The sequence below is a fragment of the Lactuca serriola genome, chromosome 7 (assembly GCF_051521515.1).
Source record: "Lactuca serriola cultivar US96UC23 chromosome 7, Lser_US96UC23_V15, whole genome shotgun sequence".
NCBI lineage: Eukaryota > Viridiplantae > Streptophyta > Magnoliopsida > Asterales > Asteraceae > Lactuca > Lactuca serriola.
The window spans coordinates 178,417,274-178,561,452 of record NC_136414.1 but is presented as its reverse complement, the minus strand read 5'-3'; positions in this window follow the sequence as shown (position 1 = coordinate 178,561,452).

The window sequence follows — 144,179 nt, the reverse complement described above, 5'->3', positions numbered from 1 at the left end:
TCACCTATATATATATATATATATATATATATATATATATATATATATATATATATATGTGTGTGTGTGTGTGTGTGTGTGTGTGTGTGTGTGTTTATATGTTCATGTGTTCTAACTATCTATTGTGTGGATTTAAGGATCAGTATGTACCAATCAATTTAAAAACATAGATAAGGGTAAAATTGTAATCTTAACCACTATAAGAAGAACGTGACCTAAGATCTCACCCTAACAGCTATAAGAAGAACGTGACCTAAGATCTCACCCTTAAAATCGTCATCAAGAACTGATGTAGGATCCATCTTCATCACCGATTGTAGACACCGGTTACAGACGCCTTCATGTCGACCATCCAATCATCGATTTTAATCACCGTCAACGTCATTGCAACACACATTAACCCTGTATAATGTACGCTGCCACCATGAATCTATTAGCACGAAACTAGGGATGGAAATGGGGCGGGTTTGGGGCGGGGTTAACCATACATGTCCCATCCCCAAGTGTCTTACCTCGTCCCCATCCCCGACGGATGCGGGGAATCAAATCCCCTCCCCTTTGTATTTTAGGCTTTTCCCCAGCCCATCCCCGACCCATCTCCGATCTATCAACATAATAATCTCAACTTACACAAAAAAACCAAGTTTAATAAGTGATCAAAACCATATGCCATAAACAGATTTTGTTTATATCAATCATAAAGTTTAACAAGTATCAAAACAAAAAGTGTCGATTTGGTATACAGATCGACGAACAAAGTGACGATTGATGAACTCTTGGAATTGGGAACATAATTTGGTATATGGACTCTATCTCTAATGGTCTAATATAGATTTATTCATTTTAGTGGACTTAATTCAAATTCAATAAATAACCGATATATATATATATATATATATATATATATATATATATATATATATATATATATATATATATATATATATATATATATAGGTAAAAGATCAAATGAGAACCAACAAAGGTTAGGAACCTAAGAACCACTAATTTTCACAATTAATTAAGACTCTCTTTGTATTTTCTAGTATTTTGTTTTTTTTTTAATTTTTATAAATAAAAAAAAAACAATAAGGACACAACGATGTTTTTTTCAAAAACGTATTCCATAGATTAGATCTGATATAATTTCCTCATTTTTCTTCTACAACAAAACAAATATCCTTTCATCACCTTCAACCATCTCTTTCATCTCCTTCAACCATCTCTGATGAAACCACCACATCCACCATCGGTGACAGTGACCTCACCACCGATAAACCGCCGACGGCGACACCTCCATGTCGCAGCCTTCGACCACCAACAATAGCACCTACATTTGTCGCTGAAATTTCAGATCTGGAACCAATGATACCTTGTCTTTGTCACTGTTGCGGTGAACCATCACCGTCGTTGTTGTGTCCTCCTTCCATAACATATCTTTTCCGTTGTGCTACCACCTCTTCTTCAAATTTGCTTCGGAGAGCCAACAAACCCGCTATATTTTCACTAAGATATGATAGATCTAGAATTCGTCCGATCTAGACCTTCTTGCACTCAGATCTAGAATTTCTGATAACTTTCCAACACCGCCACCACAAACCTCCAATGCATCAGATCTGTTCCACAACTACATCTGAACTTCTACATCTAATCATCGTCTCTAGAACACTACATCATTGCCGCCTCTCACCGTCCAAAACTACTAAATCTTTGATACCGTCGTCCAGCTCTGTAAATTCCGGTCCAGATCTATAATTTCCTCTCCTTTATTGTCGTCCGTGGACTACCACAATCCGCTCCTTTGAAGTTGATGACAAACTAGTTGGTACTACCACTCCGACCACTAGTAGTTTGTTTGTCGCCTCCCCCACTACTAAAGCGGTTCAGCTCATCTCAGCCGCTTGCTGAATATTTCCATCGTCTGCTCCTCTCAGGCGACCAACGACCGCCTGCTTGACTGCTTCTCTACTCTTCTGTCTTCACCTCACTTGCATTGCTTCATTTTTTCGGTATTTATTCTCTCTCTAATCTCTCCTTTACTTTTGTAAATTTAAAATGAAAGATGAAATAATTAGAACAAAGTTTCACTCCCCTTGCATCTTGGTAATAGTATTAGTAAACTGAAAAGTCGCACTCAGTAAATGAAAAGTAGTTTAGTAAATTAACAGTAGTATGCATCTAAGCACTAGTATAAGGCTATAAATGTCTTCATATCACCAGCTTGGTAGATTAGAAGTTTATGGTTTCCAAGTGACAATAATTTCCAAATTACTAAAAATTGTTTACTTTATAATTTGATTTAGAATTTCTATCACAATTATAGTAGTGTCAATTATATATTTTTTTACTTATAAAAATAGATTTTTATTGTTTATAAATGGCGTTGCTTTTTTGGTTTATTTAGGTTATTTATCGATTGTTTTTAGAATATAAGAACTTGTTGTAAGCAATTGTAAGATATTTACAAGGTTGTTTTCTTAAAATTATGGTCGATATTTAAGATTAGAGTTAATGTTATATAAGATATTTGTCACTGTTGATGGGAGCGTGTTAGCGTATTGTAGTTGGTGTCGATGTTGTTGGTGGTTGAGTAAGGATATTTTATATTTTTCACTCATCTTCTTTGTTGATTTATTGTTTAATACTCTGAATGTAAGTTTTTGAAATATAAGATAATTTATGCATGTATTAAACTGTGAATGTATTGTTTAATACTCTGAAATATGATATTATACTTGTAAATGAGATGTAAATATATTGTATTAAACTGTGAATTTTATTCACGACTTAATATATTAACTTCACAATTTAATATATAGAAATACCTTCATATATGAACGTATAAATGTAAGTTTTAATTTGAGAATATGACTTTGAATATATATATTTTTTGTGTATTAAACTATGAATTTATTGTACTAAGTTGTAAACTTTGTGCATTAAACTGTGAATTAACTGTATTAAGAGTTTTAAGTTGATAATATGGCTGCAAATTTATACTTTTATTAAACTGTGAATTTATTGTAATATGTTGTGATTTTGATGTTTTAAACTGTAAAGTAACTACATTAAGCTGTTAATTTTATATTAAAACTGTGAATTGACTATATTAAATTGTTAATTTTGTACATTAAATTGTGATTTTTGTGTTTAAAAATGTAAAGTGACTGCATTAAGTTGTGAATTTTCTGTTTAAAATGTGAATTGATTATATTAAGTTGTGAATTTTTAACGAATTTTGTGTTAAAATATGAATGATTTTATGTATGACTTTTGTATTAATTTTCTTAGGAATATATTTATTTTTTGTGTTGTATGAGTATATAAGAATATATTTGTTTTATAATTATTTTGCATTGTATTCATAATAAGTGAATTAATTGATTTATTAAATTGTGAATACAATATTTAAGTGATCAGATAATGATTTTATACATAGGTCTAATTTGGAAAAAAAGATGATTCCAACGATGACACATATGGTTGGTGGTGACATGTAGTAGTTGGTGGTGGTAAACTTTGGGTTTAACCTCTTTAAATATGTGAATTAATGTATAATAGATTGTATTATGTTTATTGTGAATTTTATGTATTAGACTAAAAACAGACTAAAAACGGACTGTATTATGTTGTATATTTTATACAACTTTTGTATTAAACTATGAATGAAGGTATGTATGAAAATATTAAATTGTGTATTAGTGAATTAGTATTTACTTATTAAACTGTGCATATGATATTTTAAACTGTGAATACATCTTATACACAATATATATTTTTTAAAATAAATCTACAATTTAGAAAAAATAATATCGAATTTGTCAAAGCATAATTTTATTTTTTATTTAAAAGTATTTTTTTATATCTAGCTGCAAAAATAAAATGGTATATGTTAAAAAGTATTACCAAAGAAACGGGAACTATAATATTTGTTTCATTAACTTGTGAATAAGGCCAGAAAAAGGAAATTAGATTTGGTGTTAGTCTGTAGCGGTCCAACGACGCTCCGACAATGGTCCGATGACGGTCCAACAAGTAGTAATTAGTTGTAAACTAGGGAATGAAAATGTTTGTTTAATATAATATTAATGTTTGATTTGTCCAAAATGTCTTTAATGATTTTTTTTAAAATGGTTCTTAAGGTTTTTAACCTTTTTTGGTTCTCATTTGAACCTCTCTCTCTCTCTCTCTCTCTCTCTCTCTCTCTCTCTCTCTCTATATATATATATATATATATATATATATATATATATATATATATATATATATATATATATATATATATATAGTCATCAAAGCGGGGGCGAGACGGGTTGGTGATTGTTATACCCTGTCCCGATCCCATCCCTGGTTTTAACATAATGGGGATCCCTGGTCCTATACCCAGTAACCGTTTTGGCGGGGAATACCCGTCCCCGATTGGGACGGGTCAACCGGGTTCTTCATCAGGTCGGGTGAAATTTTCATCCCTAAAAGGCACCACCATTGAACCACTCTTATTGGGTTCATTATTATTCGAAAGAAGAAAAAGGTACGAAACCTATACATTTTTTTCTCGTTGTTCCCTTTTCTCTTCTTTATTCATATCAAGCTTCTAATTGTTTTTTCCCGATACTCATAACTAACCGTCCAACTTTGATGAAACCAAAATAAAAAAGATTTGTTAACGCCGTTGAATTAGTTATCTATACTTTGCGGAACCTTCACGAGCTTAACTTTTTAATATATAAACATGTATATTTGAATGAAAATATGATAATGTTTATAAAAGGGTAAAATGACTTATTAAGGTAATTAATTTTTGTGTATGTTTACATCTGGGTAATTATCTTTTTGTGTACACATCTAGGTAACAAACTTATTGAAAGTGTTCACATATGACCATTATGACCTGCTATAGCAGGTAAAATCCTAGATGTGAACGTTTTTAACAAGTTCGTTACCTATATGTGTATAAAAAAATAGTTACCCAAATATGAACAAAACGAAAAGTAAAAGTAATTTCATGGATGATCTTTTTAGGTAAGACCGAGATAAACTCGTAATAAAATTAAACAGTATTGATCATCCGAGTTAAAAAAATTAATTAATTATAAAATAAACAGTAAGGATCATCCGAGGAGATACAAATATGTGGGATCTATTAATTTTTTAAATATATAAAAAATAAATACATAAATAAGAAAATTAATTAATAAGGACACAATAGTCTTTTTAGGTAAGACAGAGACCAAACGCACAATAAAAATAAACACTAAGGACCATCCAAATTAAATTTCTCAAATGTGGTTTGAGGTTTATGGTGAGGAGATATAGATATGTGCGGTCTATTAATATATATATATATATATATATATATATATATATATATATACATAAATAAGAAAATTAATTAAAAAATAAATTAATAAGGGCAAAATAGTCTTTTTAGGTAAGACAGGGACCAAACGCGTAACAAAACTAAACAGTAGGGACCATCCGAGTTCAAAAAATAAGTTAGGGACCAAAAACATAAATTCTCCCAAACCATAAGGACCATTTGTGTAATTTATTTTAATTTTTCGTTTTGTTCATATTTGGGTAACGATTTTTTTGTACACATCTAGGTAACAAACTTGTTGAAAGTGTTCACATCTAGGATTTAACATGCTATAGCAAGTCATAATGATTATATGTGAACACTTCCAACAAGTTTGTTACCTAGATGTGTACCAAAAAAAAAAAATAGTTCTCTAGATGTGAACATACCGAAAAGTTAATTACCTTAATAAGTCATTTTCCCTTTATAATATGAGCTTTTGTGTTTGGATTATTTTCCTTGTATGTATACAGTTAAAACCTCATTCTTGTGTTGCAAACGGTCCTCATTCTTGTGTTGCAAACAGTAGACCTTCATCGGAATATGTTTCTTCTATTTTATATTTGATGGATCAATATATTAATTTCATTTTATATGTTTGTCAGAAATTAAAATTTTGGAATCTCTACATTATCGCTTTCCCTGAGTTTTGCATTCTAATATCTATAGTTTTTTTTTAGACTTTGATTATTTGTAATTGTTAATTGTAATTCACTAATTCGTTTGTGAGTGACTCAAACCAATTTGATTGTAATCATGTGTTCGTGTAAGTTTGTAAATTATCACTTTAGGCTTCATGGAGTGGTGTCGGCATTGCCCAGCGCCACCTCCTTCCAAACTCGAATCCATATCAATCAAAGTTTGCTAAGTGGAGAGAGACTCGATGAAGTTGTCGAGTTCCATACAAAATCTCGACATGCCGAGGTGATGGGGAGGTGTTCCCCGCCTTGCCGAGCTCCATGTCACCCTCCATCTCATTCTTGTTGAATCCTTCTTCTTCCCACTCCGTCGAGAAACGAGTTTTTTTGCTCAAAAGTATTTAAAATAAATGTTGCTTTCTCCGTTTCTCCCTTTGTTTTTTATCTTCCAAAGTTTTCCTTTTTTTTTTAAGAATATGCAGGATTTGAGTATTTATGATCAATGTTTTATGTTTATTTGACTATTTGATATGTGAACCAGGTATACAACTAAGCAATAATACACATTTCTATAGAAGGATATCAAGTGGCCAAATAGGCTAGCCCTAATGTATAATTCTTTCGGAATAAACTGTCTGAATTGTTTATCAAATTATAAAATTCTAAAAGAATAGAAGTTTATAATAATTTTTAGGAAAAGTGTACTTGCTTGTATTTGTTATTCTTATAGAATGGCTTGAAGAAAGAACCAAAGATTGATCATATAAGAAAAAGACTTAGAATCGAGTTCAATAACAAGTTACATTCTTATGATAATACATCACATTGTCATAAGAATAGTTGTAAAAAGTTGATTATTTGGACCATTGAAAAAGATTAAGTGTATTTATTCAATAATTATATATTTGAGAATGCTATTCTTAAGAATTTTATTCATTTTGATGACGTTCTTTTATAATATGTATAATTATATTAAAATATATCAGATTAATATAGTATGTAAGAATATTTATGAATTTGTATTTAAGTTCAGATGTCTATGAATAAATAAGAATGTTGTTATTATTTAACTACAGGTTCAATAATTTTGTTAGTATTCAATAATATTCTTATAGAATAACATTATGACAAAAAAAGCCTCAAAAAACAACATTTTAACAAATAACATTATGACAAAATTAAAATTGAATTAATTTAAAAAAAATCAAAATTCAAAATTAAGATAATAAAAAAATCCATTAAAATCCGAAAATTCACTTTTTAAATTTGTGTTTCCTAATTTCAAAATAATGGAGATGTACATTTTTACCCTTTTTTAATTAAATGATATTATTTTATTATATTTGAATTTAATAATATGGATAAATGAATTTCTTAAAATAACTAAAATGATTGATATATAATTATTCCTATATCCACACGATAATTAGTTAGAACACAATAACCTAAGCGTATAAATAGGAAGGCTATATATATATATATATATATATATATATATATATATATATATATATATATGAAAAAGTGAATATATGGTTATCATGTATGTGATGTTATATATATATATATATATATATATATATATATATATATATATATATATATATATATATATATATATGTGTGTGTGTGTGTGTGTGTGTGAGAAATTAATTTATTGACTATGTATATTGTCTCTTCAAACACCATATTTCATATTTCATATGAAATGAACTTTTTCAAAACTATTTATATTTATAGTAGTATTTGAAGTTTATATTGCCAATGTAAAAACAACATTCAAAATAAATTTCGTAAACTAGTTGAACTAAGGAGGTTAAAAATTTTGATTATCCAAACAGATTTGTTTTTATATATCAAATATTATTATATAATGTTTTATTTCAATATGTACATATTTATGACTATTGGTAAAAACTGTATAATGATTATTTTGTGTTATTTTTCTGTTTTGCTTTTATTGCTCTTTATTCAACTTTTATTACGAGTAAAGATGAAAAGCATTGGCTTTTTATTAGTTTGTATGCTTTGTAGTTTGTAGAGTAATCCAATTAAAAGTGAGCCTTTTGGCAAAAAGGATACTGAGTGGTCTATTCATCCGAGAATAAAATCGTTCATTTATTCGTTTGTAACTTTTCGAGTGTCTTTATAATTATAAGATGCTGCTAGAAAAGATACTTAAGGTGGAAGAAGTTTTTTACTTAAAAGTCACTCAGCTTATTGATATCAGTTTCATATTATTATTATTATTATTATTTTTCTCGGTTTTTTTTCAATCCATAACACATATTATTTTTTTTGGTTTTTTTCACCTCGTTGTGCATCAGACTATATAATGTAAGCCCCACCTTTGTATATAGGGATGATCATATGGACCGGTGAACCCAATCGGAACCGGAATCAATACCAGAATCGGAATCTGATGGAACCGGTTCGGCCGGGACGGATACTCTATTACTGTCGATTTTTGGAACCGAGAACCGTTAGGAACCAGTCATTGGAACCAACCCAAAACTGGGAGCTGAACCGGACTAAAAATACGATGTGAAAGATTTCTCAAATATAGCCATCAAGGTAAATAAAACCAAATCTGTTTCACCACTAAAACTTAGCAATATTTACAAATTTAGCATTCTGTCCAAATTTTGAAAGTTGTATAACTTACTCATTTTAAGTTGTATTGACCTAAAATTTTTTCCAAAAAAAGTTGTTTAGGTTATGTAGATAATTTTAGACTATTAAAAAGCTTGATTTGGTTAAGAATTGAATGAGTTAGAAGCCCCACAAGGAAGCATATCAAATAAGATTTTTCTTTTGTTTCAGAAATAAATCGCATTCTGATTTTCTATTAAAATGTGTACATCTCACTCATTTTAAGTTGTATTGACCTGCTTATTTTTCCTACATGTTGTTTAGCTTTTGTAGATAATATTAGACTATAAAAATGTTTGATTTGGTTAAAAATTAAATGAGTTACAAGACTCGCAAGGAAGCATATCAATCGGAATTTTTTTCAGCAATAAATCACATTCTAATTTTTTGTTAAAATGTGCATATCTCACTCATTTTAAATTGTATTGAACTGACTATTTTTCCTAAAAGTTGTTTAGGTTTTATAGATAATTTTATACTATCAAACCCTTGATTTGGTTAAAAATTGAATGAGTTACATGTCTTGAAATATAGCATACCAAGACATACCGGTTCCAACATCGAAGACCCGGCAAAAACCGGAATCGGTAGAATCGACGGTGCAGTTCAGTTCTAAATTGTAAGTCCTAAATTTTGCTTGATGTATCAATCAGATCCACTTGATGGTGTGGAATCCCAATCAAAATTGAATTAATTTAAAAAAAAAATCAAAATTCAAAATTAAGATAATAAAAAAATCCATTAAAATCTGAAAATTCACTTTTTAAATTTGTGTTTCCTAATTTCAAAATAATGGAGATGTACATTTTTACCCTTTTTTAATTAAATGATATTATTTTATTTTATTTGAATTTAATAATATGGATAAATGACTTTCTTAAAATAACTAAAATGATTGATAATAAAATTGATGCTTCAACACAAGATTCACACACACACACACACTCTTCTTCTCTCTAACTTTCTCTCTCTACAATATGATTATGAATGAATGCCCCCTTGACTCCTCACCCTTATATATATATATATATATATATATATATATATATATATATATATATATATATATATATATATATATATATATATATGTATATATATATATGGACCGCAAACTCAAGGCCTAAACCTAATGCTAGACCGAAAACACATGTGTTTTCGGTCCAAGCTACAAACAAACTAAATATTATTTTTGGCCCAAGACTAAAAATACAAAAATGCTTAGAAAAGCAAAGTATAAACCATATTTTTAACCCAACAGTCTCCCCCTTGGTTTATAGCTTTCTTTTCTTTGACCCAACAAACTCCCCCTAAAAATGTATCTGACTTTTCTTGTCAATCTTCATTTGTAGCTTGGCTTCAGCTTTTTGTCTTATATTTCTTCACAACTTCAAGATAAACAACTGAATCTTCTAGGTCAATGACTTTATCTTGAACAGTTAGGCTTTTCTTCAAAATTTCGCTTTGAACGAACGTTAGGTGAGAAGGCTTCATGTAGAGATTCTTGAAAAATGACGCTTTCAGCTTGAGAATATTAAGAGAGAATATCACAGAGAACGAATTTTCTGGATCACTTCAGCAGATACATAGATAGCAACAAATTGATTGAGGAGACTTCATTGTAATACGTTACATAATCTTCAAGTACAACTTCACATTGCTTCTGGGGTTAAAAGATTGAATGTTGAAAGAATAATCTTCATTTCTTGTTCCTTCGAATGAATATTCTTCAACAACCACGGATGAAGCCTGACTCAAAAATTTTCGATACAGTCTCCATGATTCTCATCTACATCTGAATTCACTTTTTAAGACAAAGAAAAATTTGAAATAAAAACAAAACTAAAAGAAAACTTAGCACACAATATTTTTGGATTTTTCATATTTTCTGAAAAAAATAAAATAAAAACAAAAATATTTTTGGATTTTGGTTTTTCTGAAAAAAGAAATAAAACAGAAATAACAATATTATTGGATTTTTAATTTTTATGATTTTTGTTTGATTTTAAAATTTTTTAATTCCCCCCCCCCCCCCCCTAAAATTGTGCATAGAGGAAAACTATGAACAAATTTAACAAAAACAAAAATAATAGCTAATTTTAAGACTGATTTGGGAGCAAAGTTGTCAAACAATTCAATATCGTTTATCAGCACACGCCTACATGTGTAGATCTGGTCAATCACCGATATTGTGGTCCACTTAAACAAAAGGATATTTGACAAATTTGACAGATTATAAGTGATAAGTCATTGTGATATATATTCCTAAATAGACCATTTAGTTGACGACGACCACGAATATTGTTGCCCACTTAAATTCAGCAGTGAGATCTACAGACAACCTATTAAATGGTTCAATTTTAGATGTACTAGAACATATTCCCCACTTCCCGACATACCCTGGTAATGAAGAACTTCCAAAGAACTCCTTACTTTAGGTGAGTATTCAATCATTAAGAAAGAAGTCAGATATAGAAGTGCATATTTTGTATCTCAGGTCGAATGCTTTCCAATCACGTAGAGGGATCAACATATGACTAACATAGATAAAGGGTTATAGTGATAATAGGGTGCATATGCTGTGTCCCAGGTCGGATCTTTCGATCTTGCAGAGGGGACAACATATGGCTAACAGATAGAAAGAATTGCATAGAGATAGAGTTGCATATGTTCCAATCCAGGTTGAATATATTCCAATCACGCAAAGGAAGCAACATATGACTAACAGATAGAAAGCAAGAAAATAATTTCCTACAGACCTACTTTATCAGAACCCCCCAGTCGCCTTATCAGTACCGGAATTAAGGGAATAAGTTTGTACATCGAGGAAATGTTAATCCACAGTACTAGATACATATGCTTTTAATGTATCTTGAAGGTTCCCATGTTTATCTCACTGCTCAATCTACCCAAGCTTCGTATTGTTAGTCCAAATAGAGATATCTAAGTCCATACTGTCAAGCCCTTTCATTATCAATCTAAGTCTAGGCATTTTGAACCCTTCGTTCCTACCAGCACATTGAACACATAGTCTAGACAATTCAGCTTTAGTGCATTACACGAATTTCAAATTGCCCTTTAGCACTAGACTTCATATCACTTCCCAATTAACAAAAATTTCAAAAGAAAAACTATAAGAAAATAAAAGATTGTCTTTAAAATGAATCAGTTTAAGATAAACTCAGGAGTATCGAGAAGAAAACTCAAACTGTAAGTCACCGATTGAATTTGCATCCAGAAGGTCTGAGAATAGCACGCATAATATCAGAACAAACCCGAAAACTATTCACATCGTTAAGCACAAAACCCCATGGGTGATCCTTTCCTTTCTTCCTTTCCCACAAAGGACACATACTCTCAAACAAGGTTCTGAGTGAAGTACAGTTGAGAGATGACTCCTATCATGTGCCTGGAACAACCACTACCAACCAACTGAAGTTTGATGATATGCCTCCATAGTTGCTGCAACACAGAGCGAGATCATTTGATCATTGGAACCCAGCCCATTTTGAAACTGGGTCGACCTTTGTCATCTTTGCAAGGTACTCTCTCCCATGACATATCCTGCTTATCACGAACAGAAGATGAATAAATATTAGAATCATTAGAAGACTTAGGAGATTGAACCTTTGGTACCCATCTGTAGTTGGGTTTAATCCATTTCTTGTTTGAGCCGATGGGTGCCTCATCACTTAATTTTGAACTTGAAGCCGATCTTCAAGATGACTTTGATCTAACTGATCTTGGTTTCACTGGAGCATCTCTTGAATTATACTTCTTGGCCGGCATTCCCTTCTTGACCTTGGTATTTTGATTCTTGGCCTTCTGTGTGTTCCAGTCACCATTGTTTTAACGTGGCCTCGAAGGGCTTCTTTTGGGGTATCTCCCTCTTGGCGCGTTCCGCCATCCTTGTGCATAGTAGGGAACGTAAGCACGATTTGGACAATTTCTGGCAATGTGTCCAAGTGTTCCACAGTGAAAACATGTATTTTTCTTCACATAGGAATTGTATCTTCCTGCCCCTAGTGGCGTGCCCTTGCCTTGTCTCTGATTGTTCCCACAAGCACACTTGCAGCAGACACTTTGTTTTGCTTGTTTTGGTGGCATGTATTTACCAATAGCATGTTTCGAAGTAACTGAGTTAGAAGCAACAAATTAAGAGTTTAAGGACTCATTGGTTTGTTCAATAGTGTTCTCCTTGTTCTCATCTTCCACTACTTTACCTGCACAAGAAGTAGAATCATTAGAAACGTTCACCTCAATATCCTCAGTTGGCCCAGATTGCTTAGTATTAACTGAATCTTGTTCAGGGAGTGGGCCAAACTGAGCAAGAATTTCTTCCTCATTGGTCTCAATGGGTGGGTTATAGTTGTCATTAAAGAGAGGTCGAATGCTATTATACCCTAGACCCTTACTTTGATTATCTTTGAACTTTAGTTGTTTTTCAATCATGGATGCAACTATCTCACTTGATACATCAAATTTCTTAAACGTGAATTCAACATCATTATATTTATCTTTCAATGCATCAAGTTCGACAGTTAATTTGGCGAGTTGTCTCTTAACATAGTCATGGTTTTCACATTTGTTGCTACATTACTTTTGAAGTTTTCGAAAATCCTTAGTTTTGGTCTCTAGTTGTGTTTTTAAGAGTTTTTGGGTCTTTCTAAGAGTATATCATTCATATTTAAGGTCCTCATTTTCCTTTTTTAGTAAGTCATTTTGTTTACGAAGAAATTTAATTGTAGCTTCACAAGATTTAGAACATGAAACTTCATTGACCGCGATGTTTGAGGAACTCATTGTTTTTTGTTTTTTTTTTTAATTTTCCTATGACTTAAAACCTCAAAAGTCAAGCTTAAAAAGTCAAACCGAAAAGCTAAAACTAAAAATTTGAAGATTAAACGAGAAAGTCAAAGTTTAAAGTCAAAGGTCAAACTTGAAAGTCAAAGTCAAACTTTTAAGGTCAAAAGTCAATTTAGGAAGTAAAAAAATTAAAACTCCAAGTTTTAGGTTGAAAATGAAATTTAAAAATTTTTAAAAATTAATTTTTTTTGGGCCAAAATTGTAAAAAATCTGAAAATAAGAACCAAAATAACGAAGCTTCTTGAAATAAACAGGGAAGGCGTATAACAAGTAACAACCTAGACCAATTGGTAAGACGGTGGGGGGAGTGTGGGAGAGACCCGGGTTCGATCCTCCTCCACCCTGGAATTTTTATAAAGTAGTTGCTGGCCGCGAATGCGAAGGTTGAATCTGAACTCGAGCTGGGCCTGAAGACCTGCTGGCCGAGAACGTCTGCGAGACCGAACACATGCGCAACTGAAAACTTCCAAGGCCGAAAATGACTGAAAACTCGCACGCTCCTCCTGACTGCAAACGTGATTTCAGCCGTAAACTGCTGAACCCCCTCACATATTACGAACAAAAACAACATTTTTTTCACCTTTTTAGCTCCAAAACTCGGTCAAAAACTCATTTTTATGAAAAAATCGAAGAACAAACCCCCAATATTTCTTCAAAAACTATCCAAAAATGTAAAATCCTTTAAGAAAAAGTGAAAAAACGTTCCGGATCTTGCCAATTTGATTGATACAATCCAAGCTCTGATACCAACTGTAAGTCCCAAATTTTCCTTATGTATCAATCAAATCCACTTGATGGTGCGAAATCCCAATCAAGTGGATGATGCAAGATCAAATGGAGAAAAAGGATAAGAAGAAGAAGATGATGAATCTATGATGTATTGATGATAAGATTGATGCTTCAACACAAGATTCACATACACACACTCTTCTTCTAGCTTTCTCTCTCTACAACATGATTATGAATGAATTCCCCCTTGACTCCTCACCCTTATATATATATATATATATATATATATATATATATATATATATATATATACCGCAAACTCCAGGCCCAAACCCAATGCTAGACCGAAACACATGGGTTTTCGGTCCAATCTTCAAATAAACTAAATATTATTTTCAGCCCAAGACTAAAAATAATAAATTCTTAGAAAAGTAAAGTATAAACCATATTTTAACCCAACAAACACTGTAAGGTCATATTTTGTTGGTTTGGGCTAGACATCCATCTGTATAGGTCTTGTTAGTTTTTGTATGGGTATTTTGGGGTGTTTACGGTTGGGTGAACCAAAAACATGTTGTTTTCGGTTTAAGTGGTGTTTGCGGCCGTGAACTGTGTTTAGTCCACTGCTCCCTATAAATATGTATTAGTCTTGTCAGATTAGTTAACAGTTGTATGTGTGTGTTCCATTGTACTTGACGTTTATCGCTTAATAGAACGTGTGCAATTTGGATCATTTCTACTTCTACTCCTATGTGTTACGATTGAATATAGCTTGTTCTTGTGTTTGATCACTAGTTGGTTCCAGATTTGGGGACTTACAATTGGTTACTTCCAACCCTAAGTTCAACTCGAAGGTCGATGACTGCTACTTTGTGGGTTACGCTGTGCGCACTGCTTATCGCGTATACAACAAGAAAACCAAGCAGATTGTTGAATCTTTTGATATGCGCTGGCTGGAAAAGAATGAGACAGATGCACGATTCGGTCCTGACTGGTTATTTGATTACGCTTCTTTATTTAAATCATTTAATGTGTTTCAGATGATGTGTCAGGTTCTTGCTCAGGTTCGAAGGTTGTTATTGAAGATGAAGAGGAAGATGTTGTGTACAGACCGCCTTTGGTGCTTCTACGAGTCCTAAGATGGATAAAGTTGTTCCAAGTACTTCTTCAGATTCTCCAAGTCAGAGAATCAATCCTGATGTTGAGGCCACTCCACTCACTCCTGCTGAAAGAGAGTTCATGAAGAGAGATACTTCCGCTGCTACTCAATCTTTCATGGAGCTTCTCTTTCCCGAGCCAATCGCAAATGAGTACGTGGCAAGCACCTCTCACAGTTCCAGATCATCTGAGGCGGATGATTCAGTAGATGATAGACTCATCAACATCAACAACCTACCTATCACACTCAATGACATCATCCATGAAGTTCCCACTAGACTTCAACGCAATCATCTAATCGAAAACGTCATTGGTCAACTAGGAGATGAAGTTAAAACGAGGAGCCAGAGTGGAGATGTCAATACATGTCTCTACTCTTGCTTCATTTCTCAGATCGAGCCAAAGAACGTGGAAATGGAACTGAATGAGCCTAGTTGGGTTAATGCGATGCACGAGAAACTTAATCAAATTGAGAAACTGGGGGTATGGAAATTGGTTGAGCTGCCAAAGGGAAAAAAGTCTTTAGACATGCGCTGGGTGTTCCATAATAAGCAAGACGATTGCGGGGTGATTGTGCGAAACAAAGCACGTCTGGTTGTTCGTGGGTTTCGACAAATTGAAGGGCTTGACTACACTTAAGTGTATACTCCTGTAGCTCGCCTTGAAGCTATATGCATCTTCCTGGCTTATGGCTCCTACATGGGGTTTACCGTTTGTCAGATGGATGTCAAGACCACCTTTCTATATGGAGCTATGAAAGAAGAAATTTATGTTGATCAACCTTTTGGTTTTGTCAACTCAAAATTTCCGAATCATGTCTACAAATTAGACAAGGCTCTGTATGGGTTGCATCAGGCTCCTTGAGCTTGGTATGCCACTCTAACAGATCATTTGCTTGAACATGGTTACACCAGAGGCACGATTGATCAGATGCTCTTCATCAAGCATGTGGATGCCGACCTAATTCTTGTACATATATATGTTGATGACATCATTTTCGGGTCGACAAGCTCGAAGTTGTGCAAAGAGTTCGAGACTGTTATGACGAAGAGATTTGAGATGAGTTCCTTGGGAGAAATTACAATGTTTCTAGGGTTGCAGTTCTGTCAAGATTCAACTGGAATCCTTTTGCATCAAGGAAAATATGTTGAAGACATGCTTGAGAAGTTTGGGTTTAAGGACTCCAAAGCTGCCTTGACGCCGATGGCTGCACGACCCTTGTTGTCTCCAGATCCTGATGGTAAATCCGTAAATCAAATAGAGTATAGATCGATGATCGGATCCCTGATGTATCTGACTGCGAGCAGACCCAACATATCTTTGCAGTCTTTCAGTGTGCACGTTATCAGGCTAATCCTAAACTCTCTCATTTAATTGATGTCAAAAGAATCTTTAGGTATCTCAAAGGTAGCCCAAAACTGGGTCTTTGGTATCCAAAAAATTCTGATTTTGATTTATATGCATTTACTAACAACAATTATGGAGGTTGTGAACTTGACAGGAAATCAACTTCCAGGGGATGTTAATTCTTAGGCGATCGTCTGGTGTCTTGGCAGTGCAAGAAACAACAAATTGTCTCAACCTCAACGGTGGAGGCGGAATACGTTGCTGCTTCTGCCTGTTGATCTCAAGTTATTTGGATTCAACATCAACTTTTGGACTACGGTTTGAATTTTGTTGAAACCGCTATCTTTTGTGATAATAATGTTGCAATCCAAATCGCTAAAAATCCTGTCCAATGCTCCAAAACCAAGCACACCGACATCAAAGTTCACTTTACCAAAGATTGTTATGAGCGTTCGTTCATCCGGTTGGAGTAGATTCACACTGATAATAGTGTGGTGGAACTGTTCACTAAACCGTTTAAAAAAGCTCGATTCGATGTGCTTTGGGCTTTCTCAAAATGAATCGTTTTGAAGACTGATTTTTGTTTTAGGTTAGTTTAAATTTGTGCATTTAATTTCCATTCTCTCGTATGCACAAATTTAGGGGAGTTTGTTGGGTCAAAGAAAAGAAAGCTATAAACCAAGGTGGAGATTGTTGGGTCAAAAATACTGTTTATACTTTGCTTTTCTAAGCATTTTTTATTTTTAGTCTTGGGCCGAAAATAATATTTAGCTTATTTGTAGCTTGGACCGAAAACCCATGTGTTTTCGTCTAGCATTAGGTTTGGGCATTGAGTTTGCGGTCCATATATATATATATATATATATATATATATATATATATATATATATATATATATATATATATATATATATGTAAGGGTGTGGACTCAAGGGGGCATTCATTCATAATTATATTGTATTGAGAGAAAGTTAGACAGAAGAAGAGTATGTGTGTGAATCTTGTGTTGAAGCATCAATCTTTTCATCAATACATCATAAATTCATCATCTTTTTCTTCTTCTCTTTCTTCTCCATTTGATCTTACATCATCCACTTGATTGGGATTTCGCACCGTCAAGTGGATCTGATTAATACATCAAGCAAAATTTGGGACTTACATAAATTTCAACCAACTTTGGTTCTTGGGCTGTGTCCGATTCGGTCCAGTTCCAACCAGGTCGGTTCCGTTGCTCATCCCTATTTGTATCCTTCTACTTTTCATTCCTTTCTTCTGTTCTTCCCTCCCCACTCACATTCTATTCCAACAAAAAAAATGACGATGGTGATATGCTACTGTGGAAGGTTGTCGATTTTGGTGATATCGTGGACTGATTTGAACCAAAGTTGTCGATTCTGGTCATGCTCAAGGTTAGGAGGAACATTTAGCTTTTTCAGATGGTTCGATCCTACCATGTGCCCTAGGTTAACTGTTGTGATTATGGGGTTGTTGCATGGAAGAAACAATCTCAAAGCATGATTGATGATGGTGAAATGGTTACTTTATCTGAGGTGGTTGTTTTTCTTAGTGTTTTACTTTTTCAAGTAAAAATTAAGAATATTTTGGGGGGAAATCTGTGATTTGGAATCTGTGTTTTGGTCCTATTTTTGTTATAGCTTTTGAAGGATTTTCCTTGTGATTGTATGTAATAATAGGACAAGAAAATTAATGGTTATTATATAGAATGTAAGTTTGATGTTTAGTTTTAATGTGAACTGGTATTAGCAAGGAAGAAAATTGTCAGTTTGATTGCATGTAAGTGTAATGTTGATTATTAATGTGCAATAACATAACCAAAAAACTAGTTACCAAAGTGGCATTAACAAAATTGAAAATGTACTAGTTCAAACATAGCAGGCCAAAATACCATTAACCATAATGCATCTAAGTGTAATATCATGTTTACAAACATACAATACCCAAAATACCTATCAAAAGTACCTGTTTCTACAACATACCATAACCAAACATTGTAAACGTGTTCTAACTTTACTTAGAAATAATAACAAAAGCATAATTAAAGCTACAAGCTAAACAACAACATCTTTCCCCTACTTCTGTCCACTCCCCTTTCCATAGGACCTCCCTGCCCCTTGCATGTCCTAGCATTGTGACCTTTGTTGTGGATATTACTACAAGTGACTGTCAAGTATTTCATTCTTAAACTGGTACTTTGATTTGTCTCATCAGCTGCCCTCTTCTTTTTTTTTTCTCCGACTTGCCAATCTACAAACAAATTTATAAGGATACATATCAATAAGTTTGGTAAATATTCTCAAATTAAATTATGCAAAACATGTATAACAACAAACCTGTTTGTGATGTTTGGGTAGCAGAAGGGTTATTGGACAATCAGATCTACACCACATGCTCCTTCCATTTATTGGTTCAATTATGTGTTGGTACATAGCATTCTATGTACTAAGCCAGTAACATTTGTTCACCCAAGCCTCAGGATCTCCATATTCTGACCCATTCTGCATCTTATCATACATTGCAGCAATAACATGCTGGCATGGAATACATGTAATTTCCTATTTCCTGCAAGTGTAACTCCTCTCTTTCAAGTTCACAACATACTACTCCATCCATAGACCAGTCACTTGATATTTATCAACTTCACTGAATAGAACATTCATCTTATTTGCCTCTATCTTATTGTTTTTCTAAGATTGTTGTTGCAGTTGAATTTAGAGAACTGTTGCATTTGTCTAGCACTTTATGAACATTTTACTATTCTCTTTGTGAGGTATTCTCTAATAAATTCCAAACAAATGATTATAGGCTTGTACCTGGCCTCATCTAACTTGGAGTTAAATACCTCACACAAGTTATTTGTCAAACTATCAGTCATTTCCCTTCCTATGTATAAAACCAAACAATTAATTAGTGAAATTAGTTATGAAATATGTTAATGAAAGGAGTATGATACTTACTAGAGAAATGGGATTTTGCCCAGTGTTTTGCATGAATTTTACTTAACCACTCATGGGCTTCTGGGTTAAGCTTTTTCAGTTTCTCTATAGCCCTATTAAATTTTAGTATGCTATATACTTTTCCACAACACCATACTGCTTCCCTCAGTTCATCTCCCTTTTGTTTCAATTCATATTGTCAAACACATGTCTTAAACAAAACCTTCACTCGGCTGATGGAAATAGCTTCTCTATTGCAACCAAGATTCCCTATGAGTACAATTAAAATAAGTTAGTAAATGAAATAAAAAATTGAAGTTTGTTGTAGGTAGAAGGAACCTTTTTCCGATATGAAATGAAGGTGAAGTTAGATGAAGAATTCAAATCCAAGTCATCATCTAAGTGTTCCAAAAACCATGTCCAAGAGTTAATATTTTCAGTTTCTACAATGGCATATGCAACTGGGTAAATGTCATTGTTCAAAGTTTCCTCATCCAACACTGTTTTTTGCATCATTCTGACTATGAAATTTACTTTCATCTTCACTATCCTCACAATCATATTCATCATCTATAACTAGTTCATTATCTATGATTTGCTCATCATTCATGACTGGCTCATCATCCATGAGTGGCTCATTACCCTGTATCACTTGGGAAGGTCCACTAAATGTTCCATATGGCACAATGGACTGGGAGTAGACTAGTTTTTTCCTAGAAGATACAACATATTTTCCCTTCTTTTGGTTCCTATCTAGTTCAGGGGACACATCATTAACCGACTCCTTAATAATAACCTTTGTTGGGGATAACAAAACAACTGTTAACCCTTGTATGCCCATTCTCTATGTAGATACTTAATAGGTTATTTTTTCCATATAATTTGACAATACATGCACATCCCCATCATTTCCTAGAGCTAAGAGACCAAAGTCCAACTCTACTTTTGGAATAAGAAAATGATAATACAAAGTTTGCCCTTCTATGTACCCTATTTGTCGAACCATTGTATCCAACTCATGCACAGAGAAAACGTCAGTATCTACAAAGTCAACATAGTCTATTGTTCCATCTACGTACCTTCTCCCAAGGCTTTTCGTGAATATCCCACCGTGATATTTTCAATGTGAAGTAGTTGCTTATTCCCTCTGAAACAAAGAATAACAAAAAAAAAATTCAACTATTTGGGCGTAATTTCAAATCGACAAAATATATGATCATGTTAGTAAGTCACTTACGATATAACCTTTCTAAATCATAGCTTGATGCTTTCGTGTGTTTGGAACAAACCACTCATAACGTTAACACCATTATCATTTTCAATCGTACTGGAAGATGATCCTTGCCTTGCGTTGCGTTGGAGAAGACGATGATGAATGTGAAAGGATAATAGGTAGCTGGGGAAGATGATCTTTGTAACTAATTGCAAAGATCATGCATATATTATGTGCATAATGAAGGATTATAGTGACTACAGTGATGATATCCTTCTAGTCACTAAGTATATCTAAAACTACATCAAGAATCCAACATTAATGATGTAAAATGATTTTAATGGACATATACTAATAAACTTCTCCAACACCTTCAAGAAACTTGAAGAGTTAAGACCCATGTTTGAGGAGAAGACTATGCCTTCTTCTGAAGTCATCTCTCTAGATAAAAGCTCGAAATCACACTCTCCCCAAAGAACTCCAGCTCCCACTCCAAAGAAAACTCCGCCTCCTCAAAGGATTACTTATGCCTGAAGAATGTCTATGGAATTTGAAAGGTTGAATCAATTCCATAACAAACATAGGAAAAAGCGCGAAGACATATGGTTAAAAGATGCTCATGAAGCAGTAACAACCTACATGTCCTATTCATTGAAAAACGTAATCTTCTTTTATTACACTCTCATGCATTTCAGAAAAAGAATATTATCGAACACATGCAGATTTTGTTTCAATGAATCCAGAAGAAATCTTCTTAATCGGCATGGTGTTTAGCTTCAAAATCTATAAGCACCCAAGACGAAGCCAACATACGATAGAGCATGCAATTTCCTTAGATCTCTCATATGTGACCTTGCCACTATTGATTATGATATTTATCCAATCATTGCTTGTCAAGTTGAACTTCCCCCATTTGAATATCCTATGATGATCACTGAAAGTGTCCAAGAGATGAATTGTGGTTCCACAAAAAGCCCTGATCTTGGCATCATCTTCAGAACCGCTAGGACACTGAAAAAACTTCCACCCTACAAAAACATTTCACAGATGCCACAATAATCAGCTTTAATACATCCTCATACTCACTAAAAAGTCAAAATTTCATACCAATAAGATGATGTATGAACCCTCATGATTGGGTCATGTCATTCTCAATTGTTTCCAAGGACAAGAAAAGAATGTGAATATGATCTAGCAAAATGGATGTGGAAATGGCTGAATTTCTGAAGAAGAAGATCGTATCTCTAGGTCCTTGTGATTAGCCAGATGGTCTTGAGAATTTGAGATATAGGCATATACAAAAAGAGCATTAGGGAGTGTTTTACAAGGCGAATGTGAATAAAGTTTTGAAAAACTTAACGATGTATTTGCAAGATAAGCACTGCTACAAGACTACAACATTGAATGAGACTCTTGCAAGTGTGTCCAACATGTTGAAATGGTGGATAACAGTTTACACTATGGTGTTTTCTTTTCCTCCTCAAGTTTCTGATGAGATTAAGTGAGATTTTAACATTTCTTCTTTGTATATAATCGTTCCCAAAAGTGGGACAATATCTTTGGTGGCCACTTAGGGACTCATTCGCTCCTATTGGATTATGTTTGGTGGCCACAATGTCAACACCGCCCATCGATGTTCATAATCTCTTTGCTAAGACAATCCAACCAAATATGGTTAACAAAGTAATCAAATAAATGAGAAGATAGCATTAGAATCATTTAGTTTGTAATCATGATCGTGATACTAATACCCCATATAATTGTTGGATTAGTGTCTAAGTCCATAACTATTTTGGTATGTACTTGACCCGATGGTGCATGGTCCTTTTGGGTTGCCTTCACCAAAGCAACTTGATTGGAGAAATAAATAAAGAGAGAGAGGTTATTATGATTTATTAATATGTTATAAGAATAATATATTAAAGGAGAAATCATATTTGTTTAATTAATATTGGTCAATAATTAATTAAGAATTAATTTTGTGATCAAGTGTAATTAATTAAACTAGAGGGGCTGAATTGTAATTATGTGATAGTTACAAAATAAGGTAAGGATTGTCTTATATATATGGTGAACGAATTTGAGGTGTAAATCCCTTAGAATTCGACTAGGATAAGGGTTTCTAGGACTTATCTTATGGTTGCTTGGTGGACAAGCAACTAGATAAGGATAAGGACTAAAACCTTAATCTTTACACCTATATAAACCCCCTAGGGCTTAGGAATTCGTCTAACCCTTCCCAAGAGGTCCTAAGGACGAATTCTAACCTCCCTCCTCTCTCTTTATACCTTCTCCACTTGCTTATGGTGTTTGTAAGCCATTAGAGGAGTGACACTTGTGACTCTAAGCCTTCCAAAGTCAATTCAAGGAGGAATTGGATTGTTATTGCTATATAACAATCAAGGTATGTTCTTAAACCTAATTACATGTGAATTCTGATTTCCATATGCTAGAATTAGGGTTCAAAGTCTTGGATTCAAAGTATGTACAATAGAGAAACCTAGATCCAAGCTTTAGGGTTTGTATGAGCACATAGGATGTCTTATGACCAAAACCCATCAGTGGTATCAGAGCCATGATTGGTTTCTATTGTATTGATGCTTGATGTAACTGAAAATCGTGTTTTGGCCTCACTGTTCGACCTAACTCGGCGAGTCAGCCCTACTCGGCGAGTTCCAGAGGGTGACTCGGCGAGTCGGTGCGTCAGATAGTGTTTATCTCGGGATTTCTTGCTGTTTTTGCATTGGGATAATTACCTAATCTAGTTAGATTAATATTAATCCGATTATATGATATATTTGACTTTATTTTTAATCTAATTGAAGATATTTATCAATTAATAAGATAATTGTTTTCTTATAAGATAATTGATTAATTATTTTAAGTAAATTGATAAATTATTTTGCAAGAAATCATCAAATATGGATAATTATGTGATTAAATGTTATTTGTTATTTGATCCTTGTTGTTGTGAAAAGTTTCATATTTGGCCCTTTAGGTTTTATAGTTTAAATTTGAACCCCAAAAGCCTTGTTGTTTTGAAATTTAAATAGTTGAAACCCTAATGTTTTGAAAAAGGTTTCAAAACTTGCCCTCAAGTTTTGGAATTTAAATTTTGATTAAATAGTTTAATTTTGATGCATATTTAAATTCTAAACCCTAATAGTTTGAAATGTTTTGAAACTTGCCCTCAAGTTTTGGAATTTAAAAGTTGATTAAAAGTTTAATTATGAATGTTAAATTCTAAAACTCTAGTATAGTTTTGAAAAAGTTCAAATCACACCCTTATGGTTTTATTAATTAATTAAGGTGTATAATTAATAGAGATTTAATAAATCCATAAAAGTTTAGGGTTACAATTTAATTGAATTAAAAGTATAATTGTTAAATTAGACCACCTACTATTTTGAAAGTGTAAAATACACCCTATACTATATATAACATTAAAAGTCTAACATTATATATATGTATGAGTAAAAGTCAGTCTTACCGTTAGTAGGCCTCATTCACGAAACTAGTCTATAAGGGGTGTTTAAGGAAATTGCCTATAAAATGGCGATTGAATGGGTATCCACTCTTACCCACCGCACTCTTGACTAGTGGAGGGTCGTTAGCCGAACGGATAGGATAGGACGAAACCTTCCATTATAAGTATAATGAATTACTAAAGTAACTAAATGTTTTCATAAAATTCCCAATCTTAGTTACTTAGGCAAAAGTGAATTGATGCAATTCCATGAAATTACACTTTGTGCCCTTGCGAAGGCGTTAGTGGAGCGTGTGTGGTTAACCGGCACACTAAATGGGTCTATGCAAAGGTAGCAAAGGGTAACTCAATGTTTTTCATAGTTCGGTGGAGCGTGTGTGGTTTACCGGCACATCGAATAGGTGACTGTAACATGTGAAGGCACCATGTAGTTTGCATGGTTATTCACACCCGCTTTGTGATCCTCGGCATCCCAGTCACAAACAAGAGGGGCATATCGAGATTTAAACATGCCATTGAAAGTTCAATGAATCTCAAAGGATCTAGGAGTTTTCATAGATTTAAAACTTAAATTCTTTTTCGTTTTTCGTGGTGGAAATTAGTGAATCGTCATTCACTTACCTTCAAATATTCTCCAATTAGGGTTACGGCATCCCTCTCCCGAGTTGTAGAATATTGTGTTGGGTCCTAGCCTTAGTATCTCATTTGGGTGATTTGCTAAGGACTCAATCTATCAACTAACTTGAATTCATTTTTCTCCCGTTTTGTAGATGTCAAAGCTCAACAACTATGGTCTTCCCAAATCCCGTGGAACAAGCATTCCACATGAAGATGATATTCCACGATTTGATCGAGGAACAAGAGATCATGCTTCACTTCCTCCTCCTCCTCCAATTATTCTCCCTAACCCATAAGTTCAAAGGCTTGACAAGTTCAAGATCACTCAAGCCCTTTTGGCAAGTAAAAATAAAGAAGGAAAGTCGGTGTGTGCACACGTCCTAGGGATGATGTCACACATTGATAGGTTAAGAATGTTGGGATCCGTTGTCTGTGAGTAAATGGCTGTTGATTGGGTTCTTCAGTCACTTCCCAACTCATATAGTGAGTTCGTAAGAGAGTACTATATAATGAACTACGACGTGAACCTTATAGATCTCACCTATATGCTCATTGCTGCCGAATCAACAATGATTTGGCGCAATAGAAAAGCAAAGTTGATTGGTGAATCTGCCTTAAAGACCTCTATGGATATAGACAATGGAAATGAAAGACATGCAATGATCGAAAAGTTTGATCATAAGCGAAAGGCGATGTCTGAAGTAGTTCCATGTCCTGTTCCAAAAGAGTCAATTTGCTTTTATTGCCAAGAGAAGGGGCATTGGAGACGAAGCTGCCCCATTTACCTAAGAGATCTAAGAGATGGGAGAGTCGAAACGTATGGCTCTAATATAGGTAAAATCCATTTACTAACTCTTTTAAGCTTCTATTCTAGATTCTTAATACATAATGTAATAAGATTACAATTGATGTTTTGTAGGATCGAAGAATAGAAAGGGAGCTTAAGGGAAGAAGTGAGCAAAATCTAACCGTAAAGGAATGGATTTCGATCGCATTTCTCGAAGATTAGATTCTTGTGCTACTACTTAGAGTTATAATTAGATTGCTAAGAAAGATGTATTAGCATAAGTTTTTCAATGAGTTGCATTGTAAGGACAAATTTTTCCGCAATAAAATAAATTTTGATTTTAAATTTTATTTATTTATCCTTACAATGGCGTGTATGAAAAATTGATGTTAAAATCTTTCTATTATTAGCAATAATGAATTTGGTTCTTATTATGTTATTTATGGAAAGTCGAGAATTTACCAAATAGGGAGAGTTTCTCATCGCCCAAGTTTCAATTGGACAGAAACTTGGAATCATGCATCTTGGTTGCACGATGAATGAGAAATTTCATATTTGGAAATTAGACTAATTAATTGACAGAGTGTCAAGTGAAGGACTTGGAGATCGAATACACAAAGTTGCGTGTTGATCAAGTCCACCATAAGAGTAACAAGATATTCGTCATGATTTACTAAAGGTTTAGTAAATATGATTATACTTATAAGATTAAGTGTAATTCTTAGTTGATTGAAAAAGTTTAAATCAATAGCAGAACGAATAAGAAGAATCAAGAAGACAGAAAGATAAAAGTTTCTCCATTCTAAGAAGAAGGGAGAGTAGCTTTTATGCTTTATGATAGGTCTTAATGATTAAGAACCATGTCTCAATTGATCCTCTAAGTAAATCTTAGTACAATTGTATGTTTAAGAAGAGGAATCAGGGATTGAAGAAATGGTTAAATCAATAAGTCAATCATACTTCGTTCCAATAACAAGTCTTAAAGTTAAGATTGTGACATTGAGTGAAAGGTATTAAAAAGGTTTGTAACTTTCATTAAATGTGGAAAGTTGTGATGTCTTGGATAAGACAAAGACCAACTATGACAAATTTATGAAGTGTTTTAATAAAAACTACACTAACTCTTGAATATTTGTTTGTCAAGAAATGTTTATTGACAAGAGAATCATATATGTCAAGGAGTCAGTGGGAGTCTTAATGGTCTTGAAAGGTTTCAAGAACAAATCAAATAAACCTTATCGATCATCACTAGCACACGAGTTGAGGTTTACAACCTATCGTGTTGACATTATTTTGATTTTGTGCCAATCCAATCGAGTTAATTATGCATGTGAGTTCTATGAGTTCTCATTTGGAACGCATAAAAGGCAAAACACCTTAATCAATGAAAGGTACATTGATAGGAAAGGGTGAGCTGCTTAACTACTTGGAAGACATGGTGGGCAGCTGCGCTACCATAAAGGCAAGAAATCGAGATCAAGAAAGTTCGATCCATAAGAGTTTGAATTTGTCGTAAACTTTGGTTTTGACAAATTCACATGGATAGGAACACATACACCGCTCAAATCTAAGTGTCATAAGATTTCCTCCTTCATGAAAATGATTGTGAGGAAATGCTTTCACTAAGAAAGATTTAAGAAGATAGTGATTGTAAAATTGCATTCTCAAATTCAATCATGGTTACGGCATCCCTTTCCATAATTTGAATTGTGAGGTTTGGCAATTAGTCTTAATTGTTTAGACACACATATGAACTATCGAAGGCAAAGGTGTATAAGTTCAAGAAGCATTGATAAAGGATTATCAAAGCACTAAGTATTAGAAACATGAACTTAAGAAATTCAATAAGTATTGTTTTCTAAAAGTTAAGATGTTTATGAATACATGTCGAAGCTAGTGGGAGCATAAAGTGTTATGTTTTATAATAATCATCAAAATAGTGGGAGCATAAAAGTTATGATTGTATGATTATTAAGGAAAGTATTGCAAGGTTAGCAATATTAATTATAGAAAACAAGAGTCATACTTTGCAAAGTCGCAATAGTTGAAGAGTTGTTTTGCTATAATTAAGGGAGAGAATATTATGCTTCATTTCAAATCTAAAGGTTTAGGTTGAGAAATGTTAATAAAATTTAGTCAAAGGTACAAAGTGTGTTCTTAAAATTTCGATTATGATTACGGCATCCCTCTTCACTATTCGAATTTTGAGAACATAGCAAATAAAACATTATGCGTCGTGTCACATACGCTTCGGGTATAGGATCGATTGCAAATGCTTTAATGTTTGACCATTCTAAAATTTTCCAAATGTCAAGTGCATTTAGAGGGAAAAAGGACTAGAATTGGTTTTGACTAAAACAATTAAACAACTATCAAAGGACAACCCAAAGTTCGACGAGGATTGGTCGCTTGTGAGTAGTTGGAAGTATAGTATTGGAAAATATGGAAATGTTTCCATATTGGATGGACCGTATCGACATCATTACGAATAGATAAGATTCTATTAAGAATGAGTTGTCATATGGAACATATGGAAGTGTGTCCATATTGGGAATTGAATATTGAAAATCTATGTCTAGATTAGAAACTTTTATGCAAAAGGATGTTCAAAGGAATGTACTTTGAGTGAGAGACATCATATCTAAGGAATTGTCTTGTAACAATCTCCGATAGAGGACTTTGTAATATCATTGGCAATAGTCTTTGTGACTTTGGTGCAGTGACATTACGAAAGGATCATTGCATAAAGTGTTAGAATCTAACATATTCTATAAGTAGCAAGAATTTGATATTCTTACACTTATGGAAAAGGATTTGGAGTTGTAAAATGAGAATGATTGGAAATGTGTTCAATTTGTCTGTTTCACAAAGTAAGAACCATAGGTAAACATTGTGTGCATGCTAGGAGCATGGAACAAGTGTTGGAATTCAAGTAAGAAGTTGATTAACCAAAACGACAAATAATGAGTAATCGATATGGTGATAAATTAAAAGTGTTTTATTTATACTAAAAGGTTTGAGGCCATATGGGATTAGTATTATTCTTGTGTTTTACTTTGCATGTTTTGACTTCCAGAATAATTGAGTTTATTAAGAATAATCGAATTATTCGAACGGGCCGCAGTCGTTCATATGTTGGAAGTAGATATGAATGAAGACTGTCGTGAATTGGTGTGTGGATTGTCTAAAAGAGTATTAGACATAAGCAAATGTTTGCTGCAACGTTCATGAGTGCTTATGAATGTGATTTGAGCATTGGATTAAACCCACGCTCACTTGGATCACTCCATGAATTGTATCACGAGTGATTGGTGAGACGATAACATCTTATATTCTTGAAACCGAGATGTGTGAGTTGTATCTTGCAAATCGGTTACACATTGATAATATGTAAACGCACCAGTAACTTGGTGTTATAAAACATATTGTTGTGTGTAATTCGGTGCGTGAGTGCAAGCGAGCATTGTATCAAAGTTTATCCATTCCTTTTATTCAAAGTAGAATAAAAGCGATATCTTTGGGCCCCTTGATGGTTTAATGATGACAAACGTAAATGCTCGGCTGGGCTAGCGCTAATTTGATTTGCTCAATTAGTCAGTCGTCATAAATCGGGAATCGAGATATAGTACAAAGAGAATGATTTGAAATCATATTTTCATATGATATCTAGAATGGAGGAATATATGATCCCTTATCTCAGGACACACATATTTGATATGATCAGAGTTGACAGCGGCTTTGGAAAGCTACGATTGCAGATCGGGATCCGAAGTCATACGCAGAATAGTTATTAGACTTATCCAAGTGGGAGACTGTTGAATTAGTGTCTAAGTCCATAACTATTTTGGTATGTACTTGACCAGATGGTGCATGGTCCTTTTGGGTTGCCTTCACCAAAGCAACTTGATTGGAGAAATAAATAAAGAGAGAGGTTATTATGATTTATTAATATGTTATAAGAATAATATATTAAAGGAGAAATCATATTTGTTTAATTAATATTGGTCAATAATTAATTAAGAATTAATTTTGTGATCAAGTGTAATTAATTAAACTAGAGGGGCTGAATTGTAATTATGTGATAGTTACAAAATAAGGTAAGGATTATCTTATATATATGGTGAACGAATTTGAGGTGTAAATCCCTTAGAATTCGACTAGGATAAGGGTTTCTAGGACTTATCTTATGGTTGCTTGGTGGACAAGCAACTAGATAAGGATAAGGACTAAAACCTTAATCTTTACACCTATATAAACCCCCTAGGGCTTAGGAATTCGTCTAACCCTTCCCAAGAGGTCCTAAGGACGAATTCTAACCTCCCTCCTCTCTCTTTGTACCTTCTCCACTTGCTTATGGTGTTTGTAAGCCATTAGAGGAGTGACACCTGTGACTCTAAGCCTTCCAAAGTCAATTCAAGGAGGAATTGGATTGTTATTGCTATATAACAATCAAGGTATGTTCTTAAACCTAATTACATGTGAATTCTGATTTCCATATGCTAGAATTAGGGTTCAAAGTCTTGGATTCAAAGTATGTACAATAGAGAAACCTAGATCCAAGCTTTAGGGTTTGTATGAGCACATATGATGTCTTATGACCAAAACCCATCAATAATGTTATACTATAGGATGCTAACAGTGACGGAGCTTGACTTTTTGATTTGGGGGGGGGGGGGGGGAGGAGGGGGGGGGGGGCGAAAGTATAGTAAGTATGAAAATTGGAGAGCAGGGGGGGGGGGGGGGGTAAAGCCAAATTTTATAGCTTTTCTAATATGAAAAAATTTTAATAGATAAGGACTAGTTGTGACAAAAAAAAAGGGGGGGGGGGGGGGGGGGGGGGGAGCACATCCCCTCCTGTCCCCCAAGAAGATTCATCCCTAGATGCTAATAAACGTCAATGAATCCCCCCTCCAATTAACAAATTGAGAAATATATGGCATAAAATGTTTTAGCCTATAGGAGTATTCAAGAATAAAAAAAAAACCCTATATATTTTGGCTTGATGTAAAGAAAATATAACACAATTTCAATTTTAGCCGTCATGGTTCATGATTAGTAATAATCCAAGTTTCTACAGTAGTTTTGAAATCCATTAATAAATTTGTAATACCGATACATAAGTCAAAACTCACCTTCAAATCAATTAAGAAAAGCATTTGTTTGAATAATTACTTGGCTAGTGTAGAAATGGCATAACAAGTCATTTCGTTTGAAGGTGAACTTTTAGAACCATGGGAGTAATGAATCAATGAAAAAAAGTTACATTTAGGATATCACCCACAACTACCAAAATAGATGGAGGGTGACGTCGATTGCGAAGTTAAACTACATGCAACAATTCTCAAATTAAACGATCAAAGAGGATGGAGATTTAGCCAACTAATAAAAATTGTATTTCATTTTCTAGTTTTATGTTATTGTACTTTTGTTCATTTTCTAAACTAGTTCTATCTGGTCAAATATTTTTATCCCGAATTTGGTAAAATCTGATAGGAACTCTTTAACACCGATTCTACAATTTCTAATTAAATCCGTTTTGAAAACCCCTATAGAATTTTTTCCAGTTCGTGTGCACCTCTAAAGTAAAAACTAATTTTAACGTAATAAAGTTTAAAATAACTTGGAAACATTTACATGGCAAGATTGACCAATGTAAGAGCACTATACAATGGCCCAAAAGGCCCACAAAACTGACGCATGACTTAGTAAAACCTTAATCCATGGGCCTCAACTATCCCTTGTCACGAGAACAAATAGTGTATATTAGCCCAAGAAAAACTTACTATACCAGCCCATTAATCCAGATTAAATTCATACCCACAATCGTAAGTGGGCCAAAAAGATTTGAGTAAGAACCTCTTAACATTTTTTTTATTCTAAAATTTAGTTAATAGCTTTTACAGATATAATATGAAAATGATATCATGAAAATATGAATTTAGTAGGCCTTGAGTAAAAAAAATAGTGGGTGGGGTTTTTTTATTGGACAAACGATATACTAAAATAATTTTGAAGATTCTACGGTAACTATTTTCGACTTGTTTGGCATGTTCTCCCAAGTTAGACGATTCTTTTTATAGTATTTTTTTTTCTTTTAATTATTCTTTTGGTAATCCATATAATACAATCCGAATTGACCATATGGATAATTTAAATTCCCACATGTTTTTCTCTTTTCAGTCTATATGTTTGTTGTAAACGGAATAAGCAACTAAGTTTGGTAACTTACAGATGAGATTCGAAGTTAAGACAATTTCTTTTAAAGTGTTTAATTATCAAATGATCCCACCTTGATGATAATATAAAGTTAGTGTTAAACAAAATCCTAGACGTAAGTTGCATTGCGTTTTATGAATGTTTAGATTCTATAGTTCCTACAATGTTGGGTTTGTTAGATAAAACTAAACAATTTAATTTTGAATGATTCTAACTTTTTAATAGTTAATTAAGAAAATATAAAGTTTCTTAACCATTTAAATCATTTTCATACATTTAGAGGTTATTAGAGATATCAGATATATTGCATGCTGACCGATACAAATCATGTGCAACACCAATTTCATATTGTCAATTTCTGAATTGATTTGAAAACAAATCATGTCTACTTATTAATTTTCTTTTTAAACGGTCAAAATTGTCAATTTTATACTATTCATGTGCAACACTAATTTCATATAAGAAATATATATTAAAAAATGTGTATTACGTTTATTGGTTGAATAAAGGGTAATGTCGTGTATTTTACTAAAGTATATGAAAGACGTATGTAAAGCATGAGTTTGTGTGCAGTTTTAACAGATGAATAATGTATACCTTTTGGTATATAGGAGTATAAATAAAAATATATTCCATTTTGGTAGAAGAAACATAAACACGAAGACGAACATGTGGATATAAAGAATATCAAAATTCGAGTCCGGGTGAAGAAATTATGGTCGTACGAAGTTGAGATAAAGATGTTGTGAAACCACGATGTGGCAAGAATGTCACCCCGGCGTGGTGACAGTCAGAAAAAAAAAAGAAGGTTTTAAGTACAAAAATCAATCGTTTTCACCCCATTTTTCAAAGGTACGTTATAGAGAGCAAGAGAGTGCGATTTTGGGGTCCTGGAGCTTGATTTGATGAGGGATCAAAGGGAGCTGCTTGAGAGATCAATGATTCTTACTTGTGACAAGGTAATCACTCACATTCCTTACTAAAACCATCCTAATTGATTATGAGTTCATAAACCCTAAGATGTGTATGTTCTTGGATGATGAAATTAATGGAAAAATTGATACAAGTAGAGTGTTAGTAACTTGTTATAATGCTAAGATTCATGAGTATGAGGTTTTAATGTAAAGAATCCTTTAATTTTATGGAAATGGAATAAGGGTAATCAAGAACCCTAAATTATGGAATGTGAGTTTAGTTGAAATTAAAGTGATATTTACATGAACTAAGTGGAATTGAAGATGTATTGATGGATTATAACTAATTTAGACTTAATGAATTAAGTTCTCGTATTAAGTCACGCATAAATGATTTGTACTTTAAGTTATGATACTCAAAATGGTGAATAAGTTGAAGTGAAGTTGATGTCTTAATAAATTAAGACATGTAAATAATAAAATCATGAGGTGTTATTGATTTTGATGTGAAAGTTGATTCTGAAAATAAGTTGTGAATAAATGACTTGCATATTTGTAGTGATAATTAGATTGGTGAAATGAAGTTATGCATAAGTCTTTATATATTAAGACATAATGATAAGTAACTCATGAAATTTACCAAGTTTAAATACATAACTTAATGTTTTTGCATTTATTGGAAGATTTGAGTTAATATATATGAGTAAGTGGTGTCTTGAGTTATAATACTAAAGAGTTATGTGATTGTTTGATTGTTATTGAAATTTTCTGAAACAGAAGCAGATTCGAGATATCTAAAGTTGGAATTCCTATACACGAAACATAACCAGGTGAGTATCTTGTCCTATTTGTGATGACTTAATGATCATGTTATATGATTGTTGTTAAGGAATATTATGCAAGAATTATATATATATATATATATATATATATATATATATATATATATATATATATATATATATATATATATATATATATATATATATATATATGAATGTGACTTACATGATTAAACCTATGAAAGGTGATTAGTTCTACTCATATAGATGATTGATTTAATGAGAATTTCCAATTAAGACTTACATTATTAGACCTTTGAGAAGTGATTGCGTTTATTCATGTAGAAGATCGATATGATGAGAACTTCTAATTGAGAAGTATATGAGGTCTATCAATGTAGAAGTTACGTCAATGGTAATAATGTGAAATTAGTAAATATGTGATTTGATCTCTGAGAGATGACGAATTCAATTTCTAAGAGATTTTAAACAAAATCAATAATGGAATTATATTATGAGTAAAAATGTATTGTGTAAACGATAGTATTTTAAATATAATTTGAGTAACGTTATTCCATATAGAGTATAAATATGTGTTTACTCTTGTGATAATTATAGATCATTACTATATACAAGTTCGAAACGTACCATCATTGATGTGACTAGATCTTGAGAGGTTACGATGTCCAATCATAAGAGATTGTTAATGAAATGAATAATAGAATCATATAAGTAATATTTTGTGCAAATAAGATATCTTATTTGTGAGATATGTAGTTAGGTTTTTAAGAGATAATAAAGCTTAATCACAATGAAAAAATATAATAATTAGCTTGTGATACTAATTGATGAGAAGTTTGGGATTTTAATAAATTTATATGTTTGGTGATTGGTGTGTGTATGTGTGTTTATATATTTATATGCAATGTGTGTGCATGTGAATTATGTGAAAGATGACTAGTGATTCCATGGAGCTCGTAATTATAGTAATTATTTATTGATGTAATTAGTATGTATAATTATTAAATGCAACGTAGTTAGAGATTACTCAACAAGCTTTGTGTTGTTGTGCCTTTCAGATTTATGAAGACTTAAAAAGATTGCAATGTTATAGTGAAGATATAGTAACACTTGATTCAGATTGTTGTTGGAATTTATTATGTGTAATCCTTATTGATAACTACTTGTATTTATGAGCAGACATAAATGTATGTCATATTCTTTGTGTTTAAAAATCGGGTGTTGCATCATGTCATTTTCCTCTAAATTTCTATGTGATTTCCATCTCGTTGCATACCAATTCCCCAAGAAAAAAAAAGAGAAAAGAAAAAAGAAAGAAAAACGAACAACGAAAAGTAAAAGCATTAGTATCAAATTTCATCTTTCTTTTTATTTCTTCCTAAAAAATGTATTATTCAACGGAAATCTGGGTTGGAAATTTCCATTATATTTTCATATTAATCATTTATGTTTGTACATATTGTGACCATCAATAAATATATTTGTCCATAAGTCCCTTTTACTTCTTTTCTATTAATTCATATGTTTTTCCAACTATCAAACATTTTCTACATATCATATCAGAACGTTGCATATATTTTGACATGCGAATGTAGTTTATCGTAGAAAATGTTAAAAAATTACGAAACTTATAATTGCATGCTTAATATCTATACTTATTGAATTCCTAGTAGACCAATATCAATATGTTGTACAAAGTAAAATTATTTATTTAGACTTTTGATAAATATATATTATTAAAAGTTATTTTGTTTATAAGATTTCAAACAAAAAAACAATTTTTTATATTAAGCTCAAATAAAAAATTATAATTAATATGAACGATATAAAAATTTATTCGATTTAAATCATCTAATGAACTCCTGCAACTTGCATATTAATAAAATGAAACATATTTTATAAATTTAATGCCATTTTGACATATTTTTATTATTAAAAATTTAGAAAAAGTATTTTGGCAATTTTTAAATTTCTTTTATAATTATTCAAAATATCAACCATTAATTATAAGGTAGAATAATATAATTTATAACTTTATATTATACTTTTATCTCTTATTTGTTGATTAATTTATAAAAAAAAACTACTTAGTTGAAAAAAAAAAGCTTTCATTTTGTATACAAAATAGTTTCTAGATATTTCTTTTAGTTAATTTAACATTTTGATTTATGTTTTTTATATTTAACATATTTAATCTTTTTTTAAGTTTGTAAATTTATAACATATGAACATTTATTTATTTAATTTAAACGTTTTTAAATTATTTTTAATAAAAAATTCAAAAACTTTAAGTTTATGGATTATTTCTAGAATTTATATTCATATCTATATTTTAACTGAAATATTAAATATATTATATTGATAATAAAAAAACCTATCATTAATATAATAATATTTTACATCCAACAACATATTTAATTATTAAATTAAATTTGTTAGATAGAAACTTGAACAGTTAGTCATTGTGAACTAATATTTATGGTTGGAGAATTGATTTGTAGTATTTTAGACAAACATAAAAATTTATGTTTTAGAATGTTTGTAAAATATATAAAAAAAATATTATTGTTATTAATGACAAGTTTCCTTATAGTTGTTATCTATATATTAGTATCGTAAAAAAATTATATAGCTCTTAATATAAAATCACAATTAAATAATTTTAAGAAGAGTAAACCTTGATAAATTTATAAATTGTCATTATCTATTCAAACTTTTGGTTCGTTATTGACATATGACGCGTGGTATTAAGTTCAATTACGTTTCATTGACTACAAAACAAAAGTCAAAAGAGTTTTAACCGATTTTTAGAAGTGATCAATGAAAACGATTTAGATTTTATGTTTACCAAAAATATCAGGTGCATGGACATTCCATAGAGAATTTATACGTGTTACAACATCGTTGGTTCATTCATGTTGTGTCAAACTTTTTCATCTAGATTTTAGTGGGTCCTACGCGTTTCTCGTTAGTGGACTATGGTGGACTCTACTTCTCGTTATAAAAAAGACAAAACCCCACCTTGGAATCCCGTATAAGCAACAAGTTTCATGTGGATCCACCGTTAATTTGATCTCCTAGCATTGTGGATCGTCCGATTGGAAACCTGTCGCCATTCTTTTGGTTTTTCACCATAAAGGCAAAATTCGAAACATGTCCACTTATAAAATATCCTATAAAAGTGTGACGCGTGTACAAAGTTCGGTAGGGACTGCTTAGTCTTTCACCACTCTCCCAAACGAACTTAAAAGGAAATACATTTCACGTGGTCCTTAAAGATGAAAACATTATCTTTTATTACTATTTATTATTTTTATTATTATTTCTAACGCTAAGAAGGCCAAATATATCAAGAACGGACGAGTACAAGAAACTTAGAGAAAGAATAGGATTTTTTTGGAACGTCAATTTAATATTTTTAAAGTACTTCTAATACCATCTATTTTAGATACGGGGCTTGAACCCTCAATCCTAAGAAAGAGGACAACACTTGTTTTTTTTAAACGACAAATATCATTATAAGCTCACAATTAGCAAGTGGCTAAAACCGTGACAAGAGTATCAACATGGAAGGAACAAAAAACAAAATAGAAATAAATACATAACAGAAATAGAGAAGAAAAAAACAAAATTCAAGAAAGAGCTAAATGAGCAAACGGCGATTAGCTCCACTTAGCCTAACCAACACAATTCAATCGACTCCTGTGTTTGCACCACGAGTATGAGTTTTAGATAATATCATCAGCAACATTTGTAGGGTTAACATGTGTATTTTTGAATGTCTTATCAATCTTTGCGACCCATATACTCCGTAATACAGAGAACAACACAACGTCTCCTATTCTTTTCTTCCTTTAACAATTGACCCATATAATAACTTTGCTGAGGAATTTCGAAACGATGGTGAACCTCTTATCCATAATTCAACACTATTTAAAAATCCAGTATCGGATAGCCTTGGCAAAATCACAATGGAGGAATAGATGGTCCACTGATTCCAGCTCGATATTACACAATAGGCACATGTGATTTGAAATCTGTAATCCTCTTGCTAATAAGGTGTCTATACTAGGATTTTCCCCTTCGATGTTCGTCATACACAACATCTGACTTTTAGTGGTATCAATTTTGACCAACAGATCTTCGACTCTTTGACAAGGATCAATTTGGAATCTATCAAATGCTTCATACATTTCACCGTATACTTACAATCCTTCGTCAGCTTAAAACAAAAACCATACGGTGAAAAATCATAATCAATATTCAGTTCACTTATGTCCATGTATAATTGAAGTAATTCATGGAGCTTCATCAGGTTAGAGGGCTTCTGTTTCCAGCTCCAAGAAAAACCATCTACTGATATACAATTAATAAGTGAACAACTTTTGACCAATTCTATCATGTACAAGTGGGGGATTTTTTCTTGAAACGGTATCACCCCACACCATGTGTAACAACCCAAAAATCATGACCAGAAATTTCATTTTTAATTATTAAATAAAACATAGTTATCAAAATCACTCCATCAAAAAACATGAGTCCATCAAAAAACATGAGTCATAGTATAAAATCAGAATATCATATCAAAAGACATGTCAATATATCAGAGTAAAAGATCCCAGGCTAAACAAATGGTGTATGCACTGCAGTCATCCTGAGCTCTTCCCTTTGCTATAGGAAGTACCTGAAACCAAAACTGAAAACTATAAGCACGAAGCTTAGTGAGTCTCCCTAAACTACCACATACAATACACATAATCACATATAGCATATCATGGGCCTTGCCCACTTCATCAGGCCCTGCCCGGCATCAGACAATGTCCAATATCGGGCCCCGCCTGGCATCAGATCTAAATTCGGCATCGGGCCATGCCCGACATCGAGAAAAGCTCGGTATACATATAAACATATCAACAAATACACATAAATAATCACATAACATAAACATATAAACATTCATCGGGCCCCGCCCGACATCGGACCGAAATCCAGAAGCATACTAACGTTCCTCGGGCATTTCCCGACATCGGACCGTGATCCGGAAACATATAAAACAGACACATGCAAGAATTACGAAGACATCAAGCATACAAACATTCCTCGGGCACCGCTGACATCGGATCGAAACCCGGAAACATATAAACCTACATCGGGCATTGCCTGAAATCGGACGTTAGCCCGGAACATACTAGCATACATATACGGGACGACATTAGTGCCTTTGACCCGTTCATATAGGAGGAAACTCACATCACTGTCGGATGATGGCTGAAACGTCTCTGCCCAGAATCAGCTATTCTCGTTTCCTATACCAAAACAATCCTTTAGATATCATTCCATACTCATAACCCTTAAGGGTCAACTCTGGTCAAGTGAAAGTAAAAGTCAACGCTCCGAGTTAACTCAACTCATCGAGTTCACATTAATCACATAAACCGTGAAGTCGCGATCTAACTCGTTGATTTGTCCTCCAACTCATTGAGTTCCTCCTTCTTAACAGAAATGGGACTTTTCTAGCATAACTCGTCGAGTTCCCTTGTGGACTTGCTGAGTTCCATTAACAAAATCGATGACCTTTCATACCAACTCGTCGAGTTCCCTTATGGACTCGTCGAGTTTATCAGTTTGTCAACACTTCTTAATGCATTAAGTCCTTATTCTTCAGATCTACCCCCTAAACTTCGGATCCAAAATGGAAATACGCCTTAGAAGAGTAAAGTTTCCATCTTTACCCATATCTAAACGCATAAGACTCAAACCAAAACTCAAAATGGCTTAGATCCCACTCCAAAGGCCATAAAAAACTTCAAGATAGACTATGAGGTCATAGATATGGACTCAAGGGACAAAATAATCACGTAAAGTCTGAAACTTTATCTATATGAATGGCCATAGGAGCTTCAGAAGACCAAAATGATGGTCTAAAGGTTGCATGGGGCTTTCATGGCCATAAAGTTGGCACCTTTATGCCATGAAAACCCTACAAGATCCTAGATCTGAAGTATTCCCCACTTGGGACATCTAAATCCCAAGGATCAAGTCATTTGGACCAAAACTAGCAAAATAACCCCATAAAGGAGATCTAAGAAACTACAAGGAAAGGTTTAAGCTTTATACCGGCAAAATGCCATGGATGAGGCAAGGATTCTAGATCTATATGCTACTTCTTGTGTCTTTAAGCTCTTCCTTCTTCCAATGGCTTCAAATGCACACCAAAACTCTCAAAAATAGCTCACAAACACTCAAATGGCTTTAGGGTTTTCGAGATTTATGGTTTGGGACTTGGAGGCTGGAAATGAGGCTAACATGAAGGGTTTAAGATGTTTAAATAGGGTGCAAACCATGAAAATTAGGGTTTCCTCCCAGCCAGTCTACTCGTTGAGTTGAGGCCTCTCAACTGGTCGAGTAGGTTACTTAAATCACGCGGTCCTGACAATCTCTACTCATCGAGTTTGGGGCTTCCAACTCGTCGTGTTTCTCTATAAACATGGATTAATTATAAATTAAATGCATACCCAGAACCAGGCGTTACACCATGCATCTTTCCAAAACAAAATTTGGATGTATGAACTGGGGGTAAGCGTGAATAATTAACGGGAATCGATGCCAAGTTCACCCGAGGCTTTAACTGCTTTATGTATGTTACACCACACCCCTAACAGTTTTTTCTAGGAATGTATATTACACCACCGCCATTTGGTCAATAGTGTCAGGTTTTGTGCTTTTAAGGTCGATACGCCCATATCAAATTAAGATATAGGAGCTGTGATTTTTCCCAATCGATCCAATGGATTTTATGCTTTAATTTGCCTCCACCCCACAAATTTTTTTTATGATATTTTCAGCTGTATCAATGATGCACTGTGGAGCTTTGAATAGTGACATGAATTAAGTAGGCAAGCTGTTTAGAACTGATTTGATTAAGGTGGTACGTCCACCAAATGAAAGAGACTTATCCTTCCAATCAGAAAGTTTACAATTGAAATTATCAATGATGGTTTTCCAATACTTTTTGAATCCTATATTTGCCCCAAATGGTACTCCCAAATAAGTGAAAGGAAAAGATCCTTCTATACACCCAATAATCTAGCCATGTCTTTTAATTTAGTATGAGAGATACCAATATCGAATAAATGTGACTTATGGAAGTAGAATTTTAAACCTGATGAGATTTGGAAACATTTTAGAATTGTTGAGAGATGTCTAATACTTTCCATGTCCCATTATCCTACAAAGATTACAATTAGCATACATTCAAGGTCGAAGTATTCTAGATGGATGTTTGATTATGAAAAAGATTTATGCATGGCCCAATAAGAGCAAAAAGAAGATGTTTGTATTTAAGGTGGATTTTGAAAAGGCCTTCAATTAAGTCAATTAGCAATACTTGGACTCTGTTATGACTAAAATAAACTTTGGTATCAAATGGAGACATTGGATATTGGGATGACTTTCATCCTCACATGCCTTGGTGTTAGTCAACGGTTCGCCCATAGAAGAATTCTCTATATCAAAAGGAGTTCGGCAAGGTGAACCCCTCCCCCCATTCCTTTTCATCATTGCAATGGAATGTCTAAATATTGTTGTCAAATGGGAAACACCTAATTCCGCTAGGCTAGAAGCCATTTGGTATAGAAACAAAATTAAGCTCATAATTTAAAAAAATGCTCATGGGCGATACACTCCAAACATTCCTATTCATCAATTGAGGTTTGCTATTAATTTCACCTTTCACCTATGAGAATATCATTGCCAAGGTTTGCGCCTATCCTTTATCAGGCACATACTTTTATCTTGTTAAAACCACCTTGCTCGCCAAATATTCCAAAGAATGGCCATAATGATCGAAATTGCAATATTATAACCATTTTGAATTTCAAATTGAGTTTGCCAAAGAGAATAAAAAACTTGATGTCATTTAAAATCTAGAAATAAATCTCACTCCACTTATTCAAACTCAAAACTTTTATTTAGTAAATGGGCATTTAAGGAACACAAGTATGTTAGAGGCTAAGCTTCCAAGACAAATTAAACAAGTTAGCTAACACTTTATAGATAGTTTATATCTTTTGTGTCTTGTCCCCGCTTAAGGTATGTGTGTCATGAGGCATGTTTTAGTTGTCATAAAAGAGGTGTGATTACTTATGTCGTTTCCAAACTTGAAATTTTTTTCCTTCTATTTTTTTCGCGTTTTGTAGCCAACTTTCTCCTTACATTTTTGCTTCCACTTGATCATTTCCTCTCCTTCTTGTTTCTTCTTTGTTGAAAATGGATAACAATGGGAATATTATTATATGTAACGCCTATGTTTCTGGGCTTGTCATTAATGTTGATATAATAGTCTAGGTTAACCTTTGTAACCCGTTTTGAAATAATAAAAGTGTATTATTTGAGTATTATGTGTTTTGTGCTTAATTGTGTGTCTTAATGTAATTAAGAATAAAAATAAGCGTCAAAATAAAATGTTAGATAAAGCTGATATCTATGGAAAATGTTGTAGTAGTTGAAATGAGGTTTCCGAATATATAGAGAATGTCGAAATCCAAGTTATAATGAAGAAGTTATGACCTGTCGAAGTTTCGCGACAGAACCGGCAACGCTGAATGACGTAAAAAGTGACATTTACGTTAGAGCGATATTTAGCCTTAGTGATCTAAATGAATGTCATAGAGTTCGTTAAACCGAGAGCGTGCATAAAAAGAACGCCCAAATCTGACTTCGTATGAGGAAGTTATGATTTTCTGAAGTTTCGACTTAGCAGTATGCAGCCCGAATACTCAATTCGAGATCGAGTGATTGTTGGTCTAAACAATCTAAATGAGAATCGAAGATCTCGTTAATTGTAGTGAAACGATGAAAGATAGGCGAAAACGAATGTCGGATGAAGAAGTTATGAATTTATAACGGAGTTTTCCTGTCTCGGCCTACTAAAAATAAATAATAAAAATAAAATCAAAATTAGCCGACGGAGTCTAAACGAAAGTTGTAGAGCGTAGTCTCACCTATGCGTGGATATAAAGAACGTCGAAAACGAAGTTCGTATGAAGAAGATATGAATTTTCGAAATTTATTAATAATTAAAATTTAAATTTAATTATTAAACCCGATATTATCCGAATGGGAGTCATTGGACTTATCCGAAGTACGCCCAACGTACTGGCGTACGCCCAGCGTACAGCGAAGCATGACGACCCTTGCACTCAAGTTCTTCGGATGACGCATGCAATGATGATTTCGGAGGAGTACGCCCCGCGTAAGGAGTACGCCCAGCGTACTGCGAGGCCTCAGCCTCCTATAAAAGGGTTGCGAGGGCAGCCGACTCCATTTGCCATGTTCTCTCCTCTTTCTCCCGTTTTGCATCGTTTTGCGTGCCAGAAGTATCCCGAAGCCCCGGTATCAATCCCGAGCCCCGAAGCAAGTCCCGAAGCTCCGAAGATCCCGAGAAGTGCGATTCCCGAGCCGAAGCTCTGCCCGCGAGGAGCCCGGTTTTTGTGAAGATCTTCCAGATCTACTGAAGAATACTACTTCTGCAAGTCGTAGTGCTGTCCGATCATCTTCTGAGTAAGTGAGTGTGTAGTTACTTTCTTCTAACGCATAATTATGAAGTATTTTATACGAAATACGTGTTATGTGTATAATTTTGTGGTTATGTGTATGAATGTCTATTCACTTTCTTTTATCTCATAGATCTGATTTATTCTCTATGAAATACGTGTTATGTGGGTGTGCCTCATCTGTTATGTGGAATATGTATTGATTGAACATGCTATGCAGGTTTTAAACTATGTATAAAAATTATATATTTTTATCTAATTATGTTGGGTAGAACATGGGTAGATAGTTGGTGTGTGATAAACGGATGAGAGGCCTCGATGTTGTTGTTATTGTTGATCTAGTTATTCAGCGGAGTATGGATAACGACCACAAACTCTTTCTAGACAGTCCTGTGGAATGCTAGCAGATTCATAACTTGTAGGTGTTGTGAACGATGTGTTCACCGGTGTACTCTATCCCCCTCATGGTTGCCTTTAGGATATCTATTGTTGAAGAAACCACTTAGCAGTAATGTCCGTCCCGATGAAAACCCTAGATTAGGTCCCTTGAGATAGATGTTGTTTTAGGGACGTAAAGTGAGGATAACGGGAATGGGTAATCGGGTTATTGTTGGTTGGTGAAATTAAATATAATTTATTTATTGTGGGTTGAAAACCCTATATGCTCACCAGGCTCCCAAGCCTGACCCACTCAGTTTTATTTGTATTAAAGGAAGTGGCACAAGGGCATAAGATGGATGAATCATCGAGTTGTTTTGTTTACAAGTCTGTATATGTATATATTTGTTGAATGACTTGTAATGTTATCATTTATGCTTTATGGTCTGTATCGGAACATGACATCCCGAGTTTTGATTATATAATGAAACTTTATCTCTTGATGAAATGGTTTGATAAATTTTATTTTATCATATTTTGTTTTGGGAACAAATTCCGCAACTCTTTTAAATCAAAAGGATTTACTCTGAAATTATTTTAAAAAGCATAAATGAAATCGGTCTTTTCTGGCCGAGATTTTGGGGATGTCACAGTTGGTATCAGAGCATTAGTTTAAGCGAACTAGGAATTTTTAGGATTTCTATACTTAAACTTAGAATGCTAAGTAGAGATTGTGAGATGTGTGTCTGTTAAATTTTAGACACGAGCACTAGTTTATTTTAAGAAAGTTGCCTAAAATGCTTTTATGTGCTAAATGTTATATGTTGCCATATATGATATTAATTGTTCGGATCTATGGTCTGTTGCCGACCGGATCTGGAAACCTGATGTGTTTAGGATTCTAAGCGTATGTCTACGGTATTAGAGTTAACATGTAAACGTTTCGGAGTAATAATGATGATTTGAATATATATATCGTGAATGAGGATCTAATTTCACCTTATTCGGTGTATAGATCAAAAATGGTAAGAACAAGGAGTGGCGTTGGAAACGCAGATGAAAACAGGAATCAACCACCAGTGATTGAGCAAATACCTGTTGTAGCAGTAGCACCAGAACCAATAACGATGGCTGGGGTGCAAGCCATGATTCGTGCTATGTTAGCCGAACAAAGGGATAAAATGCGACAGATGTTGCATGATAATAGGGACGAACCTATCATACCTATTGAAGAACCTGAATTGATTCCCGAGCAATCAGAGGAAGGGAACAATAGTCGCATGGTGAGTCAAGTTGGGACTCAAGGAGAACGAAGGAACGATCCGGAAAGGAGAAAAAACAAGGATGGGAGAATGTACAAGAACTTCTTGGGCGCCAAGCCGCCAAGTCTTTCTGGAAGCCCAAAGTCTGTTGAGATTACGGATTGGATCTCTGAAATGGAGATGGTATTTGAAAGTTGCGACTGTAGCAACAAACAGAAGACTGTCTTTGCAGTTAGATAACTGAAGACTGGAGTCTTGAGTTGGTGGAAGTTGTTAGCAGATACTATGCCACGAGGAGAAGCCCTAAAAATGTCATGGGAGGAGTTCTTGGAACAGTTAAGGGTGCAGTATTGTTCAGAGATAGATCTGATTGATCTGAACAATGAGTTCCAAAACTTGAAGAAGGGGAGGATGAGCATAGATGACTATGCTACTGCATTCACTGAGAAAATGAAGTTATTTCCATACCTAGTGCCAACGGAAGTCTCCAAGGTTGAGAGGTTTGCTAATGGACTGCTTGCCGACTTTGGTCCGACAGTCAAGATGGAAACTACTCTGAAAACAGTTGTTCGAGCAGCTAAGAATGTGGAGGCCCAACAGAAGGAAAAGGGTCAGGAAAGGATAAATGTTGGTGAAAAGAGGAAGTTCGATGGAACTTCAGGGTCCAACAAGAAAAACAAGTTCTCGAAGTCTGGTTCGAGGAGAAGTGGAGGCGAAGCCAAGTGGTGCGACAAATGTAAGAAGAAGCATCATGGAAAATGTGAGGTAGTGGCCACATGCTACAAATGTGGAAAGCCAGGGCACTATGCCAATGAATGCACCCTCACTAAGAAAGTTTGTTATGGTTGTGGTGAGGAGGGACACATGTCGAGGGACTGCCCGAAGAAGAAGGAGGCAACTAGACCCAACATTCCGCCAAAGCCGAAGGCGAGAGCATTCCATATGACACTGGAAGCTGCTAAAGATGAAGCTAATGTCGCTTCAGGTACCTTTCTCGTTATCGAATTGCCTGCCCAAATTTTATTTGATTCTGGAGCCAACTACTCCTTTATTTCGCATGAATTTGGTAGGAAACTAGCTTTGCTTGTTGATAGACTAGATAATGCTTTATTAGTCAAAGTTGCTAGTGGCAAGTTTGTACCTGTTAGTCATCGTATGAAAAGCATCTTAATTGACTTGAATGGGAATAAGTTCTACGAGGAATTACTGCCTATTGAACTAAACGGTTTCGACATCGTACTTGGAGTGGATTGGCTTAGCGCCAATGACGCCGAGATATTGTGCAAGAAGAAGATAGTCAAAGTAAACCCACCTGAGAAAGAGTCGTTTATGGTGTATGGAGATAAACGTAGAGTAAATTCTGGAATCATTTCATTGATGAAAGCCAGAAAGTGTTTGGCCAAAGGATGTACATCGTATCTAGCATTCATGATCGATGCTAAAAAGGAGAAAAAGGTGATGCAGAGCATTCCAGTTGTATGTGATTATCCGGAAGTATTTCCCGAAGATCTTCCCAGATTACCGCCTGATAGACAAGTGGAGTTTAGAATAGACTTGTTACCAGGGACGACACCAATAGCAAAAACACCTTATCGATTAGCACTGACGAAGATGAAGGAGCTGATGATGCAACTTCAAGAGTTATTGGACAAAGGTTTCATTAGACCTAGTTCATCGCCCTGGGGAGCTCTGGTGTTATTCGTAAAGAAGAAAGATGGAAGTATGAGGATGTGCATTGATTACAAAGAGATGAATAAAGCAACAATAAAGAATAGATACCCGTTGCCGAGGATTGATGACCTGTTTGATCAATTGCAAGGTTCGAGCTATTTCTCGAAGATCGATCTAAAGTCAGGATATTATCAGCTGAAAGTAAGAGATCAGGATATAGAGAAGACTGCGTTCATAATACAATATGGACACTACGACTTTTTGGTTATGTCGTTTGGACTAACCAATGCTCCAGCAGCATTCATGGATTTAATGAATCGGGTTTGTAATCCGTTCCTTGATAAATCTGTGATAGTGTTCATAGATGACATTCTGATTTACTCGAAAAGCCAAGAGGAGCATGGCAGACACTTGCGAGAAGTGTTGGAAGTCTTGAAGGAGGAGAAGTTGTATGCTAAGTTCTCCAAATGTGATTTTTGGATTCGAGAAGTCCAATTCTTGGGTCACGTGGTCAACCAAGAAGGTATAATGGTTGATCCAACAAAGATTGAAGCTGTAATGAAGTGGGAACAACCAAAAAGTCCCATGGAGATCCAAAGCTTTTTATGATTAGCCGGATATTACCGAAGGTTTATCCAAGGCTTTTCTTCGATCGCTAGTCCATTGACAGCTTTGACCCACAAAGGAGCTACTTATGCTTGGAATGATAAGCATAAATAAGCATTCGAGAAGCTAAAGAAGAAACTATGTGAGGCACCGATACTTTCTCTACCCGATGGAGTTAAAGACTTCGTTGTTTATAGCGATGCGTCTGGGGTTGGATTGGGTTGTGTTTTGACCCAACAAGAAAAGGTGATCGCATATGCGTCTCGACAATTGAAAGAGCATGAAAATAACTACCCGACTCATGATTTGGAGTTAGCAGCAGTAGTTTTCGCTCTGAAAATATGGAGGCATTACCTCAATGGCACGAAGTGCAAACTTTTCACTGATCATAAGCGTCTCCAATATCTCTTTAATCGGAAAGAGTTAAATATGAGGCAACGACGCTGGCTAGAATTACTTAAGGACTACGATTGTGAGATACTTTACCACCCCGGTAAAGCAAATGTTGTCGCTAATGCTCTCAGTCGGAAAGTCAATCTTGAAGGAAAAAGTCCAAGAGCACTGAGAATAGAAGTCGTTTCGACAATTGTGGAAAGTATAAAGAAAGCTCAAGAGGAAGCTTCTAAGAAAAATGACCGAAAGGAGGAACGTTTGGGCAAAACGTTGGTGTTCGGTATAAACAGTCATGGACTGAAGGTGTTCCAAGATCGGATTTGGATACCTAAGACAGGAGGAGTCAGAGATCTTCTGATGGAAGAAGCTCACAAGACCATGTATTCGATTCATCCCGGTAGCACTAAAATGTATAGGGACCTGAAACCCTACTACTGGTGGCCGACGATGAAGCTTGATGTTGCAAAGTATGTGGCCGAGTGTGTGACTTGTGCTAGAGTCAAGACAGAACATCAGAAACCATATGGGAGTTTAGAACCTTTACCTGTGCCTATGGGTAAATGGGAAGACATTGCTATGGATTTTGTCACTAAACTACCCAGAACAAAAAGTGGTCATGACATGATTTGGGTGGTCATTGATCGATTCACTAAGAGTGCGCATTTCATAGCAGCCAAGGAGAAATGGTCTATGGAAAAGCTTGCGAATTCTTACGTGAAGGAAATTGTGAGGCTTCACGGTGTTCCGTTAACGATTGTATCGGATCGTGATAGCCATTTCACCTCGAGGTTTTGGAAAATTCTACAAGAGGAATTGGGTACCAAGTTGTGTTTAAGTATAGTTTACCATCCGCAGACTGATGGTCAGAGCGATCGAACGATACAAACACTTGAAGATATGCTGAGAGCATGTACCCTGGAATTGCAAGGCAATTGGGATGAACATTTGCCTTTGGTAGAATTTTCCTACAATAATAGTTTCCACTCGAGCATAAAGATGGCACTTTATCAAGCTTTGTATGGACAGAAGTGTCGTACGCCGTCTTGTTGGCTTGAGGTTGGGGAAAAGCAGTTTATGGGACCGGAGATAGTCCATCAAACGGCTGAAAAGTTGAAAATAATTAGGGAAAGAATGTTAGTAGCCCATGATCGTCAAAAGAGCTATGCTGACAACAAGCGAAGACCAATGAGTTTTGAAGTTGGAGATTCGGTTTTGCTTAAAGTCTCGCCGTGGAAGGGACTTATAAGATTTGGTAAAAGGGGAAAATTAAGTCCATGGTTTATTGGACCGTTTAAAGTTCTTCAGAGGATTGGGAACCAAGCTTACAAGCTCAAACTACCAGAAGAACTGAATGGAATTCATAACACTTTCCATGTGTGTTATTTGAGAAAGTTCACAGAAGAAGTTACCGACATGATTCCACTTTCAGAGTTGAGAATCGATGAGAACAAAAGGTTGATTGAAGAACCAGAGGCAATCGTTGACCGAAAGACTAAGAAGTTGCGACGCAAGATGGTCGAGTTAGTGCTTGTCCGATGGAAACACACGAATGGGCCGAATCTCACCTGGGAGACGGAGAGTGACATGATGGGTCGCTATCCGCATTTTTTTTGTTGATGTGTGATTCCGGGGACAGAATAATTCTAAGGTGGAGAGAATTGTAACGCCTGTGTTTCTGGGCTTGTCATTAATGTTGTTATAATAGTCTAGGTTAACCTTTGTAACCCGTTTTGAAATAATAAAAGTGTATTATTTGAGTATTATGTGTTTTGTGCTTAATTGTGTGTCCTAATGTAATTAAGAATAAAAATAAGCGTCAAAATAAAATGTTAGATAAAGCTGATATCTATGGAAAATGTTGTAGTAGTTGAAATGAGGTTTCCGAATATATAGAGAATGCCGAAATTCGAGTTATAACGAAGAAGTTATGACCTGTCGAAGTTTCGCGACAGAACCGACAACGCTGAATGACGTAAAAAGTGAAATTTATGTTAGAGCAATATTTAGCCTTAGTGATCTAAATGAATTTCATAGAGTTCGTTAAACCGAGAGCGTGCTTAAAAAGAACGCCCAAATCTGACTTCGTATGAGGAAGTTATGATTTTCTGAAGTTTTGACTTAGCAGTATGCAGCCCGCATACTCGATTCGAGATCGAGTGATTTTTGGTCTAAACAATCTAAATGAGAATCGAAGATCTCGTTAATTGTAGTGAAACGATGAAAAGATAGGCAAAAACGGACGTCGGATGAAGAAGTTATGAATTTATAACGGAGTTTTCCTGTCCCGGCCTACTAAAAATAAATAATAAAAATAAAATCAAAATTAGCCGACGGAGTCTAAACGAAAGCTGTAGAGCGTAGTCTCACCTACGCGTGGATATAAAGAACGGCGAAAAAGAAGTTCGTATGAAGAAGATATGAATTTTCGAAGTTTATTAAATAATTAAAATTTAAATTTAGTTATTAAACCCGATATTATCCGAAGGGGAGTCGCCGGACTTATCTGAAGTACGCCTAGCGTACAGTGAAGCATGACAACCCTCGCACTCGAGTTCTTCGGATGATGCATGCAATGACGATTTCGGAGGAGTACGCCCCGCGTAAGGCAGTACGCCCAACGTACTGCGAGGCCTCAGCCTCCTATAAAAGGGTTGCGAGGGCAGCCGACTCCATTTGCCATGTTCTCTCCTCTTTCTCCCATTTTGCATCGTTTTGCGTGCCAGAAGTATCCCGAAGCCCCGGTATCAATCCCGAGCCCCGAAGCAAGTCCCGAAGCCCCGAAGATCCCGAGAAGTGCGATTCCCGAGCCGAAGCTCTGCCCGTGAGGAGCCCGGTTTTTGTGAAGATCTTCCAGATCTACTGAAGAATACTACTTCTGCAAGTCGTAGTGCTGTCCGATCATCTTCTGATTAAGTGAGTGTGTAGTTACTTTCTTCTAACGCATAATTATTAAGTATTTTATACGAAATACGTGTTATGTGTATAATTTTGTGGTTATGTGTATGAATGTCTATTCACTTTCTTTTATCTCATAGATCTGATTTATTCTCTATGAAATACGTGTTATGTGGGTGTGCCTCATCTGTTATGTGGAATATGTATTGATTGAACATGCTATGCAGGTTTTAAACTATGTATAAAAATTATATATTTTTATCTAATAATATGTTGGGTAGAACATGGGGAGATAGTTGGTGTGTGATAAACGGATGAGAGGCCTCGATGTTGTTGTTATTGTTGATCTAGTTATTCAGCGGAGTATGGATAACGACCACAAACTCTTTCTAGACAGTCCTGTGGAATGCTAGCAGATTCATAACTTGTAGGTGTTGTGAACGATGTGTTCACCGGTGTACTCTATCCCCCTCATGGTTGCCTTTAGGATATCTATTGTTGAAGAAACCACTTAGCAGTAATGTCCGTCCCGATGAAAACCCTAGATTAGGTCCCTTGAGATAGATGTTGTTTTAGGGATGTAAAGTGAGGATAACGGGAATGGGTAATCGGGTTATTGTTGGTTGGTGAAATTAAATATAATTTATTTATTGTGGGTTGAAAACCCTATATGCTCACCAGGCTCCCAAGCCTGACCCACTCAGTTTTATTTGTATTAAAGGAAGTGGCGCAAGGGCATAAGATGGATGAATCATCGAGTTGTTTTGTTTACAAGTCTGTATATGTATATATTTGTTGAATGACTTGTAATGTTATCATTTATGCTTTATGGTCTGTATCGGAACATGACATCCCGAGTTTTGATTATATAATGAAACTTTATCTCTTGATGAAATGATTTGATAAATTTTATTTTATCATATTTTGTTTTGGGAACAAATTCCGCAACTCTTTTAAATCAAAAGGATTTACTCTGAAATTATTTTAAAAAGCATAAATGAAATCGGTCTTTTCTGGCCGAGATTTTGGGGACGTCACATTATATAACTTCGATTGTTACTAAAAGTAGCTGGAGACTATTTACCATTAATATGTCCTCTTTGATGATGATGTGGAGTTATCCAATTCTTTAGATAACATTACGATGGTGCTACCATGAAAGATGTGCATCTATGTGAATGGTCGAGTGGTTGCCCTTCGTCTTCCACTCTCGTTGTTTGTTTTTAGCTTTGTTAGATTTCATGCTCTCTGTCTATGTTAACTTTAGTCAAACATTATTTGGCATTTGGTGGCTTTGACCTTTTATGATTAGCCTTGGGTATTGTACATGAGGTATAATTCTTCATGTATTTCTACTGTATTTCCTATACCGGAGAATGATTTACCTTTTCCCAAAAAAATATCTATCGATGCACATTTAGAATGATACCAACTATTAAGGATTGGGTCGACCAATTCTTTTAAGATTTTGCGAGTGACCTTCCTGCTATAATGGTGTTGTGACACGATGAGGATGTTATTTTTGATCATTTCCAAAGTTTTATTCTAATCAAAAGAAAATGGTGGACAATATAGCATGTCACCAAATTCCTAGAAAACAACATCCTAAAGAATTTGTAACATCCCAAAATAGTGATAAAAATTTTCATTTTTAAAACCAACAATTTCAAACACTAAATTGTTCCAAACATTCACAATACAGAATATCAAATCACCAGAGTAATAATATCCAGAAAAGTGCGGAAAAACATGAGGGGAGGATGTTGTGCCATCACACCGGGCCCTTACCTTTAGTACCAGAAGTACCTGAAACCAGAAACATAAACTGCACACACAAAGCTTAGTGAGTTCCCCAAAGTACCACACACCAAACATACGATTATGGACCCCGCCCTAGGGTGTACTTCAACCCAATAAACAAATATGGGCCCCGCCCTGGGGTATATTTCAACCCAAACATGTCATAGCGTGCCCCACCCTGGGGTATATTTCAACTCGGCATACAATAGTGGGCCCTGCCCTGGGTTATATTTCAAGCCAATCATACAAACATGTATACATCACATAACAACTAGCATTCTATATAAACGAAATAATGGGACGACATTGGTGCCTTCGAACCATGTATATAATGAGAAAACTCACCACTCATACGGATGAGAAATTGAAACAACACACTGCTCCGAAATCATCTCTACCAGTCACCTTTACAAAAATAGTTACCAAAACTCAGAATATATGGAAAATACCTAAAATACCCCTAGGCCAAACCCTGGTAAAAAATCCAGGTCAAAGTCAACCGAGTTAACTTGGTGAGTATGTTGGGCGTTCCCAACTCATATGCGGGGCGTACTACTTGCTTGACCAAACGTCGAAGGGCTAAAGATGAACGTGCAACATACCCTGTGGTTCGCCCAACATTTGCGGATGTCACCCACTCAATCCATTAAGTGCTTAATCTTTAATCACTTACGTCCATAATACAGATCTAGGCCCTAAAAAGTGTTGATAACCATAAAGTTTCCAACTTTATCGTTTTTCATGGGTAATAAGACCTTATCATAAAAAACCCTAGCCTCTTGACCCATTAAGACATCCTATAACATGCATGGGAAGAAAATAACATTCAAGATCATATTTATATGGATTAACACACCTTATAACATCTGAAAGGACAAATCAAACATCTTGGAGTACTCCATACTCACAAGGATCAAGATTTGGGACAAAAGGTGCCAAATTTAAGCTAAAACTAGATCTAAATGAAAAGCTCACCAAGGTTGGAGCTTTACACCTCCAAAAGGTGCATAAGAGAGAGTAGTTGTTGGATCTAAAGCCTTGAGTGAAACACCAAAATTTCTAGGTTCCTCCTTCACCACCAAGAGCACTAAAATGGCTCTCCAAGCTTCAAAACACACTCACACACTTTAGGGTTTCGAGATAGGGATGGAGGGCTAAGATAAGGAAGGGTATTGGGCAATAATGATACTTAAATAGGGTCTAAACCGTATAATTTAGGGTTTCTACCCTAGATATGTACACCTAGCGTACGAAACGTACACCCATCGTACGCGAGTCCTGCCCAAAAATTACGAAAATGCCCCTTGGAACTAAATTTGCAAACTAAACTCAAATTAAGGGTTAAATTTGAAATTACCTGGAAAGCAAGATGTTAAAACTCTCCCCCATTCATTCGGAACCCCTCCGATGTTAAATTCCTCTTCGAAGTTTGTCGCCTCGAATAAATTAGCATATTGCTCACACATCTTTGCATCAGGCTCCCACATCCACTAAGAAACCCTCCGATGTTGCCACTTTGTAACGCCCGCAGATTAGGGCTAGTTAATTTAGAGACAATGAGCGTAAAAATGACTTCTTTATGAAATATTATTTAGAAGGAATAATCTTAACCAAGTTATATTATATGTCACAAGGGTTCCATACATATAAAGAAGACGGAAATCCGAGTTATAACGAAGAAGTTATGACCCGTCGAAGTTTTACAGCTAAACTAGCACGACACCGCGTAACGTAAAAGTGTATTTTTGATAAATGAATTTTTAGCCTTAGGGACCTAAATGAAAATTTTAGTATATGTTAAACCGAGAATGTACATAAAAAGAACGTCCAAATCTGACTTTGTATGAGGAAGTTATGATTTTTCTAAGATTTAGCATGGCAGTGCACAATCCGAAATTCAATTTTTAGATCGATAGATTTTTAGCTGAGACAACCTAAATGAGAATTGAATATCTCATTACTATGAGTTCAACAATAAAAAGACAGTTGAAAATGGAGTCTGTATGTAGAAATTATGAATTTTACACGGTCGTTAAACGGTGTAATCTTCTCATACTGTTAAATTTAAATTAGTCCCAAATTAGCCAATGGAGTCAAAAGGAAAGTTGTATATCTTGTCAATACCTACACATAGATATAAATAGCGTCAAAAACGGAGCTCGTATGCGAAAGTTATGTTTTTTTAAATTGATTGTTTTACCTGCGTCTGGCACCATGTGTCAGCACCAAGCAAAGCCTTGGAGCCTACGCAATGCCACGACGTGAGTTTTAAGTTCACGACATGAAATGGCTCTAGACAACCTATAAATAGAGGTGGAAATCATCCATTTTCTTCACACCTTCACCCTTCTTTCTCTTTCAACAATCCCAATCTATCCCTCCCCTTCCCTAGTACTTCCTAAGTGCTAGAGGCGAGTCCCGGAGCGCCAGAAGGCTCCGAGAAGAAGAGCTTTCGGCTCAGAAGTTCTGCCCCCGTAGATCCCGGATCCTAGACAAACCCCTCGGTAAGTGAGATATGCTCACCCTACTTTAATATAACTTATATTAAAATATAATATTGTTATTATGAACCAATAAATAATATTTATCAGCGATTCAAAGTTGTTATACTGATTGAACTACTCACGGGAGAGGTGTCTAGAATGGTCAAGTTGGGTTTGGTTGTTGGATTTCAGAAAAGCTATATGCCGAAATGGTCATGCCTCCGAACTGTCCTGCCTAGCTGATCTTACTTGATAGATCATGAAGTAGACTCTGAGTTAATGATGAATCTAGACTAATAATTAATCGTAATGAATATTAGACTAAAATCTAGTGGCAATAATACTAGGTTTCATCGAAGGAAATTATATTGTTAATAATCGAAGCGTTGTCCAAGTTGGAATCATCACTTTGACAAGTGAGTGCATAGTTACTTTCATCTTACACATAGATATGAAGTATTTAATATAAATTACGTGCTATGTGTGCATATTATCTGTGCCGTTGATATCTATGCTGGATGAACAAAAATATACATGTTCTATTTGTCTTAAATTGTATATGTATTTTATACCTATAATTATGATGGGTAAAAGATGGGTAGATTAAAGATGAGTGATGAAAGATGAGATGAATGATGAGCGATGATATATATGAGTGGTAAAATATGGTGAGAAGCGATGACCCAAGCAATGGCCCCGTCATCTAGCAGAGTATAGATGACAACCATGGACTATTCTAGATAGTCCAGTGGAACACTAGCATGCTCGCAACCTGTAGGTTTTTTGAACGATGTGTTCACCTGGTGTACTCTAAAAACCCATTGACATGTATTGCGAGTGCAATCCCTAAAATAATATTGTCAATAAATGAGATAAACCCTGGCAGCTATGGACTTAGCGCCTGTTATATGAACCCTAGAAACAATGGAATTTGTGCCTATTCTTTAGGACAATCCTTAGGAATAAATAATGAGGAATAGATGATTCTTAGGGAAGATACTTAAGAATAAAGAAGATAATGGGGATCAGTGATTGAGTTTATTATTTGATGATTAAACATAATAACTTTATTATTTTGGGTTGAAAACCCTATGTACTCACCAGGTTTCCTAACATGACCCACTCAGTTTATTTGTATGACAGGTGTCCATACAAAGCTACATTACATTGAGAGATTAAAGGAGATGTAAATCACTAGTGTAAAAGAATGTAAGGTCTGTTTATGCTTATGCTTTTGTATTGACGATGGCATCCCAATGTTTTAATACAAATGAATACATTTCTTGGGAAATGCTTTGATAAAATCTTTATCATGTTTTCTGAGAACAAAATTCCGCAACATTGTTCTTTAAAAAGGATACTCTGATTTTAGAATAAGCATAAATAAAGTTTTAAAATGACTGTGAATTTGGGGATGTCACACACTGGACCTTGACTAGAGACACTTCTTTGTTGTGCAGGGCCTTTATCTTCCTATCCTATATCGCCAATGGTCTCTCCGCATAATTCAGGCGCCCATCCAGCTGAATATCATCCAAGGGAACAACCACAGACTCATCGACCACACACTTCCTAAGCTGAGACACGTGGAAGGTGTTGTGAATCTACTTGAGCTCATTAGAAAAATCCAGCCGATATGCAACCTTTCCTACCCAGGAAAAAATTCGAAAGGGACCAATGAATATGGGGCCCAGCTTGCCCGCTTCCAAAATCTGATGACACCTTTTCAAGGTGACACATTCAGAAGCATCAATGCTCCCACCTGAAACTCGAGGTCCGAACGTTGCCGATCTTCATAACTCTTATGCCGAATTTGTGCGACTTACAACCTGTTGCACACATACTGAACCAATTTAGTGGTCTTGAGTACCAACTGAGTACTCCCCATGAACCGATGTCCGACCTCCCCCCCCAGCAAAACGAGGTCCTGTACCTCCTTCCATACAACATCTAAAATGGTGGCCAGTCAATGTTGTGATGATAACTATTATTGTATGAGAACTCGGCCATATGAAGGAAAGTGTTGGGTTGAAGATTCATTCAAGGATTGCGTCATTGGGCTCGGCTGTTAGTCCATATGTTTTGTGCTCCGGTTTGGGCCTGTCCAACCGAGAGCCTGTTAGGTTTTTTATATAAATATATGCTTGCATGCATATTAGGTTAACGATCTAGATTACAAGATAGAGAATTACGATTACTTTGATTTTCTTTATCGTTCCTTGTAAACCTTTCAACCCTCTACAGTTGATGTTCTTGATAGAGCTCTTCTGAGGGTTTAAGTTTAATCATTCGACTCGTTTGATTCATTCTTGACTTGTTCTTTATTTTCGTGTTCCTGCTGTTTAATATTTATTTACCTGTTTAAGATCTAATCGATCTTCAAGATTAAGTTTTAATCTCATCAATTGGTATCAGAGCAGGAGGCTGTGTAATCGATACACATCTTTTCTATGAAAAGGTTTCAATTAGGGTTTTTCCGCAATTACTGATATTTATTGAGCCGTCATCTCATTATTGACGTATCTTGATATTTATTGTTTTGCCCTAATCTGATTTATTACAAGTCTGATCTTTGAACAGGTTTTTTGATCATAATGGAAGAGTCACAATCAAATCCCATCAATATTTCCAACAGCATCAGTTCAACCACGAAGATTCCAATCCTATATACCCATGATTACGAAGTCTGGGCGCATCACTTCGAAGACTACGTTATAGGATCTGAGGATAATGGATACCTCATATGGGAAGCAATCATTAATGGACCTTTTTCTCATTCTACAACGTCAAGGATTATTAAAACTCAAAAGGAGTATAATGATCAGCTGAAGGATGTCAAAGATATTGCGCAAGATGAAAAGGATAAATTCCAGTGTAATATCAAGGCGTTAAGATTGATAAGATTCGCCCTTCAGTCCGACACCTTCAGGTTGGTCAGCTCATGCACGACGACAAAGGATGTTTGGGATAGACTTCGCGAACTGTACTCTACAGACGAGGATCTTGAACATTCTATCCAAACCTTGCTCTTATCTGAGTTTGGAGAATTCAGGCAAGGAGCCGAAGAAACTGTGACCCAGACGTTCGATCGCTTCAATCATCTTCTCAGCAGGATGATCAAACATGACATCGAAAGGAAGCTTATCGAGCAGAAGGTTACGTTCTTAAATGGTCTAAGGTCAGAATGGAGAGCAGTGGTGTCAACAGTTAAAGCCCATGAGCAGTTTAAATCATACTCTTTGGCGAAACTGGTGGGTATTCTCAAGTCTCAGGAGAAGATTGTGCTGCAGGAAAAGAATGTTGTTTCAAGCCTAGGTTCGCTGGCCCTCCTGTCAAAAAGTAAAGCTGTGATGGAGGATGAAGACCTCAACTTGGAGGAGTATGACCTCACGTCTGAGGATTATGCTATGATGGTTTCTAACCCCAAGAGGTTCATTAAGAAGAGATTCCCCAGCAACAAAAACCGAAACTGGCAGGGGAGTTATAGTTCAGAAAAAGTTAACAATGAACCGAAGGTTGAAGAGCCCAAGAAGGAACCGAAGGCAGATGGTGATTCTGGAGTAAGCTGTTACTACTGTGGTGGGAAAAATCACTATGCTAAGGATTGTGTCCTCAAAAAGATGGCTGAAAAAGATGAGGAAGCGTTGCTGCAGAAAAAGCTTGATGAGATGAGGAAGAAGAAATCTACCGCTAACCCTTCAATGAATGCTCTTATTGTGCAGGGTTCGGTTGCTGATGACGAGTTCGGTGGAGTGGAAGTTTGGTCAACCGACTCTGAAGACGATGAAGTGAGGAAGCCCTCTCATGGAAAGGCTTACGTGGCAAAGGAGGAGAGCAGTGGAGGAAGGTGCTTCATGGTGTCCGATGTATCTCAGATGAGGGGATACAACACCGATGGTGGAAGCAATGAACCGAAGGAGCAGCAGGATATGTGCTTTACGGCCAAACCGCTCAGCGTGCAATTCAATGAGCTCGATGAACTGATCAAGAAGGTACAATCGGTTTTCGTTTCATTTAAAGTACCACAATCCTCATATGAGAAAGAACTAAAAAATGTTAATACAAGAATTTCTCATCTAGATAGTAGTTTAACTCAAACTCGAGTCACCAATTCTAACCTAACTGATCAATTAAGCAGGGTGTCTTCGAAGAGTGAGGAGTGGCGCATGTGGATCGAGTTGAAGGAGTCTGAATTAGTTAAAATAAAAGACGAAAACATTTATTTACAAAGAGACAATTTAAAGTTGTTAAAACAGCGGAATGTTTTTTGTTTAATTGCAAAACGTCTTTATTCTAATATTACTCAGCTTCACTTGGACTGTGAAATAGTCCAAAAGATCCATCGCATGATTTTGCCCTTCCTTGAGTTTAAGGAGGATGAAATCGATGCTGAAGCTTATAATTGTGAGAGTGTGATATCATCTGATGACATTAATCCAACCTACATGTATGGACTGGACAAAATAGAATCTTTCATTAAATCCAAGGACCACAAGGACATGCTTAAAAACCTTTTGGATGAAAATGATAGACTTAAACTGAGAACCGAAACCATACAAAAATTTGACTCTTTAAACGCTAACTTGAGCTCAGAAAACAAAATTGATGTTGAAAATGCATCTGAGCTTAATGAGGACGACAACATGAGTGAAATTTCTGTAGAGGACACGGTTGACTGCTCAGAATTTGTAAAAAACGAACCTGAAAACCACAAGAATCTAATTTCTGAAAATTCAGTGGAGTTCGCTCGATTGTCCCAACAAAAGTCCCCGATCTTAGCAGAGAAAGCGGTTGTATATCAAAAGGTCAGGACCACTCCAAATCAAGTGTACAAGGTCACTGGAGTAACCGAACATCAGACCGCTGAACTCACAGCTATTGTAAACGAAGACAATGCCGATGGCTGCGATGAGTACTTCTGGTTAGCTCCAATAGATAATGCAAACGAAACGGTAGGCTTATCAGAAAGAACCTCATGGATGAGTAAAGGTAGATACATACCAGAACCCTTGAATAAGCCAGACAATTTCGATGAGCCAAGTACTAGCGGTACGAAAGACATTCCTCAAGAGAATGGAAGTTCGGCAAAAGAAGACATTCCCTCTAGTTCCTCAGTTCAAAGTGAAACTCCTACAGTTCAAAGTGAACCAGCCAAGGAGAAACCGAAAATGAAAGCCAATATTCATCATCAACCGAAGCAGATGAGGAATAAGAAACGTGAAAGGAACCAGAGATACAGGAAGAATCTCTCTGAAAGGAAACAATTCTGGCAATCCCAAAATGCATATTTCTCACATCAAGACAAGAATCTGAAGTTTGAGAACAATCCTGTCAAAAAGCATGAGAGCCACAACAATCGAAAGCCAAGGTTCGGTTCAGAAGAGAACAACAACCGAAAGCCAAGGTTCGGTTCAGAAGAGAATACCAACCGAAAGCAAAGGCTCGGTTCTGAGAATGACTCCAACCGAAAGCATAGGTTCGGTTCAGAGAACTGCTCCAACCGAAAGCAAAGGTTCGTTTCAGAAGTCAAAAGAGATCAAAACTCCAAGGTCAGTCCCACCAATGATCAAAAGCAAAAGGGTCACCTAGAGTCTCCAGCTAAGAAGTCATCTCAATCTAAGCCCACTTCTTCTCATTCATCTAATTCTTCTAATTCTTCCAATTCATCTCCATCTTGCTCTAAAGCTCATTCTATTCGTTCTCAAAAATCTCATTCGTCAGCTGAACAAAAAGGCAAACAGAAGGTTAATGCATCCAACCCAGAGTCTAAACCGAATGCACCTAATCCTAATAAAATAAAAGTCTTTACCATCAAAAAGAAAGATGAAACAACACTTATAAAACGAACATATCTTGTTGACATCTCTCTTACTGTTCCTGTTCCTATGAAAAGCTCACGTGGACCCAAGAAACTTTGGGTTCCTAAATCTGCTTAATTTTTGCAGGTTATAAGTGACGAGCAGTTCGACGAAGAATGGTACATCGATAGTGGCTGCTCGCGTCACATGACAGGAAAGAAAGAAGAGCTCAATGAATACAGGTCTCTTTCAAACGGTGGCAACGTCAAGTTCGGAAACAACTCTTTCGGCACCATAAAGGGATACGGAATGATAATTAATGGTGATTTTACTATAAGGAAGGTGGCTTATGTGGAAGGACTACAACACAACCTCATCAGTGTATCTCAGCTTGTTGGAGGTACAGGTCTCAAAGTCTCATTCGACGATGAAGGTTCTGAAATTATTGAGAAGAAGACGAAGAAAGTAATTCTCAAATCGGAGCGTAAGGGTGAAATGTTTCCTCTAAATCTTAAACCCATCAAAGGAAACCCAGCTATATGCTTGTTATCAAAAGCTCAATCTGACGAAAGCTGGTTGTGGCACCTAAGACTCTCTCATCTCAACTTTATAGATATCAACAAACTTGTCACTGGAGGTCATGTTCGCGGTCTTCCATTGCTCAAGTTCGACAGAGATCATTTGTGTGTTGCATGCGAAATGGGGAAGCAGAGTCGTCAAAGTCATCCATCAATAATTAACACAAAAGTTGTTGAACCACTCGAATTACTTCATATTGATTTGTCTGTTCCATCATCTATCGAAAGCATCGGTGGTAGCAAGTATATTCTTGTTATTGTTGATGACTTTTCACGATTTACATGGGTGTTCTTTCTAAAGCTCAAATCTGAAGCGACTCATAAGCTGAAAGTGTTCATCAAGCAGATTGAAGTACAACTCAAGAAGGTCATTCGCAACATCAGAAGCGACAATGGTTTGGAATTCAAGAACAGGGAATTTGAAGAATTTCTAGCAGAAAAGGGAATAAGTCACAACTTCTCAGCTCCTTACACACCTCAACAAAACGAAATTGTCGAAAGACGAAACCGATCTTTGTGTGAAGCTGCCCAAACTATGCTAAGTTTCGCTTCCTTACCTCTTTATTTTTGGGCTGATGCAATTTCTGCTGCTTGTTTTACACAGAACAGGTCTTATCTCAACAAACGATTCACGCTCACACCAAACGAGATTCTCAACAACAGAAAGCCCAATGTGAAATTTTTCCATGTGTTCGGCTCACGGTGTTTCATCTTTAACTCTAAAGAACACCGCAACAAGTTCGATGTCAAAGCCGACGAGGGAATCTTTCTGGGTTACTCTCTCACTTCCAAAGCATACAGAGTCCTAAAGAAGCGTTCGAGAAAAATTGAAGAGACCTATTACGTGACTTTTGACGATAGCTATGTCAAAAAATACAGGCCAAAGAAGACACAGCTGGGGACATCTTTCCTCAAACTGGCCAAGTCACAGTGTCGATCGCTAATCTATACGAGAAGTTTCTGGAGCTATTTGACGAACCAGAAAAAGCTACTCTCTCAGAAGCAGGCGCAACAGACAACAAGGTAGACCACATGAAGCAAATTGTCGAAGAAGCTGCCAGGAGAATGAATGAAGGAGGATCGAACTCTCATGAACCTCCATCCAACGATGCTTCAGTCGAGGGGGAGCCAAGCTCTGCAACTGCTACCGAAAGTCCAACTGCAACCGAAAGTGCTTCTCCAACCGAAGGTACATCAACGCCTGAAAGTCCAGCACCACAAGAAACCTCTGAACCTCAAGTTTCTCATAGCTCATCAATCGAGGGGGAGCATGGTAATATGTCACTTGACTACGAAAGCCAATCCGAGCCAGAAGAAATGATCAATGCTGAACTAGACCCAACCTTTGATCCAAACTATCCTCCTCTTACCAAATGGACCAGAGATCATCCTATCTCTCAGGTGGTTGGTGATGTCTCCGAAAAGGTTCTGACCCGATCACAACTGAAGGCAAAACAGACATCTTTATTTTCAAAGGTTGAGTTTTGTATGTTTAACTCATTCGTATCAAAAGTTGAACCGCAGACAGTTAATACTGCTCTCGATCACTCCGATTGGGTTCAAGCGATGCAAGACGAACTGAACGCATTTGAAAGGAACAAAGTCCGGCGCCTCATTCCAACTCCTCCAGATGCCTCGGTTGTTGGTCTCAAATGGGTCTTTAGGAATAAAATGGACAAGGAAGGGAATGTAATAAGGAACAAAGCTCGTCTGGTAGTAAAGGGATATTGTCAGGAGGAAGGGATTGATTATGAAGAGACTTTCGCTCCCGTAGCTAGGCTGGAATCTGTTAGAATATTTCTTGCTTACGCTGCCCACAAAAACTTTGAAGTTTTCCAAATGGACGTCAAGTGTGCATTTCTTAATGGAGAACTCGAAGAAACCGTGTATGTGGAGCAACCTCCTGGATTTGTGAACGAAAAATATCCAAATCATTGCTACATTCTGGATAAAGCTGTGTATGGCCTCAAACAAGCTCCGAGAGCTTGGTATGAAACGCTAACTAAATTCTTAAAGATGTCTAAATTCAAACAAGGTTCGGTTGACCTAACCTTCTTTCGCAAAAAGGAAGGTAACCACCTTATGATAGTTCAAATTTATGTCGATGACATCATCTTTGGCTCTACGAATCCCAGCCTAACAGCTGAATTCAGAAAGCTGATGGAGACTAAATTTGAAATGAGCTCAATGGGTCCTATTAACTTTTTCCTTGGTTTAAATATTAGACAGGGACCTGAAGGCATCTTTATCAATCAGGAAGCTTACACGAAGACTCTCCTAGCAAAGTTTGGTATGATGGGAGACTCCAAAGTCAAAGTCCCAATGGCATTCGGCACCAAGCTAACTCCATCTCTAGACAAACCGGCTGTCGATATCACGCTCTATCGTCAAATGATAGGCTCACTAATGTATCTTACTGCTAGCAGGCCTGACATCATGTTTTCTGTGTGTTATTGTGCTCGATTTCAGGCAAACCCACGCGAACCTCACATGCTTGCAGTGAAGAACATTTTACGCTATCTCAAGCGAACCACCTCCTTAGGTCTATGGTATCCTTCCAACTCAGGCTTCTTCGTTCAAGCCTATTCAGATGCTGACCTTGGAGGATGTGGACTCGACAGAAAAAGCACCACTGGTGGCTGTCAATTCCTTGACGGGAAGTTGGTTAGCTGGCAATCCAAGAAACAAACGTGCGTGTCGTTGTCTACTGCCGAAGCAGAATACATAGCCGCTGCATCCTGAACCTCTCAAGTGATTTGGATCCAGAGTCAACTTCGAGACTATGGACTCAATATGAAGAAGATCCCATTATATTGTGACTCTGAAAGTGCAATTAGGATCTGTCATAACCCAGTGCAACACTCTAAAACCAAACACATAGCACTGAGGTATCACTTCATCAAAGATCACGTGGAAGATGGAAACGTCGAAGTACACTTTGTTCGAACCACTGATCAACTGGCTGACGTCTTTACCAAAGCTCTTCCTGAAGCATCATTCAACAGAATTTTACAAGGGCTAGGTATGATGGAATCAGAGTCAGTACCTCACACTACCTCTCAACCTCAAACGTAAGAAGCGAAATTGACTGAACGTTCAGGTTCGGTTAAATCATCTGACTCGCTCATCACCACAAAGGTAGTTTTCTTGGTTGTATATTTTTTTTGTACACAGTTGTTTATCTTTTTGTTAAAAATATTTTCTCATTGCAAGCCTAAATTCCTTGGTTTTCTAAAATTTTCCAAAACCGAAACCTACCGAAGGTTCGGGTTCGGTTTTTCAAAATTTTCATGAACCGAAACCAACCGAACGCTCGGGTTCGGTTTTTCAAAATTTTCTTGAACCGAAACCAACCGAACGCTCGGATTCGGTTTTTCAAAATTTTCATGAACCGAAACCAACCGAACGCTCGGGTTCGGTTTTTCAAAATTTTCTTGAACCGAAACCAACCGAACGCTCGGGTTCGGTTTTTCAAATTTTTCTCAACCGAAACCAACCGAACGTTCGGGTTCGGTTAACAAATTTTTTCCAAAGTTTTTTTTTACTCTTTCTAAGTCTTATTTTTTTTTTCTTGCTTAATTTTGTTTATTATTAGTTTTTTCTTTTTATTTTTTTTATTATCTATTTCAAAAACTCCAAAAATATTTTTCTCTTTTAACTTTGTTTGTGTTTGTTCGTTTATGGGGATATAATTGTTGGATTACTTAAGTGTCCCTAGAAGCATGCTGCTGTATGTGTCCCAAGCCTCATAAGATTTTGAATAATAGCCTTCATGACCTGGTATAAACAAACCTTGTCTTCCCAATAAGGCTACCATATTTATTCTAATCGTGAGCTACCTCACTCTCTTCTCACATGAGTTAAGAGTTTTCTGCTTGGTCCTTCTTTTTGCAGCTGAGGTACTTTATTTTCTTACACCATCTCCATTACATTTCTCCATTACATTCGTTTCATCAACGTAACCCTTGAGACTCTCAGAAATTACCACTGAGGTTTATGGTTACACAACAACTGTGTTTATGATCTTAGTTTCGTGCCACTACGAGCTGAGTGAAACCCAAAATTCAACACCAAATCTGAATTGACGGTGAACAATTAATTTGCTCAAGTTTTCACCAAAGAATTGACGGATGTACCTTCATGAAATCTCAAATTTTATTTTGTGTGATTCCTATGAAATTGTTAAACACCATAACATTTCTTCCCTTGGGATCCAGTTTTTAATTTTTTTTTTCGAGATTTTATATTTTCCAAGCCAATTTAAAATTAATTCCTACCTACTTGTTCAACAGACTACACCGGTCTCACAAGTACTTTGTTCACTTTCTTTCTTATTTCAAGATTAGAATTGTTGCATCAAAGCGAAAGCCACCCTTACTTAGCCTAGTTAAAAGAAGCCTTTCAACATTTATTAATAAGTGTTTGATCGTAATTCAACGGGAATCCACATCAACACTTTAAGGTCTCTCTTGACCTTGAAGGAAGAGATTCGTGCCCGGGATCATTTGTTTCGTGTCATTATTGACATCACAGTCATTCCTAAAAAGAGTTGCTTTATTTCTTTTCCTTTTACACTCTTCGCACGAAAATCTTTGATTTTACAAAATTCCGTTACTAATAATTACAGGCTGTATTATTGCTTTGGTGGTTAATTATCAAGTTGTGGTCAAAAATCATCCACGTGGGCAATTAATTCATAAGATGCCATCTCAAAGATAAGACGAAGGGTTGCTGACTCAGGCGGGAAACAAAAGGATTGAATTTCAACCGGTGAAAATAAAAAGGGGCGCGTGTGAATTTGAAACGACCACTCTTTTACTGACATAATGGACGCGTGTGCGAATTTCAAGCGACTCCTCTCTGGCACTTAAAGGCGCGTGAGGATTTGAAATGGTTTGTTCTGAAACGGCGCTTGTTGGGCGGCGTGTTCCTAGGAATCTGACACTCTCTCTCCTACGTGATCATCGCATGCCTTAACTGTCACGCATTTGTCATTCCAGGAAACTTTTTCGTATTTCCATAGAAGATTTGAACAGATTTTTCTCTCTCCTTACAATCACTATAAAAGGCAGTCTCCACTCCCATTTACCTCTTTACTGCATCCGAAATTTCAAGAGAGCAAAAACACCCAAAAGCTTTCCTGTTCATCATCTTCTTCAACCTTCAACAATGGCAGAATCCTCCTCAGTCCATGCTACCTCACACATCCTTCCCATTCGCCCACAACAATGCTTGGTGATCGATCTAAACCCTCTGGCGTACGACTCTTATATGTCGCCGATCATCGAGTGCCTGAAGTACTCCCAAATCGCTCCTGCTCTCTCCAGGATTGAGTCTGTGCCCATGGAGATTCTCTCGCAGATGTATGCGACTGCCTATTACGACAAAGCGGTTGAGCGCGTCTTCTTCGAGGTTGCTGATCACAAGACCTCCATTTCTCGACAACGATTTGGTACTTTGCTAGGTTTGGCTACTGACCCATCGAGAATTAATCCGGAGACGATTCCGGTTGGGCATCTTTACAACATGTTCTATAACATGGGGTACACGGAGGCGCTCATCTCCGTCGCAAAATTTAAGAAATCCTGCTTGCCGCCACAGTGGAACGGCATGTTTACAGTCCTCTTCAAGGGCTTATCTGAAAGGAGCTCAGGATCCGATGGTTCAAGTCGATTGTTCCTGTCGATTATGTATGCAATTTACAACGGAGTCAACCTAGACTTTGGGTTAGTCCTCTGGCAACAGCTCATCCAGAGCCTTTCTTCTTCATCACGACATTCTGAGGTGTCGTTTGCCAGGTTCTGGATTCTTATCACCAAATGGGCGATGGATAAGTTGGATATTCCCACTGCTGATGGTGCATCGATGTCTTCGATCGGTACTTTTCATACCACGAAGATCATCGTTTCTGATGCATCAAAATTCTCTTTCATTGGCTCTATTCTGGAGACAATGTATGGCGATGTCCCATCTGACAGCAGGATCATCCGAACGATTAAAGAGTTCAAGGCGTCTGGTCCTAGGGAACTTACACCGGAAATGCTAAAGTCCATCCATGATGCCGACAAACCGGTTAACAGGGGCAAAAAGGCGGAAAAAGGGAAGCAAGTGACCAAAGCTCCTAAAGGTCCTTCTCCCAGGAAGAGGAAACAAACAAAAGCTGCACAGTCCCCACAGCCGAAGAGGAGGAAGACTCAACCGAAGCGCAAGCTTGTCATCCCTTCCTCTTTAAGTGACTCAGAAGGCGAGAGTTCGGATTCGGACGGCTCTCAACGAGGCGAAACCCCTCCAAGAGGCAACACTCCACCCCGATCTCCTACCCCAGACATGGAAATCCATAATTCACCCATTCCTTCACCCACTCACACAATCCCTACTTCCATTCCCACCATAAACCCCACTACCACTATTCCTCCAACCTCTTTCCCTATACCACCACCCATTTTCACTGATACAACTACAACAACAACCGCAAAGGTTACAACCAACGTATCTGATACGGGGGTTCATACCGATGCAACCGAAACCCCCCCAGTAACCGAACCACCTCAAATCGAAACCCAGCATACAACCGAACCTACGCACACTCAACCACCACCCGAAACTACCCCAACCAACACTCAACCTGAACCTACAAAAACCACCACACCCCCAGCTTCACCACCCCCACCATCTCCAGATCATGCCTCTGATGGAGATAACCCGTTTCTTGGCGGTGAAAACATGACCTTCGATTCGGTCTACTTTAGTCCGTTTCAGGTTCAAAGCGATGAAGAGGATGATGCTCCAGTGACAAAGAAGCATCTTAAGGAGCTAAATGAGAAGGTTGACTTACTTCTTGCTTCTTCTTCCAACAACCAGTCCTCTCTCTCTGAAGCCGCTCTTCAGAAGATTGGTGATGCCTTCTCTAGGGCTCAACATGATTCTGTAGCTTCAGCCACAGCCGCCATAGACGCCTCTACAAAAGCCTGTGAGGCTGCGACCGCAAAAGTCGATAAACTATTCTCAGACGCCTCTTCCCTGTTGAAGTCCTTACAGGAGAGCGCTGATGCCACCAAGACAACTTTGGAACCAATCGTTCAGCAATTGGCAAAGTTCGTCTCAACGGAGTTACAGTCATTCGCTACACTTCGCCAATCAATCAACGATGACAACTCGGCCCTTCGTGCCTCCATTGATGAGCGCCTCGCTAAGCTTCAAGAGGATCTCGCAGCTGAAAACTCATTAATGGACGTTCTAGCAAGCAAAACCACCGCCCTCAAGGTCAAGAGCACTCAGCTTTCAAACTCACAACAACAACTTGAAGCTCTTCGATCCGAAAGGGAGGTCATAAATACATGTGTTTCGGATGTACACGCTGCCCTATCTAACATCCTAGAAGCACACGATCCGATTCTTAACCATTCGGTGAGGCGAACCCTTGCTGAAAAACTTGCTCCCGCCATGGACCTTCTCAGCAAAATTGAAGGCTTACCTAGTTTCGTGTCCATTCCGAAACAAGGGGGAGAAGTGAAGTCCGGATCAAAACCACCTCCTTCCTCCAAAGCTACTCACACAACCGAACCACCTCCGACTGGTCAAACTTCGGGTTCGGGTGTGAAGGATAAAGGGAAGAACATAGCTGAGGAAGAAGATGAAGATGAAGATAAAGAAACCATTGCGGACATGTTGAAACGTAAAAACAGTCGCAATGTTGATGATGATATCAATCGTGTGGCGCGAGAGGCTGAAGAAGCCGAACGCAAGAAGAAAGAAGCCCACGATCTCCTTAAGAGCAGGAAGACTCTCTTCCCTGCATGGACTCGGGAGCGAATGATTAAGGAGGCCATAGATTATCCTAGCATCCTATGGCTCGAGCTGGTGATCTCCTTCGACTGCTATAATTCTGTCGATTCGCAGTTCGACATGCCGTTGACTCGAAAGGCGTTCATCTTCCACGCCTTCTCCAATATTTTTGAAGTCCCTCATCCGAACCCTGAGGTTGATAGGGAGCTGATCGAATTCTATCTGAAGGCTGCTCGTCCTCAGTATCTAACATGGAGCGCCCAGAAGATAGTGAATGTTCGGGTATTGAAGCCTTATACCGAAGGAAGATTCATCAATGTTCGGTTCAAGGTGATTCGAGGGTCTGCAAGAACTGAACATCTTATATCCCTGGCAGATCTACCGAACCTAAATCCTCATGATTGGATCGTTTTGCATAACATCCTCTTGACGAATGAAGCTGAATATGGTCCGATTATAGACCATCTCAAGAGGATGATTGTCTGTTACATCATGGAGGTAGCCCTAATGGATCAGGAGGTAGCCACTGTCTTCAAGAAGAAACCGAAGATAGCTCCTGTGGGATCGGCCAGTGATCTCAATCAAATGAAAATGGGCAAGATCGACCCGAGACGCAATTCGGTCATGTTCACTAGAGTAGAAGGACAGAAATGTCTCTTTGCTTTAGCTGACAAACATCTTTACACCACTGCTTGTCTAGAGCACGTGTTGTCGATCATCCAAAGGTGTAAAGAGAATGCAGCGGATGATGTTAAATACTTCAATGATATGATCCAATGGTACATCAGGTTTAGACAGACGATACTGGCTCTTATCTCGCGTCTGTTTAATACCGCGAAGAAGAAAGTACCTGCCACCGCTGCTGGCCCAAGTAACAAGTGAAGATCTCGCTCCAATTGACGCAAAGGGGGAGATTGTTGGGTTGAAGATTCGTTCAAGGATTGCGTCATTGGGCTCGGCTGTTAGTCCATATGTTTTGTGCTCCAGTTTGGGCCTGTCCAACCGAGAACCTGTTAGGTTTTTTATATAAATATATGCTTGCATGCATATTAGGTTAACGATCTAGATTACAAGATAGAGAATTACGATTACTTTGATTTTCTTTATCGTTCCTTGTAAACCTTTCAACCCTCTACAGTTGATGTTCTTGATAGAGCTCTTCTGAGGGTTTAAGTTTAATCATTCGACTCGTTTGATTCATTCTTGACTTGTTCTTTATTTTCGTGTTCCTGCTGTTTAAAATTTATTTACCTGTTTAAGATCTAATCGAGCTTCAAGATTAAGTTTTAATCTCATCAGAAAGTATCTCGACTCCCTCGAAAATCTAATACACATGCGCATAGCATACCTTTGAACGTCTGAATCGTCCGCTCGCTCTGACCATCGGTATGGGGATGGTATTTTGTACTAAAATGCAACTGAGTACCCAAATCCTCATGAAACTTCCTCCAAAAGTAAAGGTGAAACGAACATCCCGGTCTAAAACCACCAAAATTGGCACCCCGTGCCGAACCACCACTTCCCGAATATAGATGTCAGCTAGCTTTTCCGCATATATACTCCCAACAATTGGTATGGAATGTGTACTCTTGGCCAATATATCAACAATGACCCAAATAGAATCGAATCCACATGATGTCCTTGGCAAATTTGTGATGAAATCCATGGTAATCTCTTCCCACTTCCACATGGGAATAGGTATTGGCTACATCTTGTCGCGAGGTCTCTGATGTTCAGCCTTGACTTTCCTGCAAGTCAGGCACCGCTCAACAAACCAAGATATTTCCCTCTTCATACAGGGCCACCAATAACTCAACTTTAGATGACTATACATCTTCATGGCCTCCGGATGGATCAAGAACTTTGACTTATGTTCTTCCTCCAAAATTGTCTGCCTCACTCCACCAGTTTTTGGAACCGAGACTCTACCAAAATGAGTAAACAACCACCGACTACTCTCTGATTCACTCAGCCTTCCAGTTCTCCTTTTTCAATCCATCCACCTGAGTCTTTTTGATCAAATCCAACCAAGGAGATGTAACTGATGGGTTTTGGCCATAAGAACATCCTATGTGCTCATGCAAACCCTAATGCTTGGATATAGGTTTCTCTATTGTACATGCAATTCATCCAAGACTTTAAACCCTAGATCTAGCATGTGATAATCAATATTAACATAAGAATAGGGTTTAGATCTTAACTTGATTGTTATGTAGCAACAACAATCTCAAATCCTCCTTGTAATGGCTTTAGAAAGCTTAGACTCACAAGTGTCACTCCTCTAATGGCTCACAAACACCAAGAGCAAGAGGATGAAGAATAAGAAGAGTGGAGGCACCCAAAAATGTGATGAAACCCTAAGGAATCAGTTGGCGACGTTTTGGTGCCCTAGGGTTCCTTAAATAGTGAGGCTATTAGGGTTATCTAACAAGGAAACCCTAATTTGACTGCTTAGGCCCTAAGCAGCCCATGGACTCCCTCCTTAGAGGCCTTGGACAATTTCTAATGGGTTTCCCCATAGAATTCGTCTACTCCATCCTCTATGGAGTCCATTAGCCCAATATCCAACTATCACACAATTGACAGTTCTAGTCCCTTAAGTTTAATTAATATCTTTTAGCCACAAAATTAATTCTTAATTAATTATTAACTAATATTAATTATACAATATTGTTTCTCCTTTAATATATTATTCTCATAATATATTAATAAATCATAATTAATCCTCTCTCTCTCCATAATTCATCCTATCAAGTTGCTTTGGTGAAGGCAACCCAAAAGGACCATGCTCCATCGGATCAAGTACATACCAAAATAGTTATGGACTTAGACACTTCAGATCCTGATCCGCAATTGTAGCTTTCAAAAGCCGCTGTAAACTCTGATCCTATCAGAAGCACACCCTTTCGATAAGGGATCATATATTCCTCCATTCTTGTTATCTCATAGATGTGAGACATGGATTGAAATCATTCTCTCAGTCTATGTGTTGTTTCCCGATTTTCGATTTATGACGACTAACAACAGACTACAATTGAACACATCAAGTTAGTTTTGGCTTGGCCAAGCACTTAGAGTTTCATCACTAAATCATTGAGGGGCCCACATATATCACTTTTATCCAACTTTGGATAAAAGGAACGGATAAACTTCGACTCAATGCTTGCTTGTATTCACTTATCGAATCACACACAACAATAAGTTTTATAACACCAAGTTACTGGTGCGTTTACTTATCATCAATGTGTAACCGACCAGCAAATAACAACTCACACGTCTCGGTTTCAAGAATATACAATATTATTGACTCACAATCACTCGTGATAAAATCCATGAAGTGATTCTTGTGAGCGTGTGTTTAATCCAATGCTCAAAATCATATTCATAAGCACTCACGGACGTTGTAGCAAACCTTTGCTATGTCTAATACACTTTAGACAATTTACAAACCAATTCATGACAGTCTTCATTCATACCTACTTCCAACATATGAACAACTATGGATCATTCGAATAATTTGATTATTCTGAAATAATTAATTATTCAGGAAGTCAAAACATGCAAAGTGAAACACAATAATAATACTAATCCTATATGGTCCCAAACCTTTGAGTATAAATAAAACACCCCTTATTTATCACCATATTGACTACTCATTATTTGTTGTTTCGGTTAATTAACTTATTACTTGAATTATTACTACGATTGTCCCATGCTCTGAGCATGCACACAATGTTTACTTATGGTTCTTACTTTGTGAAATAGATCAAGTGAACACATTTCCAATCATACTCATTTCACAACTCCCAATCCTTATCATAAGTATAAGAATATCAAATTCTTGCCACTTATAGAATATGCTAGATTCTAACATTTTATGCAATGATCATTTCGTAAAGTTATAGCTCAAAATCATCAAGACTTGGCCAATATCTATCAGAAACAATTCTATAGATATGATGTCTCTCACTCAAAGTACATTCCTTTGAACATCCTTCTTGCATAAAAATTTCTAATCTAGACATAGATTCTCAATATCCAACTCCGAATATGGAAACATTTCCATATTTGCCATATGACAACTCATTCTTAATAGAATCTTATCTATTCATAATAATGTCGATATGGTCCATCCAATACCATACTTCCAACTACTCACAAGCAACCAATCTTCAGCGAACTTTGGATCGTCCTTTGATAGTTGTTTAATTATTTTAGTCAAAACCAATTCTAGTCCTTTTTCCCTCTTAATGCGCTAGATATTTGGAAAATTTTAGAATGGTCAAATATTATAGCACTTGCAATCGATCCTATACTAGAAGCGTATGGGACACGATGCGTAATGTCTTACATAAAGATACGATACTTTATCAATCTTCTGCCATAATATTTTATGTGTCACGTTCTCACAATTCGAACTATGAAGAGGGATGCCATAATCATAATCGAAATTTGAGAACACAATATGTATCCTTGACTAAATTTATTAACATTCCACAACCTAAGCCTTTAGATTTGGAATGAAGCCTAATATTCTCTCCCTTAATTATAGCAAAACAACTTTTCAACCCTTACGACTTTGCAAAGTATAAGTCTTGTTTTCTATAATTAATATTGCTAACTTGCAATACTTGGCATAATAATCATACAAGCATAACACTTATGCTCCCACTATCATGATGATTATTAGCATAACACTTATGCTCCCACTAGCTTTGACACGTATTTAGGAACCAACTAAACAGAATCAATACTTATTGACTTCTAAAGTTCATTGTTTCTAATACGATATGCTTTGATATGCCTTTATCTAAGCTTCTGAAAATCACACACCTTTCCTTAGACATCTCATATATGTGTCTAAACTAATTCAGAACTTATTTTACTAAGTCCTAAATGTTGAGACTAATTGCCAAATCTCACAATTCGAACTATAAAAAGGGATGTCGTAATCATAATCGAATTTGAGAATGCAATTTACATAACGGAGGTTAGATCTTTTATTCGAGACTCAAGATTTGATGTTCCCACTTCATTGACTTTGTGTTGTGTGTCTCTTTTCATATCTTGGCGAGGGCCAAAATGTTGTGAATTTGCAGCTATGGTGTTGAAAAGTTGTCTTGTTTGTTGTGGGGTTTTACTAAAGACATCTCCACCACTTGAGGCATCAACTAGTCTTCTCTCCATTGGCAACAATCCCTCATAGAAGTGTTGAATGAGGAGTTGTTCCGGAATTTGGTGTTGTGGGCAACTATAGCACAAGTTGTTGAACCTTTCCCAATAATCATGAAAAGTCTCATTTTGACCTTGGCGGATTCCACAAATCTCATTTCTAAGACTTGAGACTCTTGAGGCGGGATAGAACTTAACAAGGAAAGCTCTTGCCATGTCGGTCCATGAGTTGATCGACCCCGGTGGAAGATAGAATAACAAATCTTTTGCTCTATCGGCCAAGGAAAAGGGGAACGCCCTTAGCTTGATTTGGTCATCGGTTGACCCTTGTGGCTTCATGCTAGTGCAAATAATGTGGACCATCTTCAAATGCTTATGAGGGTCTTCATTCTCCAATCCATGAAAAGTTGGTAGGTGATGGACTAAACTTGACTTCAACTCCGAGCCTCCTTCTAAAACCGGATGATTGATACCGGTTGGAGTTTGTGTAACATCGGTCTCCATCAGTTGCCTCAAAGTTCTTTTAGGAACTTCTCCTCCGTCAACCATTGCAATTGGTTCAATAATGGGTGGATTTTGTTGTAGGGGTGGTGTTTCAGGAATTTCTTGACGAGGGTCGGGACTAGAATCGGGTTCTATATCACTTAATGAAGCGGTTTCAACCTTCGGGTCCCCGTGGGGGTTATAAGTTTGACCACGTTCAACTCGTTTTTCCTTCGCCAAACACCTTGCTTCTTTTTCGATTTCTGGGTTGTAAATCAAGTCACCTGTACGCTGAGATCTGGGCATAGAGAAACAAATTGATTAAAAATAAACCAATCCCCGACAACGGCGCCAAAAATTTGGTGGTTGTCGAGGCCAACAATAATAATAACCCAAAATATTACACACTAAAATAGTGTATAGTGGTAAAGGGGTCGAATCCACGGAGATTGGTTCAATTTATAACTCTATGAAAAATCTCTTTGTAAAAATACTTGTAAAATAACAATAAAAATAAAATGGGGGGTTTTGGTGTTTTGAAATACTTGAAACAAACTAGAAATAAATATGATTTAAATGGACAATTTCAACAAAAATAAGGGTTTGAAGTAAAATCAATAAGGGAGAGATGGTTGGCTTAAAGTTTCCTCACTTTGACTTTTGATGAACATATCATTAGAATCCAATGGTGCAATACTTTGATTTAAATCCTTAATTTGGCTATAGTAATCCAAGGAGCTTGAGATTACCTAGACTTTTCTTAATTATTGAAATGGCTAGAGAAGCTCATAACAATTTCCTTATTCAAAGTCACTAATTCCAAATAGCATGTAATTAGTGAAAGTCAACTAGCATTAAGAACCAAAAAGTCACCAAATCCAAGAGGAGTCAATTGCTTTCACTACCATGTTGGAGAAAATGTTTTTATGATTGTGTGAAGCAAAAACAACACAAAAATCATTTGTTGCTTGCTAATTTGAGGATCCTTTACTTAATCAAGAAATTAGCCAACTAATCACCACAAACACATTTAAACTCATGAATAAAAACATACTAGTAGTGATAATTTGTTAAAACACAAACATTTCCATGAAGATTTAAGAACAAGTTCATGGGTTCTTCAACTTTCAACAAAAGTTCAAAGGATTCAGCGAAAAGTCAACCAAGATTAGTTTAGCCAAACATGACTAAACTTAAAGAAACAAAGTTAGTTAAGATTATACTAAACATTTGACAAGAATCAAGAGATGAAATGAAGATATTCTCCAAGTGTTCTTGGCCTCAAAAGTGCTCCAAAAGTTTGGAGAGAAAGTATCAAAATCAGACCTCCAAGATAAGGCTGAAGAGGCACACCAACCTTTCCAATGTAGAGCTCTAAGTAAAATCCCAAAAATGCCCTTGTCAGGAATCCACGCGGGCAGCGGGTAATCTTACGTGGGCCGCGGGCTTCGACGGGAATTTTGGGCTTCTTCAAGTCTTGGGCGCCCACAGCTAATCCATTGGCCCAATTCGAATCCAATCAGCTCCTAGCCCATTTTTCTTCAATATTTCTTCAATTAAAGCCCAATTTGTCTTTCCACATCACTCAAAACTTCCGCAAACTCTTAAACATCGATCTTGCACACTCAAGAATTCTCTCGTACCCTTTCAAATTTAAAGTTCAATACTTCTGCGCCTTCAAGCAATCGACAAGCCTACTCCCTGGATCGCCTCCAAAGCTATCAAGCATGACATCCCCACTGCTCTTCAAGTCCAATCGTCTTCCAAAAGATCCCGCACACTCCTACTCCTCTAGTTTCCATAAAATTTGCAATAATGCTCAAGAAACTAGAAAGTACCCGAAATGGTCATAAAAATAACAAAAAGGATAATATGCATGGAAATTAACTAAAATGCGAATGGAATGTGCTAAAAAAAACTATAAAAAGAAGTAAATAAAATGAAGCTATCACTATCTCCTTAAAATCTCTCTTAGTGAAAGTGTTTCCTCACAATCATTCATGAAGGAGATAAACCTCATGGCACTTAGATTTTATGGTTTATGTGTTTCTATCCATGTGAATTTGCCATTACCAAATCGAAAGATAATGTTTGTGGCAAATTCAAACTCTTATGGACAGAACTTGTTCATTCTTAATTTCTTTCCATCAAGGGTCCCACCATTGCTTCCAAGTAATCTAGCAGCTCACCTATGCCAGTCAATGTACTTTCATTGAACAAGGTGTTTGCCTTATGCAATCTATTGAGAACTCGTAGAACTCATATGCATAATCACTCAACTGGATTGGCATAGAAATAGAATTTTGTCAACACGATAGGTTACAAACCTCAAGTCGTGTGCTAGTGTTTACTCTTGATTAATTCTTGAATCCTTTCGAGATCTTCAGACTCCCACTAACCTCTTGACATATTAGATTCTCTTATAAAGAACATTTCTTGATAAACAAATATCCAAGAGTTAGTGTGTGTCTATATCAACACAAAACATTACACACATTTGGTCTTAGTTGGTCTTTGACTTCTTCAAGACATCACAACATACCAAATTCAAATGTGTAAGAGTAGGAAATCAATTTTCTACTTCATATTTGATGAATGTGTTCCACTCAATTCACAATCTTGGAGTACGATTCTAAGACTTGATTTTGGAACGAAGTATGAATCATCCTTTTTGATTTAACCATTTCAATAATTTCTGATTCCTCTTCTTAGCCGTACTAGTGCACTAAGATGTTCTTAGAGGATTAATTGTGATATGGTTCTTAATCATTAAGACGGTCATAAAATCTGATATAAAAGTACTCTCCCTTCTTCTTAGATTGGAGAAATTTTTATCTTTCTGGCTTCATTGATTCTTCTTATTCGTTCTGCTATTCATTGAAACTTTTCAATGATTCAGAATTACACTTAATCTTGTAAGTATAACCACATTTACTAGACTTTTAGTAAATTATGACAAATAGTCTTATTGTTATTTGTGGTGGACTTGCTAGTGTACAACATTGTGTTCTATTCCTTTAGTCCTTTACTTGACTCACATACTTGTGTGATCAAGGGATTAGTCTTAATTTCCTAAGTACCAAGATTTCCATACATCACATGATTCAAATCATATGATTCCAAGTTTCTGTCCAATTGAAACTTGGGTGATGGGAATCTTTCATAGAAAATTTTGACACTACTATAAATAACATAACTAAGAATCACATCCATTTATAGAAATACACGAACATCAACTTTTCACAACGATTTCATTGCAAGGATATAGACAAATAAGACAAATCAAAATTTATTTTATTCATAAAAGCAGCAGAAAACATGTCCTTACAATGCAAGATCAACTGAAAAACTATGTAATCAAATATTCCTAACAACTCTATCATAACTTTCTAAGCTCAAAATCTGATCTTCGAATCCATGCGATTTTGATCCATTTCTTTGTGAAGCTTCCTTTATTTTCATTGATCCTGCAAAAAATTCGAATGCAATCTTATCACATTATGTGGTTAGAATCAATGAACATGAACTTAATGGAGTTAGATAGTGGAGTTTACCTGAAGTAGAGCCATACGTCTTGACTCTCCCATCTCTTAGATCTCTCAGGTATACTGGGCAGCTTCGTCTCCAATGCCTCTTCTCTTGGCAATAAAAGCAAATTGACTCTTTTGGAACAGCACACAGAACTACTTCAGACTTTTCCTTTCTCTTATGATCAAACTTTTTGACCATTGCATGCCTTTCGTTGCCATTGCCTATATCCATAGAGGTCTGGAAGGAAGATCCACCAATCAACTTTGCTTTTCCAGTGCGCCAAATCATTGTTGATTCAGCAGCAATAAGCATATAGGTGAGATCTATGAGGGTCACTTCATGGTTTATCATATAGTACTCTCTTACAAACTCACTATATGATTCAGGAAGCGACTGAAGAACCCAGTCAACAACCAGCTCCTCATAGACAACGGATCCCAACATTCTTAACCTATCAATGTGTGACTTCATCTCTAGGACGCGTGCACACACTAACTTTCCTTCTTCATGTTTACTTGCCAAAAGGACTTGAATGAGTTTGGACTTTTCAAGCCTTTGAACTTGTGGGTTAGGGAGAACAATAGGAGGAGGTGGAGGAAGTGAGGCATGATCTCGTGTTCCTCGATCGAATCGTGGAATATCATCTTCATGTGGAAAGCTTGTTCCACGGGATTTGGGAAGACCATAGTTGTCATACTTTGACATCTACAAAACGGGAGAAAATTCAAGTTAGTTGATTTATTGAGTCCTTAATAAATCACCCAAATGAGATATTAAGGCTAGGACCCAACACAATATTCCACAACTTGGAAGAGGGATGCCGTAACCCAAATCGTAGAACATTTGAAGGTAAGTGAATGACGATTCACTAATTTTCCACTATGAAAAACAAAAAGGAAGATTAAGTTTTAAATGTATTGAAAAACTCCTAGATCCTTTGAGATTCATTGAACTTTTTAATGGCATGTTTAAATCTTGATATGCCCCTCGATTTGTGACTGGGATGCCGAGCATCACAAAACAAGGTGTGAATAACCATGCAAATTTACATGGTGCCCCCAATGTTACAGTCACCTATTCGATGTGCCGGTTAAACACACACGCTCCACCGAACTATAACAAACATTGAGTCACCCTTTGCTACCTTTGCTTAGAACCATTTAGTGTACCGGTTAACCACACACGCTCCACTAACGTCTTCACAAGGGTACAAAGTGTAATTTCATGGAATTGCATCAAGTTCACTTTTGCCTAAAGTAACTAAGATTGGGAATTTAGTATAAAACAATTAGTTACTTTATACTTCATTATACTTTTAATGGAAAGGGTTTGCCCTATCCTACCCGTTCGGCTAACGACCCTCTACCAATCAAGGAAGCGGTGTGTGAGAGTGGACACCTATTAAACAACCATTTTATAGGCCATAACCTTATTCCCCCTTATAGATCGACTTCATGAATGAGGCCTACTAACCGTAAGACTAGCAGTTTAAGTTATACATATATAATATTAGACTTTTAATGTTATATATAGTATAAGGGTGTATTTTACACTTTTAAAATATTAGGTGGTCTAATTTAATAAGTTATACTTTTAATTTAATTAAATGTAAACCATATCACTATGGATTTATTAACTCTCTTTTAATTATACACTTAATTAATTTAATAAAACCATAAGGGTGCAATTTAAACTTTTTCAAAACTTAGGGTTTAGAATTTAACATTTTTTAAAAATTAAAATTTTTAATTAAAATTTAAATTCCAAAACTTAAGGGCTAGTTTTGAAACATTTCAAATCATTAGGGTTTAGAATTTAAATATTTCAAAATCAAACCTTTTAATCAAAAATTTAAACTCCAAAACTTGAGGGCAAGTTTTGAAACTTTTCAAAACACAAAGGATCAAATAGCAAATAATTTAAATTAAACAATTAATTTAATGATTATCTAAATTTGACCTAGTCAATATTACATGCAAGACAATATACCAATTTAATTCTAATAATCAATTATTATCATATAAGGAAATTATCATTCAATCAAATGGTAATTATCTTTTGTTTGGTCAAGGATATACTCAAATATATGATAAAATTCGGATACGAATGACCCAAAGCAATTAACTGACGCTCGAACTCGCCGAGTTCCACTATGAACTCACCAAGTTGAAGTTACTCGCCGAGTCCACAATGGAACTCGCCGAGTTCATTAGTCAGGGGCACAAAAAAAAAACGATTTTGAAGCTTGAACAAATAAACAAGGCATCAATACAATAGAAACCAATCATGGCTCTGATACCACTGATGGGTTTTGGCCATAAGAACATCCTATGTGCTCATGCAAACCCTAATGCTCGGATATAGGTTTCTCTATTATACATGCAATTCATCCAAGACTTTAAACCCTAGATCTAGCATGTGATAATCAATATTAACATAAGAATAGGGTTTAGATCTTAACTTGATTGTTATGTAGCAACAACAATCTCAAATCCTCCTTGTAATTGCTTTAGAAAGTTTAGACTCACAAGTGTCACTCCTCTAATGGCTCACAAACACCAAGAGCAAGAGGATGAAGAATAAGAAGAGAGGCGGCACCCAAAAATGTGATGAAACCCTAAGGAATCAGTTGGCCACGTTTTGGTGCCCTAGGGTTCCTTAAATGGTGAGGCTATTAAGGTTATCTAACAAGGAAACCCTAATTTGACTGCTTAGGCCCTAAGCAGCCCATGGACTCCCTCCTTAGAGGCCTTGGACGATTTCTAATGGGTTTCCCCATAGAATTCGTCTACTCCATCCTCTATGGAGTCCATTAGCCCAATATCCTGTAGGATATAGTGTCTAAGCCCATAACTATATTTGGTATATACTTGACCCGACCCGGCATGGTCCATTTGGGTTGCACTTCACCCGAACAATTTATGGATAATATTTGAGAATAGTACAAGTTATGATTTATTAATATATTATAAGTTCTAATATATTAATATAAGATCATATTATTTAATTAGTAGTGATCTATAATTAATCTAGGATTAATTTAGTGATCAAAGATATTACTAATTAAATATGGGCTTCTATATTTATATAGTGTGGGCTTATGCTTATTTGGAATGGGCTAGGTTTGGATGGAGAAGTCCATGGATACTCCATGGAGCTTTAACCCATGGATCTCATGGAAATGAAGAGACATGGGTATTAGGGTTTACATGGATGTAACCCTAATCCACCACACTATATAAAGGAGGCTTTGGCTCTTGAGATCAAGCTAGTGAACACTAGTTGACACATGTTGAGGTGAGGGCCGATTTCAAGAGAAGTGTGACTATTCTCTCAAAGTTCCAAGTTTGTGGTGATTTGTGACTTTCATTTGAGGCATCCACATTATTGGTGCTAGGCTCTAAAACTCCAAGGAATCAACTACAACTACAAGGTAAGTATTTCTACTAGCTTTATTTGATTCAAGTTCCCCATGCCATGCTAGTTAGGATATAAGCCTTGGGAAAATAATTATTTACATGTATCTTAGACAAACATAGATCCAAGGTTTATTAGGGTTGCATGTACACTTAGGAAGTGTTAGAATGCTCAAAACCCATCAGTGGTATCAGAGCCTAGGCTTGTTTGTTTGATACTTGTTGCAATATGCTTGAAAAAGTCGAAAAACTTGCTGTCTGACAAATGGACTCGGCAAGTCCATGGGGGGACTCGTCGAGTTCACTTGTATCTTCAACCTACTCGGCGAGTAGGTTCATGCACTCGGCGAGTAGGGTCGACAGAGTGCAGATTTTCGACTTTAGTTGCTGGAAATGGATTGGAAACATTACCCTAAACTGTTTTGGTACTTGAAAACTTGTTTTAGCTGGTGTAATGTTTTTGCTAATTCATTTACAACAACTAGTTATCAAAATTACAAAGTTTAATGTGATTTTGATTCTTGAAAGTGTTCATATTCATGTTCTTGTTCTTATGAAGTTTAGATGATCATAGGAATTATTTGTAACCTATGTGGTAGTTTAATTCTTGATCATAATATGTTTTAATGGAGTCCATAACTTGTCCTCAAGTTATGGAAAACCTAAAGTCTCTTGGATTAAAAAACCATTAAAAGAACACAAGAGTTAGAAAAATGAAAAGTCCTCATTTTATTACTCTATTAAACTCATAAGTTACAAGAAATGAAAAGTTTTGAAAGTTTACAAAACTTGCCCTCAAGTTTTGGAACAAGTAAAGTTAAGTTAAAACTTTAGTTCCAACCCTTAGAATTTTAAAAGTTAAAATTCAACCCTTATACTTATATTATTATGATTTAATAATTATATATATATATATATATATATATATATATATATATATATATATGTATAAGAACAAAGTCGTCTTACCGCTAGTACGCCTCATTCACGAAGCCGGTCTATAAGGTGGGTATAAGGTTGTTGCCTATAAAATGGTGACTTAATGGGTGTCCACTCTCACCCACCGCTTGCTTGACTGGTGGAGGGTCGTTAGCCGAACAGGTAAGACAAGGACTTATAAATTCTCATTCAAAGTATGATGAATATTATAAAGTAACTAAATGTTTTATTAAATTCCCAATCTTAGTTACTTTAGGAAAAATGTGAATAAGGTGCTAATCCATGAAATTACACTTTACACTTTGATTGAGTCGTTGGTGGAGCATGTGTGGTTAACCGGCACACTAACTTGGACTTAATAAGGTAGGTAAAGGGTGACTTAAAGGTTTATTATAGTATCGATGGAGCGTGTGTGGTTTACCGGCACATCGATTGAGTGATAAACTTTAAAGGGTACCAAGTGATTTGCATGGTTACTTCACACCTCGTTTTGTGATCCTCGACATCCCAGTCACAAAACCTGGAGGGCACACTCGAGATTGAAACATACCTTTGAAAAGTTCATTGAATCTCAAAGAATCTAGGAATTTCTAAGAACCAATCAAAAACCTAATACTTAAATGTTTCGGTTTTCGTGGTGGAAATTGGTGAATCGTCATTCACCTACCTTTCAAATATGGTATAGCTTAGATTACGGCATACCTCTTCTAAGTTATATTATATTGTGATTGGATCCTAGCCTTAATATTACATTTGGGTGTTTTATTAAGGACTCTCTTATATCTAAACTAATCTTGTTCTCTTCTTTTTAGATGTCTTCAAACAATGCTGCTTCTGGCTCTAATCCTAATGGCTCCTTTACCCTTATGAACTTGTGTGGGAAAGTCACCTTTGATGGATCCAACTTCAATGAGTGGATCAGAAACATCAGGATGATTACCCGCTACGAGGACAAAGAATATGTCCTTGACAAGGAGCTTAAGGAGATTGATGAGACCACTGCAACTCCTCAGGAGATTGCTGAATTTCGGGCACATGAAAGGGATGCTATGAAAGTGGCTTGCATCATGATGGCCACGATGACAGCGGAACTCCAAAAGTCTTATGAGGATTTCTACCCTTATGAAATGCACCAAGATTTGATGGAAAGATACCATCAAAGTGCAAGACAAGAGAGGTATGAAATCATTTGCTCCATGATAACAACCATGATGAAGGACGGGGAATCCGTCACGAGCCACATGCAGAAAATGCAAAGGTATGTGGATCGTTTGCTGAAGCTTAATGTGAACTTCCCTGAGGATCTTGCAATAGATATCATTTTGCACTCCTTACCATCGTGCTATGATCAATTCCGCATGACATATCACATGAATAAGGAAGAGGTCACACTCAGCAAACTTCAGGGACTTCTCAAGACCACAAAATCAGGTCTTAAGGGGAAGTCGGTTGTTATCACTCCTACTCCAAACTCAACTCCGGTTTTGGCAATTGGGAAAAATCGATGGAGGAAGAGAAAGAGATCCTCGAAGGGTACCATGGCTCGGACCCTTGATGGCTCTTCTTCAAGTGGAACCAAGAAAGGTTCCGTCACTCCTTCTTTTGACCCAAAAGAGGCTGAATGCTTCTATTGTCATGAAAAATCTCATTGGAAGCGGAACTGCCCAAAGTACCAGCAGGATGTGAAGGATGGGAAAGTCAAACCCAACCATGCAGGTACTTACACTATCATTTCTAATAACTCACCCCATTCTAAATCTTGGGTCCTTGATACCGGTTGTGGTATTCATATTTGTTGTGACTTGCAGGGACTAAGAAGAAGTGAGAATGTGGAGCAAGGAAGAATAAACTTGATCATGGGGAATAGGAAAGCTTTACCTGTTACCAAGATTGGAGTTTATACTTTATCGCTAATTAGTGGGTGTAATTTAGATTTGAATAAATGTTGTTATTCACCAGGAATGGCAAGAAATATTATTTCCTTTCATGCTTTGTACAAACAAGGGTTTACCTTTTCATTTAATAATGAAGTTGGTTCCATAGATGTTTTCTATAATAATGTTTTTTTTTATTTTAAAGCATTACCTTGTGATGGTGTGTATGAAGCTGTATCTGTTGTAGATAACTTAGGAAATAATGTTTTATGTATTGATTCTACTACTAATAATAACTTGGATAAAGCATCATTATGGCATTGTCGTCTTGGACATATAAGCAAGAAACGCATAGGCCAACTCCAAAAGGATGGAGTCTTGGAGTCGTTTGACCTAAAGTCAGATGATAGTTGCGAATCATGCTTACTTGGAAAAATGACAAAGTCACCCTTCACAGGCTTGTGTGAGAGGGGTGAAGGTTTGTTGGACCTTATACACACGGATGTGTGTGGACCATTCAAACATGCCACAAGGGATGCTAATCGTTATTATTTGACTTTTACTGATGATTACAGTAGATATGGATATGTCTACTTAATCAAGCATAAGTCAGAGACTTTCGAGAGGTTTAAGGAATTTAAACAGGAAGTCGAGAATCAATTGGGCAGGAACATTAAAATGCTTCGATCCGATCGAGGAGGTGAGTATCTTAGTTCAGAGTTCCTCTACTATCTTAGGGAATGTGGGATTGTCTCACAATTGACACCTCCCAGGACACCACAGTTGAATGGTGTGGCTGAGAGGCGTAATCGAACCTTGTTGGATATGGTTCGTTCCATGATGAGTCAAGCTACACTAACAATCTCATTCTGGGGGTATGCCTTAGAGACTGCCGCCCATATTCTTAATCTTGTCCCTACAAAGAAAGTTGCCAAAACTCCTCACGAGATGTGGACTGGCAAAGTACCTAAGCTAGACCACATCAAGATTTGGGGTTGTGAGGCTTTCGTGAGATGCGAGACTCATGATAAGCTCGAACCTCAAAGCGAAAGGTGTATTTTCATCGGCTACCCACAACAATCCTTTGGTTACCTCTTCTACAGACCTAGTGACAATGTGGTCTTTGTAGCAAGAAGAGGAGTCTTTCGAGAGAGAGAATTTATAAGCCAAGGAGACAGTGGGAGGCAAATTGATCTTGAAGAAATTCAAGAATCAAGCGGTGAAGGAACTTCAAACAATAGCCCTCAACTTGAGGAGGAAACTCCTGTTGAGCCAGTTGATGAGCCTGTACCTCTGAGGCATTCCACGAGAGTTAGGAATGCACCTGAGCATTACTATGGTTTCCATATTACTGCGGAAGGTGAGACACTTATTAGTGATGAGACACTAGTAGGTCTGGATGAACCTAACAGCTACATGGAATCCATGGCAGGCCCTGAGGCTGCTAAATGGAAAGAGGCCATGGATAGCGAGATACAATCCATGTATGACAATCAAGTTTGGAACTTGGTTGAGAATGTACCTGGTCGTAAGACTATAGGGTGCAAGTGGGTCTTCAAGAAGAAGACCGACATGGATGGTAAAGTACACACTTATAAGGCGAGACTGGTTGCAAAGGGCTTCTCTCAAATTCCTGGAGTGGACTATGATGAGACCTTTTCTCCAGTAACCAAGATTAAGTCTATTCGGGTTCTGTTAGCCATAGCTGCATTTCATGACTATGAAATATGGCAAATGGATGTCAAAACCACTTTCCTTAATGGAAAGTTGGCTGGAGATGTTTACATGAGTCAGCCAGAGGGTTTTGTCAGCAACGAGTACCCTAATAGAGTGTGTAAACTCGAGAAATCCATTTATGGATTGAAACAGGCACCTCGCAGGTGGAATCTTTGCTTTGATGAGAAAGTCAAGGAATTTGGCTTTTCGAGGAGTGAAGATGAATCTTGTGTTTATATCAAGGCTAGTGGGAGCATAGTCAGTTTTTTGGTACTGTATGTGGATGACATACTACTCATAGGAAATGACATCCCAACCCTGCAGGAAGTAAAGTCCTGGCTTGGGAAGTGTTTTGCTATGAAGGACCTTGGTGAAGCTGCCTATATCCTAGGGATAAAGATTTTGAGAAACAGGAGTAAAAGACTAATTGGACTTAGTCAAAGTACCTACTTGGACAAAGTGTTGAAAAGATTCAACATGCATAACTCCAAGAAAGGTGAGTTACCCATTCAGTGTAACGCTAGATTGAGTAAGACACAAAGCCCTAGTACTGAGGCTGAGATAGCAGAAATGAGTCGATTTCCTTATGCTTCAGCTGTAGGATCGATCATGTATGCTATGACGTGTACTCGACCTGATGTAGCCTTTGCTTTGAGCATGGTTAGCAGGTATCAGGCGAACCCTGGAAAGGAACACTGGACTGCGGTAAAGAAATCCTCAAGTACCTGCGAAGGACTAAGGACTGGGTCCTTACCTTCGGTGGGAGTGATGACTTGAGAGTTGTAGGGTATAGTGATGCTAGTTTCCAGACTGATAGGGATAATTTCCGCTCTCAGTCAGGCTGGGTCTTTACCCTAAACGGAGGAGCAATTTCTTGGAAGAGTTCCAAGCAGGAGACAGTGGCTGATTCCACTTGTGAATCAGAGTATATAGCAGCAAGCAAGGCAGCAAAGGAGGCGATATGGCTAAAGAACTTCATCGGAGACCTTGGAGTTGTTCCAGCTATAAAAGAGCCAATGGAGATTTTCTGTGACAGCAATAGTGCGGTTGCCTTAGCCAAGGAACCAAGGGATCACGGGAGATCCAGACACATCGATAGAAAATACCATTTTATCAGACATCGAATTGAGGAAGGACTCCTCATGGCGAAGAGGGTATCATCGGATGAGAACCCGGCAGATCCCCTCACGAAGGGACTGAGTAGGGTTAAGCATCTTCAGCATGCTCGGAGCATAGGGCTGAAGGATGATATAAGTTTTAGTAGTTAGATAACCCAGAAATTTGTAAAGTGTAATTGACATTTGATGATGAATAAAAGGTGTTTTATTTATGAGTAAAGTGTTGCTATCTCTTGTCGATCTTTTACTATATTTCTTTTGCATGTTTTGACTTCCAGAATAATTATGTTTGGTATATCATATTATTCAAACCTCCACAGTCGGTCATATGTCGGAAGTAGGTATGAATCAAGACTGTCATGATTGGTTGCAGAGGTCTAAGGTGTTGGACATGGCTACAACAATCATGAGTGCTCATAAGTTCGGAGCATTGGACTCAACCCACGCTCACTGGAATCACTTCATGGAATTTTATCTCGAGTGATCGTGAGACGGTAATATCGTATAAGTCTTCAAACCTAGAGATATGATTTGTTACTTACGTTGGTTATGCATTGATTGTACGTAAACGCATTGGTAACTCGATGTTATAAAACATGCCTTTGTGTGTAATTCAATGAGTGGTAGAACAAACATATGAGTCGAAGTTTATCTGTTCCTTCTTGGATTAGAAGCTGATATCTGGGCCCCTCGATGATTTTGTTTTGACCTAAGTACCGAGCCCGGTCAGAACTAAATTGATGTGTTCAGTTGAGTTCTATGTCAAACAAATCGGAAATCGGGAAACAAATGCTGGACAATAAGCAAGACAATGTTCCATGTGTTTGTCCGGCTGATATCTAGAACAGAGGATTATATGATCACTTATCTAAATGGCGCGTTCTAGTTCAACAGAGTTTAAAGAGCTACGATTGCGGATCGGTTCCTGAAGTTATACATGAAAATATAGTTACTAGACTTATCCAAGTGGGAGACTGTTGGATATAGTGTCTAAGCCCATAACTATATTTGGTATATACTTGACCTGACCCGGCATGGTCCATTTGGGTTGCACTTCACCCGAACAATTTATGGATAATATTTGAGAATAGTACAAGTTATGATTTATTAATATATTATAAGTTCTAATATATTAATATAAGATCATATTATTTAATTAGTAGTGATCTATAATTAATCTAGGATTAATTTAGTGATCAAAGATATTACTAATTAAATATGGGCTTCTATATTTATATAGTGTGGGCTTATGCTTATTTGGAATGGGCTAGGTTTGGATGGAGAAGTCCATGGATACTCCATGGAGCTTTAACCCATGGATCTCATGGAAATGAAGAGACATGGGTATTAGGGTTTACATGGATGTAACCCTAATCCACCACACTATATAAAGGAGGCTTTGGCTCTTGAGATCAAGCTAGTGAACACTAGTTGACACATGTTGAGGTGAGGGCCGATTTCAAGAGAAGTGTGACTATTCTCTCAAAGTTCCAAGTTTGTGGTGATTTGTGACTTTCATTTGAGGCATCCACATTATTGGTGCTAGGCTCTAAAACTCCAAGGAATCAACTACAACTACAAGGTAAGTATTTCTACTAGCTTTATTTGATTCAAGTTCCCCATGCCATGCTAGTTAGGATATAAGCCTTGGAAAAATAATTATTTACATGTATCTTAGACAAACATAGATCCAAGGTTTATTAGGGTTGCATGTACACTTAGGAAGTGTTAGAATGCTCAAAACCCATCATATCCAACTATCACACAATTGACAGTTCTAGTCCCTTAAGTTTAATTAATATCTTTTAGCCACAAAATTAATTCTTAATTATTTATTGACTAATATTAATTAAACAATATGATTTCTCCTTTAATATATTATTCTCATAATATATTAATAAATCATAGTTAATCCTCTCTCTCTCTCTCCATAATTCATCCTATCAAGTTGCTTTGGTGAAGGCAACCCAAAAGGACCATGCACCATCTAGTCAAGTACATACCATAATAGTTATGGACTAGACACTAATCCAACAGTAACAACCATCCTCAATCAAAAATCCCTTATAGGAGAACTCATAGCCTAATGACTCAAAGCATTGGCCACCACATTGGCCTTCCCAGGGTGGTACATGATCTCGCAATCATAACCCTTTACCATATCTAATCATCTATGCTTCCGCATATTCAAATTCGGCTCATCCATCAAGTACCTCAAACTCTTGTGGTCAGTGTAAATAGTACACCTAACCCCATACAGATAGTGCCTCCAAATCTTGAGGGCAAATACCACACTTCCTAAATCCGAATCATGCATAGGATAATTCGCCTTGTGAGGCTTCATCTGCCTCGTAGCGTAAGAAATGACATGACCCCTATGCATAATGACAGCTCCCAAATCCGAAATAGAGGCATCACAATAAACTACAAAATCATCCAAAACCTCGGGAAGTGCAAGAATCAGGGCCTTGCACAATCGCTGCCTCAGAGTCTCAAAAGCCAACTGTTGATCTGGCCCCCATCGAAAGGTGACATTCTTCTTCATCAAGCAGGTCAAAGGCACTGCAATCTTGGAGAAGTCCTGGATAAACCTCCGATAATACCGCATAAGACCCAAGAAACACTGAATCTCAAATGGTGTCCTCGGGACCTCCCATCGCATCACGCCCTTGATCTTAGCCGAGTCAACCAATATACTCTTCGGGTTGACGATGTGCCCTAAAAACTGCATCTCACACAACCAGAACTCACATTTGAAGAATTTAGCGTACAACATCTCGTTTTTGTAGGGTCTTCAACACCTCTTGCAAGTTCTCCTTATGATGGTCCTTGATCTTCGAGTAGACTAGAATATCATTTATTAATACTATCACTGACCGATCCAACATCGGCCTACACACTCGATTCATGAGATCCATGAACGTCGTCGGTGTATTGGTGAGCCCGAAAGGCAACACCATGAACACGTAATAAACATAACGAGTCCTGAAGGCCATATTCTGCATATCATCATCCATGACCCTCATCTGATGGTACCTTGATCGTAAATAAATCTTGGAAAACCAAGATGCACCCTGAAGCTGATCCAATAAATCATCAATCCTCGGAAATGGATAACGGTTCGTCATGGTTAACTTATTCAACTCCTGGTAGTCAATTCATATCCTATGTTAACCATATTTTATCTTCACAAAAAGGATAGGTGCTCCCCAAGGAGAGCTACTCGGCCGAATAAACCCCTTGTCTAGCAGCTCTGGAAGCTGCGTAGACAACTCATGTATCTCTAGTGGTGCCAAGCAATACGATGCCTTGGGTATCGGAGGCGCGCCAAGAACCAGATCAATCCGAAACTCGACTTGCCTCTCAGGAGGCACTCCTGGAAAATCGTAAGGAAATAGCGAAAATCCCGAACAATGGGCACCCCACTCAACTCGAGTGTCTGCAACATAAGCTAGAAACCCAGAACAAACATGTTGAAGATATCTCCTGGCCCTCGCAGCTGAATAGAGAGCCCAACGATACGAAGCTCCCTTGCCACGAAAAAGTAGTTCTCCCCAACTTGGGTTCGAACTCTCACCATATGTCGCTCACAATCAATCATGCCGCCATTGGGGCTATCAATCCATACCGATGATAACCTTCGACCCTCTCAATGGAATTAACACCAAATCAATAAAGTATCTTTCACTAAACAGATTCAGGACAAACCTGCGATGAACCCTCAAAGCACTCACGATACGGTCATCCATAATCTCAACTTCCAATGTAAAATCCAGAGTCCCGGGATCATCACAAAACTTTTTGCTAAGCGCAAGAGATACAAAGGCTCGGGTAGCACCAGAATAAAAAAAAACATGAACAGTCATAACATTGACCAAAAAGGTACCTATACAAGATCAAAAATAATCATAAACATAGATAAGGAAAGAAATAAAAGATAAAAGTAAGTCACATACCCATAACCACATACGGTGCTGCATGGGCCTTATTGGTGGTCAGCTGAAATGCCCTGCTCTTCACCACAGGTGACTCCACCTTGCCCATGCGGCCATCAGTAATCCTCAAGGTGGCTTGGCCCATTAGAGTTTTAGGTTTGATCCATCAAGTATAAATATGGGTGCATTCTAGGTTATTTCATATCTTGAATGCTAGAGTGATAGGTGAATCTCTGTGTAACTATACTTGTATCCTCTTGTTAATGTATCCTTCTAGGAAACGTCAAAAGAGAAATCAATCTGACACTGGGCTTGGCCTGGTCAGAAAACAGTCTAAAGCCAAGTTCGGGCCTTCGCCAACACGAGGGGTGCTGATAAGGCGGATAAGGTGTAGAGCCACACCTTAACCCCTTCTCCGAAAAATCATATCCTGGAAAACGTGGGACCAATAAGAGAGTCCCACATGCTCATCAGACGATAGCCACGATCTTCGTGAACATTTGGAAGATCTCCTTCCAGCCAATGGGAGATGGAGGCAAAAGATGTGACGGAGGACCCTCCAATATGGGTCCGCCACATCGCACCTCACGAGAGAATCCTCAACAGAATCAGTTAGGAGATATGCCTCTGAGTCAGGTATAAAAGGATCCTTCTTCCTCACGAAGAAGGGGATAAAATTCTCTCTTTTTTGTAATCACTTACCATCTCTCTTAGATCTTATACTAACTAGATCGTCGGAGCATCGTCCCAGGTTCCTCTCCCAGACGTTGACTAACGATCTCTATCCTGTTTTGTACTGTGATATCAGGGGAAGTCGTTTCTGCAAGGTTCACCGATAATCTCGACCTATCTATTCTCCAACATATCACAACATTTGGTGCCATCCGGGCATATCCCTAGAATGATACATCCACACAACAAATCCAACGAGCAACAATGGCAGGCGAGATCCCAATAGTGTCTGGAGCACTAGAAAAACGCCCGCTGCATTCGATGCAGTCTCTAGAAGGAGGCCACACTTCTGTTCAGGAAGGGCACGCATCAAATCATACTCCGATTTCACAAATGCCATCTAGTTATGCAGTACATACAACGACAATTCTCACGGCCAACCTTTGGTGCCCAGCAGCCAACACAATTCCACAAGTGGAGATCGTAACCACAACTCCACAAATCGTCACAACGCATCGAACAGAGACCCCTGTTTCACAACAACAATCACTCCCACTTACCTCCAGTACCGGGACGTGGATCTCACATGCCATTCAACCATAATAACAATATTCCCCAATGGTATACCCGCAAGCCACCATGACAGGTTTTACTTACATGCCGATATGTATACAACAACCATCGATCCTCAATGTGTTGGTACAACACACCCTAGATCTAACCCCTACACTGTCCCAACTGCAAACCAAAGGTGGCCAGATCTCAACTAGCCAGAGACCCAACTATTATGGACATAACACCTAATTCCCAGTACAATCCAATTTTAATCCCTTCATGAAAAAGGCCCAACCCTTTACCCCATACGCTCAACAATATATAGGAGCAAGCTTGCATATAGCTCCGCCGGTAGGGCAGTACAGAATCCAACAATTTGGGCCGACACCAAATCTACCGCAGTGTCAGCCGTGTATCTTGCCAACGGCCATGCATAACCAAATGTATGCAAGCCCTTACCAAATACATCATCACATGACTTACGATGGGATGTTGTACATATACATGGACAATCCCATGTGACGTGTCAACTCTAATTTAAGCCACGAGCTGCTGTAGAACGAGATTCTACACACATCTATGATCCCACACATGCCCAAATATGACGATACTACAGACCCAGATGACCGCATTGACAATTATGAATGGACGATGACTTCCCTCCAGATGGATCGTCTCTTCACCTGCACTTATTTTCCTTGCACCCTAACTGGAAATGCTAGAAAGTGACTCAAATCTCTGAGGTCGGGCAACATCTCCAGTTTTGAGCAACTGAAATACCTTTTCCTCAACAATTTCATGCAATAGAGGAAAGGCAAGGGGGATGCCAATTCTGTAATGGCATGTAAGCAGAAAGAGGGGGAATCAAGCCATGAATATTATGAACGGTTCACGCTGGCGACCTTGAATGTTCTAGGACATGAAGAGTTCCTGGTAACAGACTCTTTCGCACAAGGCTTACTCCCGAAGCCCCTATTGAAGAAGATGCTAGGAACTGTCCCCAGATCCCAGGACGAACTCAAGTTCCATGTTGAAAAATACCTGAGTAAAATCGAAGGGGGAGAGTGAAAGGAGGCCAATATCAAAGTTATAGCCAATGAATATGCAAAGCAGGAGGAAGCGTTGTCGCTGCCAATCTCGGCCTAGGGAAGGAAAGATGGCGACCAGCAGCAGCACAGTCATCACCCCTGGCATATGTCTAGAAGGTACAGACCGTTTTACATGGACGATGGCAAAAGCGGTCATACCGATGTTCATGCAATCAAAAAGGCCCCAACCAAGGAAAACAAAGACAATCCCAAGTTCTGTGAGTATCATAAAAGCAAAAGTCATGATACAAATGAGTGTACAGTGCTAAAGAGGAAGATTGATGAAAAAAAACTAGTAGGGAACATCATTGATATAGAAAAAGACCTCAGGGAAAAATTCGACAAGGATAAGCACCAACCTAAAAATCAAAAGGATGGAGGAAAAGTCCGTGAAAAAAGGGCGAGGATACTCACCATCACTAGGCCTCGCCCATGCACCAACCGCCAAAGCCGATATCCAGATGTAGGGCCGTACTGCCAAAACATCCTCAACATAACATTCTCAGTAAATGACCCCAGGCCAAAACATTGGGACCCCAATGATCCATTGCACATCACCGACTTTGTTAGTCAACACCGTGTAGAACAAGTTTACATCGACAACAGAAACAGAGTTAACGTAATCTACGAGCACTACCTTCGCCAACTGCCAATCTGATGGAAAGATTACCTCCAGCCACTGCGCTAGGGCCCACTAGTTGGCTTCACTGGTCACCGCATTTGGCCAACTGGAATAGTCAGACTCCCATTCACATTGTCTAGTCATGACAGAGCAAAGGAGATAACAAGGGTGATCAAATTTTCGGTTGTCGATCGCTCGACAGAGCACAACATTCTCTTAGGTCGGCCTGCGCTTTTCCAGCTACAAGCAATCCCATCTACTCTCCACGGTGTTCTCAAATTCAGCACGTGTGATAGGTCAACAACAGTAGTAGCGACCAAGCTAGCAATTGGACACGACGCCCCATGAGGGGCAAGGCAAGAAACCGAATCGCGTCAAAACGAAGGTCGCCAAAAAAAGACAAGATGTGTTCAGTCGACTTGCAACATCCCTCCCACAGAAGGGAACTCATTCTGATCGAAGGAACGCTCAATAAGAATACAGAGTGACAAGCGCATGGCGAGAAAACGCCGTCCCACAGGCAAAGGTGCCTGCCTGGACCATAATTGAAAACCAGGCAAGGCCCAAAAAAAAAAGAACAATTCGGGCTCCAGAGCAAATATTCGTCAATACACCAAAGCCCCTTGGAACAAAGTGTGCAAGTGCACGAAACAACAACAATGGAGGTGGAATGCCGTTCTTTTTAATGAGCAGGTTTTCCCGTATGAGAGCACCAGCAAGAGCCCTCGATAAACAAAGAAGCATCTATAGTGATAAGGGGATATACATGGAAGATGGGTACGTAGAAACGCACGAACTCTCACCTGACCAAGGGGAGGCGTTTCCCATGGTTGCAACACTCATTGGGTCACAAAGAAAGACATACGAGAACAGCCCCAGGGAACGAGAAACAAAACATAACTCCCCCACGCCAGGCCCCGCCGGGGAAAATAAGAGGAAGCCGCAACCTATGAAGGCTAACCTACATCAAGCATAGAAAGACGTCACTGCCAAAAAAGAAGTATGACCCAACTTCGCACAGAATAGCCATACTTCAGGCGCCAAAGCAAAGACCGGGCACATGCCCTGACACTTAGACATTCGGGGTCTATTGTCTCATGTCTTTCTTTTTTCCTTTTAGAAATAATATAATTTGCATTTTGAAAAAACTTTCTAGAATTCTGTATTGAAAAACATAAAATCAAGAGGTTGTGCATATTTTCCAAGTTGCAACAACGGTTGATTACCTACGTTACTTGAGCAAAATCAATGCAAGAATGCAACCGTAGGTCTTAAAAGAGTCATAATCTTTACCTACAATATGCCAAAAGCAGCTCAAAGCTAAGATTGTGTAAATGGAACAAAACGAGGGGTCGTAAAAGGTTCATAACCATTCCCCCTAAAAATTGTACAATAAAGGCCTTCAGATGACGATCTCAGCCAATGTATTGGTAGCTACACCATATAACATAGTCAACAACATTGACTATTATTATGCGGCTTAATATCATAAGCCTAATTAAACATACAAGTCAGAGGTACAAAGCTCAGTAGTAGCAGCTATGCAACATTTGAGGCACACGTTACCAGATTAACGCAAAGCCTAGAACAAGGGAATGTACAAAAATGAATTACAACTTAAAGCATGTGCATACATACAAAAAAAAGAAGGGAAGGGAACATTTCCATACTAAATACAAAACAAAAAAACACAATCCATGGTTATTAGCAACCAATGTTTTACATTATACACATAGTACACAGAAAGACGAACAACAAGGGGCATATACAAGTCAGCCCTCGAAGTCCGAGGAAGAACCACTCGGGCTCAACTTGCCACAAAACTGATGGAAGCCATCATAATCTAAATCCCCTAAATGAAAAAGGCCAGTAAAATCTATCTCGGCAAAAGATATAAGGGCAGTGTTGACCTCCTTGGCCCTGCTCGCCACTTGTCCAAGACCTGAAACTTCAGATTTACTAGAAGATGTGGAGCAACCACTCAGTTACCTTCCCTTCTCAAACCCAAAGGCTTCACAAGCCTAACAAACATCCTGGACTCCTTTAGCGAACTCAGCGCTCACGATGACCCTGTCAATCACACGAATGAACCCTTTATGCAACACCCATTGCAAACTACCTCGAACAACGACACCTTCAACACGAGCTTGAGCTAACTGATGTTGGCACCTTGCCAGTCTACTCGCCATCACTTCCTTCTCTCGAGTGAGAGAACTCATTTGGTCCTCAAGTCGCTCTAACTGGTCCTCCAAAGTAACCATTTGATCCTCTAAATCGGCTTTCTAGTAGGCTACAATGTTGTTTTTCTCAACAAGAACTTGACGCTCTACCTCTAAATCACGAAGCTACTCCCTCATGCCTGCCAAGGCACCCTATAGTATTTTCAATTGCCCCTGACTCACACTGGCTAGGCAAACCCAATCAGCGGCAGCAACCATAAGGGAAAAGTTCTGGGCCGCGTCGTAAAAAATTTCATCAGCCATGAGAGCTCTTGATTGACCCATAAGCGAACTCATCGTTGCCAGATAATGAGCGCACCTACTCCATTCCTGGGTAGTATTGTCTTCCGATAGCAAGGAATCCTTAGTAATCGCCCATCCCGGAGCGTAGGCCTCAATAGATGGGGAGTGAGATAAATTCCCTATTTCATTGATTAGGGAAGGCTTCACACGTTGAAGAGAACCCCCAGGCGAACTCGGCGCACCCCCAGATACAAAGTCGGAACCAGGATTAACCAAGGGCGAATCAGCGGATCGAGAGGGTGAGGCCCCAGGGGAACTAGGCACCACCATCTCTCTCTGCTCAGGCATAGAAAATTGACCGTCGAGAATATCCTCGATACCACCAAGAAGCTTGACCACATACACAGTCCTACGAGCTTTATGAGTACAAAAGACCCACGTCTTTCGATTATGTATCTTCATTTAACGATGGCACCACATGCAAGCTTCGCCTCTTTCAAGTAGGCGCATTACTTCTTCCTGCTTGTACACCCGCAGGCAAACCAGAAGGAACAAGAACTAGCAAACGAACTGGGGAAACGACCACAACGGTCGGTTGAGAAGGCGACACAGGCCCGCTGGAACGCACATTTCCCCCTTCTACCAAGAGTAGCCCAGTAAGCTCTCGTATGCGTCTTTCAGACACAGGAGGAGGAAAAACCTCTACGAGATCAATCTCCCAATGTCAAAGATGCCCCTGATAGTGACCACACAGGACCATATCCAAAGAAATCTCGACCTCCGCACCTGTGAAAGCAAACACCAAAAGTAAGATATCACAAGCCAACAAGATATCTTATCCTCACTCTATTTTTTTTAAAAGGTGGGGGGGGGGGGGAGGAGCTGAGTTAATTCTGCATCTCACGACGAACATCTGTGCCGTCTTCCTATGAGCTCTTCAAGAGGCACTCATACCGGTCGCGGCAAGAGTAAAGTCTTCCTAGTTTTCTCCACGGGATGTAACACTCCCCAACCGTTTACCGAGAGTTAGATTACCCCCAATCAACTTGGGGAGATGTTCGAAAAGTCTAGTTTCCTATGATATCCATGCCCCCACGAGGTTCTGGTCGACCCAAAGCCATTCCCTTTGCTAGTTCTTTTTCAAAGTATCCAGCTCAGATAAGAGTTGGTGAATGCATTCGTCGCTTAGCTAGGGTATAGACGCCGGAGTTCGTAGTTGAGCATAAAAAGTAACTTAAAACCCATAAGGTGGGAACGCGACCCAAAGAGCGACAGTTCTGTTCAAAACCGATGATCTTATTGACAACGCTTGGGGTTTACTCATTGACAGTAAAATGTAATGTTTCACGATCATATCGAAAAAATTCGATGTCGGCGGGCGCAACCATGCTTCAAACAAAGGGATGGGAACCCCGACTTTCCCTGGAGGACGATCGTAGAACGATACCTCCTTTGCTGGAATCATTAGACCATGCTCGGGTAAGACATCGAAGCGATCTTGCAGAGGTTGGAACTCCTCAGTAGTAAGGACTCTACCGTAATGCTCCATCATCGAGGAAAAATAAGTGATCGGAAAGAAAAACTCTCAGAACGCCCAAATAGATACTATTGGGTTTTAGGCACTATAACACTCCTATGGTGCACATGCAACCCTAGATACTTTGGATCCATGTTATCTCTAATTATACATGCATTTTCAATTTTCCAAAGCATACATCCTAACCAACATATAATAGAGGATATACAACATAAAACTCAAGTTAGATGAATACCTATTGATGTAGTTGATAGTTCTTGCCCTTAGAAAGCTTTAGCACCTCAAGTGTGATGCCTCTAATGTGTCACAAACACCAAATGCAAGAGGAGGCTTGAGTGAATAAGTTAGTTATCTCAAAAATCGATTATCACTCTCTTAGAATGAATGGGCAACCGATTATAGCTCTAGGGGATTGCTTTTATAGCGTTGCAAAGGCTAGGGTTTCATCCATGCAAACCCTAATGCACCAGGAACCTTCATATTACTTAGGCTCCATGGGTTAAAACTCCATGGACTTTCATATTCGTTTAGTCCATCCTAATTAACCATGGATCATTGGCCCACACTATAAGAATCATTGATTTACTTAATCAGTCCCCATCTATTTAATTAGTCTCTTTTGATCACTAAATTAATTCCAAATTAATTATTAATCAATAATAATTAAATAATATTATTTCTCAATTAATATACTATACTTATAATATATTAATAAATCACAAATAATATTATTTTTAAAAGTCCATCCTATCAAATTGCACTGGTGAAGGCAACCCACAAGGACCATGCTACTATCGGGTCAAGTACATCCCAGTTACAGTTATGAGACGCCTAATTCAAAAGTCTCCCACTTGGATAAGTCTAATAACTATAGCTGCCAATGCAACTTCAAGATATCATGCATAAAAATACATGGAACATAGTCATACTTATTGTCCTGCAGTTTGTTTTCCGATTTCCGATTTGTCTGACATAGAACATAATTGAACACATCAATTTAGTTCTGATCGAGCCCGACACATATGTCAAAACAAATCATTGAGGGGCCCAAGATATCACTTTTAATCCTCTTCGGATAAAAGGAACAGATAAACTTTGACATTATATGCTTGTACTAACTACTCGTTAAATCATGCACAACGATACGTTTTATAACATCAAGTTACTAATGCGTTTTTGTATTATCATTGCACAATCAACTCGTAGTCAACAACTCATATATATATATATATATATATATATATATATATATATATATATATATATATATATATATATATATCGATTTGAAGACTATATGATATTATGTATCACAATCACTCGTGATAAATTCCATGAAATGATTCGGTTGAGCGTGGGTTTAATCCAACACTCAAATCTTATTTCAGGAGTACTCATGAACGTTGTAGCATACTTTTGGTATGTCTAACACCTTAGACAATCTACAATCCAATTCATAACAGTAAAACCTCATAACGTAGTTCCAAAGTATGGTCAACTATAGATACTTTGAATTATCTTATTACTCTGGAAGTCAAAACATGCAAAAGTGAAACAATAGTAAATATTTGACACAAACTTTACTTATAAATAAAATTCCTTTTATTCAATCATCAAATGTCAATTACAGTTTAGCTATTACAGGTTTCCAAATATTTATCTAATCACTAAAACTAATATTGTCCGTTAGACCAATGCCCCTTGCATGCTGCAAGTGCCTAACCCTACTCAGTCCCTTCGTGAGGGGATCTGCTAGGTTGTCCTCTGACGATATCCTCTTCACAACGACATGTCCTTCTTATACTTGATGTCTTATGAAGTGGTACTTTCTATCGATATGACTACATCTACCATGATCTGTCGTTTTCTTGGTTAAGACAACCGCTCCTTCATTATCGTAGAAAATTTCCACAGGCTCCTTTATGGTTGGCACAACTCCAAGATCTCCAATGAAGTTCTTCAACCATATTGCCTCTTTTGACGCTTCGCTCGCTGCAATGTACTCTGATTCACACGTTGAACCGGCTACAGTCTCCTGCTTGGGACTTTTCCATGTTACTGCTCCTCCATTTAGGGTAGACAGTCAGCCCGACTGAGAGTGCAAATTTTCTCTGTCGGTTTGAAAATTGGTGTCACAATACCCTGTCACTCTTAAGTCATCACTCCCATCGAGGGTAAAAAACCAGTTCGTAGTCCTCCACAAGTACTTAAGAATGTTCTTAACTGCAGTCTAGTGAGGTCTACCAGGATTCCCTTGATCTCTGCTGACCATGCTCAAAGCAAAGGCCACATCAGGGCGAGTACAAGTCATAGCATACATGATCGAGCCAACTGTGGAAGCATATGGAACTTGACTCATCTCCGCTATCTCAGACTCTGTACTCCGACTCCGAGTCTTACTCAGTTTGGTATTGCTTTGGATAGGTAAGTCACCTTTCTTGGAGTTCTCCATGATGAAACGCTTTAACACCTTGTCCAAGTAGTTACTTTGACTAACTCCTATTAGTCTTTTACTCCTATTTCTCAATATCCTTATCCCTAGATTATAGGCAGCTTCTCCAAGGCCCTTCATAGTGAAACACTTCCCAAGCCAGGACTTAATTTCCTGCAAGGTTGGAATGTCGTTTCCTATGAGAAGTATGTCATCACATACAACACCAGGAATCTAACTATACTCCCACTAGATTTGACATATACAGAAGACTCATCCTCGCTTCTCGAAAATCCTAACTCTTTGACTTTTTCATCGAAACAAAGATTCCATCTGTGAGATGCTTGTTTCAATCCATAAATGGATTTCTCAAGCATACACACAATATTAGGGTACTTTGCATTGTAAAAACACTCCGGTTGACACCTGTAAACATCTTCATCCAACTTTCCATTAAGGAAAGTGGTTTTGACATCCATTTGCCATATTTCATAGTCATGAAATGCAGCTATCGCAAGCATAACCCTTATAGATTTAATCTTCCCTACTAGTGAGAAGGTCTCATCATTGTCAACTCCCTGAGTTTGAGTAAAGCCCTTCGCAACCAATCGCTCCTTATATATGTGTACTTCCCATCCATGTTGGTCTTCTTCTTGAAGATCCGTTTTCACCCGACTGTCTTACGACCTGGTACATTGTCAACCAAGTTCCAAACCTGATTGTCATACATGGACTAAATCTCCCTGTCCATTGCTTCTTTCCATTTAGCAGACTCGGGGCCTACCATGGCTTCCTTGTAGTTGTTAGGTTCATCCAGATTTATCAATATATTATCACTGATAAATGTGTCACCTTCAGCTGTTATATGAAAACCATATAATATAGGTGGAACACTAACTCTACTGGAACGTCTCAGAAGTACGGACTGGTCAATCGGTTCAACAGGAGTCTCCTCCTTGGGTTGAGCGTCGGTGTTTGAGGTTCCTTCATCACTTAACTCTTGAAGCTCTTCAATGTCAATTTGCCTCCCACTGTCCTCTTGGCATATGAGTTCTCTTTCTCGAAAGACCCCTCTCCTCGCAACGAAGATAACTTTGTCACTCAGTTTATAGAAGAGATATCCGAAGGACTTCTGCGGGTAGCTAATGCAAATAGATCGCTCCCTACGAGGTTCAAGCTTTTCGTAAGTCTCCCGTTTTATGAAAACCTCGCAACCCCGAACCTTGATGTGATCCAAAAAGGGAACCTTCGTTGTCCACATCTCGTGAGGTGTTTTGGTAACCTTCTTAGTAGGGACTAGATTAAGGATATGGGCGGTAGTCTCTAAGGCATACCCCCAAAATGAGATAGGTAGCGAAGCTTTACTTATCATTGAACGAACCATGTCCCAAAAGTTTCTATTCTGCCTCTCAGCCACACCATTCAACTGCGATGTCCTAGGTGGCATCAACTATGAAACAATTCCACATTCCTTAAGATAGTCTAGGAACTTGATACTAAGATACTCTCCTCAATCGGATCGCAACATCTTTATCTTCCTTCCTAACTGATTCTCCGCTTCTTTCTTAAACTATTTAAACTTTTCAAAGGTTTTTGACTTATGCTTGATTAAGTAGATGTAGCCATATCTGCTATAATCATCAGTAAAAGTCACACATAAGAGGTTAACATCCCTTGTGGCGGTTCTGAGGGGTCCACACACATCAGTGTTTATGAAATCAACAAAACTTTACCCATTTCACAAGTACCAGTGAAGGGTGATTTGGTCATCTTTCCAAGCAAACAAGATCCGCAAGTGTCATCTGACTTCAAGTCAAATGACTTCAAAACTCCAGCCTTTTAGAGTTGGCCTATGCGCTTCTCGTTGAGATGCCCAAGACGACAATGCTTCATATATACCATTACAAGGTAATGCTTCAAAATAAAAAGTACCATTATAATAAGTATTAATACTACCAATTTCATTATTAAAAGAAAAGGTAAAACCTTGTTTATACAAACTGCGAAAGGAAATAATATTTCGTGCCATTTTCGACGTGTAACAACAATTATTCAATTCTAATTCAAACCCACTACTAAGCAATAAAGAATAAACTCCAATCTTAGTGACAGATGACATTTTCCTATTTCCCATGATTAAGCTTATCTTCCCGTGCTCCACATCCTTACTTCCTTTTAGTCCCTACAAATCAGAACAAATGTGAAATCCAAAACCTGTATCAAGGACCCACGAATCAGCATGTGATGAGTTATTAGAAAGAATAGTGTAAATACCTACAAAGGTGGGCTTTATCTTCCCATCGTTAATGTTGTGCAAGTATTTGGGGCAACTTTGTTTCCAGCGCCCATTCTCATGTCAATGGAAGCACTCTGCATCCTTTGGATTGGTAGAGGGATTAGCAGAACCAGCTTTGGTCCCACTAGAAGAGGATCCATCAATAGACTTTCCATTGCGGCTCTTAGAAGGAGCCTTCCTCTTCTTCCATTTCCCATGTCCAATTTCCAGAATAGGGGCAGCAGCAGTAGTAGTAGTAGTAGTAGGTACAACTGACTTGCCTTTCAAGTTGCTTTCTGCAGTTCTTAGAAGGCCTTGAAGCTTGCTAAGAGTGACCTCCTCCTTGTTCATACGATAGGTCATTCGGAACTGATCACAAAAGGAAGGTAACAAATGTAGGAGGATGTCAATGGCCAACTCTTCATCGAAGTTCCCATTTAACTTTAGCAAGCGTCCCCATATCTCTGCATCTTTTTCAAGTGGGCCGTGATGGACTCCGTATCCTTCATTTTGGTTGTGATCATGGAGGCAATGATCTCATACCTCTCCTATCGAGAACTTTAATGGTATCTTTCCTTCAAATATTGGTGCATTTTTGAAGGTCCAGAAGTCCTCATAGGAGTTTTGAAGCTCAGCAGTCATGGTAGCAATCATAATACACGACACCTTTGTCACGTCCCTCTCATGAACCCTTTATTCCTCAATTTGTTCGGGAGTAGCAGTTTGTTCATCAATCTCCTTTAGCTCTTTATCTAGGACATATTCTTTATCGTCGTAGCGAAGGGCCATACGAATGTTTCTGATCCAATCGTTAAAGTTTGACCCATCGAAGATAGTTCTCCCAACCAAATTCATGAGGGAGAATGAGCTAAAAGGGTTGGAGCCTGAAGCATTGTTTGGGATAGAGATCTTAAAAAGAAAAAAAAAGTTTAGATTAGATGAGAATCCTTAATATCACACCCAAATGAAATATTAAGGCTAGGACCCAACACAATATTTTACAATTCGGAAGAGGGATGCCATAATCCAATTGCAAAATATTTGAAGGTAGGTAAATGATGATTTACCGATTTCCACCATGAAAAACGAAATTGATTATTAAGTTGTAATTGGATTGCAATTCCTAGATTTTTTTTGGTGATTCATTGAACTTTTCAATGGCATGTTTAAATCTCAATTGTGCCCTTCAAGTTTGTGACTGGGATGTCGAGGATCACAAACAAGGTGTGAGTAACCATGCAAATGTGCTTGGTACTCTTCATGTTACAAATCACCTAATCAATGTGTCGGTTAACCACACACACTCCATTGATCTACGATTAGCATCAAGCTATCCTTTGCCACCCTTGTTAGTCCCAGATTAGTGTGCTGCTTAACCACACACACTCCACACAAGACTTAGCAAGGTGTAAAGTGCAATTTCATGGAATAGCACCATTTTCACATTTCTCCTAAAGTAACTAAGATTGGGAATTTAATAAAGGTTTAGTTACTTTATAATTATCATTATACTTATAACGAGACTTATTGTCCTATCCTATCCGTTTGACTAACGACCCTCCACCAGTCAAGGAAGTGGTGGGTGAGAGTGGACATCCATTAAACCACCATTTTATAGGCAGTAACCTTATAGCCCCCCTTATAGACCGACTTCGTGAATGAGGCCTACTAACGCTAAGACTGACGTGTCATATACATACACACACACACACACACACACATATATATATATATATATATATATATATATATATATATATATATATATATATATATATATATATATAAGTATTAACTTTCAATATTATAATAGCATAAGGGTTGAATTTTAAACTTTTAAATTTCTAAGGTTTGGAATTTAATCTTTCATGGGTTAGACTTTACAAATTCCAAAACTTGAGGGAAAGTTTTGTAACTCTTCAAAAATTTTGGTTTCCATAACTTATGAAAACTTATGAGTTTTAATGTTCGTGAATGAGACTCTTCATATAACTTGAGGACAAGTTACAAAAGTCACTTCAAGAATAACTTAGATCAATTTTAATTAACAACATTATTATATAATTTCACTATTGATCTAATCTAACTCATAGCAAGGCAATTCATAATAAATAATAAAAATAATATCTTATTATCTTAAATTTGACAACTGTCCATTAATTGGATGAGGATCTTCATTACCAAATCAGAAAATACAATTTTTTTGATACAAAACATTTTTTCGTAATGATCCTAAACCAATTCTAGCCAAAAACTCGAAATTTTGCAAATAGAAGCATCTACTCGACGAGTGCATGAACTGCACTTGTCGAGTTGCCCATTTAGTGAGTGAACTCGTCGAGTCAGACATTGGACTCCGCGAGTTCATTAGTCAGAGGCCAGAAAATCAATTTCTTTAGCTTTGAAAAATAAGCAAGCATCAAATATAATAGAAAACAATCCTAGGCTCTGATACCACTGTTGGGTTTTAAGCACTATAACACTCATACGGTGCACATGCAACCCTAGATGATTTGGATCTATGTTTTCTCTAATTATACATGCATTTTCAATTTTCCAAAGCATACATCCTAAATAGCATACAATAGAGCGTATACAACATAAAACTCAAGTTAGATGAATACCTCTTGATGTAGTTGATAGTTCTTGGCCTTAGAAAGCTTTAGCACCTCAAGTATGATGCCTCTAATGTGTCACAAACACCAAATGCAAGAGGAGGCTTAAGAGAATAGGATAGTTAGCTCAAAAATCGATTATCACTCTCTTAGAATGAATAGGCAACCAATTATAGCTCTAGGGTAATGCTTCTATAGCGTTGCAAAGGCTAGGGTTTCATCCATGCAAACCCTAATGCACCAGGACCCTTGATATTACTTAGGCTTCATGGGTTAAACCTCCATGGACTTGCATATTGGTTTAGCCCATCCTAATTAACCATGGATCATTGGCCCACACTATAAGAATCATTGATTTACTTAATCAGTCCCTGTATATTTAATTAGTCTCTTTTGATCACTAAATTAATTCCAAATTAATTCTTGATCAATACTAATTAAATAATATGATTTCTCAATTAATATATTATACATATAATATATTAATTAATCACAAATAACCTTATTCTCAAAAGTCAATCCTATCAAATTGCACTGGTGAAGGCAACCCAAAAGGACCATGCATACTATCGGGTCAAGTACATCCCATTTATAGTTATAGGTTTAGACACCTAATCTAACAGATACAACGAGGGTGAAGAAAGGAAGTAAGGATGAAAGGTCTTGGAAAAATGGGGGATTTTAAAGAAAAAACTGGTGTCACCAACCGTTTCATGGTGAATCTGACACATTAATGGCGTTGCCTAAGGCCCGTCAAACGATATAACTAATCCAAGGATACACATGTTGAGATATTGGCTCGAAGGCGATGCTATCATACCGACACATACGTCTACAATCCTAAGGGACTTGTTAACGTATCCCTCTAGGAAACGTCAAAAGAGAAGTCAAACTTTCACCGGGCTTGGCCTAGTAAGAACCCAGTCTCAAGCCAAGTCCGGGCCTTTGCCAACACGAGGGGCGCTGATAAGGCGGTTAAGGTGCAGAGTTGTGCCTTAACCCCTTCTCCGGGAAATCATACCCTGAAAAACGTGGGACCAATCAGAAGTCCTACGTGCTCATCAGACGATAGCCACGATCTTCATGAACATTTGGAAGATCTCCTTCCAGCCAATGGGAGAAGGAGGCAAAAGACATGATGGAGGACCCAAAAATATGGGTCCGACACATCGCACCTCACGAGAGAATCCTCAACAAAATCAGTTGAGAGACACGCCTCTGAGAATCCTCACGAAGAAGGGGATGGGATTCTCTGTTTTCTGTAATCACTTACCATTTTTCTCAAATCTCATACTAACTAGATTGTTGGAGCTTCGTCCTTGGATCCCGTCCCAAACGTCGACTAAGGATCTCTATCCTGTTTTGTACTATGATATAAAGGGAAGTCGTTTCTGCAAGTTTCACCGGCAATCTCGACCTATCCATTCTCCGACATATCACAACAACCCCTATTGCTATAAACAAGATAGTGGGTTTTGAACTCCTATGTCGTGCCCTAGGGTGCCTACCAAGTATTCCGACATTCAAGTACTTCTTCAATGCTTCCACTTAGTCAGGGACTCGAACCCTTTCTTGTCGGCGAGGAGTCCTTACCCCTATCCATGACAAAAAGTCCAAGAAGAACTAGAAAGAGATGTTTATGTGGGTGAACGACGACCTTGTGGTACTTAGATACCCAAGGCCTAAGGTGTATGTGGACCGTGTTCCAATGCTTTTTGGTGCTGATAAAGAACTGGCTGATGCCCTAGAGAAGATTAGCATCAACGGCGAGGACTGGATCGACTGCTTCTTGGCCGCCGATGGTATGAGCCCCTCTAGGAGGCTCGAGGGTAAATGCCTGGGTTTTTAGTCGAGAAAGAAGGTACAATGCTTCTCCTTCTTTTATCTCTTGTCCCCCCCCCCCTTTTTACTTGGTGTAACCCTTGAAAATGGGTAATCTTTATTAACTGTTGTTGTCTTTTCTCGGTTACCGGGTGTGGAGGAGGTTATATCCATGGAGAAAGCTCTTCAAGGTTTATTCGACGGGGAACTTCAGCGTCGCGACGTCAAGCTTTTAGAGACTCTTCCATCCCCTGTTTCTAATTAAGGAATCCGGGCTACCGTCAGATCAGAAGGTGCTACTGGTGCCAACGAGGATGCTGACCTGCAGGACGTCATTGTTACTAGCATGTTTCAGAAGGATCCTGCCGCTTCCAGGTCACTAAGAAGTCTCCACCGTGTCTAGAGGCGCTTTGTTTTCTTGGAAGCCTCTTCTAGTGGTCATACTGAGAAGGTTAGCAATGAGCCCCCTCTTTCCAAGAAACGTAATCTGAGTTTCTTGCTAGAGGGTTCCAAGAGTTCCACCGGTGTCCCTAATGAAAGTCCTCCTAAACTGTTGGAGGGGGCACACAACAGGGCAACTGAACCACCAAGTCGTATGGAGGAAGAACACATCAATGAGACGAGTCATGATCTTACTGCTGGAGGATCCGAGGCAAAGACCTAGTCTATGCCTCCCCAAGGTATTATATAATTGGTAGAACAACCACAAGAACCGCAAACGATAAATCTGTTGGACCCTTCAAATGATACGTATCCCAAGATAGAGGACGCCAAACCGGTCACCTACTCCATCACCATCTCAAAGAGGAAAGAGTTGGTCACCTTACTAAAGAAGTACAATATAGAATATGGTTGGATGCTTGCTATTATTAAAGGTCTAAGTCCGGTATGGTTTTCTCGTAAAAAAAAAGTCAAATACAAGAAAAAAGTCCCAATGGAGATGTGGAAATTAAAAAATGTTGACACGGGGCAAGTTTTCAAGGTTAATGGACATCGGTTGAATCCATTCTATGAAGTTTTTGATTCAAATGTCCAAGATGTTGTCCATTTGGACGCCCTAAAGTGTTAAAGTGAAGTTTGGAGGCGTCTCGCCAAAGACGTTAAAGAAGGGCATTTTTGGGAAGCATTGTGCTTTCGTCTTTTATAAACCGAATAAAATGATTTTGAAAATGTTTTTTTTGTTTTGAAAATGTTCATTTTTGAAAAAATTTCAAGCTTTATTCTCACCTTTGGTGCAAACCTTTTGTTGTGTTTTGGAAACTGGGACTTTGCGGGAATCATTTTGGCCAAAAATCAAGTTTTTAGAAAAATTTCTAATTTTGAAGTGCAGGAAGTCAAGCGGCCCGTGTGAAAATGCACGCGACCCACGCTAGGTCTTGTGCGGCTTATGTGTGGCCCATTCCTTGACCGCGTAGAAGAATCACCTCCAACCCTGCTCAGCATACGCAGCCAGCGTGCGGGTTCCGTGCGGCCCGCATGGCTGGTTTCAACACTTAGTATTTTTTTGAGATTCAGTTCACGCGGCCATTATGCGGCCCACATGTTTCGACCCAAAATTCTTCTAAACCTTCTGTGAATTCAAGAGGAAACCAAGAATGTTACAGGCTGCCTCTACACGGCCCGCGGCCCACCTGCGCTCCGTACACAAACTTCATTTCTCGGAGTTCTACCGGTCGGAATCCCGCAAGACCACCGCCATTCTTCACCATTTTTCCTCCTCTACAAACCCATATCCTCCTCACAATCCCCCGATTTAGGTCATTTCTGTCCTTACCTGAAGCATTGAGGACAATGCTTGTTCCTAAGCTTGGGGTGGGGTATTTCGTTTTACTTTTTCATGCATTTTTTTAGTTAGGTTGCATATCATTTTAGTTTAAGCTAATATGCATTCATTTTTTTTATAAAAAACCAAAAATATTTTATTTTCTTCTTTTCCACATTTTATTTTTGCATAACATTTAGCTTAGGGCATTAGCATTCATGCATTTTTGTTGTCTGTTTATTCTCACTCTCTTGGATGTCATGGAACAGGTTCATAGTTATTGTATCATTATTGGTCTAGGATCTTGTTGTTATCTCACGCATCAAACCGGACTACTCGCTGCAGTTTGGGACTTCATACTTGGGATCAACTGCTAGAGCTTAAAGGGGTAAGTGATCATGGCCAGGTACTTTCGTGAGGAATTATTCATGCAATACTAACAACTGTAGGATATACTATAACAATGGATGTTCTTATCCCTGTGGTCCATACCGCCGAGGGGATCACACTTGATCATGTTAGGACCGTTAGGATGAAGCACTGATGCTTGTCCCCGAGTAGAATCCATATGCGGTCACTTTACACCACCATATGTTTTTTGCAATTTTATTAAGATTTTAGAGGGTCTTTTAGTCCACATTTGGACATTTTCTTTATTTTAGGAAAATCATAAGTTTGAAAAGGAGCTTACCTCTTTATGCTCCACACATGGTCATGTTCACAATTTAGACCATTCAGATTATTATTATCTTTCGATTCCAATTACACACTTTTAGGAACCAAATGTATAAGTCAAAAAGTTTTCTTGATAAAAAAATCGATATGCTAGTGCACTACTTTCAAGTATGTGACTCAAAAAAAAAATACTCAAGCAAATTCAAAGCAGCGATTATCATAGATGGGCGACTGGTAAAATTATTGAACAAATTTTTCTACATTTTGGTCACCTGACATTTGATATTCATTTATATAGGTTTGTCTTATTGTATATAGATCGAGTTGTTTCTATTCACAAATTGGTGATGTTAGAGAGACTGTTGAGTCAGATACTACGGGAGGTTTGGGTCAACACTAAGCGAACTGATTCCTACAATGGTGCCAGAGCGATAAAAGCCAATCACACTTGAGATTTTTCGATAAACGTGAGATCACGCAACATTTATGATAAGAGTGTACACTTAAAGAAGAGGTCAACATGAGTCCATCCAGTTGCCTTCTCCCTACTACAAATGTTCTTCATTGTATACATGTTCCATTGGAGCTACGATTGAGCATCCCTCCTTACTCACCTAGAGGAGTTGTTCTGGATGTGGTTTATGGTCCCATTGTAATCGGATAAAAAAGTCATGAGATAATAACAAAATCAATTCTAACCATGTTGACTAACGGTGATCAGGTTCCGCGGTACTACCCATTCTTTTTATTTTTCTTAGGATAGTTCATCCCAAGTTCATTATAGTCTTGTCTTACTTGACGACAAGTAAGGTTTAAGCTTGGGGTGATTCGATAGTTTCATTTTATTTACTTCTTTTTATATTTTTTTGTCACACCCCAAAACCACGAACGGCAGAAACGTTCAGGGGTGGAGGACGTCATGTACAGTATCACAACAGTGTAATATAATAAACAAGTAACAACATCATCCATTGCATTATAAGTAAATTTTTAATACATGTGTGTTCTTTAATTGTAGTAAGACACCAAAAATATACAATAAAAAAAAAGACGAGACTTGTCTGCTCTGTCTTCTCAAAACCTGGCCTCCGTACCTGTCTACTAGTGACCTGAGAATACAAGTTATTTTGAAAGCGCGTATCAGCTTTAAAGCTGGTGAATTCATAAGTATATAAGTGTCATTGCCTTGTTTGTGAAAATCTGTTATGAAGGCCATGTAAATCGTTTAAATGAAAATGTTGATGTAAGTATGAAATCCCTAGAAAAACCCTTATTTTCTATAAGTATGAAATGTAGTCTTCTACCAAGACCCGAATGTTCTGTACGTATGAAGTGTAGTCTTCTACCAAGACCCGAATGTTTTGTAAGTATGAAGTGTAGTCTTCTACCAAGACCCGAGTGTTCTGTTTGAAAAATGATAGTTTTTCCTTTGTGTAGACTAGTACTAAAAGTGCTTAGTCTAACTCATCGTTTATGTGAATGTGTCACAAAATAAAGTAAACAGGAAAAATATAGCATTGTAAGTGTTGTCACTGGGTACTAGGACCAACACTACATCGCATGAAGCGAAATGTATAACCTAATGAACATCCGAAGATAGTCCAATTGTCCTTTGTAGCAGCAGCAGGTGGGTGGAAGGGTTAGTAGTAACCTTAGACCTCCGAAGATGGTCATCGACCACTGGTGCTAAATAGTGGGGTTCGGAATGGTAAGTCCCGTCTACTTAGTCCCAAATCGATTTCCTAATATAAGTAGTAACCTTAGACCTCCGAAGATGGTCATCGACCACTGGTGCTAAACAGTGGGGTTCGGAATGGTAAGTCCCGTCTACTTATTCCCATTGAACCGGGATAAGAAAGACAATTTACACAGTAAGTACTACTAAATCATCCTCATAGTCCTAAGTACAAGTATCCAGGTAAGTGAATACAGGATAATGCACCTATGTAAAAGTGTTCCTGTATGGTGTTCATGTATGTGTGTCCATGTAACAGGTAAGTATATGTAAACATATTCATGTATCAAGTAAACATCTGTAAGTACTCATGTATCAGGTAATGTACTAGTATAGTCATGAATGAACTGAATCTTGTGTGACTCCTTGTAATAGAAGTAATGTTTGATATCTTCCCATTATCCCTATGATAATCTACTGTAATATAACTAGTTGATCATGTAAGTTTACACACTCTTACTACTCAAGGGTGTGAGAAACTAAATGAAAGATGCAAACTATAACATCAATACATATATAAGAATATAAGTGTATATGCATAGTTTAATTCAAGAATGTAAAAATGGTTTTGTAAGACATCTTATGGGTTTTGAACAATAAATAATAGTGACTTGATGTCATTTGAATAAACATTTCAAAAGTAAAACATTTGGTAACAATGTGCTTTTAAGATGTAAAACCATTTCATGCATCACATTTTGTAGCATGTGAAATCTGTTAACTGACAAACACAGTTATAAAATACATATCAATGATTTAATAACATGTTTGTTTCTACTTGTATTCCCCCCCCCCCCCATTAAAGCATTTAAAATCATTTAAAACATTGATTAGGGGTATGAACTCACCTGCAGTTGGTGATTGGGATGAATTGGACGGTATCGGATTGCTAGGTGTCAAGCGAGGACTTGTGCACACACTACGATCAATCTGGGATAAAAACCCGAAGATCCGTCAGAGAGAAAATGGCTTTTCTCTAGTTGGAATTGTGAATAATGAATTAATTTCATTCAGAAAACTATTTATAGTCCTGAAATATTTTGGCAGAAAATATTTTTATTTTGGAAATAGGACTGTAACATTATGAAACTTGAAATGTCCAAATTTCACAAACCCAGGAGCATCCACTCTCCTGATATCTCCTAAAGTGCAAACCCTAATGTACACAAACTTGTTCGGAAAAGTCTGAAAATCACTGAAATGGGATTGGCTTCTATTGAATAGATATTGTTCGTACAAATGGATATTTCGGGTTGTCACATCATCCCCCCGTTAGAAGGAATTTCGTCCCGAAATTAGAATTTAAGCAATTACGAAGTTACAAATAACTAAGCAAAAAGGTGAGGGTATTTCAGTTTCATCTGATCCTCACGTTCCCAAGTGAATTCCGGTCCACGCTTTGCGTTCCAGCGCACCTTCACTATCGGGATACGGCTCTGCTTTGTTTTCTTGACCTCTCGGTCCATGATCTCTACTGGTTCCTCCACAAAGTTGAGGCTCTCGTTGATCTCGATCTCGTCGAGTGGAATGACAAGAGTCTCGTCAGATAGGCACTTTTTCAAGTTTGGCACGTGGAAGGTAGGATGTACGTTACTGAGTTCTTTCGGTAGATTGCGCTTGTAAGCCACAGGGCCGATTCTTGCGAGAATCTTGAAAGGCCCTATGTATCTTGGATTGAGCTTTGCACGCCTTCCGAAGCGTATCAAGCCCTTCCAAGGTGAGACTTTCAGTAGGACTCGGTCGCCCACCTGGAACTCCAATGGTTTCGTACGCTTGTCGGCGTAGCTTTTCTGTCGGTCTCTAGAGGCTTTTAATCGTTCACGAATTTGAACGATCTTCTCTGTCGTTTCCCAAATGATCTCTGGACCTGTGAGAGTGCTTTCGGGAACTCGTCCCTTAGCTAACTGGGTATCACCCACTTCAGCCCAACACAGAGGGGATCTGCACTTCCGACCATATAGGGCCTCGAATGGAGCTGCCTTTATGCTCGTGTGATAACTGTTGTTGTAGGAGAATTCGACAAGGGGTAAGTGAGTATCCCAAGCTTTTCCAAAGTCAATCACATAGGCACGCAACATATCTTCTAGGGTTTGGATAGTCCTCTCACTTTGCCCGTCGGTCTGTGGATGGTAGGCTGTACTCATGTCCAGCCTAGTTCCTAGGGAATTTTGTAATGACTGCCAGAACCTCGAAGTGAATCTTTTATCTCGGTCTGAGATGATAGATAAAGGAACACCGTGCAGCCTTACAATCTCCCTAATATAAGTTCTAGTAAGTTTCTCCATCTTGTCTGTTTCCTTGATCGGTAGGAAGTGTGCAGACTTGGTCAGTCTATCGACGATGTCCCATATGGAATCAAGTCAACCCGTTGTCTTGGGCAACTTGGTTATGAAGTCCATAGTGATCCGTTCCCACTTCCATTCCGGTATCTCCGGTTGTTGTAGAAGACTGGAGGGTTTCTGGTATTCGACCTTGACCTTTGCGCAAGTAAGGCATTTACTCACGAAGGTAGCAATATCTGCTTTCATGTTAGGCCACCAGTATAACTTTTTAAGATCCAGATACATCTTATCTAAACCCGGGTGGACGGAATAACGAGTGTTGTGAGCTTCGGTCATGACCAAGTCTCTGAAGCCACCGTGTTTCGGTGTCCAGATCCGATCCATGAGGTATAAGGCTCCGCCACCCTTGACTTCCAAGTTCTTATCCATTCCTCTAAGGGATTCACCCGCCACGTTTTCAGGTTTCAAAGCGTCGAGCTGAGCCTCCTTTATTTGCGTGGACAAGTGTGAATGGATAGTCAGAGTCAAAGACTTGACTCTACGACCAGGATATTCCTTCCGACTTAGGGCGTCGGCTACTACATTGGCGTTACCCGGATGATAACGAATTTCGCACTCGTAATCAATAAGTAGCTCGACCCACCGTCGTTGTCTCATGTTGAGCTCTTTTTGGTCGAAAATGTGTTGTAGACTCTTATGGTCTGTAAAGATCATGCTTTTGGTACCGTATAGGTAATGTCGCCAGATCTTTAGAGCAAACACAACTGCTCCTAGCTCAAGATCGTGGGTTGTGTAGTTAACCTCATGTGTCTTCATCTGTCTCGAGGCATAGGCGATGACTTTACCTCGCTGCATCAGAACACATCCGAGTCCTTGATTGGATGCATCGTAATAGACAATGAAGTCTTCTATCCCTTCGGGGAGGGATAGTATTGGGGCGGTGCACAAGGCTCGTTTGAGCGTTTGGAACGCTCTTTCCTGTTTCTCTGCCCAGTCAAAGGCCACGCCTTTCTGGGTCAGGGTTGTAAGAGGTTTCGCTATGCTGGAGAAGTTCTTAATGAACCTGCGATAGTAGCCAGCTAGACCTAGAAATTAACGAATTTCGGTAGGTGTCTTTGGTGCTGACCAGTTCTCAATGGCTTTGATCTTGGAGGGGTCCACGTGTATACCTTTTTCACTAACCACATGGCCCAAAAATTCGACTCGCCGAATCCAGAATTCGCACTTTGAGAACTTCGCGTAGAGCTTCTCCGATCGCAACGTTTCTAAGATTTTTCGGAGATGTTGACTATGTTCTTCCTTACTTCGAGAGTAGATGAGTATGTCATCAATGAAGACGATGACGAACTGATCCAAGTAAGGACGACACACCCTATTCATCAGATCCATGAATACTGTAGGTGTGTTAGTTAATCCGAATGGCATCACTACAAACTCGTAGTGCCCATAACAAGTTCGGAAGGCTGTCTTGGGAACATCCTCCTCTAACACTCGTAGTTGGTGATATCCGGATCGCAGATCTATCTTCGAGAAGTAGTTGGCTCCTTGAAGTTGATCAAACAAATCGTCAATGCGGGGCAAGGGATAACGATTTTTAATGGTAAGTTTGTTGAGTTCTCTATAGTCGATGCACATGCGAAACGATCCATCTTTCTTCTTGACGAACAAGACCGGTGCTCCCCATGGTGAGAAGCTTGGTCGAATGAATCCCTTCTTGAGAATTTCGTTAAGTTGACTGGAAAGTTCATGCATTTCAGCCGGTGCCAGACGATAAGGAGATTTGGCTACGGGGGTAGCCCCTGGCACTAAGTCGATTCTGAACTCGACTTGGCGTCGTGGTGGTAAACCGGAAAGTTCTTCTGGGAATATGTCGGGAAAGTCGCGTACTTCTGGGATTTTCTTGATGTCCTTTAGTTCATGACTAGTATCGACGACGTGTGCGAGAAATGCATGGTACTCCTGATGGGTTTTGAGCATTCTAACACTTCCTAAGTGTACATGCAACCCTAATAAACCTTGGATCTATGTTTGTCTAAGATACATGCAAATAATTATTTTTCCAAGGCTTATATCCTAACTAGCATGGCATGGGGAACTTGAATCAAATAAAGCTAGTAGAAACACTTACCTTGTAGTTGTAGTTGATTCCTTAGAGTTTTAGAGCCTAGCACCAATAATGTGGATGCCTCAAATGAAAGTCACAAATCACCACAAACTTGGAACTTTGAGAGAATAGTCACACTTCTCTTGAAATCGGCCCTCACCTCAACATGTGTCAACTAGTGTTCACTAGCTTGATTTCAAGAGCCAAAGCCTCCTTTATATAGTGTGGTGGATTAGGGTTACATCCATGTAAACCCTAATACCCATGTCCCTTCATTTCCATGAGATCCATGGGTTAAAGCTCCATGGAGTATCCATGGACTTCTCCATCCAAGCCTAGCCCATTCCAAATAAGCATAAGCCCACACTATATAAAAATAGAAGCCCATATTTAATTAGTAATATCTTTGATCACTAAATTAATCCTAGGTTAATTATAGATCACTAGTAATTAAATAATATGATCTTATATTAATATATTAGAACTTATAATATATTAATAAATCATAACTTGTACTATTCTCAAATATTATCCATAAATTTTTCGGGTGAAGTGCAACCCAAATGGACCATGCCGGGTCGGGTCAAGTACATACCAAATATAGTTATGGACTTAGACACTATATCCAACAGTCTCCCACTTGGATAAGTCTAGTAACTATATTTGCAAGTATAACTTCAGGAACCGATCAGCAATCGTAGCTCTTTAAACTCTGTTGAACTAGAACGCGCCATTTAGATAAGTGATCATATAATCCTCTGTTTAGATATCAGCCGGACAAATACATGGAACATTGTCTTGCTTATTGTCCAGCATTTGTTTCCCGATTTCCGATTTGTTTGACATAGAACTCAACTGAACACATCAATTTAGTTCTGACCGGGCCCGGTACATAGGTCAAAACAAAATCATCGAGGGGCCCAGATATCAGCTTCTAATCCAAGAAGGAACAGATAAACTTCGACTCATATGTTTGTTCTACCACTCATTGAATTACACACAAAAGCACGTTTTATAACATCAAGTTACCAATGCGTTTACGTACAATCAACTCGTAAGTAACAAATCATATCTCTAGGTTTGAAGACTTATATGATATTACCGTCTCATGATCACTCGAGATAAAATTCCATGAAGTGATTCCAGTGAGCGTGGGTTGAGTTCAATGCTCAGAACTTATGAGCACTCATGATTGTTGTAGCCATGTCCAACACCTTAGACCTCTGCAACCAATCATGACAGTCTTGATTCATACCTACTTCCGACATATGACCGACTGTGGAGGTTTGAATAATATGATATACCAAACATAATTATTCTGGAAGTCAAAACATGCAAAAGAAATATAGTAAAAGATCGACAAGAGATAGCAACACTTTACTCATAAATAAAACACCTTTTATTCATCATCAAATGTCAATTACACTTTACAAATTTCTGGGTTATCTAACTACTAAAACTTATATCATCCTTCAGCCCTATGCTCCGAGCATGCTGGAGATGCTTAACCCTACTCAGTCCCTTCGTGAGGGGATCTGCCGGGTTCTCATCCGATGATACCCTCTTCGCCATGAAGAGTCCTTCCTCAATTCGATGTCTGATAAAATGGTATTTTCTATCGATGTGTCTGGATCTCCCGTGATCCCTTGGTTCCTTGGCTAAGGGAACCGCACTATTGCTGTCACAGAAAATCTCCATTGGCTCTTTTATAGCTGGTACAACTCCAAGGTCTCCGATGAAGTTCTTTAGCCATATCGCCTCCTTTGCTGCCTCGCTCGCTGCTATATACTCTGATTCACAAGTGGAATCAGCCACTGTCTCCTGCTTGGAACTCTTCCAAGAAATTGCTCCTCCGTTTAGGGTAAAGACCTAGCCTGATTGAGAGCGGAAATTATCCCTATCAGTCTGGAAGCTAGCATCACTATACCCTACAACTCTCAAGTCATCACTCCCACCGAAGGTAAGGACCCAGTCCTTAGTCCTTCGCAGGTACTTGAGGATATTCTTTACCGCGGTCCAGTGTTCCTTGCCAGGGTTCGCCTGATACCTGCTAACCATGCTGAAAGCAAAGGCTACATCAGGTCGAGTACACGTCATTGCATACATGATCGATCCTACAGCTGAAGCATAAGGAAATCGACTCATTTCTGCTATCTCATCCTCACTACTAGGGCTTTGTGTCTTACTCAATCTGGCGTTACACTGAATGGGTAACTCACCTTTCTTGGAGTTATGCATGTTGAATCTTTTCAACACTTTGTCCAAGTAGGTACTTTGACTAAGTCCAGTTAGTCTTTTACTCCTGTTTCTCAAAATCTTTATCCCTAGGATATAGGCAGCTTCACCAAGGTCCTTCATAGCGAAACACTTCCCAAGCCAGGACTTTACTTCATGCAGGGTTGGGATGTCATTTCCTATGAGTAGTATGTCATCCACATACAGTACCAAAAAACTGACTATGCTCCCACTAGCCTTGATATAGACGCAAGATTCATCTTCACTCCTCGAAAAGCCAAATTCCATGACTTTCTCATCAAAGTAAAGATTCCATCTGCGAGGTGCCTGTTTCAATCCATAAATGGATTTCTCGAGCTTACACACTCTATTCGGGTACTCGTTGCTGACAAAACCCTCTGGCTGACTCATGTAAACATCTTCAGCCAACTTTCCATTAAGGAAAGCGGTTTTGCCATCCATTTGCCATATTTCATAATCATGAAATGCAGCTATGGCCAACAGAACCCGAATAGACTTAATCTTGGCTACTGGAGAAAAGGTCTCATCATAGTCCACTCCAGGAATTTGAGAGAAGCCCTTTGCAACTAGTCTAGCCTTATAAGTGTGTACTTTACCATCCATGTCGGTCTTCTTCTTGAAGACCCATTTGCACCCTACAGTCTTACGACCTGGTACATTCTCAACCAAGTTCCAAACTTGATTGTCATACATGGATTGTATCTCGCTATCCATGGCCTCTTTCCATTTAGCAGCCTCAGGGCCTGCCATGGCTTCCGTGTAGCTGTTAGGTTCATCCAGACCTACTAGTGTCTCATCACTAATAAGTGTCTCACCTTCCACAGTAATATGGAAACCATAGTAATGCTCAGGTGCATTCCTAACTCTCGTGGAACGCCTCAGAGGTACAGGCTCATCAACTGGCTTAACAGGAGTTTCCTCCTCAAGTTGAGGGCTAGTGTTTGAAGTTCCTTCACCGCTTGATTCTTGAATTTCTTCAAGATCAATTTGCCTCCCACTGTCTCTTTGGCTTAGAAATTCTCTCTCTCGAAAGACTCCTCTTCTTGCTACAAAGACCACATTGTCACTAGGTCTGTAGAAGAGGTAACCAAAGGATTGCTGTGGGTAGCCGATGAAAATACACCTCTCGCTTCGAGGTTCGAGCTTATCATGAGTCTCGCGTCTCACGAAAGCCTCACAACCCCAAATCTTGATGTGGTCTAGCTTAGGTACTTTGCCAGTCAACATCTCGTGAGGAGTTTTGGTAACTTTCTTTATAGGGACAAGATTAAGAATATGGGCGGCAGTCTCTAAGGCATACCCCCAGAATGAGATTGGTAGCGTAGCTCGACTCATCATGGAACGAACCATATCCAACAAGGTTCGATTACGCCTCTCAGCCACACCATTCAACTGTGGTGTCCTGAGAGGTGTCAATTGTGAGACAATCCCACATTCCCTAAGATAGTCGAGGAACTCTGAACTAAGATACTCACCTCCTCGATCGGATCGAAGCATCTTAATGTTCCTGCCCAATTGATTCTCGACTTCCTGTTTAAATTCCTTAAACCTCTCGAAAGTCTCTGACTTATGCTTGATTAAGTAGACATATCCATATCTACTGTAATCATCAGTAAAAGTCAAATAATAACGATTAGCATCCCTTGTGGCATGTTTGAATGGTCCACACACATCTGTGTGTATAAGGTCCAACAAACCTTCACCCCTCTCACACGAGCCTGTGAAGGGTGACTTTGTCATTTTTCCAAGTAAGCATGATTCGCAACTATCATCTGACTTTAGGTCAAACGACTCCAAGACTCCATCCTTTTGGAGTTGGCCTATGCGTTTCTTGCTTATATGTCCAAGACGACAATGCCATAATGATGCTTTATCCAAGTTATTATTATTAGTAGAATCAATACATAAAACATTATTTCCTAAGTTATCTACAACAGATACAGCTTCATACACACCATCACAAGGTAATGCTTTAAAATAAAAAACATTATTATAGAAAACATCTATGGAACCAACTTCATTATTAAATGAAAAGGTAAACCCTTGTTTGTTAAAAGCATGAAAGGAAATAATATTTCTTGCCATTCCTGGCGAATAACAACATTTATTCAAATCTAAATTACACCCACTACTTAGCGATAAAGTATAAACTCCAATCTTGGTAACAGGTAAAGCTTTCCTATTCCCCATGATCAAGTTTATTCTTCCTTGCTCCACATTCTCACTTCTTCTTAGTCCCTGCAAGTCACAACAAATATGAATACCACAACCGGTATCAAGGACCCAAGATTTAGAATGGGGTGAGTTATTAGAAATGATAGTGTAAGTACCTGCATGGTTGGGTTTGACTTTCCCATCCTTCACATCCTGCTGGTACTTTGGGCAGTGTCGCTTCCAATGAGACTTTTCATGGCAATAGAAGCATTCAGCCTCTTTTGGGTCAGAAGAAGGAGTGACGAAACCTTTCTTGGTTCCACTTGAAGAAGAGCCATCAAGGGTCCGAGCCTTGGTACCCTTCGAGGAACTCTTTCTCTTCCTCCATCGACTTTTCCCAATTGCCAAAACCGGAGTTGAGTTTGGATTAGGAGTGATAGCAACCGACTTCCCCTTAAGACCTGATTCTGCGGTCTTGAGAAGTCCCTGAAGTTTGCTGAGTGTGACCTCTTCCTTATTCATGTGATATGTCATGCGGAATTGATCATAGCACGATGGTAAGGAGTGCAAAATGATATCTATTGCAAGATCCTCAGGGAAGTTCACATTAAGCTTCAGCAAACGATCCACATACCTTTGCATTTTCTGCATGTGGCTCGTGACGGATTCCCCGTCCTTCATCATGGTTGTTATCATGGAGCAGATGATTTCATACCTCTCTTGTCTTGCACTTTGATGGTATCTTTCCATCAAATCTTGGTGCATTTCATAAGGGTAGAAATCCTCATAAGACTTTTGGAGTTCCGCTGTCATCGTGGCCATCATGATGCAAGCCACTTTCGTATCATCCCTTTCATGTGCCCGAAATTCAGCGATCTCCTGAGGTGTTGCAGTGGTCTCATCAATCTCCTTAAGCTCCTTGTCAAGGACATATTCTTTGTCCTCGTAGCGGGTAATCATCCTGATGTTTCTGATCCACTCATTGAAGTTGGATTCATCAAAGGTGACTTTCCCACACAAGTTCATAAGGCTAAAGGAGCCATTAGGATTAGAGCCAGAAGCAGCATTGTTTGAAGACATCTAAAAAGAAGAGAACAAGATTAGTTTAGATATAAGAGAGTCCTTAATAAAACAACCAAATGTAATATTAAGGCTAGGATCCAATCACAATATAATATAACTTAGAAGAGGTATGCCGTAATCTAAGCTATACCATATTTGAAAGGTAGGTGAATGACGATTCACCAATTTCCACCACAAAAACCGAAATATTTAAGTATTAGGTTTTTGATTGGTTCTTAGAAATTCCTAGATTCTTTGAGATTCAATGAACTTTTCAAAGGCATGTTTCAATCTCGAGTATGCCCTCCAAGTTTTGTGACTGGGATGATGAGGATCACAAAACGAGGTGTGAAGTAACCATGCAAATCACTTGGTACCCTTCAAAGTTTATCACTCAATCGATGTGCCGGTAAACCACACACGCTCCATCGATACTATAATAAACCTTTAAGTCACCCTTTACCTACCTTGTTAAGTCCAAGTTAGTGTGCCGGTTAACCACACACGCTCCACCAACGACTTAAACAAAGTGTAAAGTGTAATTTCATGGATTAGCACCTTATTCACATTTTTCCTAAAGTAACTAAGATTGAGAATTTAATAAAACATTTAGTTACTTTATAATATTCATCATACTTTGAATGAGAATTTATAAGTCCTTGTCTTACCCGTTCGGCTAACGACCCTCCACCAGTCAAGCAAGCAGTGGGTGAGAGTGGACACCCATTAAGTCACCATTTTATAGGCAACAACCTTATACCCACCTTATAGACCGGCTTCGTGAATGAGGCGTACTAGCAGTAAGACGACTTTGTTCTTATACACACATATATATATATATATATATATATATATATATATATATATATATATATATATAATTATTAAATCATAATAATATAAGTATAAGGGTTGAATTTTAACTTTTAAAATTCTAAGGGTTGGAACTAAAGTTATAACTTGACTTTACTTGTTCCAAAACTTGAGGGCAAGTTTTGTAAACTTTCAAAACTTTTCATATCTTGTAACTTATGAGTTTAATAGAGTAATAAAATGAAGACTCTTCACTTTTCTAACTCTTGTGTTCTTTTAATGGTTTTCAATCCAAGAGACTTTTGGTTTTCCATAACTTGAGGACAAGTTATGGACTCCATTAAATAACATTATGATCAAGAATTAATCTACCACATAGGTTACAAATAATTCCTATGATCATCTAAACATCATAAGAACAAGATCATGAACATGAACACTTTCATATATCAAAATCACACTTTAATCTTTGTAATTTTGATAACTAGTTGTTGTAAATGAATTAGAAAAGACATTACACCATCTAAAACAAGTTTTCAAGTACCAAAACAGTTAAGGGTAATGTTTCTAATCCGTTTCCAGCAACTAAAGTCGAAAAACTGCACTCTGTCGACCCTACTCGTCGAGTGCATGAACCTACTCGGCGAGTAGGTTGAAGATACAAGTGGACTCGGCGAGCCCCCCCATGGACTCGGCGAGTCCCCCCATGGACTCGGCGAGTCCATCAGTCAGACAGCAAGATTTCGACTTTTTCAAGCATATTGCAACAAGTATCAAACAAACAAACCTGTCTCTGATACCATTGATGGGTTTTGAGCATTCTAACACTTCCTAAGTGTACATGCAACCCTAATAAACCTTGGATCTATGTTTGTCTAAGATACATGCAAATAATTATTTTTCCAAGGCTTATATCCTAACTAGCATGGCATGGGGAACTTGAATCAAATAAAGCTAGTAGAAACACTTACCTTGTAGTTGTAGTTGATTCCTTGGAGTTTTTGAGCCTAGCACCAATAGTGTGGATGCCTCAAATGAAAGTCACAAATCACCACAAACTTGGAACTTTGAGAGAATAGTCACACTTCTCTTGAAATCGGCCCTCACCTCAACATGTCTCAACTAGTGTTCACTAGCTTGATTTCAAGAGCCAAAGCCTCCTTTATATAGTGTGGTGGATTAGGGTTACATCCATGTAAACCCTAATACCCATGTCCCTTCATTTCCATGAGATCCATGGGTTAAAGCTCCATGGAGTATCCATGGACTTCTCCATCCAAGCCTAGCCCATTCCAAATAAGCATAAGCCCACACTATATAAAAATAGAAGCCCATATTTAATTAGTAATATCTTTGATCACTAAATTAATCTTAGATTAATTATAGATCACTACTAATTAAATAATATGATCTTATATTAATATATTAGAACTTATAATATATTAATAAATCATAACTTGTACTATTCTCAAATATTATCCATAAATTGTTCGGGTGAAGTGCAACCCAAATGGACCATGCCGGGTCGGGTCAAGTACATACCAAATATAGTTATGGACTTAGACACTATATCCAACAACTCCTTCCGTAGGCACTTCTGTGCTTGAATACACGAAATGATGCGAAGGTTCGTACTAGGTTTGTCGCTGTAGATAGTTAAAGTTTCGTAGTTAGGAAGGTTAAGACGAACTGCTTTTTCGAAGCACATAATGTCGGCACGAAGAAGACTCAACCAATCCATACTGATGATAACGTCGAAACATTTAATTGTGACTGGCATGAGATCTATCTTGAAAGTATGGCTATCTAAAGTTAAGGTACAACCTACGTATATGCAGTTTGTACTCTCTGTTTTCCCGTTAGCCATTTCTACCGTGAATGAACTATAATGCACATGGTTTTTGTTTAAGCAGGTGTGCAAATTTGTGACTTACAAAACTTTTCTCGGCTCCACTATCGAAAAGTATGCAAGCATAAGAGTTATCGAGGAGGAACGTACCAGTAACTATCGTAGGATCAGCTACTGCTTCCTCGTGGCCTAGGGCCATAACTCTTCCCACTCCTCCAGCCATCCCTGCTTTAGGGAAGTTCCTTTTGTAGTGGCCCACCTCGCCACATCCGTAGCAAGCTTGGCCCATACCGACGTTAGGAATCTGGTCAGCTTGAGCTGTTGGAGTTTTACAGAAGCGGACGGTGTGTCCCTTCTTGTTGCAGTTAGAGCACTGCATCTCCCTGCAAGGTCCGTGGTGATGGAAGTTGCACTTGGTGCACTTCGGGAGGGTTCCAGCATATGCTCTTGCTGGTAAGAGGTTGGCAGGGGCAACAGGAGTAACTGTGGCAGCATTGATCGCCACAAGTTGTTGCTTATTGGAGGATCCTTGCGGAGCCCCTCTTTTCCTTTTATTCCACCCCTTCTTGTGGTAGTCGGGGTTGGTCTTCTGTGGTACGGCTGTAGGGATTGTTATGTTCTGAGGTTTTCGGTGATCGATGAGGGATTGTGCTAGTTCCTTGGCGCTATCAAAGGTAATAGGCCTGGAAGCGATCACACTTGACTGGATCTGGGGCGACAGTCCCCAGATATAACTCTCGATCTTTTTGCTCTAGAGAGCAACCATGTCGGGGCATAAGTTTGCCAAACCACAAAACCTATTTGTGTAGGTAGTGATGTCGGATCCAACCATTTGTAGACCCCATAATTCTTGCTCGAGCTTTTGTATTTCACCTCGAGGACAGTATTCCTTCATCAGCATTTCTTTCAACTTTTCCCAGCCGATGGAATACGCCACCACCAGAGTTAGATAGTTAACATGGCTGTTCCACCATGTCAGTGCTCGGTCCGAGAAGGTACAAGTTGCAAACTTGACCTTGCTGCCCTCCTGGCAAGCACAGATTTCAAAGACGGATTCCATCTTTTCAATCCATTGTCTCAACACCATAATACCCCCAGTTCCATTGAAGCTGCGGGGTTTGGCGTTAGTAAAATCCTTGTAGGTGCATTCCCGAGGGTGTCCATGGCTTTCGCCGTGGTTCGAGGGTGGTGCACCTGTTCCTGATCCACTAGGGGCAGGAGCGTTGATTGCTGACACAGCAGCTGCAACTGCTGTTATGAAAGCTGCCTGGAACATAGTGGCATCAAAAGGATTTGGTGTTTGAAGAGGTACATGTGGTGGTGGAGGTGGTGGTATTGGTGCTTCGTTGTTTGGGTTCCTCCTTGGATTCCTGCGTGGCGGCATCTTTAACTATACGTTTAAAAGATGACGACATGGATAAGAATAAATGATAAGTGAATGTGTCTCATGGACTAAATCACCATAGTCCAACAACAGAAAGAATAACATTTGGATAAGAATTTCCATAAGATTAGATATCTGTCAATAATACTGGAATTACAGATGTAACAAGTTCGGGAAAAATGGCCTAGAAGTAGGCCTTACATCAACCAAGATGGAAAATTTTGACAGAATTAAGATTAGATAAAGACCTAACAGGTCTAAGATTTATACAGACAGGAAATTAGACCAAAGTTTTACATAAACTAGGTTATATCCAAAAGATGAGATGACGATATTCTATCGGCGACGAGAACTACTAGCATGAGTCCTCGATCCCGACAGTAGACGTTCGATGTCCCTTATACGCCTATCTGACCTTGCTTGTTGAGCTCGAAGTTCTCTAACTTCAGCTCGGGTTTCAGCAAGTTCCCTTTGCAGATTTGCATTACGGACCAGAGTCCTTTCATGAGTAGACTCTAGTTGGCGAATGTGGACAGTGTTAACACCAGAGTTGGCGTCAACTTCCAAGACTTGATTGATAGTCGCCTGAGCCATTATCGTGTTCCGAGAAATCCTACGCACCATGATTGGTAGGACTCTGTCAGCAGAACCTCCTTCAGTGAGGTTGTAGAAACTTCGGTCGCCATTGTAGGGAATGGGTTGACCTTGTTCCTGACTCCATTCAGTCAAGTTAATGGCCCACAAGGGTGTGGGTCCTTGAAACACAGGGCGAGGGTTTAGGTTTGGGTTTTGAGCAGCTGGGGGTAGGTTGTTGACTTCTGGCTCCGAGTCAGAACTATCGGAAAAGCCCTCAGCATGGTGATCATCCAAAGGGATTGGGTGATCATCTTCTGGCTCTGCCTCTAGCCAACCCGCATTGCCTTGGTTCGGGAAGTACGGATCGCCATGGTGAAATCCAGCCATTTTAATCTACGCGAGAAAAGGGATATAAGAAATAGCTAAAATAGACGAACTAACTAAGATAATTACAGTAAGACCAAATACCCATATGGTATTTCTTTATGGTTGTGTTGGTAAGTTTTTTAGACTTGTTGCCACAACCATTCTTGGGCATATTCTAATCACTCCTCGGACCAGCATAGTTGATCAGGCTATACCATTCCCAAGACTGACTATATATCCCCAGGATTACTTGTGATATCCAACAATCGTAATACTTTTGTTCTTGTCGTTGTAACACTGATTTTAGTATGAATGCAGGCACGTATACTTTGTTAAGTATTTTATTATTTAAAAGTATAACTCTTAGACAGAGTGTTTTAATCCCATGTATTTATAGTTAGTATATCTTTTATGGGTTGAAATACTATATTCACTATAAACAATGCTCTGATACCAATCTGTCACACCCCAAAACCACGAACGGCGGAAACGTTCAGGGGTGGAGGACGTCATGTACAGTATCACAACAGTGTAATATAATAAACAAGTAACAACATCATCCATTGCATTATAAGTAAAGTTTTAATACATGTGTGTTCTTTAATTGTAGTAAGACACCAAAAATATACAATCAAAAATAAAAGACGAGACTTGTTTGCTCCGTCTTCTCAAAACCTGGCCTCCGTACCTGTCTACTGGTGACCTGAGAATACAAGTTATTTTGAAAGCGAGTATCAGATTTAAAGCTGGTGAATTCATAAGTATATAAGTGTCATTGCCTTGTTTGTGAAAATCTGTTATGAAGGCCATGTAAATCGTTTAAATGAAAATGTTGATGTAAGTATGAAATCCCTAGAAAAACCCTTATTTTCTATAAGTATGAAATGTAGTCTTCTACCAAGACCCGAATGTTCTGTATGTATGAAGTGTAGTCTTCTACTAAGACCCGAATGTTTTGTAAGTATCAAGTGTAGTCTTCTACCAAGACCCGAATGTTCTGTTTGAAAAATGATAGTTTTTCCTTTGTGTAGACTAGTACTAAAAGTTCTTAGTCTAACTCATCGTTTATGTGAATGTGTCACAAAATAAAGTAAATAGGAAAAATATAATATTGTAAGTGTTGTCACTGGGTACTAGGACCAACACTACATCGCATGAAGCGAAATGTATAACCTAATGAACATCCGAAGATAGTCCAATAGTCCTTTGTAGCAGCAGCAGGTGGGTGGAAGGGTTAGTCCCAAATCGATTTCCTAATATAAGTAGTAACCTTAGACCTCCGAAGATGATCATCGACCATTGGTGCTAAACAGTGGGGTTCGGAATGGTAAGTCCCGTCTACTTATTCCCATTGAACCGGGATAAGAAAGACAATTTACACAGTAAGTACTACTAAATCATCCTCATAGTCCTAAGTACAAGTATCCAGGTAAGTGAATACAGGATAATGCACCTATGTAAAAGTGTTCCTGTATGGTGTTCATGTATGTGTGTCCATGTAACAGGTAAGTATATGTAAACATATTCATGTATCAAGTAAACACCTGTAAGTACTCATGTATCAGGTAATGTACTAGTATAGTCATGAATGAACTGACTCTTGTGTGACTCCTTGTAATAGAAGTAATGTTTGATATCTTCCCATTATCCCTATGATAATCTACTGTAATATAACTAGTTGATCATGTAAGTTTACACACTCTTACTACTCAAGGGTGTGAGAAACTAAATGAAAGATGCAAACTATAACATCAATACATATATAAGAATATAAGTGTATATGCATAGTTTAATTCAAGAATGTAAAAATGGTTTTGTAAGACATCTTATGGGTTTTGAACAATAAATAATAGTGACTTGATGTCATTTGAATAAACATTTCAAAAGTAAAACATTTGGTAACAATGTGCTTTTAAGATGTAAAACCATTTCATGCATCACATTTTGTAGCATGTGAAATCTGTTAACTGACAAACACAGTTATAAAATACATATCAATGATTTAATAACATGTTTGTTTCTACTTGTATTCCCCCCCCCCCCCCCCCCCATTATAGCATTTAAAATCGTTTAAAACATTGATTAGGGGTATGAACTCACCTGCAGTTGGTGATTGGGATGAATTGGACGGTATCGGATTGCTAGGTGTCAAGCGAGGACTTGTGCACACACTACGATCAATCTGGGATAAAAACCCGAAGATCCGTCAGAGAGAAAATGGCTTTTCTCTAGTTGGAATTGTGAATAATGAATTAATTTCATTCAGAAAACTATTTATAGTCCTGAAATATTTTGGCAGAAAATATTTTTATTTTGGAAATAGGACTGTAACATTATGAAACTTGAAATGTCCAAATTTCACAAACCCAGGATCATCCACTCTCCTGGTATCTCCTAAAGTGCAAACCCTAATGTACACAAACTTGTTCGGAAAAGTCTGAAAATCACTGAAATGGGATTGGCTTCTATTGAATAGATATTGTTCGTACAAATGGATATTTCGGGTTGTCACATTTTTTAGCATATTTCATTCACATTTTATTTAATTTTCATGCATATTTTCCTTTTTGTTATTTTATAACCACTTCCGGGTACTTTCGAATTTCGTGAGTGTAATTGCAGGTTTTACGTAGAGTAGTGGAGCAGGATCTTTGGGAAGCGATTGGGGTTAGAAGTCATCAAGAATTTTGGGCTTGACAACTTTGGAGATGATGCATGGAGTGGGCTTGTCAATTACTTGAAGGCTTGGAAGAATTAAACTTTAAATTTGCAAGATGCGGGAGAATTTTAGAGTGTGCAGAGATTGATCATCGGGCGATTATGAGTGCTTTGGAAAAGTCAAACCGGGCTCAAATTGAAGAGAACTTGAAGAAAAATGGACTAGAAGCTGACCGGACTCAAACTGTGCTAGTGAACTAAGCAGTGCAGGCCCAATAAATGAAAAAGACCCATTTTCCATCAGTTCACGCAGCCTGCGTAAGATTTCCATTCGGCCTGCGTGAGTTCATGCAGGGGCAAATTCGTGATTTTACATTTGGCTGCTATTTGAGGAAGTTTGGTGGGATTCTTTTGCAACTTTTGCACATCCTAAATTGGGATCATTCTCTAGAGATTTTGGAGCATTTTGAAGGCCCAAAACCCTCAAGAACTTCATCATTTCACCTCTTGATTCTTGTTAAATGTTTGATACATTTTTTTACTAACTTTGTTTTCTCAAGTTTAGCCATGCTTGGCTACACAAATTGTTGTTGACTTTGGTGGAATCCTTTGACTAATTGTTGAACGTTGAAGACTCCATGAACTTGTGTTTGAATCTTTATGAAATTTTTTTGTGTTTTAACATCTTATCATTACTTAAATGTTTTTATTCATGAGTTTAAATGTGTTTATGGTGATTAGTTGGCTAATTTCTTGATTAAGTAAAGGATCTTCAAATTAGAATGCAACAAGTGATCTTTGTGTTAGTTTTACTTCACACAATCATAAAAACATTTTCTCCAACATGGTAGTGGAATCTTTTGACTCCTCTTAGATTTGGTGACTTTTTAATTCTTAATGCTAGGTGACGTTCACTAATTACATGCTTAATGGAATTGGTGACCTTGACTAAGGAAATTGTTATGAGCTTCTCTAACCATTTCAACAACTAAGAAAAGTCTAGGTAATCTCAAGATTCTTGGATTACTATAGCTAAATTAAGGATTTAAAACAAGTATTGCACCATTGGATTCTAATGATATGTTCAACAAAAAGTCAAGGTGAGGAAACATTAAGTCAACCATCTTTCTCTTATTGATTTTACATCAAACTCTTATTCTTGTCGAAATTATCCATTTAAATCTTAGTTTAATTCTATTTTGTTTCAAGTATTTCAAAACACCAAACCCCCCATTTTTAATTTAATGTCATTTTACAAGTATTTTTACAAAGAAAATTTTCATAGAGTTATTAAATTGAACAAATCTCCATAGGTTCGATCCCTTTACCACTATACACTATTTTAGTGTAAGATTTAGGGTAATTAATTTTGTTGGCCTCGACAACCACCAAATTTTGGCACCGTTGTCGGGGATTGGTTTACATTTAATTAGTTTTTTTCTCTATGCCTAGATCTCATTGTGCAGGTACTCTAGTTTAAAACTCAAAATTTGAAGAAAAAAAGTATGGTTCGGGCATGAACACTCCTTGCATTGAAGATAAACTTTTTGAGCTAGCTTAGTTAGTTATGATGATTAAAAGTAACCAAAGTGTGCAACCCGTGCCTCTTATTTGTGATTTTTGCATCCAAAATGGACATCATTCTGACATGTGTCCATATTTACAAGGAAGATGGGAAGAAGTGCAAGAGAAGGGAAGCTACTACTGGTCAAACCAATGGAGTCGTGATCAACCTCAACATGATCAATGGTGAGACAACAACCAAGCTTTGGGATACAACCAATACCAATGCCCATACCAAGCTTGGAGAAGTGACCAATACCAACCAACTCCACAATTCCAACATCCATATCCTCCACCTCCTCAACAACCTGAAACGCCAAGCATGTCCTTAGAGGAGATTGTGAAGAGCATTGTCAGTTCTACCCAAAATTTCCAGGAAACAACGCAAGCTAGCCTCAAAATCTTGGTGCACTAAATAACACAACTTGCTTAAACAATAAGTATAATGGAAGCTCAATACAAACTACCATCTGAAGAGAGCCCATGACATAACACATGTGTCATTCCTTTAAAAGATGAGAAAAGTTTTGATGGACCAAGAGTGTTATATGGAGAAGAGGAAGACGGAGTAGAAGTGGAAGAGGTTATCAAGTAGAAAGAAGAAATTGAGAAAGATGTCAAAGAAAATATAGAGGAAGTGTTGGGTGTTAAAGTGTGACAACCCGAACCTTCTTCCGTTACCATTAACCAATTTCCGTTAATAAAATTTGGATTTTATTGACTTCCGTCAAATTCCTTTGGTTTGGAAAATAATTTAGGTTATATAAATGAACTTTATATATGAGTCGGGACAAAAACCACACAAAATTTCGAGATTTCCTTCGATCAAAACAACAGTTCAAGGCCTGACTTGAGTTCCCGACCGTAAACCCATTTACGACCGTAAACCAGTTTACGGTCAGTGCCAGGTGACCCCCATCACCGACCATGAAAAACCCCTATAAATACGTGCCCCTACCTCTCATTTACACTTTTCTGGCCGAAAGCTCTCTCCTTCTCTCTCTAAACTCTTGACCATAAACACCAAAACACCGTTACTCTTTTGGAAATCATCGAGAATCATCATTGGGAGTTGATTTTGAGCATCTAGAACACGTTTTTCATCGAATCCAATATACTTGTTCTTGAGTTCACGGTCGTACACACTTCAAACCTTCAAAGGTCGTAAGCCCTTCAAGAGGCTGTTCACAACCGTAAATAGTTCACGACCATAAACAGTTCATGTCCGCAAACCCTCTTCATGACCACAAACCCTCTTATCGGCCGTAAACCCTCACTAAGTGGTGAATTAGACTGAAAACCCGTTTTCCTCAATTCAATCAAGTCACGGTAACATTCCTTAACCGAAAGCAAGTGTTTTTCTAACACTTTATCAAACAAAATCGCTAATTTAGATACATATATGTATTATTTATTATTAGGATCCCGTTGAGTGTCGCATATATCAACTCGAAGGTCTTCATTCCCAATTTTATTGTCCAACACTTTCACGCAACTAACTGTGAGTTCATTCCCCTATGCTTTTACTATTTTTAATGTTTTCAAGAGGGAATACAAGCCAAACTGTAAAGCCCATGTTTCTAGGTTAGGCATTAATATTGACATAATGGTCTAGGTTAACCTTTGTAACTCATTTAGAAGAAATTAAAAGGAATTACGTGAATATTATGTGAATTATGTGTTTTCTGCTTAATTATTAGGGCTTAATTAATTAAGAATAAAAATAAGCATCAAAATTAAAAGATAAGCCCAATATCTTTACATAAAGTTGTAGTGGTCGAAACAAGGATTTCGGGGATATAAAGAATAAAAAAATCCGAGTTATAACGAAGAACTTATGACCTGTCGAAGTTTCGCGAAAAAATCGGCACGGTGCTGAATGTCGTAAAAAGTGAGTTTTTGATAAACTACTTTTTAGCCTTACCGATCTAAACGATTGTCGTAGTATTCGTTAAACCGAGAAGTTCGATAAACAGAACGCCCAAATCTGACTTTGTATGAGGAAGTTATGATTTTTCGAAGTTTCAGCTTTGCAGTAGACAGCTAAAAACTCGAATTTTAGATCGAGCGATTTTTAGCCGACACAACCAAAACAAGAATTGAAGGTCTCGTCATTAGGAGCACAACGGTAAAAAGTCTGACGAAAACGGACGTCGGATGAAGAAGTTATGAATTTTTAACGGATTTCCTGTCCCGTTCTGTTATAAATAATAATATAAAATTTAAAGTCAAAATTAGCCGACGAAGTCTAAATTGGAAGTTGTAGAGCGTAATTTTAGCTACGCGTGCATATAAAGAACGTCAAAAACGGAGCTTGTATGCGAAAGTTATGGATTTTAGAAGTTTTGGCGCGAAAATCGAGAAAATTCGCATAGTCACGAGTTGCCACGTCACCCTCGCCTCGCATGCGCCACGTGTCCAAAAATGCTGCTGAGTCATCCGAGCTGCTGAGTCACCCGAGCCGTTGAGTCATCCAAGCACGTGGCCTTATCCGAAGTGGTCCAGTGAATATCCGACGCGTGTCTTCTCCGTCGTGTCCGAACCCTCGTAGAAGCCACGAGCTTCCCTCATTGGATCCGGACTTCGGTCCAATCACAGGCCGCCAGCAGATCCTTGGCATGCGTAGCCACGTGCGAGCCTATTTCATGCGAGCCTTCGGATCTTCGCCACCTGGAGGCTTCTCAGCCGTCCGATCAGAAGCTTCCCCCTTTAAATAGAAGGGTGCGAACCCTCCCGGCTAGAATTTAGAAATTGGCAATTTTGGCCCCTTTTTCACTATTTTGGCTATTTTCACATCCCCGAAGCCCCGATACTTATTCCAAAGCCCGGAATACTCCACGAAGTGCCCAAGAAGCCCGGAAAATTTATCTTTTTGGTTTCGAAGCCCGACTTTTACAAAGCCCGGTTTCTCAATAAAACTCCCGGTTTTATTAGAAACGATCGTTTTAGGAAACGAATTGCTGCCCGATTATCATCAAATCATGTGAGTGTATAGTCACTTTCATTTTACACATAGATATGAAGTATTTACCTTATAATACGTGCTATGTATAAATATATTAATTGTTTATTTGAGGTGACTGTTGAGTTAACGTTTTATATAAGTTTTAAGCCGTATAAGTATTTTTATCTACAAATACGTTGGGTAGAACATGGGTAGATAGTGATGTGTGATAAAATAAAATTGAGGAGAGGCCTCGACATGTTTTGAGATCAAGTCATCTAGTGGAGTTTGGATGACGACCACCAATGTTCTAGACAGTCCAGTGGGAAACATTAGTAGGTCCGCAACCTGTAGGTGTTAATGAACTTGGGTGTTCATTCGCTGTACTCCATCCCCCTCATGGTTGCCTTTAGGACATGTATGGCTGAGGAAACCCCTTAGCAGTAGTGTCCATCCCGATGATATTCTTTAGGCAAGGTCCCTTGTGATAAGTGTTTAGGGACACAAAGTAAGGATAACAGAAATGGGTAATCAGGGTTATTGTTGATTGATGAACTTAGTAAGTTTATTATTATTGTGGGTTGAAAACCCTATATGCTCACCAGACTCCCAAGCCTGACCCACTCATCTTTTTATGTTACAGGTAGTGGACCCCGAGCATAGTCGGAGGACAATGAGGGACTTTTGGATTATAGGCCAGTAATTGTAAATAACTGTTGAAAGACTTATAATGTCTTGTTTATGCTTTTGATCTGTATCGGAACCTGACATCCTGAGGTTTTGATATGAAATGAAGCTATACATTTCTTAAAGAAAGTTTTGATAAACTTTTTGATGAGATTAAAACAACTTTTAATCTATAAAGATCGATTAGATCTTGAACAAGTATATGAATATGAAACTGTAAGAACACAATATTAATAACAAGGCAGAACGCAACAATAAGAACAAACAGCTTGAATCAAACGTGTCGAATGATTAAATAAAATCCTTAGAAGAGCTCGATTAAGAACATCAACTGTAAAGGATTGGAAGATTACAAGAGAGCAATATCGTAAAACTCTGGAATGCTAAAACTGAAATCTTGAATCTTAACCTAATATGCATGCAAGCGATAACTTATATACAATACATAAAAGGCTCTCGGTTGGACAGGCCCAAACCGGAGAATACAAGGCTAATCTACGAGCCCAAAAGACGCAACACAAAACTGAACTTCAGCCTAACAATCTCCCCCTTTGCGTCAATTTGGAGCGAGACCTTCACTTCTTACTTGGGCCGGCGGCTGAAGCTGGTACCTTCTTCTTCACGGTACTAAACAGACACTTGGTTATTGAAAGGATGGTCTGTCTAAACCGGATGTACCAATTGATCATATCTTCAAAGTATTTGATGTCATCAGCCGAATTGTCCTTACACCGCTTGACGATTGATAGGACGTGTTCCAAGCAGGTAGTGGTGTAGAGGTGCTTGTCAGCTAATGCGAACAGACATTTCTGTCCTTCGGCTCTGGTGAACATCACAGAGTTTCGCCTTGAATCTATCTTGCCCATTTTCATCGTGTTTAGATCACTGGCCGATCCCACAGGCTTGACTTTCGGTTTCTTCTTAAACACTGTGGCAACCTCCTGATCCATTAGGGCCACCTCCATGATATAGCATGCCAGCATCCTTTTGACATGGTCTAAGATGGGACCATATTCGGCTTCATTTGTCAGCAAGATGTTGTACAAGACTATCCAATCATGAGGGTTCAGATTGGGCAGATCCGCCAGAGAGATCATGTGAGCAGTTCTTGCAGATCCTCTAATAAGCTTAAACTTGACGTTTGTGAATCTCCCCACGGCAAACGGCTTCATCACCCGAACACTGACAATCTTCTAGGCGCTCCATGTAAGGTATTGAGGGCGAGCGGCCTCCAGATAAAAGTCAATGAGCTCCCTGTCAAGCTCATCGTTCGGATGCGGGACTTCGAAAATGTTGGAGAAGGCGTGGAAGATGAACGCCTTTCGAGTCAGTGGCATATCAAATTGTGAATCGACCGAGTTGATGCAGTCGAACGATACCACCGGCTTGAGCCATAGTATGCTTGGAGTCTCTATGGCCTCTTTTATCAGACGATCCCTGGTCCAGGCAGGGAAGAGCAGCTTTCGGCTCTCAAGGAGATCGTTGGCTTCTTTTTGTTTACGTTCGGCTTCTTCAGCTTCACGTGCCACACGACTGACATCGTCATCAGTATTGCGACTGTTCTTTCTCTTTAACATGTCCGCAATAGTCTCCTTGTCTTCATCTTCATCTTCATCTCCTCCTTCTGCAATGTTTTTGCCCTTGTCCTTCACACCCGAACCCGAGGCATGACCAGTTGGGGGTGGTTCGGTTGTGTGAGTTGCTTTTGAGGAAGGAGGTGGTTTCGATCCTTTCTTCTCATCTCCCCCTTGTTTCGGAATGGACACGAAACTGGGTAGGCCTTCAATTTTACTCAAGAGGTCCATGGCCGGAGAGAGTTTCTCAGCGAGGGTACGCCTCACCGAGTGATTGAGGATGGGGTCGTGTGCTTCCAGGATATTAGATAGAGCGGCGTGGACATCCGAAACACACGTCTTGATGATTTCCCTCTCGGATCGAAGAGCCTCCAATTGTTGTTCGGAGTTGGAAAGTTGGGTGCTCTTGACCTTGAGGGCAGTAGTCTTACTCGCCAGGACGTCCATCAGTGAATTTTCAGCCGCAAGATCCTCTTGTAGCTTTGCCAAGCGGGCATCGATGGAGGCACGGAGTGCCGAGTTGTTGTCGCTAAGGTTTTGTCTGAGGGTAGCGAACGAGGATAACTCCGTCTTTACAAACTGGGCCAATTGATTAACAAGTGGTTCCAGAGTTGTTTTGGTGGCTTCGGCGCTTTCCTGCATAGACTGCAGCAGGATTGTAGCGTCATGGAATAGTTTATCGATTTTTTCGGTCGCTGCCTCACAAGCTCGGGTGGAGGCGTCTATCGCAGCAGTAGCTGAGGCCACTGAGTCATGTTGAGCCCTAGAGAAGGCATCAACTATCCTCTGAAGGGCAGCTTCAGATAAGGATGACTGCTGATTGGAAGAGGAGGCGAGAAGTTGATCAACCTTTTCGTTCAGCTCGCGGAGATGCTTCTTTGTCACAGGAGCATCATCCTCCTCATCACTTTGAACTTGAAACGGACTATAGTAGACCGAATCAAAGTTCAGGTGGTCACCACCAAGATATTGATCATCGCCATCGGAGGCGTCTTCTGGAGATTGAGGTGGTGGTGAAGCTGGGGGTGTTATGGGTTTGGTTGGTTCAGGTTGAGTGGGTGGGGGGTTAGTTTCGGGTGGTGGTTGTGTATGGGTTTCGGTTTGTGGAGGTTCGGTTACAGGTGGGGTTTCGGTAACAGGTGGTGTTTCGGTTGATGTGGTGAATATGGGTGGTGGTATAGGGAATGAGGTTGGTGGTATAGTAGGGTTTATGGTGGGAATGGAAATAGGAATTGTGGGTGGAGGGGAAGGAACTGGGGATTGGTGAAGTTCCATCTCCGGGGTTGGGGACCGAGGGGGTGTGTTGCCTCTTTGTGGAGATTCGTCTCCTTGTGATCCCTCAGAGTCCGAACTCCCACCTTCGGATTCACTGGAGGTTGAGGGAAGAACGAGCTTTCGTTTCGGTTGGGTCTTCCTCCTTTTCGGTTGTGGGGAGGAAGCAGCCTTTGGTTGTTTGCGTTTCTTGGGAGTAGGTTTTGGGGCTTTGGATGGTTTCTTCCCCTTGTCTGCCTTCTTACCCCTGGCCACCGGTTTGTCGGCATCATGAATTGATCGCAGCATGTCCGGTGTCAGTTCCCTCGGACCAGATGGCCCTAACTCCTTGATCGCCTTGATCATACTGCTGTCTGATGGCACACTTCCATACATCGACTCCGGGATAGAGCCAATGAAGGAGAATTTCGATGCATCGGATACGATGATCTTCTTGGTATGGAACGTACCAACAGAAGACATCGGTGCACCGTCAGCAGTTGGGACCTCAAACCTGTCCATGGCCCATCTTGTTATCAAGATCCAGAACCGGGCCAGCGACACTTCAGAGTGTCGAGAAGTGGAAGAAAGGCTCTGAATCAGTTGTTGCCAAAAGACAGACCCATAATCGAGGTTGATCCCGTTGTACACCCCATACATGATTGACAGGAAGACACGACTGGCCCCGTCCGATCCTGAACTCCTCTCAGACAGTCCCTTGAAGAGAACTGTAAATAACCCATTCCACAGGGGCGGTAGGCATGACTTCTTGAACCTAGCGACGGAGGTAAGAACTTCCGTGTAGCCCATGTTGTAGAACATGCTGTATAACATACCAACCGGAATCGTCTCCGGGTTAATACGCGATGGGTCTGCAGCAAACCCAAGCATGGTGCAGAAGCGGGGACGAGAAATCGACGTTTTGTGTTCCGCCACTTCGAAAAATATCCTTTCGACGCCCTTGTCGTAGTAGGCCGTCGCATAGACCTGAGATAGAGCCACCATTGGCACCGTTTCAATTCTGGACAATGCCGGAGCAAGTTGTGAGTACTTGAGGCATTCGATAACCAGCGACATGTAGGGATCATAGGCTAGTGGGTTCAGATCAATGACAAGGCATTGTTGAGGTCTGATGGGAAGAATTTGAGAAGTGGCATGAACGGATGAAGATTCAGCCATTTTTGCAGGTGTGGAAAAGAAGATGACCGGGAGAGAGTTTTGGGAGTAATTTTGCTTTGGGAATTATGGGGGCAGTAAAGAGGTAAAAGGTGGTGTGGATGGCTTTTTATAGTAGGTAACAGGAGAGAGAAAGATCGTTTCAAATCTCTTATTGAAATACGGAAGGGTTTTTGAGTGACTGATTGGTGACAGTTGGGACGTGCGATGATCACGTAGGAGAGAGAGTGTCAGATTCCTAGGATCACGCCGCCCAATATGCGCCAGTTCAGAGAGAGGAACCGTTTCCATTTCCACACGCGCCATTAATGCCAGATGGATGACGCTTCAATACTGCACACGCGTCTAATAGTGTCAGAAAAAGCGTGGCCTCTTCAAATTCATGCGCCCGCCTTTTTACCGTCGTTTGAATATCTATCCTTTGAACTCCCGCCGTGTCAGCAACCTTTTGAACTTATCCCATTTTTAAACGCCATCTTTTGAATAAAACGCCCACGTGGATTATTGGTAACCACAACTTCATTATTAACCATCCATTAATTATCCACCCTGTAAAATAATTAGTAACGGAATTTTTGAAAATCTAGGATTTTCGTGCAAAGAGTGTAAAAAAAAATAAAGAAATAAAGCAACTCTTTTTAGGATAATCTGTGATGTCAAGAATGACACGAAACTGATGATCCCGGGCACGAATCCCTTCCTTCAAGGTCAAGAGAGACCTCAAAGTGTTAGTGTGGAATCCCGTTGAATTACGATCAAACATTCATTAATAAATGTTGAAAGGCTTCTATTAAAAAGGCAAATTAAGGGTGGTTTCACTTTGATTCAACATTTCAATTCTTGATATAAGAACGAACATGAACAAAGTACTTGTGAGACCAGTGTAGTCTGTTGAACAAGTAGGTTGGGATGAATTTTGTAGTGGCTTGGATTAATATGAATTCTCAGATAAAAATTTAAAACTGGATCCCTTGGGAAGAAATGTTATGGTGTGTAACAATTTCATTGGAATCACTCAAAAAAAAATTGAGAACTCCTGAAGGTACATTCGTCAATTCATTGGTGAAAACTTGATCAAGTTAATTGGTCACCTTCAATTCGTTGGTGTTGAATTTTGGGTTTCACTCAGCGCGTAGTGGCACGAAGCTAAGATCATAAACACAGATGTTGTGTAACCATAAACCTCAGTGGTAGTTGCTGAGAGTCTCAAGGGTTACAGTGATGATACGAATGTTATGGAGAAGTATAATGGGGATGGTGAAAGAAGACATAGTACCTCTGCTGCGAACATAAGGACCAAGCAGGAGACTCTAAACTCATGTGAGAAAAGAGTGAGGTAGCTCATGATTAGAATAAATGAGTTAGCCTTATTGGGAAGACAAGGTTTGTGTATACCAGGTCATGAAGGCTATTATTCAAAATCTTATGAGGCTTGGGACACATACAGCAGCATGCTTCTAGGGACACTTAAGTAAGTTATCAAATATATCCCTATAAACGAATGAGCACACAAAACAAAAAATTAAAATATTTTTGGAGTTTTTGAAATTGAATTAAAAAAAACTTTGGAATAGAGAAGAAAAAAAAATTGAAAAACCGAACCCGAACGTTCGGTTGGTTTCGGTTGGAAAAAGTTGAAAAACCGAACCCGAGCGTTCGGTTGGTTTCGGTTCAGGAAAATTTTGAGAAACCAAACCCGAACCTTCGGTTGGTTTCGGTTCAGAAAAATTTGGAAAAACCGAACCCGAACCTTCGGTTGGTTTCGGTTCAACAAAATTTTGGAAAACCGAACCCGAACCTTTTGGAGGTTTCGGTTCAGGAAAATTTTTAAGAAACCAAGGAGTTTAGATATGCAATAAAAAAAACTTTTCACATAAAGAAAAACAAATTTTGCACAAGAAATATACAACTCAGAAAAACTACCTTTGAAGAAATGAGCGAGTGAAATGGTTGAACTGAACCCGAACGTTCGGTTGGATTCGCTTCTTACGTTTGAGATCGAGAGGTAGTGTGAGGAACTGACTCTGATTCCATCATACCTAGCCCTTGCAAAATTTTATTGAATGATGCTTCTGGAAGAGCTTTGGTGAAGATGTCAGCCAGTTGATCAGTGGTTCTTACGAAGTGAACTTCGACATTTCCATCTTCCACATGATCTTTGATGAAGTGATACCTCAGTGCTATGTGTTTGGTTTTAGAGTGTTGCACCGGGTTATGACAGATCCTAATTGCACTTTCAGAGTCACAATATAGAGGGATCTTCTTCATATTGAGTCCATAGTCTCGAAGTTGACTCTGGATCCAAATCACTTGTGATGTGCAGGATGCAGCGGCAATGTATTCCGCTTCAGCAGTAGACAGCGACACACATGTTTGTTTCTTGGATTGCCAGCTGACCAACTTCCCATCAAGAAATTGATAGCCACCAGTTGTGCTTTTGCGGTCGAGTCCACATCCTCCAAGGTCAGCATCAGAATAGGCTTGAACGAAGAAGCCAGAGTTGGATGGATACCATAGACCTAAGGAGGCGGTTCGCTTGAGATAGCGTAGGATGTTCTTCACTGCCAACATGTGAGGTTCGCGTGGGTTAGCCTGAAATCGAGCACAATAACATACAGAAAACATGATATCAGGCCTGCTAGCAGTTAGATACATCAGTGAGCCTATCATTTGACGATAGAGCGTGATGTCGACAGCTGGTTTATCCAGTGAAGGGGTAAGTTTGGTGCCGAATGCCATAGGGACTTTGACTTTTGAGTCTCCCATCATGCCGAACTTTGCTAGGAGAGTCTTTGTGTAAGCTTCCTGATTGATAAAGATGCCTTCGGGTCCCTGTCTTATATTTAAACCAAGGAAAAAATTAATAGGACCCATTGAGCTCATTTCAAACTTAGTCTCCATCAACTTTCTGAATTCAGCTGTTAAGCTGGGATTCGTAGAGCCAAAGATGATGTCATCGACATAAATTTGAACTATCATAAGGTGGTTACCTTCCTTTTTGCGAAAGAAGGTTGGGTCAACCGAACCTTGTTTGAATTTGGACATCTTTAAAAATTTTGTAAGCGTTTCATACCAGGCCCTCGGAGCTTGTTTGAGGCCGTACACAGCTTTATCCAGAATGTAGCAATGATTTGGATACTTTTCGTTCACGAACCCAGGAGGTTGCTCCACATACACCGTTTCTTCAAGTTCTCCATTGAGAAATGCGCACTTGACGTCCATTTGGAAGACCTCAAAGTTTTTGTGAGCAACATAGGCCAGAAATATTCTAACCGATTCTAGCCTAGCTACTGGAGCGAACGTCTCTTCGTAATCTATCCCTTCCTCCTGACAGTATCCTTTGACAACCAGATGAGCCTTGTTCCTTATGACATTACCTTCGTTGTCCATTTTGTTTCTAAAAACCCATTTGAGTCCAACAACTGAAGCATCCGGAGGAGTTGGAATGAGGCGCCAGACTTTGTTCCTCTCAAACTCGTTTAGTTCGTCTTGCATTGCTTGAACCCAATCAGAGTGATCGAGGGCAGTGTTCACTGTCTTCGGTTCAACTTTTGATACAAATGAGTTAAACATACAAAACTCAACTTTTGAGAATAAGGATGTCTGTTTTGCCTTCAGTTGAGATCAGGTCAGAACCTTTTCAGATACATCACGAACTACTTGAGAGATAGGATGATCTCTGGTCCATTTTGTAAGAGGAGGGTAATTCGGATCAAAGGATGAATCTAGTTCAGCGTTGATCATCTCTTCGGGCTCGGATTGGCTATCAAAATCAAGCGTCATATCATCATGCTCCCCCTCAATTGATGAGTCTTGACAAACATGAGGTGCAGGGGTTTCTTGTGGTGCTGGATTTTCAGGCATTGAAGCACCTTCGTTTGGAGGTGCATCTTCGGTTGGAGAGTTACCTTCGGTTGAAGTAGTAGAGCTTGGCTCCCCCTGGACTTGTGAGCTAGGCTCCCCCTCGACAAGAGAATTTGGCTCCCCCTCGACTGAAGCATTGTTGGTTGGAGATTCATCAGTAGGCAATTCTCCTTCATGCATTCTTCTTGCAGCATCTTCGACAATCTGCTTTATATGATCTATTTTGTTGTCGGTTGCCCCTGCTTCTGAGAGAGAAGCTTTTTCCGGTTCATCAAAGAGATCCAGAAAATTCTCGTACATATTGGCGATTGAGACTGTGACTTGACCAGTTTCAGGGAAGATTTCCCTGGCAGTGTCATCTATGGCCTGTAGCTTCTTGACATAGCTATCGTCGAAGGTCACATAGTATGTCTCTTCAATCCTTCTTGATCGTTTGTTTAGGACCCTGTACGCCTTTGAAGTGAGTGAGTAACCCAGAAAGATTCCCTCGTCAGCTTTGACATCAAACTTGTTGCGGTGTTCTTTAGAGTTAAAGATGAAACACCTTGAGCCAAAAACGTGGAAAAATTTCACATTGGGCTTCCTGTTGTTTAATATCTCATATGGTGTGAGCGTGAATCGCTTGTTGAGATAGGACCTGTTTTGTGTATAACAAGCAGCAGAAATAGCGTCAGCCCAAAAATAAAGAGGTAAGGAAGCGAAACTTAACATAGTTCGGGCAGCTTCACACAGAGATCGGTTTCGTCTTTCGACTATTCCATTCTGCTGTGGTGCATAGGGAGCTGAGAAATTATGGCTAATTCCCTTTTCTGCAAGAAACGCTTCAAACTCCCTGTTCTTGAATTCGAGACCATTGTCGCTCCTGATGTTGCGAACGACCTTCTTGAGATGGACTTCAATTTGCTTGATAAACACTTTCAGCTTTTGAGTCGCTTCAGATTTGAGCTTTAGAAAGAACACCCATGTAAATCTAGAGAAGTCATCAACGACAACAAGAATGTACTTGCTACCACCGATGCTTTCAATAGATGAAGGACCACATAAATCGATATGAAGCAATTCGAGTGGTTCAACAACTTTTGTGTTAATTATGGATGGGTGACTTTGACGACTCTGCTTTCCCATTTCACATGCAGCACATAAATGCTCTTTGTCAAACTTGAGCAATGGAAGACCCCTAACATGACCTCCAGTGACAAGTCGGTTGATATCTTTGAAATTGAGATGAGAGAGTCTTCTGTGCCACAACCAGCTTTCGTCGGATTGAGCTTTTGATAGCAGACATATTGCTGGGTTTCCTTTGATGGGTTTCATGTTCAGCGGAAACATTTCACCCTTTCGCTCTGACTTCAGAATCACTTTCTTTGTCGTTTTCTCTATGATTTCAGAACCTTCATCATCGAATGAAACTTTGAGACCTGTACCTCCAACAAGCTGAGATACACTGATGAGGTTGTGTTGAAGTCCTTCCACATAGGCCACCTTTCTTATGGTAAAATCACCATTCGTTATCATCCCATATCCCTTTATGGTGCCGAAATAGTTATTTCCAAACTTAACGTTGCCACCATTTGCAAGAGATCTGTATTCCCTAAGTTCCTCCTTCCTTCCTGTCATGTGACGCGAGCAGCCACTGTCGATGTACCATTCTTCGTCAAACTGCTCGTCACTTATAACCTGCAAAAATTAAGCAGATTTAGGAACCCAAAGTTTCTTGGGTCCATGTGAGGTTTTCATGGGAACAGGAATAGTTAGAGAGATATCAACAAGATATGTTCTTTTAATTAAAGTTGTTTCATCTTTCTTTTTAATGGTGAAGACTTTTATTTTGTTAGGATTGGGTTTGTTCGCTTTAGACTCAGGTTTGAATTCATCGACCTTCTGCTTTCCCTTCTGTTCAGCAGATGGACGTGGTTTTTGAGAACCCATGGAATTAGCGTTAGAGCAAGATGGAGATGAACAAGAAGAATTAGGAAGAGAGGATTTGAATTTGGATGGAGGTGTCTTCCTTGCTGATGACTCTAGGTGACCCTTTTGCTTTTGATCGTTGGTGGGTTTAACGTTTGAGTCTTGTTCTCGTCTGACTTCAGAGCCGAACCTCTGAGTTCGGTTGGAGTTGTTCTTGGAACCGAACCTTTGGTTTCGGTTGAAATCCTCTTGTGAACCGAACCTTGACTTTCGGTTGGAATTTTCTTGCTTTCTTACGGGATTATTTTCATACTTCAGATTCTTGTCCTT